Source organism: Schistocerca cancellata, chromosome 2, assembly GCF_023864275.1.
Source record: "Schistocerca cancellata isolate TAMUIC-IGC-003103 chromosome 2, iqSchCanc2.1, whole genome shotgun sequence".
NCBI classification, from domain to species: Eukaryota; Metazoa; Arthropoda; class Insecta; order Orthoptera; family Acrididae; genus Schistocerca; species Schistocerca cancellata.
The window spans coordinates 125,660,085-125,796,049 of NC_064627.1; the positions used below are offsets into that span (position 1 = coordinate 125,660,085).

General features: G+C 43.0%; 1 protein-coding gene across 1 annotated transcript; it reads left to right on the plus strand.

Annotated features, from left to right (window-relative positions):
• The first annotated feature begins 7,631 nt into the window (after window positions 1-7,631).
• On the plus strand, window positions 7,632-96,741 carry LOC126151654 (trypsin-1-like). Its single transcript, XM_049915959.1, has 8 exons — window positions 7,632-7,711; window positions 27,905-27,987; window positions 28,071-28,169; window positions 38,488-38,621; window positions 52,336-52,427; window positions 66,765-66,877; window positions 69,924-70,120; window positions 96,598-96,741. Exons 1-8 carry the CDS (start codon window positions 7,632-7,634, stop codon window positions 96,739-96,741), a joined length of 942 nt encoding a protein of 313 aa, XP_049771916.1.
• The last annotated feature ends 39,224 nt before the right edge of the window (window positions 96,742-135,965 follow it).

The following is a 135,965-nucleotide window of genomic DNA, read 5'->3' on the forward strand; positions in this document are numbered from 1 at the left end:
GATATCACTGCTTTCGCTCAGTATCTGGGAGGTCCTGTAATATCTGGTATTAGGGTTGGAACAATGATTTTGAAAATATATATACACGCTTGAAGTAGATCCCCTCAGAATGTGTTGACAATTACAGAACAGCGTCACCGTCAGTCTTCTCATAATATGTTCCTACAATTACAGCGTATATATTTTGTAGCACGTCATTTATCTAGTAAACTGAGACATCTAGTTGGTAAAACAAATAGTTCTGTCAAATGCTCGAAACGTGTTTTTAGAAATTATCCTCACAGTGAAGATATCCGCAGGAGACATTCTCGTTAGCTTCGGTATGACATCGCTATTTACCAACGTCCCAGTTACAATGGAGATCATATGGGAGAAAGTTGCTCCAGATGTTTGTGACTTACAATGGTGAATTCAATGAGCAGGCTGAAGGCGTTGTTATGGTCTCACCCATATTGCCAGTTGCCGCTGGCATTGTTGTGGAACATTTTGAGCAACAGGCATTAAGAAGTGCTCCTTTGAAGCCATCTCGTCGGCTCTGCTATGTGGACGATACATTTGTTTGTTATATAGCCACACAGCGAAGAAAAACTTCGAGCGTTCCACACCTTCTTAAATCGAATTCACCCTAAAATCAAATTTACATTGGGGGTTGAGAGTGAGGTCGATCTCCCATTTCTAGATGTGTTGTTATACAGACGATCTGGTAACACTCTAGGTCACAGAGTGTATAGAAAGCTGACCAAAACAAACTGGTATTATTTAGATGCCACTTCGGACCACCACCCAGCCCAGAAGCAAGCAGTGTTCGACACTGTCTTCACATGCCTTCCGTATCAGCGATGACGACAACCTGGATTCGGAGTTGGATTTTTTAAAGAGGACAATGAAGGCAAATGCCTATGATAGTTCTTCAATCGATAGGATTTTTAGGCGGCATATTAATCACGCAAATAAGAATGACGAGGAACCCCCTTCTCACTCCGTTACGTTACCGTTCTTTTCTGGGGTCACTGACGGGACAAATAGAATTTTAAAGAAAAATGGTATCCAGACATTTTTCTTTACTCAAAACAAAATAAAATACTTTTTCGGCGAAAAAAAGAATGCGCCTGATTGCCTCCACAATGCAGGCGTCTATCAGGTGTCATGTGGCTGTGGCAAAGTGTATATAGGCGTAACGGGAAGAACTGTTAAGGAACGCATTAAGGAGCACGAACGGCACACGCTGCTAAAACAAAGTGTAACATCGGCAGTAGCGGAATATCATGAAAACTGTGGTTCAGACGTCGATTTAATAACGTACGTGTGCTGGCTAAAGACACCAATAGAAGAAAGGTCCGAGAAACGGTTGAAAATTCAAAGACTACGTGTAATTTTCATACAGAGGACGGCTGTAGGCTTCCGGCATCGTGGCTCTCCGCCACAACAGAAGTAAATATGCGGCCGCCATGGTGTGCGAGCAATACAAACAATGCGCTGCAAGTCGTCTCGGCGGACAATAGTAGCCGGCCGGAGTGGCCGTGCGGTTCTAGGCGCTACAGTCTGGAACCGAGCGACCGCTATGGTCGCAGGTTCGAATCCTGCCTCGGGCATGGATGTGTGTGATGTCCTTAGGTTTAATTAGTTCTAAGTTCTAGGCGACTGATGACCTCAGAAGTTAAGTCGCATAGTGCTCAGAGCCACTTGAACCATTTGGACAATAGTATTTTGGGTAAATATTCCCCCTCTCTTGCTCTGTTCGTTTCGCATTTAGCCAATGGCGATGGCCAACCAATAGCAGTAGGAGAAATTTCAACCAATAACCCTCCTTCTAGCGTAAGTGTGGAATAGTGCCTTTCTAGCCAATGATGATGGGCCACCAATAGCATCCTCAAGAGTTCAGTCAATAACGCCCATTCTTCTGCATCAGCGTGGCAATATAAGCCTATGACGATGGCCTACCAATGGTAGCCACGAGAATGTTAACCGATACTCTCACTTCTCCAGCAAAAACGTGGGAAAACTCCCCTTTATAAGAGAACGTGACACTGGTCTGTGACAATGATCTAGCAATAGTGGACACCCTAACGGCCTGCAAAAGATCCCAGCAGAGGGGTCGAACGTCGATTGTTTTATAAGGAAATATGACGCGGCCTAGCAAACCAGAAGATTTTAACTTTAGTGACAACGGCCACGAAAGCCTGCAGACTTGCATGAAGCGTATGTATTGTCAGGGAGTAGTGACCCATTCTTCTTCTCCCGGTTTCCAGTACCATTGCAGGACAGTCGGTTACTAAGAGGTCCTTGTGACGAGGATGTTTCATCCACGGAGTCATAGTGATGACTGTACTTTCACATTAGCATACAGGATATTGTACAGAGAAATGAAACTACACACACCTGTACTTCTTATACTTCTTGTTTTTTAGTTATAATCTCTTACAAGTATCAACGTATAAAAACATACATAAATAAGGATGTATGTTTTGTGTCTACATCTGACACAGCTGGTTCTTACATTTCTACAGGTATCGGTACACAACATGAATCGTAAAACTGAGTGATTTTTTTTCTGATGGATGAAAAGTTTCGCTCGCTAACTCAAACAGATTGCTACACATTTTTTCGTAGACTCAGTAAACGAACAGTAGCCAACTTAGTAGTCGGTACAGAGCATGCCGGATCGCGTAGTCGGCCTACGTCAGATTATGAAACGTCTGCTCCTGTAGATGGGTGCACTCTCCTGTTAAATAATTCAACTGTTCGCAGCAATTCTCATGTAGTGATCGTATGATTACCCAGTAACACTGAGGAAGAGTCAGCGTTTTATGTTGAACAAAGCAGCAATCTGGACTGAAGTATCACGTAGACGAACCCAGTGATGTAACAATAATATTACTTTGGTTTATCGTATATTAAGGATTTTCGAACACCAGTACTAGACGGAACTCATGATCTGACACCACACTCACACACACGCTGCAACTTTTGTTTAAACTATAGGTACACGATTAAGCAACATTATAGCCACATCAGGTAGCTACTGACAAGACTTTGCCCAGCCAGCAAGGAACAAAAGAAAAAAAACTTATTAGGTAAACGTCACATTTTGCCTACATTCTTATCCACAATCATCATCAGCTCTAAGTTATATCAAGGCTGTCTTGTAGAGGGGAGTGTTGCTATCTGTTTTGACACGTTTATCCTTTGAGAGTTCTCCGGTGACTGAATGAACGATTTTCATATCACTGTAAATATACAGATCCCTCGTTTAAACTGAAGACAATGAAATATCTGGAAAACTACACACCAGATAAAAAAAAGTTATAATTCCCATTTGTTTGTCTCAGAGTGGGACATCCAACGACATCACACTCGACCCGCCAACACACCCCGAGGCTCGAGGCGAAAGCTACCCTACTTTTCCAATTAGAGTAAGAGTTCAAACGTAGTACCGCAAACTTCAGTACACTTGGCGATCTGTTTTTCAAATGACCACATACAGGGCAGAAGCATATGTGCGGGAATATCAGCATAGGCGTTTCTGATGCGCTCGACCATCTCTTCAAGGCCTATTGGCACTTGCTAGTACACCTTATCTCTTAAATATCAGCGCAAAAAGAAATCCAGCGACCTCAAATCTGGCGACCTAGCGTGCCAGTTAAAAGGGTCACAGCTGCCGATCCACCGACCACTGTAAACACGGTCTAATACCTCTCTTGCTTCAGTAGCGTAATGCGCTGGGCAACTGTCATCCTGAAACCATATACATTGTCGAACGTCCAGTGCAGCATCCTGCGGTAGTACCGGTAGGTCCTACTCCAAAAACGTTCGATATTTGCACCCATTCAACGTGCCGTCCGTAAAATATGGACCAAAGTCTTTATTCCCCATGATGCCACACTAAACGTTAACGGACCAAGGACGTTGATGGTCAACTTGCCGTAACCAGTGGGGATTATCTACACGCAGAAAACGAATGTTAACGCTACCAAGGTACGTGAATGAAGACGCATCAAAAAACAAAACCTCGGCAAAGGACGCGGGGTTGTTGCATTTATTGACATTCCCATTCACAAAACGGTACCCGGTTATGGAAATCGGCTGCAGTGACACGTGGTATGGATGCTACTTATGACGACGCAGTATTGTGACAATAATAAATACGGACATACCGGAATCGTGGGGGAGCTTATCCGTAGGTTGTGATGCTCTGCCGCTGGTACAGATATTTCATTAGCTTCTCCTGTAACACATTTGTTTCGCTTCCTTTTGCCGGTCTGCACGCTGCCGTCAGACATAAAGGCGTTCACAACCTCGTAAAAGAATGGGCGAGAGCGAACTCTCTTTGGAAAACGCTCGGCATGCAAGGCAACCGAAGGTTCAACATTTCTCCGGAAATCAGGATCATCTGAATTTTTTCTTCTGTGGTTGCAACATTCATCGCCCACTTGCAGGCTTATTCTCCAAATGATAGTAGGTGTGCAGGCAATAAACACTACGCAGGTATTGTAATGTTTAGAGCCTCTATCTGTTTGTGTCTGCACGATACACGAGCTCGAGTTGCAGTTTACTGCCTGTTATGATACGTCGTAGTTAGCCACGTCCCCTGTTCGATATTTCGTAGGAATCAACGTTGCGAATAGAGTTTCCAATTAGAAGTTATGAAATACTGTCCTACTCTACGCTGGCAGCATTGAGTTGTAGTCCCACTTACTATTGAACATTCAAGGACCACAGACTAGAATGTCGTAAATACCATTGTGTACCCATTTTTATTCCTCCGATTACAGAGCAAAACGAAGAAAAAGCTTCAGGTAAAACTCATGTAGATTCTGCCGTAGAATCGTAATCTGCAATAAAAAAAGGGTGGGTGGGAGTGGATGGGGTTACTAAACGCGGGGTGGGCTGCCAGCCCGAGTGTGGTATGATTGAACTTCCCTTTCAGAAGCAAGCAAACTGTAATTATAGCTTTTATTGATCCGATGTGTGGTTTTCGATATACACTCCTGGAAATTGAAATAAGAACACCGTGAATTCATTGTCCCAGGAAGGGGAAACTTTATTGACACATTCCTGGGGTCAGATACATCACATGATCACACTGACAGAACCACAGGCACATAGACACAGGCAACAGAGCATGCACAATGTCGGCACTAGTACAGTGTATATCCACCTTTCGCAGCAATGCAGGCTGCTATTCTCCCATGGAGACGATCGTAGAGATGCTGGATGTAGTCCTGTGGAACGGCTTGCCATGCCATTTCCACCTGGCGCCTCAGTTGGACCAGCGTTCGTGCTGGACGTGCAGACCGCGTGAGACGACGCTTCATCCAGTCCCAAACATGCTCAATGGGGGACAGATCCGGAGATCTTGCTGGCCAGGGTAGTTGACTTACACCTTCTAGAGCACGTTGGGTGGCACGGGATACATGCGGACGTGCATTGTCCTGTTGGAACAGCAAGTTCCCTTGCCGGTCTAGGAATGGTAGAACGATGGGTTCGATGACGGTTTGGATGTACCGTGCACTATTCAGTGTCCCCTCGACGATCACCAGTGGTGTTCGGCCAGTGTAGGAGATCGCTCCCCACACCATGATGCCGGGTGTTGGCCCTGTGTGCCTCGGTCGTATGCAGTCCTGATTGTGGCGCTCACCTGCACGGCGCCAAACACGCATACGACCATCATTGGCACCAAGGCAGAAGCGACTCTCATCGCTGAAGACGACACGTCTCCATTCGTCCCTCCATTCACGCCTGTCGCGACACCACTGGAGGCGGGCTGCACGATGTTGGGGCGTGAGCGGAAGACGGCCTAACGGTGTGCGGGACCGTAGCCCAGCTTCATGGAGACGGTTGCGAATGGTCCTCGCCGATACCCCAGGAGCAACAGTGTCCCTAATTTGCTGGGAAGTGGCGGTGCGGTCCCCTACGGCACTGCGTAGGATCCTACGGTCTTGGCGTGCATCCGTGCGTCGCTGCGGTCCGGTCCCAGGTCGACGGGCACGTGCACCTTCCGCCGACCACTGGCGACAACATCGATGTTCTGTTGAGACCTCACGCCCCACGTGTTGAGCAATTCGGCGGTACGTCCACCCGGCCTCCCGCATGCCCACTATACGCCCTCGCTCAAAGTCCGTCAACTGCACATACGGTTCACGTCCACGCTGTCGCGGCATGCTACCAGTGTTAAAGACTGCGATGGAGCTCCGTATGCCACGGCAAACTGGCTGACACTGACGGCGGCGGTGCACAAATGCTGCGCAGCTAGCGCCATTCGACGGCCAACACCGCGGTTCCTGGTGTGTCCGCTGTGCCGTGCGTGTGATCATTACTTGTACAGCCCTCTGGCAGTGTCCGGAGCAAGTATGGTGGGTCTGACACACCGGTGTCAATGTGTTCTTTTTTCCATTTCCAGGAGTGTATTTCAATGTCTTCAGTTAAACACCCTGCATATAATATTAGCAGCAGTGCTTTTTACGGGTAGAGAAAGTGCATACAGTGGGCTGTAGAGCCAGTTCTTCATTATCGCGAATGCCTACTGGACTGGGTCATTATCTATGACGTTAACCCCAATAAATACAGAGTGAGGGCCGTAGTTGTTCCTGTGTGTGAGGGATGGGAGTGTATACCGCATGTTCTGATCTCTGATACATCTGTTTCTAATTTGAATATAGCCACCATCTTGCACTTCATACGTCCTAAATATTTAAGAACTAATTATTCTCGATCATGTAATAACACTTCACCTGAAGGATTTTTATTTCGATGACAGAAAATAAGAGGAATATTTTACTACTTATTGACTGAAGTTTGAAAACATGTGTAAACTGCTTTTGGACATTTATAGGAATCGTACAGAACGTTTGAACACTGTTGACTATTATTTGTTTCCTACACAACTTATACCATTGTTACGTGATATTTTACAAAGATTTGATTATCTACCGCAATGTTTAAGAATGAGATGTTTATTTCTAATTATAAGTCCTGCTATATGTATTATGATCTAAATGCACCATGTAGGTGATGGCCTTCCTCCTACTAAACTCCTGTATGAGGGCTTTAAAAAATGATCAAAGAGAAAAGATTATATCTCGATGTACTACTATTTATTTTGGTGCTAAAAATAATAATATGTGTATTAATCACACCTCGCTATGTTTTTCTTACGTTATGGCAATGGGAAACTATTTGTGTTTAGAAATCTATCATACCCAATTGGTCATGGAGACTGTGAGCATTGGCCAGTTCTTAATTCACATCTGATTTCTGACAGTTGTCGAAGAAGGAAGAAGCAGAGTAACTGTGTATGTGAGACAGACGGTACTCCACTCGGCTGTTAGCTAAAGCATTACATAGATATGCACACTGGACAGCTTATCGAAACCGGCTCTCAATGTAGGTGTCACTGCGTCTGTCTCTCTACAGCCAGTACTAGAGACAACTACAGCGACATTAGTGGTGACTGCAATGGTGCCATCAATGTCTGTGATGGCTGCATCAGCTATGTTAACAGTTAGTGATAGCTACATAAGATATATTAACAGTTAGTGATGGCTGCACTACCTATGTTAACAGTTAGTGATGGCTGCATTAGCTATTTTAACAGTTAGTGATGGGTGCATCATCTGTGTTAACAGTTAGTGATGGCAGTGGCGATGGCAGCGGTGGTAGAAGAGGCGGCAGCAGCGGCGGTTGGAGAACCATATGTGAACAGTAATTCCTGGTAAGTAGCAACAATATTTCTTTCACCTGCTTCTTCTTCAAAATGTGTGTGAGATCTTATGGGACTTAACTGCTAAGGTCATCAGTCCCTAAGCTTACACACTACTTAACCTAAATTTTCCTACGGACAAACATACACACCCATGCACGAGGGAGGACTCGAAACTCCTCCGGGACCAGCCGCACAGTCCATGACTGCTGCTTGTTCTTAAGGAAGACGATGCCTCAGCCATAAAGACCACTCACCGACAACACCGTCCAATCTTATGTGAACAGAATTTCACTAAGTGGGGTTCTGCCCAATTATCAATTGTATCTGCCCTGTGTTTGTCTCTGGCCTGTTTCTGGGTCACCAGTCAACGCCTGCCTCCAAGAGGGCGCGTAAGCAGTGGCGGACTTGGATATAGGGATGAGCTTGGCAAGCAGTGTGGAAGTGAGTTGCTGGCAGCAGTCGGCAGTTGGGCGTCCAGCTTTACATGGGACTTGTGAGTTCAATGTTTGGCCGAATGTAGCTTGAAAGCAGTGGCCTAACCTGTGCATTGCTAACGTCACCTTCATGCCAGTTCGAGTTGAAATGTCTGCTACTCAGTTATTGAAGGGAGCAAGTCTGCTCCATGAACTGTTGTGGACTCATATTGTGAGTTATATGACGAGACATTTTGGGGCCAAAGCCGCTAGTTTGTATTTTGATATTGAGCCACGTTTAGTCGATTTTCTAGACATTAATTCACAGCTTGTGACTAACTTGAATTATAATTTGAATTTCTTGTCCACCCGCTACGTTTTGGGTTGCTTTAGCTGTCACTTTCTATCTAATCATCTGGTGAGTCATCCATCTGACGCATTACCTATTCAGTGCTCGCCATCATAACTTATTTCGTTGCTGTCTTTTATTTATTAGAATAGTGTTTACCGTTTTCTGTGCTTCCAAAACAGCTTCAATCCATTGGCTTTTTGCGTTTTATTGGGATACCGTTTAATGGTTTCAGTGCTCGTCGAACTTGTTTTAAGAATCGGTGTTTTATACACAGAAGAGCCAAAGAAACAAGTTCATCTGACCCCGCGAGAACGCGGAAGAGCCACAACACGGTGTGAGATGGACTCGACTAATGCCTGAAGTAGTGCTGGAGGGAACTGACTTCATGAATCCTGCAAGGCTAATCCGTAAGAGTACGAGGGGCTGGAGATCTCTTCTGAACAGCACGTTGCAAGGCATCCCAGATATGCTCAATAATGTTCATGTCTTTTGAGAGTGATGGCCAGCGGAAGTGTTTAAACTAATAAGAGTGTTCCTGGCTCCACTCAGTGGCGATTCTCGACGTGTGAGGGGTCTCATTGTCTTGCTGTAATTGCGTAGGACCGTCGGAATGCACAACTGACATGAAATCATGCAGGTGGTCAGACACGAAGGTTATGTGTGTGTCACCTGTTAGAGTCGTATCTACACGTATTAGGGGTACCATATCACCCGTCCCACATTATTACAGAGCCTCCACCAACTTGAACAGTCCCCTGCTGACATGTAGGGTCCATGGATTCATGAGGTTGTATTCATACCCATATACGTACATCCACTCGATAGAATTTGAAACGAGACTCGTCCGACCAGGCAACATGTTTCCACTCATCGATAGTCCAATGTCGGTGTCGACGATACAAAGCGAGCTATAAAGCTTTGTGTCGTGCAGTCATCAAGGCCACACGAGTGGGCCTTCAGCTACGAAAAGCCCATATTGATGGTGTTTCTTGAATGGCTCGCATGCTGAGACGTGTTGATGGCCCAGCACTGAAATCTGCCCAATCGTCTCGTATAGGGTGCCTAAAGGATGATGCGTTCTCGGAATACCATACAACATTTCAAGGAAACCATTAATAGTTTTTATTACAAAGAAGAAGTTTGACAATACTTTGAATTTACAATGGTGTCGCAAGCGATGGGGGACATGCAAACAATCAAAGTCCTTTGCTGCATACAAGGTCCATGTAAGCAATTTACATGGATCACCATATACATACATACATACAGACATTATCTCAAATTATTATGGTCATACTGTTCAGTAATATTTTGCAAATGATTCTTTATTTTGTTCCTTCAATTCGGCCTGTGTTGCATTCAAACCAACAGAAGCAACTACATACATAGGTATTCCATACATGCAATCGGCTTCCACGGATTTTGTACTTAGAGGGTCAAAATTTATAGATTGTGACACTGAATGAATGCAGACTTTTATACGCTGTTATAATTGACCCATATTTACACTATGCGCTTGCAAATACGAGGGCTGTTCAGAAAGTAAGCTCCGATTGATCGCGAAATGGGAACCACAGTGAAAATTAGAAATGTTTTATTTTTAATAGTTAGCTACACCATCCAGCTACTTCTCTACGTAGTTGCCGTTCTGACTAAGACATTTGTCGTAGCGTTGTACCAACTTTCCAATACCCTCATCATAAAAGACAGCCGCCAGTGCTTTCCGCCAATTCTCTACGCTGGTCTACAGCTCGTTTTCTGTGCCAAAATGTTGTATTCATAGCCAGCGGTTCATGTGAGCAGAAATGAAACGCAGGGGGAGTCAATTACGGGCAGTATTGTGGTTAGTCAAACATTTCCAATTGAAAACGATGCAGGAGCATCTTCATTGCCCCTTCAGAATGCGGCTGAGAATATTGCCTTGTAGAAGAAACTGCACGACAGTTATGTAATGTTGGCTGTATAGCTTCAGGCGAAATTTCTCACCAGGTCCTCGTACTTGGCGGGAGACACTATTCTCTAGACAACTTTACGCGATCACTGTGAGCTCAGAAATGAGAGGAGTGACGTGATGCTATCTAGGGTCATACTAGAGACACTGCCCAACACATCTGTGCAAAGCTTTATCGGATTATCATAGTCGTTTCCATTTCGCGATCAATCGGAGCTTACTTTCTGAACAGCCCTCGTAGTTTACAAAGTGATAGAATGTACCTCTAACTTACGGGTGCCAGTGACACAGTCTGTTCGTCACAGTCATTAAAACACCATATAGCGCATGTAAAGTCACAACACTCGAGTGTTTTATGTAAATATGTGTGTCTCCCGAAACTAATTCCAGCATTGTTTCGCCATACATATCTATGACCGATACCATCCATCCAAACATCCAACAAACGTGTGTGACAGGTTGTACTCAGTCGTCATCAGCTTCTCAGGGTTTTTCGTCATGCTTCACTGGCAGACCCGCTCATATCACGTATACTGACTGACTGCACTCCAGTACCAACCCGTCGAGCGTTTTCAGTTTCAGTTACTACATCGAAGTTACTCCCAGATGCTAGGTATACAATGTCGCATTTATATCTACTAGCTGTCAGATTATACCTATTGACAAATAATGGTATCCTGGTGGCTTTTAACTGAGGTTCGGGGTATTGAGAATGTTTCGACAGCTGTTGCAATGGCTGTGGTGACGATTGAGAACAGTCCAATAAATCAAGAAGATTGCCTGCGTGCTGCTGTGGTGGTGCAGACAATAGTAGGTCGAACATCTGTGTTTATTTGGTAGACAGTTTTCTTCATCAAGGGAAAATGCTACTAGAAAATAAAGAACGAAACTTAAGTATAAACACACTTATTTAGACATGAACAGCAATACTAAGAATAATAATATTAATAATAATAATAACTGGACAAATATTTTGTTTAAAGTGTGAAAGTCTTCTATTTGCTATTCTAGCTGGAGAGAGTGGCTGATCTCTGCTGCCGCAGCCAGTACTTCACGGTGGTCCTTTCACTGCAGTATACAGACCTCTAATGACACGGCTCAAGCAATTAGATTATTCTAAAAAGAAGGGAAGAGGTGGGGACCTTGATTGTTATTGGTCCAGTGGTATCCTGCCTTTTTACACCCTCCCACTGGTGGAGGTCGTTATGGAGAGTGTGACCTTTGAGTGTGCGAAATACAGTTGCCTCAAGTGAGAGGGCAAGGTTGGGAGTCCCCTGGGGGGAAGCAGGTGGGCGTGTAACCTTGGAGATGAAATGCCCAGTTGCCTCATTTGCATTGCGACACCGGGAATGAATACAAGATAAGGTCATTACTGTGCCAGTTATCTCATTGACACTCTACTTCAATTTTCAGGAGTTGGTTGAAATGCAACTAAGCAAAATACGTGAGTCCGAGTCAAAGTGAGTTATGAAGGAATAACCATAGTTTCTGATGTTTCTATCAAGTACTTTGAGCAGGCAGTCATTTAAATGCCGAGGTACTCATTCGCACTAGGAAGATTTTTTTCTCACAAAGGCAGTTCTTTGTTGAATCACTGACACATTAAAGAAAAGTAATACCTTGTAAGTGCAGAGTGAGACCTAGGAACTAAATTTGTACGACATTACTTCGTTACTTACATATCACACAGAAACTTCATTTCACAACATGCGACGTTTGTGCGTTTGCGCTCTGGAATGCTTTCGCAATGTAGTTTATAAGGATATTTCTTTGTCACAGCTGCTGAACAGTCTTGCTGAAGACCTTTAAACAATTGCATTTGTGGAATAGCTCCCGTTTGGTCAAAAGAAATTTATTGCTTCTCCATTATCTTCTGCGTTAGTACATTTCTACATAGTTAGTGATCATCAGGTAATCTCTGTTCACAGTTTCTGAACACACATCTGTGAATGCACATAGCCATTGAACGAATTTAACTGTGGCGTCCACGTGAAGCCGTCTTCTACCAGGCTTCTTGCATTCAAACAAGATGAAATTTTCATTCCTGCTTTGTAGATATGGGGAAAAGTCAGCTGTAAATGAATTGTAAAACCTTTAAGGCAGCGAACCGATAATGAGAAATGAGAAACTTTAACAGTTATATTTCAGAGGAGCAACCTTTCGTTCATTCCAGCAATGGATATATTTGCTGCGTTTGTAATCTTCTTTTTTAATTGTACTGAAACATACAAAGGTGAGATGAGGTTCTGTTAATTAGGTGAATATGCGCTCCCGTTAAAACGCTGGATGACATCGCTCACACAGAAGTGGAAACGTCAGATCTATGACTTCGGTAACTCTTCGTCACAGACGATGTTACTGTAAAGAGAGATATACAGTTAAGAAGACACTCGGACAGATAAGCAAATGCTGGTTGACATTTTGCAATAATTTATTTACTTATTACTGTATTAAAATATTTTAGAAAAATATCAGCGAAAAGGTAGTACGCTTATTACATTTTGAGATGAAACACATAGAAACTACAAACTTTTCGTGCTGTACATAAAATTCCAGCTGTGTTACCGGGAACTAAAAAAGAAAGTAGACTCTAGTTACGTGAGAAAACATAAATGACAAACTGCAGACAGAATAAAATTTTTTTAGTTTTGTTCTCATTTATTAAAAGGAACTGATTATTCCCAGTGCTGTATTAAATGTTAACAAGCATTCCTTTTTTTATTTCTCCTTCTTCACAACTGCTGTTCTGTTAACTCGAGATCAAGAGAACGCTGACCCGTTGTTCCAAATTACTTCCTGGTTCGCCCCTTTCTACTTGTTATCGATGCAGAATTAAGAGGATTGCTTTGCTTGTCCTAGTTTCTTTGTAACGTGTTTGAGCGGGCTGTAAATTATGATATTCCAATTAGCAGCGTACGTAATAAATATCTTGATCACAGCAAAAGGGACTTAGAAAACTCGACGAAAGGATAACTGATGTTTTAAAAAGGCTGTACATTCCTCTAGCAAAAAGCGATGTAGTTAGCGTACGTTAAACGCTGTCGTAGAATACTCTGCAAAACTTAAGGACAAGTTACATAAAGTAACATAACACTTTAACAACTCTGTGTACATGAATGAAAGTGCGGCAGCATGTTACCAGAGGTCTCCCACTCATGCATAGAAAATCGGACGTCACAAGATGTGAGGTAAGGATGACTATAGCGTAAAATGGGGCTCGCCCCGCAACATCACGCAGTTGAAGAAACGGGAAATAACAGCTTCTGTCAAGCAACGAACAGCTACGGTGTGCTGTGATGATGTTCTTCTTTACATAATGGCCCGGAGACCACATCTGGATGTCTTCACACGGGAAAAAATCACCGGGAACTTGGAAGAAAAAAGTTGTGGTGTGAAACTGTAGTCCAAGAGTATTCATGTCCGCCCCTCTTAGCTGAGTGGTGAGCGCGACGGAATGTCTACCTAACGGCCCAGATTCGATTCTCGGCTGGGTCGGAGATTTTCTCCGCTTAGGGACTGGGTGTTGTGTTGTGTTGTGCTCTCCTTATCATCGTCATTTCATCCTCATCGACACGCAAATCGCCGAAGTGGTGTCAACTCGAAAGACTTGCACCAGGCGAACGGCCTACGTAACGGGAGGCCCTTGACACACGGCATTTCCATTTCACGTTAATGGGAAGCATTTCGAACCTAAGTCACTGCAGCCCGAGGGAGAGGAGGTGCAGCAGATGGTCGCTACATTGTGCAACAAGCAAGGAAGAACTGACGGCAAACGGTGCGTTCAATTGAGACAATACTTAAACGACAGTAATGCACGCAGTCTCTCGAACAGCGACTGCATGTGACTGGTACGTTGTGTTCCTTAGACATCAGCACATCGGCGGCGCCGTTCGCATTGTTGCCAAGACTATTGGGACTGGACCAATGACCGAGCGGGGTGGCGCAGTGGTTAGACACTGGACTCGCATTCGGGAGGACGACGGTTCAATCCCGCGTCCGGCCATCCTGATTTAGGTTCTCCGTGATTTCCCTATATCGCTCCAGGCAAATGCCGGGATGGTTCCTTTGAAAGGGCACGGCCGACTTCCTTCCCCGTCCTTCCCTAATCCGATGAGACCGATGACCTCGCTGTCTGGTCTCCTTCCCCAAACCAACCAACCAACCAACTGGACCAATGAGGAGTGAGGTCGAGTGCTCTTCTCGATGACAGTAGATTCAGCCTGAGTGGTGCTTGTGGACTTTTCCTCGTATGACGAGATATTGGTGCACGTATTGCACCCAGGAAAGTTGTGGAACATGACCGTGTAGGTGGCTCCAGTTACTAACGTGTAGGAATACATGATGTTGCATGGGCACAATGAGCTCGAAATCTTTGAACACATTATACTCACGCGTCAGTGCTATTTTATTGTGACACTGTACCTGATACCGATGTGCGTCTTTTCAGGGTTACATTCTGCCCTGATTTCATTTTTATGTGTGATGCTGCTTGATGGCATCGAACTGAGCAGATGGAGGAATTCTTGGAACGTGAGGATATTCGGTGAATGGCCTGGCTTTCCTGTGCCCCCGACTTTAATCCCATCGAGCACGTGTGGAATGCGTTCTGGAGACGTTTCGTAACATGTTCACATCCATGAACAACTGCCGAGCGGTTGTCAATCCTGCTGATGCAAGAAAGCAGCACCCTACCACAAGAACTCCTTACCAATCTTATGGCCAGCATGGGAGCACACTGAGCACGCCGCAGAGACTGTAGAACAAGTACTGCCGTCCCCGGTCAGTCTTCTGACTGCTTTGATGCGGTCCGCAACGAGCTCCTCTCCTGTGCCAGTCTTTTCATCTCAGAGCAGCACTTGCAACTTATGTCCTGAGTTATTTCCTGGATGTAATCTAGTCTCTGTCTTCCTGAACAGTTTGTACCCTGTACAGCTCTTTATACACTCCTGGAAATGGAAAAAAGAACACATTGACACCGGTGTGTCAGACCCACCATACTTGACCCGGACACTGCGAGAGGGCTGTACAAGCAATGATCACACGCACGGCACAGCGGACACACCAGGAACCGCGGTGTTGGCCGTCGAATGGCGCTAGCTGCGCAGCATTTGTGCACCGCCGCCGTCAGTGTCAGCCAGTTTGCCGTGGCATACGGAGCTCCATCGCAGCCTTTAACACTGGTAGCATGCCGCGACAGCGTGGACGTGAACCGTATGTGCAGTTGACGGACTTTGAGCGAGGGCGTATAGTGGGCATGTGGGAGGCCGGGTGGACGTACCGCCGAATTGCTCAACACGTGGGGCGTGAGGTCTCCACAGTACATCGATGTTGTCGCCAGTGGTCGGCGGAAGGTGCACGTGCCCGTCGACCTGGGACCGGACCGCAGCGACGCACGGATGCACGCCAAGACCGTAGGATCCTACGCAGTGCCGTAGGGGACCGCACCGCCACTTCCCAGCAAATTACGGACACTGTTGCTCCTGGGGTATCGGCGAGGACCATTCGCAACCGTCTCAATGAAGCTGGGCTACGGTCCCGCACACCGTTAGGCCGTCTTCCGCTCACGCCCCAACATCGTGCAGCCCGCCTCCAGTGGTGTCGCGACAGGCGTGAATGGAGGGACGAATGGAGACGTGTCGTCTTCATCGATGAGAGTCGCTTCTGCCTTGGTGCCATTGATGGTAGTATGCGTGTTTGGCGCCGTGCAGGTGAGCGCCACTATCAGGACTGCATACGACCGAGGCACACAGGGCCAACACCCGGCGTCATGGTGTGGGGAGCGATCTCCTACACTGGCCGTACACCACTGGTGATCGTCGAGGGGACACTGAATAGTGCACGGTACATCCAAACCGTCATCGAACCCATCGTTCTACCATTCCTAGACCGGCAAGGGATCTCGCTGTTCCAACAGGACAATGCACGTCCGCATGTATCCCGTGCCACCCAACGTGCCCTAGAAGGTGTAAGTCAACTACCCTGGCCAGCAAGATCTCCGGATCTGTCCCCCATTGAGCATGTTTGGGACTGGATGAAGCGTCGTCTCACGCGGTCTGCACGTCCAGCACGAACGCTGGTCCAACTGAGGCGCCAGGTGGAAATGGCATGGCAAGCCGTTCCACAGGACTACATCCAGCATCTCTACGATCGTCTCCATGGGAGAATAGCAGCCTGCATTGCTGCGAAAGGTGGATATACACTGTACTAGTGCCGACATTGTGCATGCTCTGTTGCCTGTGTCTATGTGCCTGTGGTTCTGTCAGTGTGATCATGTGATGTATCTGACCCCAGGAATGTGTCAATAAAGTTTCCCCTTCCTGGGACAATGAATTCACGGTGTTCTTATTTCAATTTCCAGGAGTGTAATACCACGGAAGTTATTCCCTGATGTGTTAAGAGATCTCCTATCATCCTTTCTCTCTGCCTTGTCAGTGATTTCCACATATTACTGTCCTCTCCAATTATGGGTAGAACGTCTTCATTTCTTACCTTATCAGTCCGCCTAATTTTCAACATTCCTCTGTATATCTTCGTTCTTGGTCTTCCACTAATATTATTCCCCATAGGCTCTTGCCCATGTAGTATTTTACCCGTCTCTCCCTATAGCGTACCGCTATTTTCTTTAAAATTTCGAATATCTTGCACCACATGACACTGTCGAACGTTTTTTCCAGGTCGACATATCCTGTGAACGTGTCTTGATTTTTCCTTAGTCTTGCTTCGATCATCAACTGCAACGTCAGAATTTCCTCTCTGAAGCCTTTACCTTTTCTAAAGCCAGATCGATCGTCATCTAACACATCCTCAAGTTTCTTTTCCATTCTTCTGTTGCCAGCAACTTATGGTGAAGAACTTTCTACCCGACTGCACTTGTAAGCTCTTGCAATCTTCGCAAGTGTGTGCATGACATTTTACCGAAAGTCAGATGGTATGTCATCAGACACATACCTTCTATACACCAGTTTGAATAGCCCTTTTGCCAGCCGTTGTGGCCGAGTGGTTCTAGGCGCCTCAGTCCAGAGCCACGCTGCTGCTTCGGTCGCAGGTTCGAATCCTGACTCGGGCATGGATGTGTGTGATGTCCTTAGGTTAGTTAAGTTTAAGTTGTTCCAAGTCTAGGGGACTGATGACCTCAGATGTTAAGTCCCATAGTGCTCAGAGCCATTTTGAATAGCCGTTTTGCTGTCGCTTCCCCCCAACGACTTTAGAACTTCCGATGGAATGTTATCTATCCCACCTTATTTGATCTTAAGTCCTCCAAACCTCTTTTAAATTCTGATTCCAATGCTGGATCCCCTGCCACTCCTATATAGACTTCTGTTCCTCCTTCTATCACGTCATCAGACAAGTCTTCCCCCTCACACAGGCCTCCATTGTACTCTTTCCACCTACCCGCTCTTTCCTCTGCATCTAACAGTGGAAGTAATATTGCACACTTAATGTTACTACCCTTGCTTTTAATGCCACCGAATGTTGTTTTCACTTTTCTGTACAGTCATTCCTTTTTCGATTTCTTCATATTCTTCATGCAGCCAGTTGGTCGTAGTTTCACTGAAATTCTTATTTATTTCATTTCTGTGCGACTTGTATGTCTGTATACCGGAATTTCCCTGAACGTTTTTGTACTTCTTTCTTTCATCGCTCAAATGAAATATTTCTTCTGTTTCACGTGGTTTCTTCGCTGTAACCTTCTTTGCACCTACCTTTTTGTTTGCAACTGCTGTGATGGCCCTTTTTAGACATATCCATTCCTCTTCAACTGTACTGCCCACTGAGCTATTCCTTATTGTTGTATCTATAGCCTTAGAGAACTTCAAGCATGTCTCGTCATTCTTTGGTAATCACGTATTCCACTCTTTTGCGTATTGATTCTTCCTGACTGATCTTTTAAAATTCAGCCTACTCCTCATGACTGCTACATTGTGATCTGAGTCTATATCTGCGTACGATTTACTATCCAGTATCTCATTTCGGAATGAATATCGGACCGTGATTTAATGTAACTGAAATCTTCTCGTATCACCCGGCCTTTTCCAAGTATACCTCCTCGTCTAGTGATTCCTGAACAGTGTATTCGCTATTACTAGCTTATTCCATGTCCCAAGCCCATATTGTCCTGTAACCTTTTCTTCTACTCCTTCCCCTGCAACTGCATTCCAGTCTCCCATGACTATCAGATTTTAATTTCAATTTACGTACTGAATTACCCGTTCCAAATCTTCATATATTTTCCCTGTCTTCATCTTCACCTTGCGACGTCGATATATATATATGAACTATCGTTGTTGGTGTTGGTTTGCTGTCGATTCTAATGAGAACAACCCTAATCACATTTCACGGTAACATGCTCTCTGCCCTACGTTCCTGTTCATAACGACTCGAACTCTCGTTGTATCATCATCTGCTGCTGTTGATGTTACCCTATACCCATCGGACCAGAAATCCATGTCTCCTTTCCATTTTACTTCATTGACTCCACCTATGTATACACTGAGCCTTTGCATTTCCGTTTTCAGATTTTCTAGCTTCCCTACCACGTTCAAGTTTCTGTCATTCCGTCCCCCAACTCGTAGAATCTTATCCTTTCGTTGGTCATTCAATCTTTTCTTTTAATCATTTCCCTCTTGGCATTCCCCTTCAGGAATCCGAAAGGGGGACTATTCCGGAGTCTTTTGCCAACGGAGAGATCATCATGACACTTTTTTAATTGCAGACCATGTGTCCTTAATGCAGTGGTTTCCACTGCCTTCTCCATCCTGATGCCTTTGATCGTTGCTGATTCTTGCGCCTAATGCGATAGGTATAACCTTCTTAAGAATGGTACTAAGTGCCCGAAACCGGTAAACTTCTGTTATGGAACTCGTTTCTTATTATTTTGTTATAGGAGGAATTCCAAGACCACACCTCAGTGACGCAAGTGTTCTCGAAAGCGGGTGTCAAAGCTATAAAACCTCGACTATGGGGCAATGGAAGATTGTCATTTGGCCGGATGAGTAGTGCTTCACATTGCTTCCAATTACTGACCGAGTTTACATTCAAAGAGCGAAACAGGGCGTGTGTTTGGTGATGATTTGGGTAGCTACGTAGTGGTATTCTATGGGTCCCGTACTTATACTGCATGGCCATACTGCTGCCAAGGATTATGTGCCCATTTTGGGTGATCAAGTGCAGCCCATTGTACAATGTTTGTTCCTCAGTTTTAAATGTCAAATGTATGTGAATTCCTAAGGGACCAACACACACACACATGCCCGAGAAAGGACTCGAACCTCCGGCGGGAGGGACCGCACAGTCCATGACATGGTGCCTCAAACCAGGCGGCCACTCTGCGCGGCTTGTTCCACAGTGATGATTTTATGTCCCAAGCTGACTGGGCCCCTGTCCACACAGCTCGCATTTCTAGGACTGATTTTGTGAGCACGAGGATAATCTGTAGCACCTCCCCTAGTCATCACATTTACCACACCACACCTTTGGAGAGATGAATGTCTGATCGCCATCCACCGCCATCATAGTTGTCTGGACTTTCGACTATTTTGCAGGAAGAATAGTATGAGATTCACTTGAAGACCATACAGGGCCTGCATTTATCCATTTAGAAACGACTGGAAGCATTTTTGAATGCCAACGATTTTCCTACACCGTATTAGCCACGGTAATGTATTGTGTTTGTGGGGTTTACATATTTTTGTCTTCCCCAGCATGTCGCAGTAGTCTTCTAATTTTTTTCCATGTAAAATATCGCGTCATAAAAATGTAACTTCTTTTGATGAGGCAACGTTCTTTATTGTTTGTGATTTGTTTTATTATTAATGTTCCCAGGATGTAGGAAAGACGGAAAGCACAACCAGAAAAGCCATGTATGTACAAGAGAATATTAAACGGAATCAATTCACTAGGTCTCTGTTTATAGAACCGGTAATGTTTTTGGCTACAAAAAATGTGTGCTAAACATTGGTTATTGTACGGTAGCTAGATGTAGTGTAAATTGCTATACATAAATTTTCACTGGAATGTGTACAGTTTCTCGTATCGAGCCACGTATGAACGAATGCATTAATACAGGGTGTTTCATAAAGAATATATGTATTACAAAGTATTATTTTGTAGAAACTATTGATCGCTGTGCCTCGGCTCGGTTCTTGCAGGAACTAATAGATAGTCTAGTTGCTATTCATAGCCGCTAGATGTCAGTTTTCATTTTTACTTGGTAACCGTCATATGTTTGAAATGGCTACTCCACAGCAGAAATCTCTCGAGTTTGCGAGGTGCAATTCCGTGATTACAGTATAAAGACTTGTCAGGTTGAGGTACCAAATTGATCCTCCGAATCGGTGGAACATTTGCAGATGGTATCGACAGTTTCTAGATACAGGACGTGTATGTAAAGGAAAGAGTCCTGGCCGCTCTAGTGTTCCTGAAGAATATGTTGCACGAATTCAAACTGCTTTCCAACGTAGTGCTTCAAAATCAACTCGTCGTGCCAGTCGGAAGCTACAACTGCCTTTGGCGTGTTTTGAGACGACGGTTGGTTATGAAGCAGCACAAGTTACAGCTGTTACAAGCTCTTCGTCCTGATGATAAACGCAAACATGTGGCATTTTGTAACGAGATTTTCGATGCTATTGACAATGATGATGATGTTTGGTATATGGGGCGCTCAACTGCACGGTCATCATCGCCCGTACATAGTCCCAATTTTTACACAGTCCATTTTTTCCACAATCCAATCTCGACGCTGTCACAAATGATGAAGATGATGATGTTGAAATAATAAGGACAACACGAACACCCAGTCCCCGGCTATTGATAATGATAACACTTTCGCACAGCGTATCGTGTTCCGTAATGAAGCGACTTTCCATGTTAGTGGTCAGGTAAACAAACACAATGTTAGAATTTGGGACCCACAGAACCCACATTCAGCAATTGAACATGTACGAGATTCGTCCAAAATCATGTGTTTTGCGCGCTATCCCGATCATCTGTTTACAGCCCATTCTTCTTTGATGCAAACACAGTCAACGTCAGCATTATATTGCTGTGTTACAAAACTGGTTGTTTCCGAGGCTGCACGAAGACCATTTTTCAACAAGACGGGGCACCCCCTCACTGGAGTCGCTGAGTGCGTGAATATCTGAATAAAACTCTACCTAACCGTTGGATTGGTCGTCAAGGAGCTGCTGACTCAGCATGTCTCAGCTGAGCTCCACGGTCACCGGAGTTGACACTCTCTGACTTCTTCCTGTGAGGTTTCGTTAAAAACAACATTTATGTACTATCACTCCCACAGAACCTGGAAGAGTTTTAAGAACCGGATTCGTACTGCCACTGCAGTGACGAAGGACATGCTTGCCCGAGTACGGGAGGAATTTGAGTATCGATGTCATATTGTTCTTGTCCCTGTTGGAGGACATATTGAACATCAGTAATCTGAACTTGAGAGGTTCACAAATGTGTTATGAAGTTCCATATTCGTATGTCTTAAAGTTTAACGAAATACGTATATTCTTTTTGAAACACCCTGTATACACGCTGATAAGTTTCGGAACATATTTTTTCATGGATTGTTTTCCGCTATATAGCTATAGTTTGTCTCTTTAATTAACAATAACGTATAAATACTCAGTATCTTCCGTTTTCTGTCTTACTTCTGGTTTAATTTCGGCTCTATCTAATACAGATAATAAATACGTTTGCTATATTTTGTGACAGGACAAGTTGTTTCCATTATTTCCCGTACGTCCATTTCAAATGGTTCAAAAGGCTCTGAGCACTATGGGACTTGAGGTCATCAGTCCCTTAGAACTTAGAACTACTTAAACCTAACTAACCTAAGGACATAACATACATCGATGCCCGAGGCAGGATTCGAACCTGCGACCGCAGCAGTCGTGCGGTTCCAGACTGAAGTGCCTAGAACCGTTCGGCCACACGGACCAGCGTACGTCCATTTGTGAAGGAACCACTATAGTCCGACACAATTTCTTTACATTTTGTTTATTTTTTTTGTTTTCTTCTCAGATCAAAGATAATTGCAATTGTGTAGGTTTTGTGTTTCTTTCTATGTAAGTATTGTAACTGCCATATATGGACTTGTTGTTCCTTATTTTCTGCGGTTGTGCGTTTATACATATATCAAGTGTTTCTACTTGCATAGAATATTCATCAATGTAAAATTGTAAGAATTGTAATATGTTGTGAGAGAGACATGCTTTGACATGTAATCGGTAGGTCACTATGGGCAGCGGTAAGAATGGAGTCTCTGGAACCGAGTGAGAAAAGAAGAAGCTGATTATTGTGGCACTAAGCAAGGGAACGACCATTTTATATCATGCGGACACATCACAGTGATTGTTTAGGAAGGAGTGTTTTCATCAAAATGGCTCTGAGCACTATGGGACTCAACTTCTGAGGTCATCAGTCCCCTAGAACTTAGAACTACTTAAACCTAACTAACCTAAGGACATCACACACATCCATGCCCGAGGCAGGATTCGAACCTGCGACCGTAGTGGTGGCGCGGTTCCGGACTGTAGCGCCTAGAACCGCTTGGCCACTCCGGCCGGCAGTGTTTTCATCTATGGTTGTTTGATGTACCGGTAGTAGTTTGACCTGAACTACCACGTTCACGATACTGTCACTGTTAGGAAACATTTGGGCCATTGCAGTTAACGGAAAACTCCGCTTTCTTTTGTGTTGTGAAATGACTCATCCTGGTTCATCACAGAGTTCGAGTGTGAGTCTCACAACGCCAGAAGGGGTCGGCAAACAGCTTTTCTATCGCAGAAATACAAAACACAGTTGGGATGTCAGAAACCGAACAGTTAAAACCGATACTGCTATTTTAATTCTGAGTAACAGGTATTTTTCGTTATTTGCTTGATGTCTGTTGTAAGAGGAGGTTTTTTACTAATAAGGGGTAGAAAAACCTAAATATCAGATAGCCATGGCACCAGTGCTATAATTTTTAGTTTTTATATAAATCTGTTTTAGTAAACGAGGAATTTCCACTGCTATGAAATAGTGCGTTGTTATAGACAACGGGAAAATCGATCACTGATATTTGAATAACAACGCATACAGAAATGAGCAACAAACACATGGCATGAGAATTGGTACAGCATTCTTGAGACATACCGTACCTTTTAGCATGTGGTGTTGTCTGTTGGACGGTACACCTGTACACGCAATGAGTGGAACTTCCCCTACTGGTCTATATGGCACTTTCTCACATTGCCGTCGAGCATTAGTTGTATTACGCGCATGGCACCATCCATGGTCTGGAAGTGTTTTACGAAGTGCATTATCAATAACAGTTGCTTCAGGAGATTAAGAAAGGGAGGAGCAACGACAAACCGGTGACATCGTATAACAAGAAAACTAAAAACTTAACAGTTCATTCATACATTTCAATGGAAACAGAATGTAGCTGATATCTTGCTTGCGTGTACATAATATGCCTCTATCAGTTTGTTGCTTTTGAAACCGGACGAATTAAACGAAAAATAATTCTCCAACCTTAGTTTCCTCTTTTTAGAGCGTGGAATGATTGTAGATTACATGATTTTTGAGCAGACATTCAAAATATTAGTATCAATAGGAGAATAATGGTGAATTTTAGCAATAAAAACAACTTATCACTTTTCGAGTAAATTAGCGAACGGTGGACGGACTAAGTTTTCTTCTGTTAGCCTATTTAATTTAATATTTTAATCTATGTATCCTCAAAATTAGGTATCACATTTTTTAGTCGTTATCGATTTTTACGCTTATTACAAGAAACCGTAGAAATAAAAACTGAAAATGAGTTATTTCAGAAACCTGTTATTTTGAGCACTTTTATCACTCGAGTTAAATTGGCATTGAAAAAAAAAAAAAAGATACAACCGAAAGCCGGTTGTTTCAGCGATAACCGCCATCCCTAGAACACCCACGTAGGCTACCAGCCCTATATCTCACCCCTTGACCTGTCTAAGTTCTTGTTCAGTTAAGCCAGTTTACACGAGCGATTTTCTGGTCAAAACTGCCTACTCGCAGTGCGAACGCCTTTCGTATAAGCGTCTAAATCAGCAGCTAATTACGACGCAGGTATGTCAGTTACGAAAATAATCTATTGATGTTGCCGAGTGCGTAGTTTCAAAGCGGTCAATATTGTTGTGCAATATTTTCGAAGGCACAATAATATTGCACATACAGCGGTGAGAGTGAGAGATTGCGAAATAATACTGCGCACATCAAATGTTTTTTAAAAAAAACTTTGCGCTAGCTGGAAATAGTGTGCCGTCTGTGGGCAATATTAACAATGTCCTTGCCAGTCTCTCGCGTACTACGGACTCTGTCTTTCTGTTCGCTGTTCGTGATGAGAATTACTACTGAAGTGCGTCGACATATAAGGATTAATGCCGGCGTGTCAGAGCAGACGAGTACAAGAACAGAAGTGTTAAGAATGAATAGTACAGCTTACTGGTCAGAAAATGTAGGAAACGGCTACGAATGAAGATTTAAAAAATTAATTAATATAATGTTAAGAAATAATGTATTTATAGTTATTTTAGTATATATATATATAACTAGAATGATCAGCTAGAACAATGTGACCACCGACATACTATCGATAAAAACCCAGGCGACAGCAGCGTTACCTGACGTGGAATGTTTCTTATTCAGATACACGCACAGTGCATGTAATATCAGCGAGACTGCTGTCCGTGAGTGGAATGGGGAAGGCGCGAGGGCAGATCATGAGGCACAGAAGCTCGGCACGAGCATTTCGGAAACTGAACGACTTGTCGGATTTTCCAGGAATGCTGTGGTGAGTGTCTTCAACATGTGACTAAACTAAGGTGATACTGCGTCCCGAGGTCATGGGGGCCACCCCTCATTACAGATGTTGGTTCTCAAGGCTGGACTGACTGCTAAAACAGGACATGCGGCGAAGTGTGGCGGAACTAACATCAGACTTTACTGCTATATCCAGTAGAAGTGTGTCTGAACACATAGTGCACCGTACACTCATAACGATGGACCTCCGCAGCCGACGACTCTTGCATGTGCCAATGTTAGCAGCGTGACATCATCAATTACGACTGAAGGGTGGACGTGACCATTGACACTGGACGTTGGTGCAGTGTCAGGGTGTTCACTGGTCTGATGAATCCCGATATCTTCTTCGTCATGCCGACGGAAGGACGCGAATCCATGGTCTTCCAGGCGAACAGTTCCTTGACTCCCGCACTTCAGAACGGAGACAAGCTGGCGGGGGCTCCATTATGCTCTGGGGAACATTCACGAGAGCATTCATGGGTTCAATGGAGCTCGTACAAGGCCAAGGACTGTCGTACATTGGTTGCAGATCATGCTCACCCCTTTGTGACTCATATTTCGTGACGGTAGTTGCTGTTTTCAACAAGATAATGCGCCATGGCACAAGGCCAGGTGTGCGATGGAGTGGTTCGAGGAATACAGTGGCGAATTCCAATTTATGTGCTGCCTCCCAGCTCACCAGATCCCCTTTCCTGAAGAAAAGGGCTTTAAATAGTCCGACAGACAGATAGACAGACAACACAGGGTTCCCGTAAGGTTTCCGTTTTTACTAAGGCACGGACCCTAAAAACAGTAATCAACCAAGTACCGAAACAGAAAATGAAAAAGAAACCCCCTGCCTGCATGCCATTCAGAGGAACATTTCCTGTAAGATAACGAACACTTTCAGAACATTGCCTTCACAACACACAACAAACTATAACACACATTAAGATAAAATATAAACAAACAGACAGATACGCGTCAGACGTTTATGATGTAGCATGTAGTACATACAAAGCGCTGTATGCAGGCCAAACTGGGAAAGTCTTCCAGATACGATACAATAAACATAGAAAACTAATCGCGTTGGTGATTAATGTAGTGTACATTTAAATGGTATACTTGTGATAATGGAAGTGTGCTGCTGAATCACATCGTGCTAACTATGTTAATTAAATGCTAGTAGAAATGTGAGCGAAGCTTTAGAAATTATATCATAAATATAAACTTCAGTCTTCAAATTTTAGCACGGGTTATAAAACGTATTCCAGACTTACTGGAAAAGGAAGTTACTATCCCTGGATATACACCAGTTGGATACATGAACAGAAACACAGTGCATTTCGTTTATCTTCTTCTTCCTTTATCCCTAGGCTAACGTGATTCCTTTATTACCCCTCAGGCTACCCCGAGTTACCACTCCATCTTTTCTTGGAAGGTCAATATTTCTTTTAGATGCTGGAAATTTATTTCTTGCGCTTTTCACCATTTTCCTGTCAACATTGTGTTCGTTCCATTCACGCTTTCTCTTATGTACCCATTCATTAATGGAGTCCACATCACATCTTTTCTAATGCTTTTACTTCTCTCTCTATCTCTAAGTGTCTTCTCTGTAATCCTGTCAAGTGGGGTAGCCGTTCCGTCCGAGGCGCCTTGCCACGGTTCGTGCGGCTCTCTCCCGTCGGAGATTCGAGTCCTCCCTCGGGCATGGGTGTAAGTGTTGTCCTTAGCGTAAGTTAGTTTAAGTTAGATTAAGTAGTGTGTAAGCCTAGGGACCGATGACCTCAGCAGTTTGATCCCATAGTCCTTACCACAAATTTCCAATTTCTGTAATCCTTTGCAGAATGTTCAGCTCCTTGGCTTCCAAAAGGGCTTTTCATGTTGCCGGTCTTGTCTCAGCTGTGTATGTCGTACTGAGCTCACTGCGGTTTTTTGTATTCTTGACTTTGCATCTTTTCTTTACGCTTGTTTTTCACAATTTTATCATTTTAACACGCTGTCACATTGTTTGGTTTTTCTACTTGTTCTTTAAATTCCTTTTCGACATTTCCATTTCTGGAGAGTTCAGTATCAAGATATTTAATTGCCATTATCCTTTGAACAATTTTTCCATTCACTTCCAGTTTGCATTTAATGGTTATACAGATTTCAGTATACATATGATTTTTTGGGTGGATATGACCGTATGTAAGTTTTGGCTGCCACGTTAAGTATACGTAAAGCCCATGAGGTTAACTTTGCTGTTTGCCAGCAGAACTATGTTGTCAGCATAACAACAATGTTAATTTCTTCGTTCCCCATTCTGTACCACTACCACCCAATACCTTCTCTACCACCTCGTCCATAACTATAGTGAAATACAACTATAACTGTTATGGGGCTAGTTAATCTGAAACCAATTTTCGCCTGGACGTAGTTGGAATATATATCTTTGATTGTTTTTATGCAGTTGCAAGGAATCCCCCTATTGCAGAGAAATATCAAAACCACATTTCAAGAGGATTCCGTTATTTTATTGGCGGTAATTCAGCTGCTTATGAGATTGTAGCAAATAATGAATTAATATCTCGCTGCATCGTTATCACAGTTACGATTACGCATAGATTATATTTAATGTCGGCTATCTGTACTTGGTCAGACAGCCTCTGTTGTCGCGGCCCGTTGTCTGGTTTTGCCAGTGAGAAGCAGGACCATTCAGCTTTTCCCAATATGCTGCGATTGTGTGTAGTCGTGGTCCTCGCCTCCACCGCATGTGCACTGGGTGAGTACCGGCAGGTATTTCTTTATCGCAGCACACGTACTGAGTCTGCATTGGCTCTGACGTAAAGCGTTTTTACACTGCAGGAGCCTCGCTGCCGGTTCGCCGCTTGACTCACACTGGTCCAGCCAGGAGGTTGGGCGTAGCTACAGGCCGAATCTATGGAGGCCACGACGCAGCGAGGGGTGGGTACACTCTTCCGATGCACTCAATAGATTCTTTACAACCCGAACAGTACATCATCTGCAGAACGTACACTTAGTTGACTAAAGTCGTGGGATATCTCGTAATAGCGTGACCGAGCTCGTTTTGCCCGGCGTAGTGCCGCAGTTGGACATGTCATGGACTCAACATGAAACTTCCTGGCAGATTAAGACTGTGTGCCGCACCGAGACTCCAACTCGGAACGTTTACCTTTCGCGGGCAAGTGATCTACCAACTGAGCTACCGACAAACGACTCATTCCCCGTCCTCACAGGTTTAATTCTGCCACTACCTCGTTTGGGAGGTGGGAGACGAGGTACTGGCAGAATTAAAGCTGTGAGGACAGGGCGTGAGTCGTCCTTAGATAGCTCCATTAGTAGAGCACTTGCCCGCGAAAGGCAAAGTTCCCGAGGTCGAGTCTCGGTCCGGCACACAGTTTTAATCTGCCAGGAAATTTCATATCAGCGCGCAAGCCACTGCAGAGTGAAAATCTCATTCTGGACTAAATGTGTCGTCGGAAGCGGACAACAGACACATCTAACCATGCCGACTCTACAGCCGCTCCTAATTGCAAAAGTGTTGTTGGTGCAGGATTTTTTGCAAGAACTGATCTCTAGATTATGCCCCATAAAAGTTCGTTGGACCGGCCGCTGTGGCCGAGCGGTTTTAGGCGCTTCACACTAGAACCGCGCTGCTGCTGCGGCCGCAGGTTCGAATCCTGCCTCGGGAATGGATGTGTGTGCTGTCCTTAGGTTACATAGGTTTAAGTAGTTCAAAGTCTAGGGGACGGAGGACCTCAGATGTTTAAGTCCCATAGCGCTTAGAGCCATTTGAACCATTTGTTCGACGGGGTACACATCGGGAGATCTGAATGGCCAAATCATTTGCTCGAATTGTCCAGAATGTAGTTCAAATCAATCGCAAGTAATTCCGGCACTCTGATATAGCATATAGTCATCCATGAAAATTCCATACTTGATTGCGAACATGAAGTCCACGAGTCCCTGCAAATGTTCTTCAAGTACGCAAACATAATCGTTTATAATCGCTCTGAGCACTATGGGAGTCAACATCTTAGGTCATAAGTCCCCTAGAACTTAGAACTACTTACACCTAACTAACCTAAGGACATCACACACACCCATGCCCGAGGCAGGATTCGAACCTGCGACCGTAGCAGTCCCGCGGCTCCGGACTGCAGCGCCAGAACGGCTAGACGACCGCGGCCGGCCCCCTATAATCGTTTCTAGTGAACTGTAGGTTCAGTTGGGCCAGAGGACCCAGTCCAATCCATGCAAACACAGCCCACACCTTTACGGAGCCACCACCAGCTTGTACAGTTCTTTGTTAATAACTACACTATTGCCCATTAAAATTGATACACCAATATGAAATGCAGATGATAAACGGGTGTTCATTGGACAAATATATTATACTAGAACTGGCATGTGAGTATATTTTCACGCAATTTGGGTGCATAGACCCTGAGAAATCAGTACCGTAATAAAGGCCTTGATACGCCTGGGTATTGAGTCAGACAGAGCTTGGATGGCGTATACAGGTACAGCTGCCCATGCAGCTTCAACACGATACCACAGTTCATCAAGGGTAGTGACTGCCGAATTGTGACCAGGCAGTTGCTCAGCCACCATTGACCAGACGTTTTCAATTGGTGAGAGATCTGGAGAATGTGCTGGCCAGGGCATCAGACGAACATTTTCTGTATCCAGAAAGGCCCGTACAGGACCTGCAACTTGCGGTCGTGCATTATCCTGCTCAAATGTGGGGTTTCGCAGGGATCGAATGAAGGGTAGAGCCACGGCTCGTAACATATCTGAAATGTAACGTCCATTGTTCAAAGTGCCGTCAATGCGAACAAGAGGTGACCGAGACGTGTAACCAATGGTACCCCATACCATCACGCCGGGTGATACGCCAGTATGGCGAAGACGAATACACGCTTCCAATGTGCGTTTACCGCGATGTCGCCAAACACGGACGCGACCATGATGATGCTGTAAACAGAACCTGGATTCATCCGAAAAAATGACGTTTTGCCATTCGTGCACCCAGGTTCGTCGTTGAGTACACCATCGCAGGTGCTCCTGTCGGTGATGCAGTGCCAAGGGTAACCGCAGCCATGGTCTCCGAGCTGATAGTCCATGCTGCTGCAAACGTCGTCGAACTGTGCGTGCAGATGGTTGGTGTCTTGCAGACGTCCCCATCTGGTGACTCAGGGATCGAGACGTGGCTGCTCGATCCGTTAAAACCATGCCGATAAGATGCCTGTCATCTCGACTGCTAGTGATACGAGGCCGTTGGGATTCAACACGGCGTTCCGTATTACCCTCCTGAACCCACCGATCCCATATTCTACTAACAGTCATTGGATCTCGACCAACGTGAGCAGCAATGTCGCGATACGATAAACCGCAATCGCGACAGGCTACAATCCGATCTTTATCAACGTCGGAAACGTGATGGTACGCATTTCTCCTCTTTACACGAGGCATCCCAACAACGTTTCACCAGTCAACGCCGGTCAACTGCTGTTTGTGTATGAGAAATCGGTTGGAAATTTTCCTTATGTCAGCACGTTGTAGGTGTCGCCACCTTCGCCAACCTTGTGTGAATGCTCTGAAAAGCTAGTCATTTGCATATCACAGCATCTTCTTCCTGTCGGTTAAATTTCCCATCTGTAGCAGGTCATCTTCGTAATGTAGCAATTTTAATGGCCAGTAAGTGTAGTATCCGTGACTTCGTGGGGCCTGCGCCGAAGTCGAACCCTACTATCAGCTCTTACCAAGTGAAAAGGGGGCTCATAAAGGTACTCGGTCGTCTGCTGCCATAGCCCACTAACGAATAATTTCGTCACACTGTCGCAACGGATACGTTCGTAATTCGTCCCACATGTTCCCTACGGTTATTTCATGTCGTGTTGATTGTCTATTAACACTGACTACGCAAACGCCGTGCCCTCTGTTGGTAAGTGCAGATCAATGGCCAGTGCGTTGTCCGTGGTGAGAGGTAATACCTGGAATTCGATATTCTCGGCACACCCTTGACCCTGTGGATCTCGGAATGCAATGTCCTATGCGTCCATCTCCAACTACCGTTCCGCGTCCAAAGTCTGTTACTTCCCGTCGTGCGGCCATAATCACGTTGGAAACTTTTTCACATGAACCACTGAGTACAAATGACAGCTACACCAATGCACTTTTACACCTTGTGTTCGTGATACTACCACAATCTACACTCCTGGAAATTGAAATAAGAACACCGTGAATTCATTGTCCCAGGAAGGGGAAACTTTATTGACACATTCCTGGGGTCAGATACATCACATGATCACACTGACAGAACCACAGGCACATACACACAGGCAACAGAGCATGCACAATGTCGGCACTAGTACAGTGTATATCCACCTTTCGCAGCAATGCAGGCTGCTATTTTCCCATGGAGACGATCGTAGAGATGCTGGATGTAGTCCTGTGGAACGGCTTGCCATGCCATTTCCACCTGGCGCCTCAGTTGGACCAGCGTTCGTGCTGGACGTGCAGACCGCGTGAGACGACGCTTCATCCAGTCCCAAACATGCTCAATGGGGGACAGATCCGGAGATCTTGCTGGCCAGGGTAGTTGACTTACACCTTCTAGAGCACGTTGGGTGGCACGGGATACATGCGGACGTGCATTGTCCTGTTGGAACAGCAAGTTCCCTTGCCGGTCTAGGAATGGTAGAACGATGGGTTCGATGACGGTTTGGATGTACCGTGCACTATTCAGTGTCCCCTCGACGATCACCAGTGGTGTACGGCCAGTGTAGGAGATCGCTCCCCACACCATGATGCCGGGTGTTGGCCCTGTGTGCCTCGGTCGTATGCAGTCCTGATTGTGGCGCTCACCTGCACGGCGCCAAACACGCATACGACCATCATTGGCACCAAGGCAGAAGCGATTCTCATCGCTGAAGACGACACGTCTCCATTCGTCCCTCCATTCACGCCTGTCGCGACACCACTGGAGGCGGGCTGCACGATGTTGGGGCGTGAGCGGAAGACGGCCTAACGGTGTGCGGGACCGTAGCCCAGCTTCATGGAGACGGTTGCGAATGGTCCTCGCCGATACCCCAGGAGCAACAGTGTCCCTAATTTGCTGGGAAGTGGCGGTGCGGTCCCCTACGGCACTGCGTAGGACCCTACAGTCTTGGCGTGCATCCGTGCGTCGCTGCGGTCCGGTCCCAGGTCGACGGGCACGTGCACCTTCCGCCGACCACTGGCGACAAAATCGATGTACTGTGGAGACCTCACGCCCCACGTGTTGAGCAATTCGGCGGTACGTCCACCCGGCCTCCCGCATGCCCACTATACGCCCTCGCTCAAAGTCCGTCAACTGCACATACGGTTCACGTCCACGCTGTCGCGGCATGCTACCAGTGTTAAAGACTGCGATGGAGCTCCGTATGCCACGGCAAACTGGCTGACACTGACGGCGGCGGTGCACAAATGCTGCGCAGCTAGCGCCATTCGACGGCCAACACCGCGGTTCCTGGTGTGTCCGTTGTGCCGTGCGTGTGATCATTGCTTGTACAGCCCTCTCGCAGTGTCCGGAGCAAGTATGGTGGGTCTGACACACCGGTGTCAATGTGTTCTTTTTTCCATTTCCCGGAGTGTATTTACTGTATGTGTATATAGCTATCCCATGACTTTTGTCACCTTGAAGTATTACTTTTGGTAGTTGACTACGTTCCAAGTTTTTCAGAATGAGTGTCTCCCAGTGGAGGGGTGGATTAGTTGGCTGGCAGATTGAAGCTAGGTGCCTGCCCGGGAGTCGAATGCAGACCTTAGCTTTTCATAGCAAATATATTTTTAGGCACAGTTTGACAGTTCGGAGGGTGCTAATGGCCTAGATAGCTCAATGGGTATGTCCAGCGAAAGGGAAGCTACTTGGTTAGGATCTTGGTGCGACGCACTGGCAAGAAACTATGAAACGGCACAGATACCGCTGTAGCGTTAAATATTACCCCTGGGAAAGATACTCTGTGCTGTGGCTTAGGTATTTCTCAGCATGTCTTTTCCTTCAAAAGTGTTTGCGGTGGAGGAGGAGGGGTGGAGGGGCGTGAGATATTTAGGGGTTAGCTCAACGGTTCTGTGATTTGTGTTTAAGTAACAGGTAACTTATTTTGATTCTGTGACTTGTAATTCGGTTTTCCGAATTAATATGCTCAACACGCACACTTGCCCTAAGGCACTGAGTGAGAGGAGCATGTTCAAACAAATTTACCGAAAAAATGTATCTTAGAAATTTCCGTGTCTTATTCTTGCAAACCCATAATAATAATAATAATAATAATAATAATAATAGTATTTATCATTATTATTATTATTATAAAACTGCCTATGGTTTGAGTGATCGTAGTAATTATATGTAAGATGTGTGATACTGCCTCTTGTATTTATAAAATATTTTAGCAGATTTTGTGACATTCAATATAATTTATATGGTTCCCTGATGTAATCAACATTTTTCAGGGGGAGATCTATAATTATGTAGTGTAGTCTTCTTTTTAAAACGAATTTATTTATCAAGATCGCTATGTAAACACAGTTACTGGATTACTAGTTTCGGCAATATGTATTATCGTCCTCAGATAGATAAAACAGGGTAATGGTAGCTGCATCATATAACGCTTACACCAATCTGTCACATGAGGATTATACAATATGCCTAAAAGTGTTGCGGCCTTCCAAAGACATACCAGGTGTTCTATCACAACTTATGTACAACTTCGAACACGAACGAAACAGACACATGCAACAGAGCTAGTCCGTCGCAGCCAACATAGCTTTACACCATGAAGGGCCAATTTGTGGCATGTATTTGTCACGTTCGTGTTCAAAGGTGTTCATACTTTATGATGTACTGGCATGTCGTTATCATGCCTCGACTCTTTTATCCATGTATTGTAGCCCTTATTTGATAGAGTGGTGTAAGCATTGCATGATGTTCCTGCCACTGCCCAGTTTTATGCATCTGAGGATGGCACTATATACTGCCGAAACTAGTAACCCAGTAATTGTGTTTCCATATCTATCTTTTCAAATAAACTCCTTCTCAAAACAAGACTACAGTGCAATATAATTTAGTTACCATTCTGTCTACGGTTGTTAGTCAATCCTCCACTAAGTAATCATTCCACGTGCATGCTACCCAGTCACTGTTTCATTACATAACTAATACAGTCTTATTATATCGTTAATGCAAGAAAATTACCTGTAAAATGTGTGCCCGAGAAGTATTCATAAATCTAGGTCAAAACAGCATACTGTATACTGTACATACAGAGTAAAACTATCTATTCGTTACATATGTATGTCCACCATTATTTGTGCGTCTACAACTACTTCATGACATCTTGCAGAACAGCTCAAGCCTTATGCTTTCAAAGACTTTCTCGATACTTTTGCGCAGTTCATCATTAATCTTGTACCGACTTTGAACTTTAAGAATCATTTTATCTTGAAACTCTTCAATTGGTCCGTATTTGAATAAAAATAGCAATATAGGAGTGTGTGTCCGCCTCGATGCAAAACCCTTTTGTTTCTATAATTTCGTTCTCCTTCCCAAACTAGTTTCGGCAACAATATGATCATCAGCAATGTTTTTTTTTCTTTATTCTAAAACACACAAAAGTAGCAACATTGTAAACATTATAAAGCATTATTACATGTGTACTGTTTGGTTAGAAATACTCTATTCAGAGTATAATCTCTTATCTACTTTAACTTACAGTCTGGTTATTTCCAGAATATGCTGTGCTTTTGTTGCCGCTTCTTCGACATACAGCATGTCATCTGCAGCTTTACGAGTGGCTGTTATTGCAAACAGGTTGTTGAAAAGTGTCGTGTTTCATTCATTACGTTTTTCCCTTCCACTGTAGCCTTTCCATGTTAATAATATTTTCTTCTATTGTTAGTTTTCGGTGTAAACTGTTGCCGTGTTCCATGAGGTGTAGATCAGTTTCGATGCGGGGGGTGGGGGTTGGGGGGGGAAGGGATAGGTGGTTTCTATTCATTAGGTTTTCTGTGAAAGTGGAACGTGTGCTGTCACTCTTCAGATATCTCATGTGCTCTGAATCCTTGCTCAGAACTTTCTGCTTGTCTGGGCTTGCCAGCAGTTACATGTATGTTGACATATTCCTGCATTCCTGAGTTTGTCTGATGTTCTTTTGTCTGATCTTAGCCTTTGTTGAACTGTGTTGTTAGTTCTGAAAGATACTGGGAACCCTTGCTTTTTCAGTATGTTTCCAGTGCTGTGTGCTCTTTCATCATTGTATGTTATTGTGTGCCATCTGCCTCTTTTTCCTAATGATGTGTGGTCTGCTGTGTTGTAAATGTGTTCTGCCTCTGTGTTTTCAGATGCCTTGGTTGTGTAGTAAGTAGTTCATTACTCAACATAATAAGTTGTTCTCCAAGGTAAGGTCTGGGCTTCGTGCTGGGCAGTTGTTTCTGAATCATGCCCAACTTAACAGCCTCGAAACCGTTTATCAGTAAATTCGTGCACCTGAAAAGCAGAGTGTGCTGAAGCTCTGTTCTGCTGCAACCACACGTAATCCACGGTTCCTTGCCTTCCTACTGAAGTAATGACCAGGTTTGTAAAATGTCTGAATGAGAGCTTTTCAATACCACACCATTCAAAGAAATATGGTCCGAACAAGTGACATGATTACATACTGGCCCCTTCCTGAATCGGCTTCATTTCCAACCTTCATATATTTTCTTTACACCAAACAACTACATTGCTTTTGTGTGAAATGTGTACTATCGAACATTCGTCAGAAAATAACACTTGAGTGAGGCACGACATTTGGAAGCTGTGCCATCAAATCAGGGCAGGCTGCAATTCACCACACCATGTCGTTGTCAGATAATTCATTCACAATCATCGGTCTAAATCCATCCACTTTCAATCATCATGTTTAAGTCATTCATTGCTGACCGCGATACTTGAAGTTCAGCTGCTCTTTAGTGGGCGGTTACTAAGAAAATAACTGTTTACTTTCACAGTTGTATCAAGGAAGAAACGAGGATTTGTCGGACGCTCCTACCGACATTGCTATTTAGTCACACAGATGCATGTACCGAGAATTAATGACGGTAACATCAAGTCTATAAGCACAACTGATTTCAGGGAAGATTCTAAATTTGTAAGAAACTTGTAATTTGAGTTTAGGCGTAGTACAAAACACCTAAACGACTGCATCCCAAATACTGCGCTACATAGCTTAATCAGGGGAGGTAAAAGTGTTATTGCAATGCTAATAAATGCCAATAAAGGAAGCTAATAATAACAGAATAGAAGTAAGTGAACGAAGCTATTAATTAAGAGTAAATATACTGTTTCGGGAACATGATTAGTAAATTAATTGTAAGTTTGTATAGGGCAGGTGCAGCGTTCAAAATGGAGCAGACAGAATCAGTGCATCGAGGAAATTATAAATGTAGTACGATAACTGAAGATAAGTGACCGCCAGAAACGAGTCTTCGGCAAAATAAAGCTATATAAAAAGTAGCTGATTGCTGTATTTCTTCAAGTGGTAAAGAGGAAATTTATAAACTTTATAACGGAGAGTGACACAAATAAACAAACAGATGAGGAGAGTTGTAGATTGGATCGTAATTTATCAGAAAGTACAGCAGAAGTGAGCTAGTGGTCTATATTTTGTATTACACTTTTTAATTCCCCATTTTTAATTCAAGTATACACTCCTGGAAATTGAAATAAGAACACCGTGAATTCATTGTCCCAGGAAGGGGAAACTTTATTGACACATTCCTGGGGTCAGATACATCACATGATCACACTGACAGAACCACAGGCACATACACACAGGCAACAGAGCATGCACAATGTCGGCACTAGTACAGTGTATATCCACCTTTCGCAGCAATGCAGGCTGCTATTCTCCCATGGAGACGATCGTAGAGATGCTGGATGTAGTCCTGTGGAACGGCTTGCCATGCCATTTCCACCTGGCGCCTCAGTTGGACCAGCGTTCGTGCTGGACGTGCAGACCGCGTGAGACGACGCTTCATCCAGTCCCAAACATGCTCAATGGGGGACAGATCCGGAGATCTTGCTGGCCAGGGTAGTCGACTTACACCTTCTAGAGCACGTTGGGTGGCACGGGATACATGCGGACGTGCATTGTCCTGTTGGAACAGCAAGTTCCCTTGCCGGTCTAGGAATGGTAGAACGATGGGTTCGATGACGGTTTGGATGTACCGTGCACTATTCAGTGTCCCCTCGACGATCACCAGTGGTGTACGGCCAGTGTAGGAGATCGCTCCCCACACCATGATGCCGGGTGTTGGCCCTGTGTGCCTCGGTCGTATGCAGTCCTGATTGTGGCGCTCACCTGCACGGCGCCAAACACGCATACAACCATCATTGGCACCAAGGCAGAAGCGACTCTCATCGCTGAAGACGACACGTCTCCATTCGTCCCTCCATTCACGCCTGTCGCGACACCACTGGAGGCGGGCTGCACGATGTTGGGGCGTGAGCGGAGGACGGCCTAACGGTGTGCGGGACCGTAGCCCAGGTTCATGGAGACGGTTGCGAATGGTCCTCGCCGATACCCCAGAAGCAACAGTGTCCCTAATTTGCTGGGAAGTGGCGGTGCGGTCCCCTACGGCACTGCGTAGGATCCTACGGTCTTGGCGTGCATCCGTGCGTCGCTGCGGTCCGGTCCCCGGTCGACTGGCACGTGCACCTTCCGCCGACCACTGGCGACAACATCGATGTACTGTGGAGACCTCACGCCCCACGTGTTGAGCAATTCGGCGGTACGTCCACCCGGCCTCCCGCATGCCCACTATACGCCCTCGCTCAAAGTCCGTCAACTGCACATACGGTTCACGTCCACGCTGTCGCGGCATGCTACCAGTGTTAAAGACTACGATGGAGCTCCGTATGCCACGGCAAACTGGCTGACACTGACGGCGGCGGAGCACAAATGCTGCGCAGCTAGCGCCATTCGACGGCCAACACCGCGGTTCCTAGTGTGTCCGCTGTGCCGTGCGTGTGATCATTGCTTGTACAGCCCTCTCGCAGTGTCCGGAGCAAGTATGGTGGGTCTGACACACCGGTGTCAATGTGTTCTTTTTTCCATTTCCAGGAGTGTATTATTCAATAAATTCCCTATCCCTGTTGTAAAACACTAACGTTACACATTTATCTATCTCTGAGCAGCTGGACTTGTATTTGTACACTCACTATTCGCTAATTTCGCAGGCGAATTCCCATATATGGTGTCGCTGAAGATAGTGGGGACGTTCAGCAAGAGCCACCATTGCGGAGGCGCCATCATCTCCAGTGCGTCTGTGCTCACAGCAGCCCACTGCATCACCAACATCGACAAATCGATTGTGAGTGCGCGTGGCGCTTTCCATTCGCATCATGAATGTACAGCTGTTGGCGTCCCAAAAAGTGAGACATACAAAAGGAATACCAGACTGCTCGACAGGTCTGTTAGTTACGCTGGTTTTGTACCAAAAACGAAGGGTACCACTCGACGGAAATGGCAGAAAGTGTCGCCACATTCATACACTGAACTGGGAATTTAAGTAAGTGAAGTCAACGGACGAAACAGACAAGATAAAAATGAGTGGTAAGGAGAAACTAAGTAACTGACATATAGAAATTGGTGTAACTCATATCTCGCTTATCCAAAGACCTGAAAATATGATTTTTAAATCAAGTGGGGCCGGTATACGCCTTATGATTAGTTAAGCTGTCACATCATTTATCAGCTCTATAAACCTATTGTAATGTTCTCCATGCACAGCCATTATCCATCAACACGGATGAAGCTCTGAAGATGATCATGTGATGATCCAAACTGCTCATCTTTTAACAGTCGTGCCTTACGATCTAGTCTCTTTTATAAGTAATTTCAAATATTACATTGTGATCGCTTATTTTGTCCCATGCGGTTAAAGGTGCTGCAGTCTGGAACCGCAAGACCGCTACGGACGCAGGTTCGAATCCTGCCTCGGGCATGGATGTTTGTGATGTCCTTAGGTTAGTTAGGTTTAACTAGTTCTAGGGGACTAATGACCTCAGCAGCTGAGTCCCATAGTGCTCAGAGCTCAGAGCTTATTTTGTCAAACACTGCTTCCAAAAATAATTAGTTATAACGAGCGCCTGTTTTGAGATGCCATATTGTCTGATGGCTTTGCGAGAGCATGAGACGGTAAGAGATGTGCACTATGCGATCAAAAGTGTCCAGACACCGCTATGTAATACAGAATTGGCCACTAGACGTCACGAGAGGAGGACTGGCCAGTATGAAGGAAGAGAGGGAAGTAGAGAAGTAGTAACAGCAAAATGTGTCAGTCAGAAGGCCTCAGTAACTTTAAACGTAGATGAGTCATTAGGGGCCACCTGAACATAAAATCCGTGAGGGACACTTCAACTCATCTAAAGTTGCCCGTATGCACAGATGATTGTGAAATGGAAACGCGAAGAAAGAACCACAGCTACACCACTGCCTGCAGATTTCGTGTACTAAGGAACAGTGGTCGCTTAGAATTGATAAAGCTAATTGTGAAACATAGCATGAAATCAAGGGAAGGAAGCACTCGCAAGTTCCAAAGTGTTACAAGTCAGTACTAAGCGACGCTTGAGTTGGTGCAAAGAGCGAAGACTGTGGACAGTTGACGACGGGAACCAACCCATTTGGAGTGATGACTTGCTCTATAACCGATGGAAGGCTTAGGGTTTGGCGAAAGTATGGGGAACGTTACCTGTCATAATGTGTAGTTCCAAAAGTGAAATACGGGCGATGTGATGTTACGGCATGGGAGTCTTTTGCGAGGTTAGGGCATGGTCCCCTTACTTAACGTAAGCAAACACAGAGGGGAAAGGGCATGTACGCATTTTACAGCATTACGTGCTGCGTACAGAAGAAGACCAGCAGTCTGTATCAGCACGACAACGCACCCTGTAATAAAGCAGCGTCTGTGAAGCAATGGGCTGGGGACAGTAACATTCCTGAAATAGTTTTGCCTCCCAGAGTCCCGATCTGAACCTTTGAGATCCAGCGTCCAACATGAATACAATGCCTGGTTTGGTCTCTTGCGGAAAAATGGACTGTCGTTCGTCCACAGATATTCAAACACCTGATTGAAAATGTTTGTAGCAGACTTCAAGTCGTCATAAACGACATGAATCAGGAGGGGCGATACGCTTCAAATTAATGTCCTCGAATAACCGTCCGGATACTTTTGATCAGATAAAGTATATGAGCACAAGAGAGAAAAATTTGTAATCATTCCAGTGACGATACAAGCCTCAAATGGGCAAATAAGTTTTACACTCCTGGAAATGGAAAAAAGAACACATTGACACCGGTGTGTCAGACCCACCATACTTGCTCCGGACACTGCGAGAGGGCTGTACAAGCAATGATCACACGCACGGCACAGCGGACACACCAGGAACCGCGGTGGTGGCCGTCGAATGGCGCTAGCTGCGCAGCATTTATGCACCGCCGCCGTCAGTGTCAGCCAGTTTGCCGTGGCATACGGAGCTCCATCGCAGTCTTTAACACTGGTAGCATGCCTCGACAGCGTGGACGTGAACCGTATGTGCAGTTGACGGACTTTGAGCGAGGGTGTATAGTGGGCATGCGGGAGGCCGGGTGGACGTACCGCCGAATTGCTCAACACGTGGGGCGTGAGGTCTCCACAGTACATCGATGTTGTCGCCAGTGGTCGGCGGAAGGTGCACGTGCCCGTCGACCTGGGACCGGACCGCAGCGATGCACGGATGCACGCCAAGACCGTAGGATCCTACGCAGTGCCGTAGGGGACCGCACCGCCACTTCCCAGCAAATTAGGGACACTGTTGCTCCTGGGGTATCGGCAAGGACCATTCGCAACCGTCTCCATGAAGCTGGGCTACGGTCCCGCACACCGTTAGGCCGTCTTCCGCTCACGCCCCAACATCGTGCAGCCCGCCTCCAGTGGTGTCGCGACAGGCGTGAATGGAGGGACGAATGGAGACGTGTCGTCTTCAGCGATGAGAGTCGCTTCTGCCTTGGTGCCAATGATGGTCGTATGCGTGTTTGGCGCCGTGCAGGTGAGCGCCACAATCAGGATTGCATACGACCGAGGCACACAGGGCCAACACCCGGCATCATGGTGTGGGGAGCGATCTCCTACACTGGCCGTACACCACTGGTGATCGTCGAGGGGACACTGAATAGTGCACGGTACATCCAAACCGTCATCGAACCCATCGTTCTACCATTCCTAGACCGGCAAGGGAACTTGCTGTTCCAACAGGACAATGCACGTCCGCATGTATCCCGTGCCACCCAACGTGCTCTAGAAGGTGTAAGTCAACTACCCTGGCCAGCAAGATCTCCGGATCTGTCCCCCATTGAGCATGTTTGGGACTGGATGAAGCGTCGTCTCACGCGGTCTGCACGTCTAGCACGAACGCTGGTCCAACTGAGGCGCCAGGTGGAAATGGCGTGGCAAGCCGTTCCACAGGACTACATCCAGCATCTCTACGATCGTCTCCATGGGAGAATAGCAGCCTGCATTGCTGCGAAAGGTGGATATACACTGTACTAGTGCCGACATTGTGCATGCTCTGTTGCCTGTTTCTATGTGCCTGTGGTTCTGTCAGTGTGATCATGTGATGTATCTGACCCCAGGAATGTGTCAATCAAGTTTCCCCTTCCTGGGATAATGAATTCACGGTGTTCTTATTTCAATTTCCAGGAGTGTAGAAATTGGTGTAACTCATATCTCACTTATCCAAAGACCTGAAAATATGATTTTTAAATCAAGTGGGGCCGGTATATGATTAGTTAAGCTGTCACATCATTTATCGGCTCTATAAACCTATTGTAATGTTCTCCATGCACAGCCATTATCCATCAATACGGATGAAGGTCTGAAGATGATCATGTGGTGATCCAAACTGCTCATCTTTTAACAATCGTGCCTTACGATCTAGTCTCTTTTATAAGTAATTTCAAATATTACATTGTGATCGCTTATTTTGTCAAACACTGCTTCCAAAAATAGTTATAATGAGCGCCTGTTTTGACATGCCATATTGTCTGATGGCTTTGCGAGAGCATGAGACGGTAAGAGATGTGCACTATGAGATCAAAAGTGTCCAGACACCGCTATGTAATACAGAATTGGCCACTAGACGCCACGAGAGGAGGACGGGCCAGTATGAAGGAAGAGAGGGAAGTAGAGAAGTAGTAACAGCAAAATGGGTCAGTCAGAGGGCCTCAGTAACTTCAAACGTGGACCAGTCATTAGGGGCCACCTGAACATAAAATCCGTGAGGGACACTTCAACTCATCTAAAGTTGCCCGTATGCACAGATGATTGTGAAATGGAAACGCGAAGAAAGAACCACAGCTACACCACTGCCTGCAGATTTCGTGTACTAAGAACAGTGGTCGCTTAGAATTGACAAAGCTAATTGTAAAACATAGCATGAAATCAAGGGAAGGAAGCACTCGCAAGTTCCAAAGTGTTACAAGTCAGTACTAAGCGATGCTTGAGTTGGTGCAAAGAGCGAAGACTGTGGACAGTTGACGACTGGAAACAACCCATTTGGAGTGATGACTTGCTCTATAACCGATGGAAGGCTTAGGGTTTGGCGAAAGTATGGGGAGCGTTACCTGTCATAATGTGTAGTTCCAAAAGTGAAATACGGGCGATATGATGTTACAGCATGGGAGTCTTTTGCGAAGTTAGGGCATGGTCCCCTTACTTAATGTAAGCAAACACAGAGGGGAAAGGGCATGTACGCATTTTACAGCATTACGTGGTGCGTACAGAAGAAGACCAGCAGTCTGTATCAGCACGACAACGCACCCTGTAATAAAGCAGCGTCTGTGAAGCAATGGGACACTAACATTCCTGAAATAGTTTTGCCTCCCAGAGTCCCGATCTGAACCTTTGAGATCCAGCGTCCAACATGAATACCATGCCTGGTTTGGTCTCTTGCGGAAGAATGGACTGCCGTTCGTCCACAGATATTCAAACACCTGATTGAAAATGTTTGTAGCAGACTTCGTCGTCATAAACGACATGAATCAGGAGGGGCGATACGCTTCAAATTAATGTCCTCGAATAAGCGTCCGGATACTTTTTATCAGATAAAGTATATGAGCACAAGAGAGAAAAATTTGTAATCATTCCAGTGACGATACAAGCCTCAAATGGGCAAATGGGTTTTATAATAGGGCAAATTGTCATGGGGAAAAGGATCTTGAGAATTGCGAAGCAGATCGGCTGTTCTTGGGCACACAGTGGAATCAACAACAACAACAAAAAACTGGGTGCATAAATTCATGTAGTCACAAATTTTTGCACACTTTGGCAGAATGACTAAGAATCAATTTTCTCTCTAGTAATATATAACAGCTCAGAGATTAGTATTATTAGTAACGTATACGTATTCTATGTTGTGTTAAAGAATATTATGGCAAATGAACACTCTCCAGGCATACCTGCACACTGCGCCAGCAGTGACTCATAAGGTATGGTGCAGAGGATTATCATGTATTGGTAAAATACACTGTAGTTGCTTCACGTAGTTGAGGAGACAGAGTGGAGCGTCAGCTGATCGCTCTTCGCCGGCCGCGGTGGTCTACCGGTTCTGGCGCTGCAGTCCGGAACCGCGGGACTGCTACGGTCGCAGGTTCGAATCCTGCCTCGGGCATGTTAGTGTGTGATGTCCTTAGGTTAGTTAGGTTTAAGTAGTTCTAAGTTCTAGGGGGCTGATGACCACAGATGTTAAGTCCCATAGTGCTCAGAGCCACTTGAACCATTTCATCGCTCTTCAGTTTGCAGACCTATGAAGATGGAAGTGCACGACCAGAGTACAGCGACCCACTGTCCCTAACGCTTTGACCATCCAACCCCCCTCAAATGGTTCAAATGGCTCTCAGCACTATGGGACTTAACATCTGAGGTCATCAGTCCCCTACACTTAGAACTACTTAAACCTAACTAACCTAGGCACATCACATATCCAAGCCCGAGGCAGGATTCGAACCTACGATCGTAGCAGCAGCGCGGTTCAGGACTGAAGCGCCTAGAACCACTCGGCCACAGCGTCCGGCCCCCCTCCAACCTATGGCATCACAGAAAACTATTCGGCCCTTAATACGGATCTACACATGGTACACACTTTCAATATTTGTTCTGGATGCGGAGGATCGAAGTGGACAGTGACGCCGTCGTAGCAGTGGCTCCAGAGTCATTATGGAAATGCTTTCGCAATTGGCGCCTGCCCTAGGCCAGTCACGGGGGGTGAAGCTGCCGATAGCAGACTGGATACCCGCCTGAATACTGCCCATGCGCCACGATACTACTGGAATTATATTTGGTCATGTGGCCAGCGGAAGAAGACAGATCCACGTGGCCAGTGACCTCTGGCGCACTCCACTTGCCGCCTGGTGGCAGGCTGGGCCGTCTGTTGGCTGCCGACTGCAGAGAGGTCCGTTGCCCACGTAACCTGTCTGTGTGGTTGGAAGCTGGCGGAATGCAAACGAGATCTCAACACATGCCCCACTGGTTGGGATTTTTAGTATGTTGTCCATGACATTCCCATCCCCCCCCCCCCCCCTCTCCTGTATAAAAATTTGTGTCTACGCGAATTTTTCCTCCTATTCAAACTTTCTTGCTCTTCATTGACTGGGATAATCTATGGGCGATGTTTGTAGGATGGTGAAACTGTGTGTAGACGACTAAGTATTAGGCCTAGGTGTGCACGCATCATCACAGAATATGGAAGTAGGAGGCTTATTCGTTCTGTGAAACAGCGTAGGTGGTGATCTGTGGCATATCTAAGACCAGAAGACGATAATGAAGTGAGAACAGGTGTTGCAGATCCCACCGTTCAGCGCACATTGTTGAACATAGGGCTCCACAGTAGGCCACTGCTACGTGTTCTCGCGGTGGCACTACGACACCGTCAGTTACGATGGAGGTTGCCACACCTGGTCGATAACTGTGTCCGGATGTGTCGTCATTCAGGCCAATGATTACTGAAAGTATGCACACCTTCACGACGCAGGTCGGTGGGGACAGTATTTTGCTACTGGGGACATTCACCTGGGCTTTCGTGGGACCTATGGCATTAATAGAAGCTACCATGACAGCTGCGGACTACATGAATATTATAACGATCCACCAGCATCCCTTCGCATCCACAATGGCGATGTCATCTTGAAGCAAGATCAGAAATGTTTGCGCAACAATGATGTGAATACCCCAAACTCATCTGCCGACTTACATAGAGAGGTACGATCATCATAATAAAATAAGGGAAATCAGAGCTCGCACGGGAAAATACAGGTGTTCGTTTCTTTTCACGTGCTGTTCGATGTAGCCAGGCACTTGAGTGAGATTTGCACAGTATCCAGGTAGATGTAACTGTAGATCTGGATCCGATGGAAAACATTGGGATGCTGTCGGACAGCAGATCCTCGTCGACAAACCACCATTCTGCAATTTACGGGAATTAGTGGCCAGTGCGCGGATACACGAGGGTTGACTCAAAAGTAATGCCTCCACCTTCGTAAATCTTCAGCAGTTGGCAGCATTGATGTGCGGCAGAACGGGCTTGTTCCGTAGCATCTTCTCTACAGCTCCAGTTGGCGGGAAACCTTAGCATTGATCGGTTGTGTTGTTACAGCGTGAAGTATGGAACCCTGCGCAGACGGTCGGTCAATGCGATTTAAGCAACATGCATTCATTGAATTCTTGACAGCAGAAGGTGTCAACCCAAAGGAGATTCTTCAGAGAATGAAACCATTTTATGATGATTGTGTTGATGTGAGTACTGTGCGTCGTTCGACGAGTACGTTTAAGGATGTTGAGGCGGGAACATCAGACCTGGATGACAAACAAAGAGTTGGACGTCCTGTGACAGTAACCACCGAGTTTCACGAGATAAATGTTGACGGATTGATTCAGGACGATCGTCGTATCACTCAGAGAGAAACTGCAAGCGCAATCGGCATTTCACAAGAACGTGTGGGTCACATTATTGCTTTGCTTGGCTATCGAAAGATGCAGCATGACAATATCAAGCCATCCACTTTACGTGCTACCACAGGAGACCTTCAAAGACTGAATCTCACCATCGTACGGCATCCTCCATACAATCCCTATTTAACACCATCCGACTCCCATCTGTTCCCGATAACGAAACACGATCTGCGGGGACAACAGTATGCTTCTGATGAAGACGTTGAGGGAACTGTGAGACTGTGGGTGCGGAAACAGAGTGTCGACATCTTCCGTGACGGCTTCAGAAAACTTGTTCATAGTTTGCAGAAATGTATCCAGTGGACGGTGATTATGTGGGAAAATGAATATTGGTAATTAAAGATCACATTCTAAGGATTATTTCTGCATTTCATTTAGCAAAATATTCCCATTCAAACCCAATTAACGAATGTGGAGGCATAACTTTTCATTGAACTCTCGTTTGATGCAACACTCTAGTAGAAACCCTGTCTAGAACGTATTAGATCCCTGCGAGGAAGAATCGCTGCTATACTGCGTTCTAAAGGCGGGCAAACAACCTGTTAAGCAATTGTCTTAATTTTTTCAATACTTGCAACATGTTTTCATCTGCTGATTACAAATAAAAGTACAAGAATGTCTTGTTTAGTCGTACTTGATATTCCGGACGACTGCATAGTGTTCTATGTTGAAGCGATATCCAGTCCCATATATGCACTCGTTTCACGAGTCAGTTTTGCAAGTATCGATAGAAAATAATTTCGCGAACAATAACAATCCGCCGATAAATGTTACTGATTGCCAGCAGTGAATGAGGGCATGCTGAACTATGATGCCGCCTAATGTTTTCTGCATAAACTCTTAAAGCTTTTAAATATAACAGGCGCTATTCTGTATCTTTATTCTTCATGTCTATGTATTTGCCGCTCGCGGCCTCTCTTTGAGCATGAAAATACCTAACCACACACGAGCGCCGCGACATCTGCAAGATCGCGACGTCTTGGTTTCGCTGTCATCGATCATTCTCAATACAGTCCCGACTTGGCCCCATCCGATTTCCATCTGTTTCGAAAACCTGAAGAACACTTTCAAGGACTTCACTTTGATGGAAAAAACTTTTGGAAATTTGTGGTAAGGTCTTATGGGACCAAAGCTTGCACACTACTTAATCTAACTTAAACTAATTGACGCTACGGACGACAGACACATCCATGCCCGAGGGAAGACACGAACCTCCGACGGCGGAAGCCGCGCGTGCCGTGACAAGACGCCTCAGAACGCGCGGCCGCCCCGTGAGGCTCCCTTTGATGGAGATGAATAGTTCAGCCAGAGGTGAGGTTCTGGCTCCATCAACAAACATTCTAATGTCTCTATCGTCAAACGTCTCTGTCATTAGGAGAAATGAGTTCGTCACGAGGGTGTCTACGCTGAGAAATAAACATAAATTTTAATTTTCTTCGTCGATGGCTCACCTGTAGCTTCCTGGCACGTACTTACTTGAAATATCGTGGGATGTACTGAAACGTCCCCTTAGAAAAATTTATGAATGACTGTGCTGATAAACCTCTTACATTATTTGATTTTCAAACAGCTGAGCAAAACTGAACGTACTCAGACATTACTCTCTTTACTTATTCTGATCAACACTAAACTGACACACAATATTTTTAGCGCAACGCAGTCTGACTTTCAAAAATCCCTACAAAAGAATGGCCCTGACTAACAACAACCTATGCCTTTCTTGAATCACTTACCTCACAAAAATCTTCGTTACTCGAACTACTGCAATACAGCGAGCGCCACTACTGCCATCTAAATAAAACATTATCACTACTGAAGACACTAACTACTGATAGGCATAGTCAGCAAATGAAAGATTTTGATAGAGAACAAACAGTGTATTTACCTTAACAATGTTCCAAAGTCATACATATATATATATATATACAGGGTGTTACAAAAGGGTACTGCCAAACTTTCAGGAAACATTCCTCACAGACAAAGAAAGAAAATATGTTATGTGGACATGTGTCCGGAAACGCTTACTTTCCATCTTAGATCTCATTTTATTACTTCTCTTCAAATCACATTAATCATGGACTGGAAACACACAGCAACAGAACGCACCAGCGTGACTTCAAACACTTTGTTACAGGAAATGTTCAAAATGTCTTCCGTTAGCGAGGATACATGCATCCACCCTCCGTCGCATGGAATCCCTGATGCGCTGATGCAGCCCTGGAGAATGGCGTATTGTATCACAGCTGTCCACAATACGAGCACGAAGAGTCTGTACATTTGGTACCGGGGTTGCGTAGACAAGAGCTTTCAAATGCCCCCATAAATTAAAGTCAAGGGGGTTGAGGTCAGGAGAGCGTGGAGGCCATGGAATTGGTCCGCCTCTACCAATCCATCGGTCACCGAATCTGCTGTTGAGAAGCGTACGAACACTTCGACTGAAATGTGCAGGAGTTCCATCGTGCGTGAACCACATGTTGTGTCGTACTTGTAAAGGCACATGTTCTAGCAGCACAGGTAGAGTATCCCGTATGAAATCATGATAACATGCTCCACTGAGCGTAGGTGGAAGGACATGGGGCTCAATCAAGACATCACCAACAATGCCTGCCCAAACGTTCACAGAAAATCTGTGTTGATGACGTGATTACACAATTGCGTGCGGATTCTCGTCAGCCCACACATGTTGAATGTGAAAATTTACAATTTGATCACGTTGGAATGAAGCCTCATCCGTAATGAGGATTGACACATTGTTGGATGAACCATTCGCAGAAGTGTACCCGTGGAGGCCAATCAGCTGCTGATAGTGCCTGCACACGCTGTACATGGTACGGAAACAACTCGTTCTCCCGTAGCACTCTCCATACAGTGACGTGGTCAACGTTACCTTGTGCAGCACCAACTTCTCTGACGCTGACATTAGGGTTATCGTCAACTGCACGAAGAATTGCCTCGTCCATTGCAGGTGTCCTCGTCGTTCTAGGTCATCCCCAGTCGCGAGTCATAGGCTGGAATGTTCCGTGCTTCCTAAGACGCCGATCAGTTGCTTCGAACGTCTTCCTGTCGGGACACCTTCGTTCTGGAAATCTGTCACGATACAAACGTACCGCGCCACGGCTATTGCCCCGTGCTAATCCATACATCAAATGGGCAGCTGCCAACTCCGCATTTGTAAACATTGCACTGACTGCAAAACCACGTACTGCTACGTACTGATGTGCTTGATGCTAGTACTGTAGAGCAATGAGACGCATGTCAACACAAGCACCGAAATCAACATTGCCTTCCTTCAACTGGGCCAACTGGCGGTGAATCGAAGAAGTACAGTACATACTGAAGAAACTAAAATGAGCTCTAACTTGGAAATTAAGCGTTTCCGGACACAGGTCCACATAACATCTTTTCTTTATTTGTGTGTGAGGATTGTTTCCTGAAAGTTTAGCCGTACCTTTTTTAAGTCATATACATATATATATAATCAGTTCATGATATCCAATATTACAAATTTACTCTTTCTGATGGACACACGTCCAGATAGTCCGCTCTCAAAATTCTGCCATTTTTCTCCCCACATCCACCTATGCTGGCGGCTCACATCCAACTGCGCAACGCTACGCGCTCTTCACATCCATCTGCCCAACACTACAACAGCGAATATTCCAATACTGCTAACCAGCACCAGACTGCACACAGCACAGTCAGTGATTTTCATATAGGGCGCTACGTGGCGTTACCAACATAAAAACCTAAACAGCCTACTTACACTACCGGCTGCAAGACTGAATTTTTTTTAACGTGAAATAAATATGTAGACATGAAGAAAGATGTAGAATTTTAATAATGTGTGTTTTACTCATGCAAACTTCAGATTTTTCACCTAAAAATTCGGAGGTATTACTTTTCAACACGTCCTCGTACAATATCAGAAGGACAGAATTGTAAGTTTGCGTCTTCTTGTCGTATTAAATCCGCGTACCGGCATCGACTCTATTTGAAGTTCATGTCTCAGTTCCAATTCGTCAGAAGAATACAGAGATACAGATATGTCACCTTAACTTACATAGAACAATTTCTGTCAGACACACCACACCTTACAACAGTTATTTCACATACTCTTTCTTCAGACAATTTGTTTATATCCACAACAATTATTTTCAGGCAGCAAATTTATAGTTACGTCTGACAGTTAAATACAGGGCGTAAAAGAATTACGAACAAAAAATCTTAAGATTATTTAATGGCGATAAAAAGAAATACTCTTTACACGTGACAAAAATATCATAAACGTACCTTGTTGGGCATAGGAGTTCATGAAGGTTTATACTCTAGTGATGTTTAGAGAGGGTCTTCAAACCTCAGTGTGGTCAGTATAATTTTAAAGATGTTAATAAAAATGACGTCCGCTTTCATTAATGCACAACTGGCATCTGCGTGCTAATGATCGCCTAACTCGCTCTTAACAACCACGTGTTTCACGCGTAATGCCTGCAACTTCAGCCAAACGGACAACCAGCTCTTCCGAAGTATATATAGCGGTCTCGTACTGCAAACTCTTCGTCTCTTAGCACAAAAATAAATCTATATCAGATCAGCAATATCTCTAAAACAATATTTATCACACGGCAATTCGATCACCGTCTCTGGACAAAACTAAGGTCCCTAGTAGGGAAACGGTGCATCCATGAAATTTGTCTCACATAAGAAATTGTTTCATCTTCTCGAAACACAGTAAAGTTTGTTGTGAAGCTCCTAAAGCCCTTCATTTCCTCCATTGCTCCTCCTTATATTTCCATAACTATATTTGGTTATCTCCCACAAAAGATGGCATTTACTCGTTATCCGTTATTTCCAATACTTTGTTTCCCATTGTTCCTTCCAATTTACTTTTTTCATTCAGTGGAGAGTAAACGACAACTTTTCCATCAAGGGTTTTATTTTATATGAGTAAATATGTTTGTACAACACAGCTTGCCATATTCACCTCACTATTCCATTTCTAGGAGTCAACAAATATATGAGTGAGGATGGCCGACAGAACATTAGATCTCTTAACGGTATGTGTGGATATGTTACAACGAGGAATTCAAACATAGCAAAGAACTTGTATTAAATACAGGTTACTAAGCACACTTCCAGTTCACGTTGGTATGGATGTACGAGCAGGGATGCGACTATAATTATCATTATTTGCAACATTAGTTACAGTGGTTTGCCTGCATACGCTTATCCTATTAGTTTAACAGACATAGTATTTTAAACTATATTGATGTTCATGCTCGGTCATATACTCCACCCCACTTGCCACGCGGAGTAGCCGTACGGTCTTAGGGGCCTTGTCACAGTTCGCGCGACTCCCCCCCGTCGGAGGTTCTAGTCCTCACTCGGGGCTAGGGACTGCTGATCTCAGCAGTTTGGTCCCATAGAACCTTACCACAAAGTCACAAAAACATTTTCACCCCCTTGAAATGGTCTGTTGGACCGAAGTCTGGAGAAAGCTCCTTTCGCCTACGACACCCTCTTCTGAGTTCTCCCTTGTACCGACATTCTCGTCTATCCACCATTTCTACTTTATAGAAAACTACTCTTTGTTTTACTCCCTATTCTCGAATTGTGATTTGCAGCAAATTGATATATTCCTTTCTACTGCTCATTAGCATTTCCCTCCATTTTTTGTGTAAGTCAAAACCTATGGTTGTTATCCTGTCCTGCTCAAAAACGTTCTTACTTTCAGCCAGAAGATCTGTGATTTCCGTGAATCCTAGCAGGGTTATTTGGTCCCTTAACTCCTCGCTTGCGGGAAGACTGTGATTCAAGTCAGAGTAGTGTCGGGACGGTTTCTTTAAGATCCTGTGCTCTTTCTCTAATGATTTCGTCGTCAACGGACCTTTAAACTCCAACATTTCTTCCTTCCCTCACCCCGTCCCTTAAATTTCATCTCTTTCACTTCCTTCCCAGGTCAAACATTATAGAGTAGAAATTAACGATGCTAAATTGTCTCCCATATACTGTGGAAAAGAACGAGAGGTACACGTTATTGTTCCAGGCAGTGGCTGGAGAACTGGACCAGAGCACCGACGAAGGCACGGAGCAGGAGGTGAGGATTTCACAGATGATCAAGCACCCAGACCACCCAGGGTAAGTACAAGCCACGCGGTAATTCAACAGACTTCATACCGACTCCAGTGAGTAAAGTACTCTTCCACATTGAAGTGCTATGTTTGACTCAATTTTCAAATCACTGAAATATTATCAGCATCATCTTCACTTACATGTATTAAGCCTGATATCTTCCTATAGAGATTAGTTCAAGTCCTCCCATCTGTCGTGTTTATTTTTATTTGTATAGAAGAACAAACAACAAGAATGGAAGATCAAGAACGAAGTGCCCGGATTAAGTACATCGAACATGTGTAGCAGACGATACTGTAAATCTGAGAATTCTTATTTCAAAATTAAATCGGGTGGTCAAGATCAAGAAACATCTTGCAAGCGATGCTCTCCATCGCACCTCCTTCAGATATGGTGGTATGATGGCCCAGTCGTCAAAAACTGAACACAGAACAAGCATTCAAACAAGAAGCACATCTTGAGCTTACGTCGCTCACTGCTTCTGTTTTGCTTCTTTTTTCACAGTTCAGTACACCTTCTTCGTGTATTCAAGTTTGAGCTATGTTCAATTTTTGACCGACCGCTGGGCCAATTTTGCACTAAATCTGAAGGGGATACAATGACGAATGTCCTTTGTTAGCACGTATATTAAATAGTAGATCCTTTGTTGAATCTTAACACATTACAAGCAGTTAACGAAGTCAGAAAAACAGTTTTCTGCAAGGCAGTGTGTCGCAGATAGCTGCAGTTTCATAAGCACACGAATGATCAATCAATTTGGAAGAAAGTCAGCATCTTTTATTTACGTAGATAATGCGGCGATTTCATGTTATGCAAAATCTCGTGATGAAATTGAAAATGGCCTAAATAGTGACGTCGTGACACTCACATACTACTACAGGGTAAAACAACTAATACCGAATCCTGGCAAAAATTCAGAACATTAACAACCCGGGGGCAAGAAAGGATCTAAATATCGTCTTGAGTGGCACCCTGGGTACCAACTTCGACAGAAATTTGGCAAGTAGGAAACATATTGAGAAAAACAAAAACAAAATCCAAAGACGGAATAGCGTACTAATCAAAAATATCTGCAAAATGGGCTTAAGGGGACCAACGAAAACGTGCTACGCTGCACAACACTCAGCATGTATTTTCGGTCACCGGTTATGGATTCCATATTTGGGAGACGTCTAAGCACACCAAGGAAATTGACACGGTCTTTATGATACATGGAGGAAAATAACTGACTGCTCGAAACCAACTAGAATGAGTCACCAGTATTCACAATCGGGCATTGCTGCTCCACATACCAGAAGATAGTTCCTTGGCTCAAATGAACCGAACAAACAGATTAATTGAAAACGTCAGCCATCATATGACCATTGTAACCTCCTCTCAAAATATAATAATTGAATATGAAGATGACCCAAGTGTAACCTCCCCAAAGAATTGTTTGTATTTAAAATATGAACCATGTGTAAACTCCCCACAAAATAATAATTAAATGCATTTTAAATATTGTAACCTCTGAACAAAATTGGCTCCCATTTATAGTCTGTGTGCAGAAATGCATTCACATTTAATGCTCCCACAAAATGCTTTGCTCATTTAATGTCAAGTTCGAAACAGAAAAATTCCTAAACACCAAAATAATAAAAAAGTTTAGTAACGTGATAAATTTTTATGGGGACAGCAGCGCTGCCCTTCGGCCCTGTATTCTGAATAAAAAAAAGCAAAAATTCTTACCTCAATAAAAACTGCAATTATATCTGCTCTTAAACAGGAATTTTTCGACACAGCTTCGTGCAATGCTGGCGTATATACTTTTGTTTTGGATTCTTGGAAGGAATGATAATACATTGGAAATATTCTTTAATTGAAAAGAATGTTTTTCTTTAAAACAGTTACTTTATATTATAAAAATTATTATTGGGACATTTTTGGAACAAATTAAATTACAATTAACATACATTATTAGATACGCGCAAGGCTGCTTCTTTACCTTCTACAACAATACTCATCCTCCAGAGTCCTGACCAGAGACGCGAGCAGAGCACACAGCCGACGCATGCCGACTCCCGCCGACTCACGCAGACTACACTACTACTATCGACTCGCGCAGACTAGCACGGACTAGCGACAAGCAACAACTAACGACATACTACTCTCTGGTCAGAGATTCTGTCATGTCTCGCCCATCGCCGGCAAAGCATACGTCTTACATAACCCTCCACTGGGGGGGCAAAAATTTGGCAGCGATGGTGAGTCAATTGGACTTACCATGAGCAACAAATTTTTCTTAATGAACTAACTTTACAATCACAGAATATATACATATACATAGGTGCAGAACATATCAGGCAATGACAAAATGTATACACCATGAGTACAAAACATATTAACAAATGGCAAAAGTGCACACACACTGTAAAACTCTTTGGCATTTTTACAACAAATATACATAATGAGTACAAGTCATATAGACAAATGACAAAAGTGCACACGCACTGTAGTTCAGAACATATCAGCAAATCACAAAAAATGTATATGCAATGAATACAAATCATGTTAACAAAATGACGAAAGTGCACACGCACTGTAGTACAGAACATATCTGGGAATCACAAAATGTACATGTAATGACTACAAATGGCATAAAGTGCACATGCATGAAAATTCTTGAGCATTTTTACAACAAATACACATAATGAGTTCAAATCATATTGACAAATGACAAAAGTGCACACGCACTGTAGTTCAGAACATATCAGCAAATCACAAAAATGTATATGCAATGAATACAAATCATGTTAACAAAATGACGAAAGCGCAGACGCACTGTAGTACAGAACAAATCTGGGAATTACAAAATATATACGTAATGAGTACAAATGGCATAAAGTGCACACGCACTGTATAAGTCTTTATCATTTTACAAGAATTTAAACGCATTGTATAAGTGTTTACCATTTTACAAGAACTAGGAAAGGAATGGGAAGGATTCCATCATGGTTGTAGCACTTTAGGTTGCTCGCAGCTGCACTGAAAGTCCATATCTTTCTATAGAAGCACAACACCAAGTGAGACAATCTGAAGTTCTTTTCCTTGAAGTATTAATCAGTGTAGCCAAGACACTGAAATGTCTTAATAATATTCCATGTTATCATTTTGGTAGTACACAAGGTACACCAAACAGTGGGACCATAATAACATTTCCATCGCTCAAGGTGGTGGACAACATGTCTTGTCAACACCACGTTCTTGTAAAGTAAACCAACGTAGAATTAGTGCAAAAACCAAATATAGTGCACCATGATCATGAGGATAGACAGGACAAACGGATATTGCAGTAATTTCTAGTAATTAGGTCAGAAGGTGAAGGACATTAAGTCACATACTAGTCTTCATTGAGAATTACACTAGTCTAACAACTGATTTGAGTAATTGGTGGCGCTCATCGCCCAGTTACTGAACATTTCTGTACCATGTATGTAGTATTACAGAATAATGTTCATAAATTATCTGAATATAGTAATTATTGGCACTCATTGGCCAGATACAAAGCATTGTTTTATGCATTATTCAGAAGTCATCATTCAAAATGAGTTAATTATTGGCATAGAATTTATCCATAATTCATCTAATTATAGTAATCATTGGCATCACAGGTCATCTCATTACATTAATGAGTGGCATTCATTGGCCAGTTACAAAGCATTTTTAATGCATTATTCAGAAGTCATCAATCAAAATGAGAGTTAATTATTGGCATAGCATTTATAGAGTATAAAAAAAATTTTATTTACAGAAGTTAAGCGCATAGTATTTATGCATTATTAGAAAGCATCATTCAGTATTACTCAGAATTCATTATTCAAGTGACATACTATTCAGAGCGGATCAGTATTACTCAGAACTCTCTTAAACTGGTAATACTTTTTTTTGTGCTAGCAATGCATTGCGTTGGGATCGATAATTAATTACTGGGGCATAACAATATTTGCTTTTGAGTTATTGCTGCAAATGATGATGTGTAACGTCATTCGTCATGAGTCAGCTGTAGCAAGGTTATGAAACAAGTAGAGTATATGTGATCACATTCATAAATGACATAGGTTTAATGAACAACTGCTTATAGCACATTAATTTCATTAATAATTTCTCCTGCAAAATATACAAAATGGATTATTAAACTGAAAGAAGAAACGCATATTATGCTGAAAAGTAGTGAACTTCGAATTAACAGGTAGTGAAATGTGTATAAAAAATATATATGTTCTCTCGCTGTCCTTTCCAAAACCTTCAGTCATCATACCATGCGATATAAGACATACTGTCAAAACGAACTGCAACAAATACTTAAGGGGCTCAGGAACGCCCTATACTTGCAATGTTAAAATAACGCTTATAAATTACATCTTTCCTCACAAAGTATTTGAGATAGGAAGTTGAACTTCTTACAGATTATTTATTGGAATATGGGCTACAACTTAACACAGGAATTTTACAAAATTTTAGTTCAGTTATTAAAGATGATTTTTTTTCAATTGTAATGAAAATTCACAACATTTTTAGCAATTTTTTATTTATATATTCAAAAATATACAGTTTTTTGGAAAAAGGCTGTGTTAAATCATGCAGAAGGTACTGTGTAACATTTACTGAAAGTTTGAAACAAATATGTCTGGAAGATCCTTAGAAAACATGTAATTAGTATGAGAAAATAAAAGTTTTGAGAATCGAGCGACGAAGATTGGATTAACTTTTTAGTGCATTCCACGTCCATAGGATGGATTATCTTCATCCTCTGCAAACTCCTCCTCCAGCTTCCTCTTGTTCCTCCTCCTGTTTACTCTTGCTTGTATTTCTAGACTCTTTACAGCTCTGTCTACAGCCTGAAGGCATTCCTTGTCTAAAGCAAGCATCGCTCGTACCATGTTAGAATGTTATTATTTACAGTAATAATACATACCTTTGGCTTTCCAACATTTCTCCTTTTCTTAAAAGCCTTCAGAGGATTTCTAATAACTTTACTTTTACTCATTATTATACTTCAACAAAACAGAGACTCAAGAAACAGAATTAATTACGAATATTTTCGAGATAATGACAGAGTAAATTAACATGAAACAATCGACAATCACACCAGCGATATATATTGAACCATCACAGGTTAGCCACAACACATACTTTATCTCACATCACTAAAATGTACCTGATGAACACGGACGTTAATAATAACACCATTTGACAGCAGTGTAACAGCGCCACGGTGGGTCACGCTCATGTAGAACACATTTCAAAAAAAATTTAAAAATAGTTGTAGTCTTGGAATTGAATAAATTATATATCTATTAAAAGGTAATAGTCTGCAGATTCAGAAAACGCAAAAAAGTAAAAATTGAACTTTTCATGATTTTGAGCCTTTCCGGAGCCCTTTAAATAACTACATTGCATCTCTTAACTAACAGTAAATATATAAACTTCATCATTATTCTCATCTGCAAAGAAAAAACTTCATTATTCGTATTACCATAACTACATTATTATCATCACCTGTAAAGAAAAACTTCATTATCCATAGTAGCATATTCTTCATCATTATTCATCACCATTCATTATCATCTGCAAAAAAAGTCACTTCATTAATCATTATATAACTATTCCTTATTTCTAGCATATTTCATCACTAAAACTAAGATGTGTAGTTCTGTCTGACAGCCTGCATCAATCGCCTCGTATTCTGAAAGAAAAACTTAGTTAAGACTGCTATTCTACGATGTGTATAGTATATTCTTATTAATGCTTGTTAATTCTGATCCATTTACTCTTCGCCACGAGGTATTGCATCTTTTTTCGTTCATTCCGAAGGTGAAATTCCCATTTCTGTTTAATTTATTTCTTTTACACGTTATTTCTTTCTGAAAATGATGAACAAAGATTAATGTCTTGCATTTAAATCATATACCCATTAAATAAAAACTGGTTTCTAGTGATATAACTGAGCATACAGCATAGCATGACAGAAAACGTAATATGTCAAAAACATAGACAGTGTTCGGAGGCAAAAAATGTACACAGTGTATCACAATTGCAGCAGCAAAAGAAAAAAAAAATGAAAAATAGTCACGATGTTGAGCTACCATAAAGCAAAATGTTAAAGTCAACTGGTGTTTGTTATATCATAAATATTTCATAGTGCATACAAACAAAACAGGAAAACAAGCATTCATACATCAAACATGGAAAATATGCACGGTCTGATATATGATGACAAGAAATGTGGCCTTCTTTGTGTTCAGCTTGTATGTTGTGTAGTTAATAGAGACGAGAATTGAAGACTTTAATGGAGAGAGAATTTAATAAAATTAATATGTCACTAGATAAAATTGCATAATTATTCATAAGATACGTAAGTTTATCTGGAAAAATGTGCACGGTCTGATGTGTAACGACAAGAAGAGCAACCTGCTAACTTTACCTTGCCGGGCACTAGCCAAGAAAAAATACGATAATCATCAGTAAGTGTTCATGTGAATATAATTGCATAAGTGGTCATAAAAAAATTAGGAAATGGCATTACAGTGTGATAAATCATAAAGTATGTTCATTGAATAAAAAGTTTGATGTTGTAGACGTGGTGGTTCCCTTTGGTTTTTCTGGTTCTCAAAGTTTCGACGTGTACTACATTGGGGTGAGGAATGCTGCGAATCCGATATGGACCTGCGTATAGAAGCTCAAATTTACTGCATCTACTCTTTCCTCTGCTGGATAAATAGTGTGTACGTACTAATATCTTCTGTCCAATGTGAAAGTCACGGCGTATACAAACCTGTTTTTGCTGTCTTCTCCGGCGCTCTGCGGCTAATTTGATGTTGTTCAGCGCAATGTCAATTACTTCATGGTGTCGTAGTCGACGAGATGTAGGAAAGGTTACTAATTCTTTAATTTTGTTAGGTGGTTCAACATTTTTCAGTATAACATACGGAGATAGCATAGTAGATTCATTTGGTATGGAATTAATTACATCCTGGAATGAAAGTATGTATGTGTCCCAATCAATACGTTTTTATGGCAGTATATTCTACACAGTTCACCAATTTCTTTCATTAATCGTTCACAAGGGTTCGAGGAAGCATGGTACCTGGATATATAGATCGGAGAAATGTTTCTAGCTCGTAACATACGGGTCCATATAGCAGATCGAAACTGTGATCCATTGTCGGAAATTACTTTCAAAACAATTGCCCTACATGAAATAGAAAATGTTTTACAAATGCTTTCGAAACAGTTTTACCAGTAGCTTTGCGTAACGGAGTGAGTGTATCAAATTTTGAAGTGAGTTCAACAGCGACAAAGATGTAGCAAAAACCTCTATTAGTTCTGGGAATCGGACCAAAAATGTCTACAGCGGACATATGTCTCAATTTAACAGGTACAATGGGATGTAATGGAGGAACATGTGAAGTCGTGTCTGATTTAGCTTTCTGGAAGATTTTACATGACGCTAAAACTCGTCGTATACGTTTCTCCATGTTGGTAAAATAACAGTTCTGTCTCAGTATAAGGAAACATTTTCTGGCTCCGTAATGTGCGTAACTTCAATGAGTATACCAGATTAATTTGTTAACAAGTTCGTCAGGAATGCATAATAACCAATTGTTGCTGTCAGGATGAGAGCGGCGAAACAGAATGTCATTGCGTACAGTGTAATGGTTTCTAATGGTAACTTTATTCCTATCTTGCCAAAGGTGTTTAACTTCTTTCCATACGTTGTCTTTACTCTGCTCTTGTGCTATGTCTTGTAATGACGACGAAATGAAATTTTCAAATGCAACTTGTTGAATGTACATGACGCTGAAATTTGCTTTGCAGAAGTTGGTTGCGATGTCTTGCTGATTGTTGTTAAGAGAACGGCATAGTGCGTCTGCTACAATATTTTGTGTACCGGGAATGTGAACCATTGTAAAATTAAATTCCTGCAAATAAAGTTTCCATCTACTTAATCTGTCGTGTGTAAATTTAGCCGAAAGTAAAAATTGTATCGCTCTATGATCTGTGTAAACGGTAGTGCGTCTTCCATAAAGAAAATGCCTAAATCTGGTAAAAGCCCATACAACACACAATGTTTCAAGTTTTGTAACAGAATAATTTCGTTTAGCAGGTGACAGAATGCGACTTGCAAAAGCGATGTTTTTAATTACTGTACAACCATCTTCAATTTCCTGAAAAATATGTACGCCTAAAGCGATGTTAGAACTGTCGGTGGCAATGGAAAAATTTCTGGTAAGATCTGGGTGCGATAAAAGTAGTGCATTCAACAAAGCATGTTTCAAATAATGTTTTCGTAAACAAGATTCTGCGTGTCACAATTATTGCTTGCGTTACTGGAATATGCAACCTGTACTGTATCTAGTCAAATTGTATCTGACGTGTTATTTTTTTTGGAGGATGCTGTGGCATTTCAACTATTTGTACTGTTCTATTATTTCTTCCTGACGTATTACGTTCTGGATGATACCTACTGTCTGGTTCACTCCTGATAATATGTTGTTGCTGATGTTCTTGCTGCTGATAAGATCGACTGTTATTAATGTACGCTGAAAATTATGCTCATTATTTTTACGGCTGTCACGATATTCATTTCTATACGGTGCATTGCGATAGGAATTGAAATTGTGTGTTTTCTGTACATACTGATTCCCTTGTTGCTGTGCGTTACTATTTGTTGGGGCCGACGCTATACGTGTACGCGGCGAAACATTAAAGCTTGGTTGACCTTGTACATTACATTGTTGGTTAGGTATGCTAACCGGTTGGTTTTGTTGCTGTTGTTGGGAAAAACGTCTATTGTTACCAAAATGTGGTTCCTCTTGCTGATAATTTTGTCGATACTGACAATTAAAATTTTGTCTGTTATTAAAGTTCTGGTGGTTGTCGTTCCTGAAGCGTCTATTAGCTTTGCTATTGAAATTGCGTGGCTGATCGTAATTGGTGTATGTTTGTTGACCTTGGTTATAAAGGAATATTCCGATTGCTGCACTTCCAAAAGCTGTAACAGATCACTGAATGCCGAAATATTTTCTTTCTGCTCACCCGTTAAAAGTGACACTCTTAATGATCCTGGTAATTTAGAAATACATAATTGAATAAGTGCAGATTCACTGTATGGTTCACTTAAGTACTGGTTTTGTTGGACCATGTGTTCAAAAAATTGCGTGACGCTGGGAAAATTTGAGTTCTCATAATTCGGTAAACTAATTAGTTGATCCTTAATTCCGCGCTGTGTCGTCTTCGACCAATACGCTGATAGAAAAGCATTCTGAAATTCTTCTACCGAGTAGCATTGTCTCGCGATCGGTCTCATACGAGTTGCCGGTTCGCCTTCCAAAAAACTGCAAATAAATTCAAGTTTATGTGTTACGGGCCAAGTCGGTGGAAAAGCAAAGCTACATTGTTGTATCCAGTCCAAGGGGTGAATCTGTGTTCTGTCATTTTTAAATACTTTAAATTTTCTCACGGATAGAAAATGCTTGTAATCAAAATTATCGTCTCTGTACGTCTGAACAGGTTCAGGATTGTATGAGAATCTATTTGTCTGTGGCTGTTCGGTATCTAACTCACGTACTCTCTGTAAATTACCCAAATTATACTCGTTTTGTGAGTGTGAGAAATGTTCGGAATGTGCCGTGTGCTGTGACGTGTTATTAACTGAAATATTTTTTATCTCTGTCACTTCTTGCTGTAAAGTTGACAATTTTCTACGTAATGTATTATTGGATGAATCTATCTCATTGATTGTCTGCTGTAAATTTTGGAATTCAGGTGTTTGATTAAACTAAATCGGTGAAGTATCGTCTGATTTGCTGTCATTATTACTTTCAATAACGTCAATACGACTGGCCAATTCATCATATTTTTCGGTCAGTATTTTTACCTGTTCGTCGTTTTTAGTGTCACAAGCATTAATTTGTTTTTGTATTTTACGTGTGGTTTCGTTAAATTTTTTAACGTCTGCTTTGATGGCATCGAGATCCTGTGTTAGTTCCAATTGTTCAAGTCTGTCGGTCACTGTCTGAAAGTCTACTGTGTGTGTATCTGTTTTTGATTTAAGATCGGAAATTTCATCACGCAATTCGGTGTTCAACTGTTTCATAGTATTAATTTCGTCTGATACTGTAGCAATATTGTTGTCTACGTATGTTTTTGCTTTCGTAAACAATTTACGTTTATGTTCCTGTCTCTGTGCAGTAACTGTTTCCATGACTTGTCGCTTTACTTTATTCTGTTCCTGTGTAAATTTACGGAAACGCGTTTCACTGTTTTGCAGGTGATGATTAAAACGTTCGTCAATTTGACTGTTCTGTTGGGCGAATTTCGCGTCTACTTTTGCATCTAGTGTACGCGAAAGTTCTGCTGACATTAATTTAAACTCGTCGCGTAACTGTGTTGCGTTTTCAGAGCATTGTTTACCTACTGCACTAATTTCGTCTCTAAGTGATTCTGTTGTAGCTCTTTGCATATCCCTTAATTCTTGAGCAACAGATCTAATTTATTCACTACTTTTCCTAGCACAAGCCTCAATTTCCTCACGTAATTGTTCTTTAGTATCATGACATTGCGCGGCAACGGCTGTAATTTTTTCACTAAGCTGTCTGGAACTGTTGTCTAGTTTTTCATTAATTTCATTAATTTGTTGTTTGAGATTTTCATTATTTTCATTAAGTTGTTGTTTGAGATTTTCATTATTTTCATTAAGTTGTTGTTTGAGATTTTCATTATTTTCATTAAGTTGTTTGAAATTTTCACTAAGTTGTTTGTGATTGTTCTCTTGTCTTTCATTCTGTTGTTTGGAATTTTCGTCTTGTTTTTTATTATGTTCATTCCTTTGTAGCAACAATGCCATAATTTGATCCAAGCTAAAATTAGCAACTCTATTCCCTGTGCTGTGTGATCGTGTATCTGCAATTGTCACATTTTGTGTATCCATTTGGATATTCTGTGATTCTTGAAAATGTTTGCTAATCGGATGTGCACTGTTAGTCACTACCTCTGAATCAAATAAATCTGTCCTACTTTGAGTATACTGTTCATTTTCGTTGGAAACAATTATCTGTTCGCTACGCAAATTTTGAAAATCGGGTGTGTCAAGCTAGGCAGCGTTCATTGTAACAGAACGTGCCGCGTCATCCATTGTCGTTAAATTAACAGATGACACAAGTGAATTTATTTGCTCTACACTAGGATCAGAATCAATATTAGTGGTCGGTACGCACTCATTGTCTGTAAATGGAGGATTGTCACCATTACACTGCGTGTTGCAAGTACTATCGGTCAAATTATTAGAATCGGCTATTTCACTCATTACACATCGCGATGTACTGTTAACAGTTTTTCGCGGCATTTTTCACAAAACAAAATTATTCACAAATGAAACAAAGACAATGCAAAATGCAACAAACACAAAAACAACAAAGAGCAACAAATTGCCGATTATCTGTGAAAGAAAGAGTGACAAATTAGTAAATGCGTTGCGCCAGATGCAAACTACGTATAAGTAAACAAGAGCAGATATATGACTACTTATTAGAAGATTCACAAAGAAATACGATGCTGGCCGGATGTCGCCAAGTGTAACCTCCCCTCAAAATATAATAATTGAAAATGAAAATGACCCAAGTGCAACCTCACCAAAGAATTGTTTATATTTAAAATATGAACCATGCGTAAACTCCCCATAAAATAATAATTAAATGAATTTTAAATATTGTAACCCACCCATTTATAGTCTATGTGCAGAAATGCATTCACATTTAATGCTCCCACAAAATTCTTTTCTCATTTAATGTCAAGTTCGAAACAGAAAAATTCCTAAACACCAAAATAATAAAAAAGTTTAGTAACGTGATAAATTTTTATGGGGACAGCAGTGCTGCCCTTCGGCCCTGTATTCTGAATAAAAAAAGCAAAAATTCTTACCTCAATAAAAACTGCAATTATATCTGCTCTTAAACAGGAATTTTTCGACACAACTTCGTGCAATGCTGGCGTATATATATATATATATATATATATATATATATATATATATATATATATATATATATATATATATATATATATATTGGATTCTTGGAAGGAATGATAATGCATTGGAAATATTCTTTAATTGAAATGAATGCTTTTCTTTAAAACAGTTACTTTATATTATAAAAATTATTATTAGGGCATTTTTTTGGAACAAATTAAATTACAATTAACATACATTATTAGATATGCGCAAGGCTGCTTCTTTACCTTCTACAACAATACTCATCCTCCAGAGTCCTGACCAGAGACGCGAGCAGAGCACACAACCGACGCATGCCGACTCCCGCCGACTCACGCAGACTACACAAGACTACTACTGTCGACTCGCGCAGACTAGCACGGACTAGCGACAAGCAACAACTAGCGTCATACTACTCTCTGGTCAGAGATTCTGTCATGTCTCGCCCATCGCCGGCAAAGCATACGTCTTACACCATCAACCAGTGCCCAACGGATTTATAAATTGAGTGCAACCATCAGAAGAGTCCATAAAACAATTCTAGCAATAAGAATGTCCGAACGCGCTTAATAAACCCTCGTGTTCCCATCTGGATTGGGGTCACTGGAGAAATCTGAACGGACTCCGTAAGGGTGTGGAGCGCTCGAAATAACTTATGAACATATGTGGTTTAAAAGTTATTCCGATTTCAAATTCTCTAGAAGATTACAATAATATTGGACGTAATGTCTGTGTGTGTATTATTATGCTTTCCTTCCACGGCAGTGCCCGGAACGGTATTTTATTGTTTAAATCACAAATAACGAAAAATTTCGTTTCCGATGAATGAAATTACAGCCTTCTCTTTATGGATGACCGAATGATAACAGTCGAGAAGCAAACAACGTAACTTACGTATTTGGGAATTACCTGCATTGATATAAATACATAAATGTTATAGATTTGAGATTTAAGAGAATAGATATATAAAGGTAAACGCTGGAAACATGTAATATTATGTTCATAGAAGCGGAAAGGAATGATTTAAAAATGAAGAACGAAATTATTAAATATTTAGACAACACACTGATAGACAATAAAAGGAATGTCTAATATGTACACATTCAAAAACGATATTAAACGTCATAACTAACCAGCTACGTGCAGTATTTTGGAACGAGTGTATCGCCAAAGATACAATAACGACCGTATAGGAGTGTTGTCAAAAGCACCCTCTCGTGAAGGACACATGCGTAGTCACTGACAAAGGAAACGGAATGAAGCTGTATGCAGCCGAAATGATGTAGTGAAGAACGCTTTCAAAATTGCAGTAATAGATAGGGTAATAAATGAAGACATCAAACTGACAGCAAACACAGATTCAATATTGATTCAGTGGATTGAAAGGAAAACAACTTGAATGGTATAGGCAGATGAGACTACAGATGACAACAGAAGAACTCAGGATGTATGATCATCGAGACCTTCAGGAAGCGGGAATAGTGGTAGACTTACCAAGAACTGGGGACTAGAATGCAGAAATTGCAGAGCTCTTGCGTACAATCATACTGGAAAACTACCGTTGCAAGAATACGAACGAGTACATAACAATCAGTACTTTTTGGTGAAAGAAACGTTTGCAATATCTTTAGTCTGGTGTTTCCATTTACCTGCTGTTCAACATATCTACTGCTCTCAACCTTCCTCGACATAATGGATACACCGAAATTCTGCCCATATCTCCATGTTAGGCGAGCAAGAATGCGTTTATTTCCGATTACAACTAATATGCTATGTATCAGCTTGTCACACACTGTGACTCTTCACCTGCCTGAACTGCGCTAACTAACATTTTCACATGGTACATGAATTAGTTTTAAAGTTTCACACATGACTATGATGTCTCGCATCGAATTTATGTACTGGCAGCACAAATGATTTTATCACAAGAACTGTCTCTTAGTTTAAACGTGACGAAACCAACCGGTGTTTACCTTAATACTATCGTATAATCTCAATTTGCAGAAAATAAACTGATCAGATTTTGTAAGCCAGGATGATAACTGAAGAGGAAAGTTGGAAATAAATAAACAATACTAAGTAGATACTAGATAGAGGAAGTACATTAATTTTAGTCGCTGTAGTTATTTTCCAGTTCCGACCGTCGCGAGATCGTTGTCAATATCTAAATTTCTGCGAGTATTTAGTTGACATTTTATGCATATTTTTTTTTTTTTTTTGCTTTTAAATTTATTGTTCTGCATCCTAATATAAGTTTTCTGCTTTCTTGTGCCAATATGTACGAGTAGCTCTGTAACAAGCGTTCTTTACAGAGGTACTGACGTGAGCCCTAACGACATCGCTGTCTTCAAACTGATGACCGCCTTCACGTTCAACTCTTTTGTCCAACCCATTAACCTGCCCAGCGCCGGAGTTGTTCCCACAGGTAAGCGTCGCCGGTACATTTTCAAACGATTCACCTGCGGTTCTGCGTTATACCTCGGAACCGAATGTGAAACAGTTATCTATACAGCTTTTAAAGTACTATAAACTGGAAATATACTGCGAGACACTTGGGGATTGTCATCCAAACCTGCAATTTATGCCACTGTAGCAGTTTGAGCACCTTGAAAGTTTTCTTCCAGCGTATCTTAAATGCGGTTCGCAGGAGAGCTTCTGTGAAGTTTGGAAGGTAGGAGACGCGGTACTGGCGGAATTAAAGCTGTGAGGACGGGGCGTGAGTCGTGCTTGGGTAGCTCAGAGCACTTGCCCGCGAAAGGCAAAGCTCCTCAGTTCGAGTCTCGGTCCGGCACACAGTTTTAATCTGCGAGGAAGTTTCATATCAGCACACACTCCACTGTAGAGGGAAAATTTCATTCTAGTTCTGATCCTGTTTACGCCCCTTGTGTGCCCTGCCAGGACTAGTAACAAAACTGAACACGAACAGTGTTAAAGCACTCTGGCGGCGGTTTCACCCGTCATACAGTATTGCAACTCTAATCGTTTACATACCGGCTGATGATGTGTTCGTGTACGAAGATACATTAACATCCGACCACATATTCTTGGGGCCCGATTTTTCTTTGTTAGGCAGTGTAGCTCCCACACGTAGTTCCGCCATTTTCCAAGATATCTATAACGAATATAGTGTGCGAAATGCCCCTCTCCATAAAAAAAAATAATAATTGGCCGTAATCATTACAATTGCGAAACTTATCTTTACCTTTTTTATCTTACTATGGAAAAAATGGGTAATTTGCTGCTCTCTGAGGCTCCGTCATACTCTCACCGGTATTTGTTCATTCACTTGTTTCCCATTTACGACCTCTGGATACGGTTTTCTTCAACGGTTTCCAATTTCCGTACCCTACATCTTCATTTCTGTTTCTCGTGATTTTTCTCTTATCTCACCAGTGGGAGTGTTTTTAGTTTACACTGCTTCTACGACCACCTTTAACCTTATTATCTGTAATGTTAAAGCTTTTTGCTTATGATGTAGAGCTTCCATGAACATCGATACACTTCTGTTATGTCCAATACTCCAATACTCCAAGTTATTGTTCTTAGTTATGATATTTTATTTCACGTTCCGTAGCAAGTGCCGCACTCGTTACTTCAGATATCAGTCATCATCCAACTCATTTATGAGTCTGCTTCACTGTCTGCAAATACTACGATAGTCACTGTAAAGGCTAGGTCTTGCATCTTTCTTCGTCCTCTAGGGCTGTACCCTTTTGTTCACTTATGAAGTCTTTTCTCTTCCAGTCTTTTCTTATAGTATTCCCATATATTCTAGTTTCCTTCTATCATTGTCCCAGTGTACACAATATTTAAATCTATTTTAGCCTCATGAATACTTATCCAACCTAGAGTATCCGCTGACTTATTTTAGAAATCTAATTCCGTCTGGTTGTATACTATGCGCCTGTGAGGAGCAGTATGCATAACGCCTTATTTCAGAATCGGTACCATCATTATTTTATAAATTTTTGCTCTCATATATTTCATCTTCCTGTTATTCAGTATTCTGCTGATGATCTCACATATGAATTAGGAACGTTGTTCCTTTATTTCTCTATCACTGTTCTTGTTCACATTTTTGTCATTTCCTAAGAAGCAGAAGTGTTGTCTTCCGAAATTTGTTCCAATTTCTACACAAAGATATTTACTGTTTTTCTCACTCTTTGTATAAGGGTAATATCATTATGGTAGAAAAGAATGCTTAATACTATATACCAACGTATTTATTCCAGGATTTATCCCTTTCTTCCATTGTTTTACACGTATGTACTGAAAATATTGAATAATTTACCGCTCACTCATCATATTCCATACTTCATTTTGATATCTTATCCTTACTTCTAAACGTCTAAACCCTGTTACATAAACTGCTTTAAAAGCTGCGGAGCTCCGGAGTTTATGTAAAAGGGTTTAGACATTGTAGGAGTAAGGATAATACTGGCGACGGGAAGGACATCCGGCCGCACCTTCAAATTAACACTCCAAATCCGGTTAATCATAGCAGCAGACCCCCCCCCCCCAAGTCGGGATTAATGCTTCGAAAGAGAGAGAAGGAGGAGTAAGGATAATATATCAAAATGACGTATGGAATATGATGAGGGAGCTGTAAACTATTCAATACTTTCAGTACATACGTATCAAACAATGGAAGAAAAGGGATAAATACTGGAATAAATACGTTGGTATGTAGTACTAAGCATTGTCAAGGAGGATATCCAGTGTTATTCGTTAGGCTACATAATTCAGTTCTGCTCAGTTACCAAATAAATTTTTGTCTGTTGCCCTATGTAAGACATAAATTGTTCTCAGATATTTCCCTCACGGAAAGAATGTCATATTTCTGCCAACATTTAAGTGTTAACTGAAGAAACCATACTTCGCACAAGAGTACATCGAAATTCAGTAGCTCATTTGGTCCAGTAGTTTCGTGATTTTCTAATGTCAGTGTTTGTAGATATTTGAGACAGTATTGTCTTCCTATAATGAACTTTTTCCATCTCAACATTATAAACCCTTGAACTTTATCTTTCCCGGTATTTTTTCCCAAGATCTGTGGCACATGTCAAAATAGTTCCAGTGCCATCTGCAAGAATTCTTGTTGCACTGAGTTTAAAAATGTTTTCTGCTAACGAACATATCAATAAGTAAAATAAGATATTCCACTTACCGTAGAGTAATGGATATAATACACTAATTTAATCCAGAAAAGAAACTATTACCTCTATTTCATACTTTTATTGCCCGTGCTACAGATAACGGTCTATTCCTGTTAAGCAATGCGACTAGAAATACCATAAAAATTTATTTTAGCTTCAGTTTTTGGCCTCTAAAGATAGCAATTAAAAGACACCACAATCAGATATGAATTCAAAAAGACCTCCCACCAAATATCAAGCTGCATTTCACATAAAAATATGTGGACCATCTGCACCTGAGTGACTTAAGTACTGAGCAAAAACTGTCTTCCGCAGATGGATCATCCGCTGTTGCGCTCGGCTGGGGAGAGACAGAAGACGAAGGCGAACCGGATATCCTGCAGACTGTAGACGTCGTCATCATCGATCAAGCGACTTGCGCGCAGCTGATCGACAGCTTAATAACGGAAAACCAGCTGACTGACACTATGATCTGCACAGGCCCAGTCACAGGAGGAACCGGTGTCTGCTACGTAAGTACGGTATTTTATTTATTAGGCAGCCGATGCAGGCATGAAGAAAAGAGAGAAAAGTGAGATGCTGCAGTAGGACATGGTTTCTATCTACGATATTTCAATGCCACTGTCTTTCAGAATGTGATGCAATGCACTGCATGTACTGCAAAACCGTATTTATACGCACACACGGGACAAGCGACCTTTGCAGTAAAATGTCTCGCCTGTGCGGCACTATACACAATGAATGTACGAGTACAATTGGTAGACACATGGTTGATGACATGTGGAAGTTTGAGCCTGACAATGAGTCGTGCTCGGGCAGCCTAATGGTCAGGCGACCGTTTGCGATAAGCGGGAAATCCGGGTTCGTGTCTTGGTCCCACACAAATGTTCATAGACGTCATTTTATTATACTGTTGATGGCTGTCCGTCCATATTCGCAACTGTGAATGTATTTCATTTATAGGGTTGCCACTATCTCTGCTAAATGTCATGTATATCGAAGAAGCACTGAAGAATAATAGGTAAGTGTGTGTTTACCCTCCCTGTAGTCCAAAATACCGTTAAATGTAACAGAATCGTGGCATATCCAAGAACATGTCTCTGGCGCTTCCCACCGTCTCCAAATTAGTTGCCTTCCCTGGTGCTCTTCGTAAGCCATTTTATGATTAATGTTTACAGAAGGTAATCCGCACTTTCGTGACGTAACAGAGATTTGTAAATGGTACTTAGGGGTCTTGAGGCATGTGCCCGCTTGCCTTCACATGTCAGCTTTTTTGTGAAGGCCTTACAATATGTATGGCTCGATGGTTTCGACCTAGATACTAGAGACTCCACTGCATACGTCATACTAGTACTAGTACTAGTTTTACTTACTTAATTAAATGTAAATTTCCTGGTTGTAATAAAAAGGAACTCCAATAAAAAATTAGATTGCACTTACATACAAATCCGTAATTTTTTTAAAAAACAACATGGTAAGTTTAGCAACAAGTTTACAAAATATAGTCTTACATACATCAGTAATGGTTCAACAACGATGAAACGTCTACAGCTGTAAGGTCAGCACCTAAGCTCTCAATTTCTCTATTCGGAGAAACACTATCATTACAAGACTTTTTCTTTACTTGTAGAAGGTGAGGGTAAAAAAAAAAAAGGAAGTCGTAGCCTTGTTTTTCCATTCATTTCACGCTATTGTATCTCGACAGCATGTGCCAAAACCTTTTTTTTTTTTCAGAGACATTTTCTTCGGTTATTAAGGAGATGAGACCTGTATAAACTGAGAGAATCAGAGGTTGTAGAGGGATTCACAGGGCATATTAGGGAACGATTGACAAGAGCAGGGGAAAGGAATACAGTAAAAGACGAATGGATAGCTTTAAGAGTTGAAATAGTGAAGGCAGCAGAGGACATAATAGATAAAATGACAAGGCATTGTGGAAATCCTTGGGTAGTACAAGAGATATTGAAATTGATTGATGAAAGGAGAAAATATAAAAATGCGATAAATAAAGCACGCGAAAGAGAATACAAACGTCGAAAAAATTAGATCGACAGCAGGTGCACAATGACTAAGCAGGAATGGCTAGAGGACAAATGCAATGGTGTAGAAGTATATATCACTAGGGTAAGATAGATACTACCTGCAGGAAAATTAAAGAGAGCTTTGGAGAAATGCGAATCATCTGTATAAATATCAAGAGCTCAGATGGTTATCTAGTCCAAGCAAAGAAGGAAAAACAGAAAGGTGGAAGGAGATTATAGAGAGTCTATACAAGAAAGATGTACTTGAGGGCAATATTATGGAAATGGAAGAGGACGTAGAGGAAGAATCTGACAAAGCATTGAAAGACTTAAGTCAAAACAAGTCACGGATGCAAAATAATAACACGGCTCCTTTACACAAGAATGGAAAAACTGGTAGAAGCAGACCTCGAGGAAGATCAGTTTGGATTCCGGAGATATATAGGAAGACACGAGGCAATACTGACCCTACGACTTCTAACGGAAGGCAGGTCCACGAAAGGCAAACCTACGTTTATAGCATCTGTAGACTTAGAGGAAGCTTTTGACAGTGTAGACTGGGACACTCTCTTTCAAATTGTGAAAGAGGCAGAGATATAATACAGGGAGCGAAAGGCTATTTACGATTTGTACAGAAACTATATGGTAGTTATAAGAGTCGACGGGCACGAAAAGAAAGCAGTGACAGAAGGTAATGAGACAGGATTGTAGCCTATGCCCGACGTTATTCAATCTGTATATTGAGCAAGCAGTGAAGGAAACAAAAGAAAAATTCGAATTAGGAATTAAATTACAGAAGAAACAAAAACTTTGGTGTTTACCGATGACACTGTAAGTATGTCAGAGACAGCAAAGGCTTTCGAGGAGCAGTTGAAAGGAATGGACAGTATCTTGAAAGGATGATATAAGAGGAAAACGAGGACAATGGAATGTAGTCGAATTGAATCAGCTGATGCTGAGGGGTTTAGGAAATGAGACACTTAAAGCAGTAAATGAGCTTTTCTATTTGGGAAGAAAAATAACTGATGGTCGAAATAGGGAAGACATAAAATGTCGACTGTTAACGGCAAGAAAAGTGTTTCTGAAGAAGATAAATTTGTTAAGGTCGAGTATAGGTGTAAGAGTCAGGAAGCCCTTTCTGAAAATATTTGTATGGAGTGTAGCCATGTACGGAAGTGAACCATGAACAATAAACACTTTAGACAAGAAAAGAATTGAAGCTTTCGAAATGTGGTGCTACAGAAGAATACTGAAGAGTAGATGGATATGTCATGCAACCAATGAGGATGTACTGAACAGAATTGGAAATAAGAATGGATCGGTTGCTGGGACACATTCTGAGGCATCAAGGGATCATCAATTTAATACTGGAGGGACCGTATGGGACAAAAGTCTAGAGGAAGACCATGAGATGAATACAGTAAGCAGATTCAGAGGGCCGTATGTTGCAGAAGTTACTCGGAGATGAAGAGGCTTTCACAGGATAGAGTAGCATGAAGAGCTGCATAAAACAAATCTTGGAACTGAATACCACAAGAACAACACGAATACATTTACAACACACATTAATTTCGAAAAAAGTGCTGGACAAGCAGAGACAGAAAGATGTACCAGCATGGAACAAGACCACTCTAGCATACCAGTTTGTAATCTCCCCACGGAAATTTACCCTCTACCACGCAATAATTAATAATGGTCAACCAAATCATCCACATTTATTCACTTTTGGAAAGTATCTGATCGGATTTCTAGTAATATATGCGCCGACAGCTCGTCGACGCCAAGGTATTTTTCTAGTAAGATTATTCTTTGGAATAACAGAGATACATAGATGTATTCCCCATGGTTATTATAGAGGGAGAAGGAGTACAGCTTCGGAAGTATCTGTTGGAAGATTGTCGGGTTGCTAAAAGAGACATATTTGCTCTTCTTCTCGCTAAAGCGAGCTATTAAAGTTTGTGCCACTAGCGGGTTATTGGTGGATAGAGAAAAACGGTAAACGAAAATTAAGTAAGACTTGGAATCAACAGAAAACGGAACATGTAATGGAGATGGATTGAATATACTATTTTCCTCAGAAATAAGGTTTGTGACCCTTTTATTCTAGAGTGAATGACGAATGAGTTCTCTGTCTGAATCATTGATGATTGCCTTGGCCCTGTAATTAGTGGGGAAGTTTCAGCTGTGACGAAGAGAGCCTGCAGTCACCGAGTTTTGATAAAATCGTCCAAAAAGGCTTCGTCCACATCTGAAATTCTAAATCTGTCGTAAAAATGAACGAATTGTTCAAACGATCGATTTTTCCCAACTGAATGCAGCGCTTAACAATAATAACAAATGTAAAGATCTTTTCCAGCAAACCAGCCGCTGAATATTAAGACGAAGGGCTCCACCAGAGATTCTATTGGGCTGATTCCACGTAAATGAAATAATATATTTAAAACTGTACACAGATAAAGGACAGAGAGAGAGAGAGAGAGAGAGCGAATGAAATTCGAGAAAATACTCAGAATCCTCCATTAGCATAATTGTTTGCCTGTCTTATCAGCCTCAAGATAAAACAGGAGGCCCTAACTGTATTGTACCGATTTGTGTGTGAGAGTGAAGGGGTAATAACGGCGACAGATACACCTCTGTACAGACAAAACATTACACCAAGTTAGCGGCAAGCTGCATTCACATACTTTCATCAATTACAGTAGAATTCATTATAATGGCCAATCCGTGACAGGACACGTTTTTGGACGTTGTTAAAATAATTTTGTTCTCTGTTTCATGTGAACTACGACGAGCCAACTTAACTGACGCTTGGAAAAGAGAAGAAATACTCCCAGTCACACTCAGGGGATCTACAAATAAGAACATAAACAACACGCTGTGCGCAGAGAAAAGGCCAGATCTATAATTTTATTATTGAAGCTTACTAGAATAGATGAAGTATACGCTTTTCTGTTTAGTACTATTGAATATTTGAACGTTGACTAATTGTGTTCATGCTAGATGTAGTTAGACCTGCCCCAGTTACTTTTATCTGTATAAGTACAGTAAGAAAGTAGCCACAGAAGTACTCTTGTGTGAAGGGAGATATATTTATATAGTGACAGTAGAATATTTATATGGTTTTAACTAGGGCAATGTTTGAGATGAGTCAAGCAGAGCAGAGCAGCACGCAACAGCCTTCAGCTGTTAGCACTGATAATAATGATGTAGTAAGAAGTGTTGTAGAACCGATCGCTACAGATAGCGCAATAGAACGCCCGGTAGACACGGCTGGAGATGTAACAGCAAGTACGCAACATGGATTAGATCCATTGGTAATTATCATGAGACAGATGCAGATGATAACCGAGAGCATGAACAATTTGAAAATCGACATTAACGCGAAATTAGCCTCAGTTACTGAAGGGCAAAATGATTTGAATACGAAATTAGCCTCAGTCACTGAAGGGCAAAATGATTTGAATACGAAATTAGCCTCAGTTACTGAAGGGCAAAATGATTTGAATAAGAAATTAGCCTCAGTTACTGAAGGGCAGGAAAATTTGAAAATCGACATCAATACGAAGTTAGCCTCAGTTACGGAAGGGCAGGAAAATTTGAAAGCTGAGATTAAGCAGCAGTTACAAGATAGTTTTTCCGAATTAGAGCAGCGGATAGAGACGAAGACAAAGGAACTTAAAGATCGGGCCGAAGAGACGGAACGAAAATTAATTGCACAAATAGAATTGGTGAAAGCTCAATGTGAGGAATCTACTCACCGCGTACGTGTATAGATGAAGGAGTATGTGGCTATTAAGATAGATACCGTACGGGAACAGGTGGAAATGGTTCCGCAATTAGTACAAAGCAAGATGCCATGTCATGTGCAATTGCGCAACTTCCTGAATTGGCACGTACGCAGACTAACCTAAAGGAAAGTGTTGAACATCTGACAGAACGTCAAGATGTTATAGACCACCAAATTAATGTATTAACGGGTAAATTATCCGAAATCACATTAGAAAACAAAAGGCTAATGTGTGAAAACGTTGAGCAAAATGTTAAAGCAGCATTCCAGAGTCTATGTGGCAAACAGGAAGAGAATTTGTTTGCGGAAGGACTTGAGGAAGTGCGACAGCAGTTAGGTGCTGATTTCGAGCATTGGAAACAAACGATAGAAGAGTCGCTACGCGTTTCACAAGGCTCAGAACAAATGAATACAGGCCAGCTGCAGAAGTTGGCAGCGACTATAGAGCCAGTTACTGCACATTCGCACACGATACCGACTTGTGTAAGTAACTCAAATATTAAATTGCCACGAGCTAGTTGTTCGCGTGAAGTTTTATCTGAAGGAGATTACGAAAGCCTTTGCCATGCCGAAGAAAAAATGATAAAGCATCGGCAATTCCAGATTTTTAACACTGACAAAAGGGGGGTCCATCCGATTGTTTTTATTCGAAGTTTCAGAGGAGTGCTACCCAGAAATTGGTCGGAGTGGCAGAAGATCAGTTTCGTGACAGGATATATACAAAGTTCGGGGGCGATCTGGGCCTCGGACATGACTTCTGTTTGCTCGACATATGACGATTTTGAGAAAGCGTTTTTAGCAAAGTTCTGGTCAGAAGGGGTACAGGAACGCCTAAGGCAGGAGGTGCTCTATCCGGAGCCTTTCTCCTTTTCAAAAGGAAGCCTTAGGAAGTATTTTGAAAAACATATAAATAAAACTAGATACTGGGACAGACCTAAGCCCTTGCCAGACATAATAAACATACTTAAGGCAAGACTACCAACTAGCATCCGGAATCAATTAATCTACGGCAACGATAAAGACTTGGAGTCGTTCCTCACGACGTTAGACCATATAGATATTATAGAAGAGAACAACCAGAAAGCCCGTAATAACAGATTCCAATATAGGGAGATAGAACCTCCTCCAAATGGTAGGCAAGGGAATGCACAGAGATCGCTAAATAGTGGAGAAACCCCTCAAAATCTCAATAGTAATACCGGCAATAGTCTTGCGAGGGGCTATTCAAGGAGGCTCTATTCAACAAGATCAGAAATATAAGACGAGTACCAATTTTTCCAGTTCAAAATTGCAGAATAATAGGCGCCGTTGGGGCTAGATCAGCTAATGTAAAAGTGCAGTCACTACTTAGTGTAGAAGTCGGAAATGTAGCAATGTTAAGCACATTCCTTGTTGTGAAAAATTTGGTGGTAGACTGCATTATCGGAGTCGACAGCCTACGTCAATACGGATGCAGAATAGATTTTAAAACAGGAAAAATTTGGTTAAATGTAAATAAACAAGAAATTGAGTTGGACTTGTTGAAAAAAGAAAGCCTTACCAGAAAATATAATAGTGGGATCAGTGTGCAAGTAATCAGGACGGCACAAAATTCTAAACAGCACGTAAATAATGAGTTCCAAGTCAAAGGAGATTTCGGTCAATTAGTGTATGAGAAGTTAAATGAATCCGACTGCATTATTGAAGATCAGAAGAAGCAGCTCAAAGAATTATTATTAGCGTATGAAAACGTGTTTGATGAAAGGCCAGGAGTTATTGAGGGATACATATGCCATCTCTACGTTAAGCCGCACGAAACGTATTGTAGAACTTTCTATCCTGTTCCCTGGAGGTTAAAGGCTCAAGTTCAAAAGGAAATAGATCGCATGTTGAAATGGGGTTTGATCGAACCCTCTACAAGCCCATACTGCTCCCCATTGTTGGTCGTGCCAAAAGCAAATGGGACTGTGAGACTGGTACTCGACGCCAGAGAAATAAATAAAATCATAATTCCAGTGAGAACACATCCGGAAAACATAGACGAACTTATACAACGGTTCCAGGATGTCCAATATTTGACGAGCATTGATTTGCGGAGTTCTTATTGGCAGGTCAAGCTGGATGAATTATCAAGGAAATATACGGCTTTCATTTATTCCGGAAGAAGTTACCAATTTACTGTAGTTCCTTTCGGACTCAACATTAGTGCTGGAATCTTTATAGCAGCTCTAGATTATGCAATAGGCCCAGAACTAAGAAGCAGGATAACAGTGTTTGTTGATGATTTGCTTATTGCATCGAAAACTTGGGAGGAGCATATTACCTTACTGAGTCGGGTGTTGAACGTGTTCAAAACCATGGGAATAACTGCTAACCTACAGAAATCCCATTTTTCACTAAACAGAATCAAGTTCCTGGGGCATATAATTGACGCAAAGGGAATTTTACCAACCAAGGAGAAGCTAATTGCGATTAGTAAGTTTCCAACACCCAGAAATAGGAGGCAATTAAAAGGATTTATGGGTCTTACCTCATTTTTTAGAAGATTTATAACAAATCAGGCGATGAACGCAGCAGCTCTAAATAGTTTTCTGAAGAAGGATGTGCCCTGGCTCTGGACATTAGAGTGTCAAGAAGCATTCGAAGAGATAAAGAAGCAATTAGTAAATGCACCGCTTTTGTACCATCCGGGCATGCAAGAAGAATTTTACTTGTCAACAGATTCGTCGAATGTGGGTCTTGGAGCGTACCTTTTCCAAGTACGCAAGATAAATGGACAACTTACCTTCTGTCCTATTGCGTTTGCTAGTCGTGTTTTGTCCAACTGTGAACGAACTTACACGACGACAGAATTAGAGGCTCTTGCGGTCGTCTGGGGATTTAAAAAATTTCATTATTATCTGTATGGGTCAAAGACTATCATATATTGCGATCATCAATCATTAACGTTTTTACAAACGTGTAAACTGTTACACCCTAGACTCGCAAGATGGACTCTCGCTCTGCAACAATACCAGTTTAAGATCGTACATGTCTCAGGGCAGCAAAACATTATTGCTGACGCTCTATCAAGGTCACCGCAGTGTTTAACCAAAGAGATTGAAGTAAATAATAACTCAGAATTCATTCCCTGTATTGCTGCTGCAGGAAAATCCATTTAAGACGTACTACGTCAATTTGTGTGCGCATATGGCCCAGTTACAGAAAAGAGATGCTCAATGGGGAAGTGTCATTCAAAGATTACAACAGCAACCTTCGGATCTGATGGCAAATTATTACAAGCTGGTAAATGGCGTATTATTTTTCCGCTGCGGAAGGCCAAACAAAGTCCGTTGGTGTGTTTGTATACCTGAGGCGCAAATAGAGAAACTTGTATGGTTCACTCATTTAACCTGGGGACATTTCGGTGCGACAAAATGTGCAGACAAGGTAAGCGCAGAGTGCATGAGGTCTTAAAGAGATGCATAATCTGTCAAAAAACAAAGCCGGATTCAAAAGGGACTAAGCACCCATTATGCTCTATATTAGTCCAAGAACCAAAAGAATTAATTTCGTGCGATCTGTGTGGACCGTTACCTACTTCAAAAGGTGGTGTTAAATATGTGTTGGCATTTCTCGATGTGTGTACGAAATACGTAAAGCTATACCCGATAAAGTCGGCTACAGCCAAAGTAATAGTATTAAGATTGATAAGGGATTATCTTCCACATGTTGGTACCCCTAAGGCGATCATAACAGACAATGCTAAAATATTCACGGGACTCCGATGGAAACAGACTTTGTCTCAAGTCGGTGTGAAACACATACTAACATCATTTTACCACCCACAAGGCAATTTGGTTGAGAGGATTTTTAGAGAATTCAATCGATTTATGAGGACGTATTGCCATAATAACCAGACTGCGTGGGCAAATTATGTGGAAGAGTTTGAGCAGATATACAATAACATGCCCCACTCCTCAACTGGATATACACCTCGTGAATTGATGTTCGAAGCAAAAGAGGAAAACTTCTGGACTGACCATATGCCCAAAACTCAGGAAACTGAGATGCCTTGGGAAGAAAAAATAAGACAAGCTATCATAAATATGACGAAAAAAGCTGATCAGAGAAAACAACAATATGACAAATTAATCAAGAGGGTACAGACATACCATGTCGGAGAGAAGGTACTAGTCAAAAGACATACCAAATCATCCTTAATAAAGAAGAGTATAAAGAAATGGGAGGTACTATATACTGGCCCATACATTATCCTACAAATTCCGAATCCTGGGGCTTATCTGTTAGCATACCCGGGATCGAACAAAATTAAAGGGTTATTTTCCCATAACGACTTGAAAAAATTTAATGAAGATTAGAAGATAGGGAGGAATGGTGTTGCGAGTGACAGAGATGAACGTTCGTAAAAAACATAACAATAAACTGTGTGTGTTTAGTGTTAGAAAACTTTAAATTGAAATAGTTAATCAGTGACATAGATTATAGAAATAGTGACTAACTATTACTATCAAGTGTTGTAAAGAAGATAGTGGAGATAGGCTTCACCTGTGGTTGGGGTGAACATGGAGCTTTAGCATTGCTAATGTCATCAAGATTTATAAAGGATCTAACTGAGCTTCAAGAAGAATGAAATGTTTCCCGCAAATGACGCTGAATAATCAAAAGAGATTCCGAGTGAATCTTCATATATAATCTCAAGTGCACGCTGAGATGTATAAACGTGTGAAGGGATGTGTTGAGGTAGTGAATAATGAGTGACGGTTAACGCCGCAAAGATAATTTCCCGCGCAAAACAGTTGACGTCGGCGCGAGAGTTAAAATCGATATAGACGACACAGATATGCTTTGTAAGAGACTCGCACCAAACGCGAGGGTAAACTGATTCATGTTGAACTTTAAAAAGAAAAGGTGTTATAATTAGAAGTTAAGAGTTTTTAATTTATTAATGAATGATTAAAGAAAGTAATATTCATAGAATTAGTAGTTATTTAATGGTTCGTGTTCGTTTGGGAATTTTGTTTGAAAAATCCATTTCCATATATGTGCATGTATGAACGCCGGATGAATCAGAGAATAAATGAAAGAAGTGAATCCGCATTCCTCAATGCTAATAACTTTTACATTACAGCAATCAAGCGGAGAAATATATGTATTTAGGATAAAAATTTTTTGAGTATAGATAAATTACATGACTTTTCAAGGAAATGATGGATTATGTCTTTGTATAAAATGAACCACACTTTCCATTATTCGATGATTTGAATCCAAAATCTACTGTAAGTTGCATGAATCCTTTAAATTACGAAGAACAAATCAGTGATAGAAAATATGTCAGAACTTTTGGACTTATATGCACAAGTGGGGATGCAAAGTCAAAAAGAGTATTCAAACGAGAGTAAATATGATGATGCTTTTGGGCAACATCATTAGTTAATGACTAAATTCCTTGAAGTATGTCGTAACAAAAAGGATGCATGAAGCCCTAAGGATTTTGCTTTCAAAAAGGAGAATCTTGGACGGTGCAACCTAACCAGTTCTCTTACAGGAAGAGTTTCCCTTTGGTCATTCCTAATTCTTTTGGAATGAATGTTGCATGTGAATTCGAGTATCCCTGTCCCTTCTACTCTTCCCATTGTGGGCCGCGTAGAAGACCAACTACAAAGGGGGCCGCGTAGAAGACCGACTACAAATGTGGACGTCGGGGACATGCAAGACCCGGGGGAGTTTTAGCATCGCAAGATATTGTCCTAAGAACAAGATTGTAAAACGAAAATTCACGTTATTTATTGAAAAATGTTTTTGTTTGCTAGAGGCACAAACCACTCTTCTCAAAATAGTGATATAAATTGATCCCTGTCTTTTCTTTATAGATCTATTTCAAAATCTTTTTTTTTCTTCTATAGGCTTTCCTATCTTCTATGTACCGTAGGCTGGGGGTCTAGGCTTAAGAGGTTTTCCAAGGTTTCCCTGCTTAAGAAAGTTCCCGAATGGGTAGACCCTGATAACAGTCTCATGAAAGATCATCTTCCTTGGTTGTGCACAGCAAACATAACACCTAGATGCACATAAAAGCAATACAGCCGCGGTACCTGTTTCTTCATTTTTTCTGTTCTCAGCATTTCTTTTCTTCGTCTGTCTTAAACATAATATTCTCTTTTTCAGTCGGAGGACTGACAATCATCACTTCCGGGTTATCCACACTAATAGATAGCTCGCGAAGTGTGTTCGGTAAATCAAAATTGAGCTCACAAACTTCGCTCGCTGCGAGGGGCATTGTAATCTCCCCACGGAAATTTACCCTCTACCACGCAATAATTAATAATGGTCAACCAAGTCATCCACATTTATTCACTTTTGGAAAGTATCTGATCGGATTTCTAGTAATATATGCGCCGACAGCTCGTCGACGCCAAGGTATTTTTCTAGTAAGATTATTCTTTGGAATAACAGAGATACATAGATGTAGTCTCCATGGTTATTATAGAGGGAGAAGGAGTACAGCTTCGGAAGTATCTGTTGGAAGATTGTCGGGTTGCTAAAAGAGACATATTTGCTCTTCTTCTCGCTAAAGCGAGCTATTAAAGTTTGTGCCACTAGCGGGTTATTGGTGGATAGAGAAAAACGGTAAACGAAAATTAAGTAAGACTTGGAATCAACAGAAAACGGAACATGTAATGGAGATGGATTGAATATACTATTTTCCTCAGAAATAAGGTTTGTCACCCTTTTATCCTAGAGTGAATGACGAATGAGTTCTCTGTCTGATTCATTGATGATTGCCTTGGCCCTGTAATTAGTGGGGAAGTTTCAGCTGTGACGAAGAGAGCCTGCAGTCACCGAGTTTTGATAAAATCGTCCAAAAAGGCTTCGTCCACATCTGAAATTCTAAATCTGTCGTAAAAATGAACGAATTGTTCAAACGATCGATTTTTCCCAACTGAATGCAGCGCTTAACAATAATAACAAATGTAAAGATCTTTTCCAGCAAACCAGCCGCTGAATATTAAGACGAAGGGCTCCACCAGAGATTCTATTGGGCTGATTCCACGTAAATGAAATAATATATTTAAAACTGTACACAGATAAAGGACAGAGAGAGAGAGAGAGAGAGAGCGAATGAAATTCGAGAAAATACTCAGAATCCTCCATTAGCATAATTGTTTGCCTGTCTTATCAGCCTCAAGATAAAACAGGAGGCCCTAACTGTATTGTACCGATTTGTGTGTGAGAGTGAAGGGGTAATAACGGCGACAGATACACCTCTGTACAGACAAAACATTACACCAAGTTAGCGGCAAGCTGCATTCACATACTTTCATCAATTACAGTAGAATTCATTATAAGTTGAACAATGAGGTCTGGAAGTGCTGCCACGTTGCTCGGCTGTCACTGTCGACTATGCAGTGGGGATGGAGAAGAAGGAGGCGTGACAGCCGTAGGACGTGTGATTCATGAACACTTTATGTCTCATCAATCAGCATATTGCTGTGAATAGCGGTTGTACATGGAGAATGGATACTCCTTTTTTAGTGTGGATGCACAAGTACATCTGACCTCCTGCGCGACTCTCCAGAGTAACGAGCGTGGAGGAAATGGACATTGACTATTGGTAGTTGGCGCTCGGTGAGAATGAGGGTCATCCATGAGGCGTTCCGAGATAGTCCGCGCAGTTGGGATAACACTGTGTCCCGTATGCTGTCCCGTATTTTTCACTCATCTTTTTCTTTCCTTTCTACCACACTCCACATTCAGTTTACATATAATATATCACAGCTGCGGATTCCGTGTCCAAATGAGCAGACACCACACATTTATACAATATACGAAAACCGTTCTGATACTTCTGACAGAGGAAGACATGTACTGTTATTGTCGTTGTTAAGAGTGGTGGGCAGAAAGCTTTCAGTGCTGGTAGTATAGACCAAAACAACAAAAATATCCAGTAAACGTGGGCTCTAAAATACACACCTTAAGAGCTATAAGCACTTGTTCAATAGAAGAGATGTGTTTCACAGTAGCAAAGATGAACATGTGCCGATAACTCCATAGATATGTATTTTAGAGTCCATGGTGGCATTTTTTTTTGTCTTTTTCCTTACTACCACCTATGAATGTTGCCTTCTCTGCATTGTTAACAACAGTACCAGTACATGTATTACACGATCAGAGGTATCATAGCGGTTTTCGCGTATAACTTTCGACTCGCTCGTTTCTGATACGGGGACCCACACCTCAAATTGATACATTTATCCTTCTCCATCATCCTAGAAACTCTGTAACATAATCACAGGATCCCTCGGTCCCGATACATACATTTACAGGCGTTGATGCCTATAACGTTGACACTCTGTAGCGTCGTTGGATGACGTTTCTCGACATGGGTTTCTACATGAAAATTGATCTATTAAGTCTTCTCTCCTCTAGAACTTTGTTAGTGTGTAATATGAATTATGGGACTCACTGTATAAAAGAAAACGTGTGTTGTACATCGCAGAGAAATTTAAAACAAATCGGATCTCCCTTTGACAAATCCTGGCTACGACCTTGGTAACTGACCTAAAATTTCACCCAGTGTTACCTTACCTTGGGCAACGTTGGTGAATTGAAGACAAGCACAGCTTTTTTTTCGGGCGACATGAGACATTTCGCTCGCCACTGTCACGAGCCGTAGCAAACTTTTTCATGGGAGATGTTGAAGAACGATCGTTGAACAGTGTTGTGGACTGGCAAGACAGCCAATCCACTATGACAGGAAGCCGAAAGGCACGCGTTTAAGCTCACGCAGGCTGGCGTGAGGTCTGGAACAGGACAAGGCATTTATAGTAGCAAAGAACGTACGTAGCTTATGGAATACTTAACTTTAATCCATAATTGGGAAACATCGCTCTTGACGGTACATGTTTTACAGCATCAATAGTTACTGGTAATGGCGCCTTGCTAGGTCGTAGGAAATGACATAGCTGAAGGCTATGCTAACTATCGTCTCGGCAAATGAGAGCGTAATTTGTCAGTGAACCATCGCTAGCAAAGTCGGCTGTACAACTGGGGCGAGTGCTAGGAAGTGTCTCTAGACCTGCCGTGTGGCGGCGCTCGGTCTGCAATCACTGATAGTGGCGACACGCGGGTTCGGCGTATACTAACGGACCACGGCCGATTTAAAGGCTACCACCTAGCAAGTGTGGTGTCTGGCGGTGACATCACAAACAGTCTTCCCTTTCGGACAGCTTGCTTCTTGAGATATGTTGACGATAAGTTTATAATCTGGCCGCCTGGCAGTGGGGCAATGCAGCAGTTAGTTGTTAATTTGAATGGTGTACAGTGGTGGTGGAGATTAGGAAGTTACCTTCGTAGATGTGTTGGTCGAACGGAAATCAGATGGACCACTCGGACATTCTGTGCACAGAAAATCCGAAGTATGCAGATCTGTGTCCTAACGGCTGTAGGTTTCACCATCCAGCTTACAAGAGAGCTATGCTGAACACGGCAGTACACAGAGCCAGAACTATTTCGGACATCGACCACCTCGGTTCCGAGATCAAGCGCCTGAAGACGGTGTTCAGAAGGAATGGGTATTCTGTCCATAACTTTAGATCCGCCTGATGATGAAACCAGGACGCCACTCCATTCAAACAAGCAAAGGGGACCAACACGTAGAGCGGTGCAACAACTAGCGAGATAGGTATAGTCTTAAACAGGCAAGGATTCAGACCAGTCTTCCGGCCGCCCAGAAAAATCAAAGAAATGTTGCGGCGCATTAAATATAATATAATTCCTTGCGAGTGTGGCAAGAGTTATGTGCGCCAGTGTATACGGACGGTTGCCGGTCGTCGCTTCGAGCAACAACGTCACCTTAAATACGGGCGCTTTGACAAACAATCAGTGGCAGAGCACAGCTAACTAAATAAGCGCAAATCTTGTTTGAAAAATTTGGCTCACGTTTCGGACTGTTGGGACTCTGTGATTAGAGAAGCTGCTGAAATCAGACTCGGTGAAAACAACTTCAATAGGCACAGGCTATGCACTTAGCAGTGCATGGAAGCGTGAACTTGAAAAGGAAAAAAATGCTGGGGTATACTTCCCACAATTCACCGCCTGATGCGATGGATGGAGAAGCAAGCGGCGCTAGATAGAGAGTGCAACCGAAATAATGGTCGTAGAGCGCGCCGCCTATGTAAGTAATTCGCCCAATCGGATGCCGTTCTGGGGGTGTAAAAAACAAAACAAAAAGGAACTGTGGTGTGCGTACTGTAAGACCTTCGGTACACACACCATCAGATTATTTGACTTGTCGCTCTAACGAAGTAGGCGAGTGTAAGCAATATGTCTCGTGGTCTTATCGTGGAGTGTTTATCTTCTGCCGTTAGGTCAGACGATAGAAAAGCCACTTGCACGCTTAGAGTAGCAGATTGACGGTGACCAACTTTAAACAGAACTTGATTAATTTTCACACACATTTATAAAAATAATAATAATTAAAAACCTTACTTAACTTGACTCTGGATGTTATTTACAATTGACAATCTGAAGTTCCTTTGGTCTTGGTACGTTAATCTTATTCTCACATAACTCTGATACTTGAGAAAGTGTCTATACATTTCTCTTCATGGCTACGTACAGGAATATGATAATCTTACTAGGCGCAGACTGAAACTTGACTACAGACTAATGCAGACTAATCCAGACTGACTAATCGGAGGTCTGTACACTCGTTATAATGCCTCGCGCGTTCAGGTATCACTGCGCGAGTGTGATCCGCGAGGAGAAAAGGTTCTACGTTAGCAGCAATCTCATTGGCTGCGTTACATATTAATACGCGGATCGGCGGAAGCAGAATTTGGTCCGTCTTTATGGCAGCGCCATCTGGTAGTGCGGAGACGGACGAGCGCTGCGCCTGCGCTGTTGTGCTTAGCGGGGCGCGCTCTAGTGGGATTGTTGTGTACGCGCTGACTACGCGGAACTGTGTACACAACAGGAACCTTGCTATATAACGACGATTACTAATGCAGTTATCGATTTATCGAAGTGTTATTACCGAATCGTACGCCGTTAGTCAGTTATCGCGAGAGTATTTGTGCAGTTGTGTTTTTCGCAGACGTGTGAAGGTGACTGCAGGCTGCTATCGGTTCCCTACCTGCTGACGACATGACTCACGTCACGGGCATCGCGTCGGACACTACACTGAGTGACACTGTACCGCAGCTACATCATGATGTCGCAAAACAAAGACTGAAGGCTACGTGTATACCAGACACAAAAGCTAAACACTGGGCGTAGAAGCACGAATACCACAGATGTCATCGCAAAGAAGCTTTAGAAGAAATACGTCGTATCAAACAATTGCTTCAGGAGGATACAGACAATGATTCTCAGGAATTATCGTCGTCTGATTCTAACCGCGAAGCGACAGCATTAGGTCCTCACAGGACAATAAATCTAGATGGTCAATCTATGGAATGCAAACATACTTACTGTTGACACCGTGGCTAACAAAGGGTTTCTGTGGTGTCACCGCCAGACACCACACTTGCTAGGTGGTAGCTTTTAAATCGGCCGCGGTCCGCTAGTATACGACGGACCCGCGTGTCGCCACTGTCAGTAATTGCAGACCGAGCGCCACCACACGGCAGGTCTAGAGAGACGTACTAGCACTCGCCCCAGTTGTACAGCCGACTTTGCAAGGAACGGTTCACTGACGACTACGCTCTCATTTGCCGAGACGATAGTTAGCATAGCCTTCAGCTACATTTGCTACGACCTAGCAAGGCGCCGTATTCATTTTATATTGAGATTCAAGTTATGTATCATCAAGAGAGATGTTCTACAAATGTGGATTAAAGTTAAGTATTCCAGAAGCTACGTACTTTTCTTTATAGCATTCATTACGTATCCTGTTTCAGACCTCACGCCAGCCTGCGTGAGTTTAAGCGCGTGCATTTCGGCTTCCTATCATTGTGTATAGGCTGTCTTGTATAGACACAACAGTTTCAACCAGTACAGCGCAAGGAGATCCTCCACCGCAGTGCTGCTCAGGAACTGGAACGAACTGCGCAACCTACCCTTGTGACTACTAACAGATATGACACCCTCGTTGGAGCGTCGGTGCAGGAGCCTACTACCGCCGACCCGTCACTCCCACATCCGTCCGTCCCAAAGGCTCCAAAGAAACCACTCAGTGATTTACAACTGTGCCAACGATGTTAAGCTGTGCCGCGACCTTAAGGAACAGGTATCTGGTGGTTTACGAGCTGCGTGCATGGGAGATGGTGTAAAATTCTACATTGGCACCCTCGAGGGTTACCAGAACGTGTTCGACTTTCGCAAGAATCAACAATTACCATTTCACAAGTTCGAGGATATCACCGGCAGGGATACGAAGGTGGTGGGGAAAGATTTTCCACCTTCGGCTACTGCAGTGGAGATGCACAAAGCCCTACAAGAACAAGTCTTTACCATAAAGGATGTAGACCACTTCATGGTTAAGAGGCAGGGAAAACTCCACCCACTGCCGGTGTACACTGTGACACTACAAAATGGAGGTAAATCTGGTTCCATCTATGGAGTTCGCTATGTGCTGTCGATGAAAGAGTGGGTGGAGGATTACCGCTCCCACAACGAACCGTCCCAGTGTAGGACTTTGTTAACGTTATACACACGCATCTAACTATTGTTGGCTACCGACACGCTGTGTGAAATGTGGTGCCATGCACCCAAGTACTGAATGAACAATACCCCCCAGACTCACCTCCTAAAAGCGCGGGTTGCCAGGACCCGTATGCATCCTCCTGGAAGGGCTGTAGCGAATTTCAGAAGTTCCACACATCAGCCTCACGTCCTGCACAACCACAGCGGGAACGTCCAACTATTCCCGACAGTATGAAACTTGCAATGGCTGACACGTCTGGCCTGGCTGTTTCAAAGCCTCTCCACCCCCCCCCCCACCCGTCCCCCACCTCCCCCGCTACCCCGACAGCACCAGACTGCAACTGCAACATGGGATACTGGTGGAAACACTGGCCCAGCTTGAGGGGTTAGATTAACATCATGGCTGCATCCACAACATATCTTCGAATCTGCTATGGAATGCTACTGCAGTTCGCAATAAGAAACATGAACTGCAAGATTTCATTGCCCGTCACCAGATCGGCTCAGTCCTCTTGACAGAGACTCACCTATGGCCAAATCAAACTTTCAAACCCCGAAATGCGCGACATTGTGGCACAGCAGTTTACCTTCGCCATACTATTACTCAGCGGTATGTCATCCTACCCAACGCACTGAGCTGGAGCGGCTGTGGTTTCACTCTGGACAGATTTGGGAGACGCCACTTTTGTGGCGGCATATCTTCGCCATGCCGCACAGCTCAAAGCACAAGATTTACATCATATATTAGCACCAACGGCAAGACGTTTACTGGCGGCGACTGGAATGCCAAGTATCCTACCTCGAATTCATGTACCAACAACCCTAGGGGACTGGTGCTGCACAGCATGGAACAGGACTTTGACCTGGAGATCTGGGGACATCTTGAGCCTGCTCACACTTCCTCCACCAGCCATCTACGTCCAAATGTCCTTAACATTATTACTACCACACAAGGACTGGGATTTACCACCGTCTTGTTACTATCAGTGACTTATCGTCGAACCGTGATCCTGTTCTGGCGTCGGTACCATGGACGAGTCACCTACCGAACCAGCAACTTCACCACGAAAGTAACTGGTCCCAGTTCAAGAAGTACTTAAATAATAACATCGTACCTACAATGGAGGTTCAGTCCCTGGCCCAAATCGATTATGCCGGCGATTGCTTAACGGAGAAGCTCCGGAGGGCACACAAACTGCCGTCTGTAACGGTTCTTGAGGACTTCGAGACCTACGATCCGATGCCTTCCTTACTTGGAGAACTACGGCTACAGAAGAACCGGTACCGGAAGTTATGTCAACAGTCTCGCAATCCAGTTTTCCGCCGATGGAAAGGCAGCTTCGATGGTTATTACATGAATGGTGAGTAGAAATATGGGAATGTAAGATGTTCCTCTTCCTCCTGCATACCAGAGAAGAATGGCCGTTAGTGAAAAACTTGAGGGCCACCCCATGCCCAGACGGCCGCTTCAGACACCTCATGGATCAACAGAAGACCTTCTCACAAAAGCGGAAGCATTCGCGATGGCATTTGAGCAGCAAATGACGCTTCCGAGGGAGCCTCTGAACAGAGCCCAGAGAGACCATGAGTATGCCACCACAACTCGTCGATCGAATCATCACTGCTCCTCAAACCGGTTCTGTCTCTGTCTAACTACACTTAGCGAAATTTGATCTATACTCAGGAAGCTAAATAAGAACCTGGTGCTGACAGGATCAGCAACTTACACCTGAAGTACTTGGCACGTAAATTATTGGTGCTCTTGAGAAGAATTTATAGTGGCTGTCTCTTGAGAAAGTATTTCCCCTCTGTATGGAAGATGTCAAGTTAGTTCCTATTCCCATCCCCCAGAAGGACGTTACCCTGGCCGCAAAATACCGACCCATTAGTCCTCTTAGTGATTTGGGCAAAACCTTCGAGAGAGTCATCCACACCTGCATTTTAGAACTACTGGTGGCAGACGGTACGATTAGAGCAAAGCAGTATGGCTCCCAACGTAAACTATCTGCGGAGCTGCAACTCCTTCGTTGCCCGAAATTACAATGTGCCTAGTGCTACTGCAGTGGTCTTCTTAGATATTGAAAGGGCCTATGATAAAGTATGGAGGGAACAACTAAATCGGAAACTGGCTGAACTGACGTCGACACCCAGTTGTAGCCGGCCGGGATGGCCGAGCGGTTCTAGGCGCTACAGTCTGGAACCGAGCGACCGCTTCAGTCGCAGGTTCGAATCCTGCCTCGGGCGTGGATGTGTGTGAAGTCCTTAGGTTAGTTAGGTTTCAGTAGTTCTAAGTTCTAGAGGACTGATGAACTTAGAAGTTAAGTCCCATAGTGCTCATAGCCATTTGAGCAATTTGTTATGTGTAACTTATATCTAGTTTCTTGACAGACGGGAAGACGATTGTTACTCTAGAGGGTGAATCGTCTATTACCCGACTGCCGTATGTGGAGCTGCCTCAAGGATTCGTTTTACCAACACTATTATTTAATATCTATGTCAGTGATATGCCAAATGTCACAGGGATACTAATTGCGCCATTTGCCGATGACTCGGTTTTTCTCACCACCGGCAGACGTATTTACGGCAACATTCGACGACTGTCAACTAGATGCCACAACCGCTTGGTGTATGACCAATAAAGTGCAAGTAAATCCCGTCAAGACGACAGACATCTATTTCAGCAAGAAACGCCCCTCGATGCCTAGAAACTAGAGACTGCATGGACGGGATATCCCCTGGGTGACTTTGTTGCTGGTCACTTTGGACAAACACTTCTTTCTCCATAAACGTGTTGACCTTCTCAGGAAGAAAACTTTTGGTACGGCCAAGAAACTCCTCCCTTTTTTCAGGAGTACTGACCTCAGTACCACAGCAAAGCTTCGGTTATATACGACCACGGTCCTCTCTAAGACTCTGTATGGCTCCTCTGTCTGGACGCCTACAAGTTTCACAGAATACATTTGTCAGATGGATGCTTCGTGCCAGCCGCTAAACTCGCATCGTTAACTTGCACGCTGCCTTCTATATGGTCACAGTACTAGAAGCAGTTCGCAGACGGACGACGACCTTGCACAGTAGACACTTTATATACTCAGTTTACCACATGTCCGCAGCTCGTGGTCTAGTGGCTAGCGTTGCCACCTCTGAATAACGGGGTCCCGGTTTCGATTCCCAGCTTGGCTAGCGATTTTCTCTGTCCGGGGACTGGATGTTCGTGTGGACCTCATCATTTCATCATCATTCTCATCATTCGTGACTGTGGCTAGATTTGATTGTGAAAAAAATTGTACTGAGTAATAATTGGGACTTTGTACGGGTGGTGATGACCGCACACTTGAGCCCCCCACAAACCAAATACCATCATCATCGGTGTACCACATAAGAACCCAGGGAAGGACAATACCCCTCATATGGTATCGGTATAAGGTTCCACGTTCCTTCGTGCTATGACATCCTAACCCATTCCACCAACTGGCGGCATTGACCGTATCTTACGGATGGATATACAGGCCCTAAGAAGTTGACCGCAAACGTTTATTCATAAAATGAACCCAACAACCTAATTGCCTTCGACCATGAAGTCTCGATCGTCGTCGACGATGGCACTTTAATTTAAAAAAGACTAAAAAAAAAAACAAAAGAGCTAACGACAGTGGTCGATATCATCGGAAGCTTCGAATTTGACGGGGAATGTGAGCCGAGAAATATTTATGCAAGGTCAAATGTGGTCGAGCACAGGCCGTACTTTGACCTCCAAGGTCACATAATCTCTGTCTTCTAGAAGTTTTTGTATATAGTCATCACAAAATTGGAGAGTACTGCATACTGTTGATATGGCTGAAGAAATGAGCAGCGAACTGTACAGAAGATTTACGAGATGAGAAGTGATGCGAAGGTGTTTGAAGGAATTCGTAATTCACATCAGAGACGAGCATGGCATAGTCTATACGTGTCAGAACGAAACGTGTGCAGTAGGTTGTTACATGCTACGCGCTGAAGGAATATTTTACGTCTTGTTAAAGTAGATCTTCGGTGAAATTTGACTCTAGTTAAATGGGGACTTAATCGAAAAGTTTGTATTTCAGATACGTTTGTTCTAACTAGAACAAAGTAGTAACCACAATTTCGCAGTTATCTCGCAAATAACTCATTTTCTGATCCACGTGTACTTAAATGCTCTTGCTTCTGTTACCGTATACCTCCTCCTGTGTCGATTTTCGCTGAGAATCGTGATAAGCCCAGTATAAAAGTGTTGCTCTTGGGCGCCGCTGGGCCCGCCCTCTCGAGGGGACAGCATCTGCTCGTCTTCCGCCGATCTGGACCGAATTTGTGATTATCCGCGGGTTGGGCGGAAATGAAAGTGATAAGAGTGGGAGCACCAGATGGCCAGGCGTTTAGGAGAAATAGCATTTTGGTAGGCGTCGGGTGAGGCAAGAGCTATCCATGTCAGCGTAGTTTTCAGACAGCAGTTCCTGGAACGGACAGTATACGTAACGGTAATCCACGAGACGATCGTTCGAGCTAGTGTGCGGAATATTGTTTCATTTCCAATTTCCACGTTACTTGCTCTGCAAACAGACCGAAATAATACTCCACATTTTTTATTTATTAATATATTCATAAAGGGGATGAAAAGGGAGGGGAAGGAAAATTTGGGAAGGCAAACAAATTTCCAAAAGGTGAGTGTAGGGTGTAAATAAAATCAGATACTTTTATTAAATTACAGTTGTTGAATTACATGTGCTGCAATGATGTTCGTCATAAAATGAGAAGAAGCAATACTATTCTCGGCATTTGCATATGTTCTAAATTTTCGCATTTTTACAGTTACGTCATTGTTTTACAGTTTCTATGGAAAAATAGACTTGGTTTACATTCATAAAAGCTTTTCTCTCATCCCGCAGTCGTCATAAAATTAGGCGTAATGCACCATTTAGTCAAGAAGGCGAGGAGCGTTGGTGATGTACATTGGAATGTATTTTCTTGCAGACTTCTCGGGAACTGCTTTCTTTTTCTCTATTTATGAGATAAAACGTTTTTAAGCTTTCTGATCAAATGCTTTCCCTGACAATTAAAACAGAAATATAGTTATCGCAGCGTTACACCAGCGGAGTTTATATATACAGGGTGAGTCACCTAACATTACCACTGGATATATTTCGTAAACCACATCAAATACTGACGAATCGATTCCACAGACCGAACGTGAGGAAAGGGGCTAGCGTAATTGGTTAATACAAACCATAAAAAAATGCATGGAAGTATATTTTTTAGCACAAACCTACGTTTTTTTAAATGGAACCCCGTTAGTTTTGTTAGCACATCTGAACATATAAACAAATACGTAATCATTGCTGTTTGTTGCATTGTAAAATGTTAATTCCATCCGGAGATATTGTAACCTAAAGTTGACGCTTGAGTACCACTCCTCCGCTGTTCGATCGTGTGTATCGGAGAGCACCGAATTACGTAGGGATCCAAAGAGAACGGTGATGGACCTTAGGTACAGATGAGACTGGAACAGCACATTACGTGCACATGCTAACACCTTTTTATTGGTCTTTTTCACTGACGCACATGTACATTACCGTGAGGGGTGAGGTACACGTACACACGTGGTTTCCGTTTTCAATTACGGAGTGGAATAGAGTGTGTCCCGACATGTCAGGCCAATAGATGTTCAATGTGGTGGCCATCATTTGCTGCACACAATTGCAATCTCTGGTGTAATGAATGTCGTACACGCCGCAGTACATCTGCTGTAATGTCGCCGCAGGCTGCCACAATACGTTGTTTCATATCCTCTGGGTTTGAAACTTTCTGGCAGATTAAAACTGTGTGCCCGACTCAGACTCGAACTCGGGACCTTTGACTTTCGTGGCCAAGTGCTCTACCATCTGAGCTACCGAAGCACTCTGGGGTTGTAGGCACATCACGGTACACATCCTCCTTTAACGTACCCCACAGAACGAAGTCCAGAGGGAGAACGGGCTGGTCAATTTATGCGTCCTCCACGTCCTATGAAACACCCGTCGAACATCCTATCAAGGGTCAGCCTAGTGTTAATTGCGGAATGTGCAGGTGCACCATCATGCTGATACCACATACGTCGACGCGTTTCCAGTGGGACATTCCGGACATTCCGTAATTGAAAACGGAAACCACGTGTGTACGTGTACCTCACCCCTCATGGTAATGTACATGTGCGTCAGTGAAAAAGACCAATAAAAAGGTGTTAGCATGTGCACGTAATGTGCTGTTCCAGTCTCATCTGTACCTAAGGTCCATCACCGTTCCCTTTGGATCCCTACGTAATTCGGTGCTCTCCGATACACACGATCGAACAGCGGAGGAGTGGTACTCAAGCGTCAACTTCAGGTTACAATATCTCCGGATGGAATTAACATTTTACAATGCAACAAACGGCACTGATTACGTATTTGTTTACATGTTCAGATGTGCTAACAAAAATAACGTGGTTCCATTTAAAAAAAAACGTAGGTTTGTGCTAAAAACCATACTTCCGTGCATTTTTTTATGGTTTGTATTAAACAATTACACTAGCCCCTCTCCTCACGTTCGGTCTGTGAAATCGATTCGTCAGTATTTGATGTGGCTTACGAAATATATCCAGCGGTAACGTTAGGTGACTCACCCTATATATATATATATATATATATATATATATATATATATATATATATATATATATATACGATACTGGTGAGGCATATCCCTTTAATACTGCAGGGTGGCTATCCTTCTTCATCTTCAAAAATTATTATCACAAGAAATTTGTTGTCCTGGACGTAGGACTTCACATCAGTAAAAAAAGTTTTGCATGACGCTACCGTAAGTTCCCCAGATTTTGATAAAGTAATGACGACATTCCTATGTTTTGCCACATACTCACCCACCGTTTTACGAATCCTCGGTCCTTATCGCGTCTTTTTTATAAATACTGATAATTATAATATATTAATAACTATTTCGGTTTGCTTGCAATGTAAGTAGTGTAAAAATTGAAAATATAAAAATTTTTGCACGATCGTACAATTACCGACCGTACAAATACCGTCCTACACACACTTTCCGTTGCGCCAACCGCTGCCTTGATAGCACACTAACACGTGGCCCTCGTCTCACCCTACCCGGGCAAAACACGTCACTTTTTCTAGACGCTTGGACCAATTGGACGAAATTGGTGATGATCAGTGGGCGCGGTCCCCTTTTCAGCTTGGCTCCCCAAACTGCCGCTTGTTTCTGTCGGGCCATACAGTGTCCACGACAAGAAGAGTATCCAAAATTGCACTAATAACTCACTAGCCAACAGAGAACTTGAAAGAAAAAAAAGTAGAATACACGAAAGAATAGTGCTTTGTGTGAAACAATACTAGGCAACACGGCAGAATAATAAGCAAAGCGAAAACTGCTGTAACCTAAAATACAATCTACTGAAATACGAAATATCTGCTCAGATACTCTATCATGATACTCTGTTTCCTCACATTTAACATTTATGCTTACATATATTTCTCTGTATGAAGGTATAATAACTAGTAAGAAGTGTTCAATGGAAGGGTATCCAGTTGACCAAATAAATAAATAAAACTGCTTTTTTCAATGCGTAAGAAATTCATTTGATTTATTTTCGTAACACTTAGATTTGCAGTTTTCTAAACGCTGATTTACTCAGAGTTGCCACATTTCAATGTTTCATGTTTGATGATAGCGAGATAAAAAGAAGCATACATTCACATCAAAGTAAAACAACTCTAGTAGTATGACGTTCACAAAAAAAAGAAAGCAAGAAAAGTTGCTTTACGTTTATAGAAGTAGTATCCTGCTGTTTATTCTGCGTTTGATCTGCAGAAGGGGCGACCAAACAGTTTCCGTTTGAGAGTATTGCTGCTGTATGCATCCATTGTAGCGCGATTCTAATGCTAGTATATAAGCACCGACAAGTATGCAGTGGATTAGTGTGGCATTTATGTATTTCTGACGAGTGTGCAGCAAATGCGGATGAGTGAACTACGGCGAAGTTATTGCTAAACGCGTTCAAAACGACCAACGTGCTGTTATTCTTTTCTCAGCTGCCGAAAGCCAAACACCGGTAGATGGCCATCAGTGAATGGAGAACGTGTATCGTGCAACATATCTCTGTAAGACCGCTGTTTTGGAATGATGCGCGAAGCTCCTTACTGATCTCGAATTGACACAAGACGCCGATCTAACAGGGAGAAGCTAATCCTGCTATATCCCCATGTGATTATAATGCCATCGCTCCTTTAAAAAGGCCTTTAATCATCGAAGATCCCTGTAGCTCAAGGATATACAGCAGGCAGTTACGGTTTTTTCCGCGCAGCAGATATCCTCAACGTCGTGCGTTGGTGGGACGATTGCCTCAATCCTCATGGTGATTTCCCCTGATTGCCAAATCGATACTGTACGAAAATCGATCGGAAACTTTTTGATTCCACTTATATTAAGTTATCATTACTTGGGTCTCAGATTACTGCATTTTTTTTTTATTTTTATTTTTTTTTTTTTTTTTCAGGGAGACTCTGGCAGTCCAGTTACGCAGGACGGCACGGTGATTGGCGTGGTTTCATGGACCATCATGCCATGTGCCACAGAGAGGTCTCCTAGTGTGCACACCAGGGTGTCCGCCTTCCTCGACTTTGTTAACGAACACATTTAGAAGTGTATTATCCTTCTTAATCACCAGTCTTTAGACTAACGTCATTCTGACTTGCATCTTCTACTATCCCTTACTTTATCTTTTTCTTGATACCGTAACAATTTTTCACCGACTTGTTCCTTCTTCTGGCAAGCGCCTTCCACAACTTTCTTTCCCCAACTAGTCTTTTTAGCACTTCTTCATTTTCGTCTTTAACTGTACACTTAATGTATATTTTTTTCTGTAGCGGCGCGTTACGAATGTTTTCTATTTCTTATTCGAATTTCAGATGGTACTCTTCCACTTTCACACCATGCTGTATTCGAAATGCTGCTATTTCTTCCGCATTTCCATATCGATATTCGGAACCAGTAGAGACCTTGTTTGTGCTGTTCTACTTCTCATGTTTTCCTTGTTCCGGATATCCTGTTTAACTTTACATCCTGGGATAGGATAATTTCCCTTCTTCCACTACAGTGCCGTACGCAACATTAATATTAAGGAAATTGTTATTACCTTTCTTACTACTTTGTACTACAAACCAATAAAGGTACAATATCATTACTAATAATATAAGATGTATTATAGATTCTATTAGCACAATAAAGCAGTAGTACCTCCATGAACAAGGGATTTGTAATAAATACAAATAAATCAGGAAGTATCAATACTATTTCGTTGAAGAGTCTACAAGAATTAATTCTAAATTCAGCATACTGCTTTGCCAAAACAGTAACTACTAATTTTAATCAATAATGCAATAAATATTTCATCCACATAGTTATTTCGTTCTAACATGGGTTTTAAGCTCAGCATACAAAACCGACTGACTCCGTGAGTCTTGCAGAAAGAAGGCTCAAGCACGCTGAAAACGCTATGTCTCACTAATATTATCTCAACAGTAGTGTTCTTCTGGGTTAGAAAGGTTGCAGTATTTTAATTAGGAGCTCGAGGAAGCAAAACATACTGAATAGCATTCTTTATGATTGGGTCCACATCGACTAAAAACTTATACAAATAATTTTCCTGCATCAGCTGCTGATTTTTATTTATTTACTTACTTATTTACTGGCATATGTCTAGTATTTGTAATAAACACTGCAGTTTGTATCGTTAGCTATAAGACACTTTCGTCCCATCGGGAATTATAAAGTGACATTACACAAAAAGCATATCATTATTTTTGTTTAATATCGTTCGATAACAGCCAGTGAAGGGGTGAAACTATCTTATCGCTAATGATATAAATTAAAATGCTTGTTTCAGTTGCAGACACTGACATTTAAATGCGTTTATGGGGATTAATATTTTTAGATTAAAGTTCTTGCAATTTATTGATCATTTCGGTGCTTATGAAGTTGTTGCCATGGTATATCGCCCATTATACTGCGAGGGTAAACTTCGTGCTGGATATAATTAACCCCATCCCGCCGGAGGTTCGAGTCCTCCCATGGCCAAGGGTGTATGCGCGCGCGCGCGCGCGCGCGCTTGTGTTTGTGTGTGTGTGTGTGTGTGTGTGTGTGTGTGTATGTTGTTCTTAGTATAAGTTAGTTTTAGACTAAGTAGTGTGTAAGCTTAGGGACCGATGACCTCAGCAGCTTGGTCAACTAGGAATTCATACACACTTGAACATTTCTGATCTTATTGACGAGCTCCTCGTCCAGACAGAAAAGGCCCGAGGGGTGTCTTCCGGCCGCCACGTCGTCCTGTGCCTTTCGGTGTTAAGCGGATGATGTATGGAGGGGCACATGGTCAACTCACCGGTCTCCCGGCCAGTTTACAGGCTTGTCAGACCGTGGAGCCGTTACCTGCTCAGTTGGCATCACGACGCTGAGTGCACTCTACACTCCATACCAGTCCTCACGCCAAGGAAAAATCATCGACAGTAGAGGGAATCGAACCGCGTCCTCCACACGGCAGCCATCTACACTGAGCTGACCACTCTGCCACGGAGGTGTGCTGCTGGATATAATGACTCAAGGAAAAGCTGAACGAAGCGAAAAAGAGCGTAAAGAGAGCAATGAGAGAAGCATTCAACGAATTCGAACATAAAACATTGGCAAACAATCTAAACAAGAACCCTAAAAAGTTTTGGTCATATGTAAAATCGGTAAGCGGATCTAAATCCCCTATTCAGTCACTCGTTGACCACGATGGCACCGAAACAGTGGACGACCGAAGAAAGGCAGAAATACTGAATTCAGTGTTCCGAAACTGTTTCACTGCGGAAAATCGTAACACGGTCCCTGACTTCAGCCGTCGCACGGACGCCAAAATGGAAAATATTGAAATAAACGATATCTGAATTGAAAAACAACTGCTATCACTTAGTAGCGGAAAAGCATCCGGACCAGACGAGATACCCTTAAGATTCTACAGTGATTATGCTAAAGAACTTGCCCCCTTTCTATCAGCAATTTATCGTAGATCGCTGGAAGAACGTAAAGTACCTAGCGACTGGAAGAAAGCGCAGGTCGTTCCCATTTTCAAGAAGGGTCATAAATCAGATGCGAATAATTATAGGCCTATTTCGCTTACGTCAATCTGTTGTAGAATAATGGAACATGTTTTGTGTTCTCGTATTATGACGTTCTTAGATAATACAAATCTCCTTCATCATAACCAACATGGATTCCGCAAACAAAGATCATGTGAAACTCAGCTCGCCCTATTTGCCCAAGAAATTCACAGTGCCGTAGACACTGGCGAGCAGATTGATGCCGTATTCCTGGACTTCAGGAAGGCATTTGATACGGTTCCGCACTTACGTTTAGTGAAAAAAATACGAGCTTACGGAATATCGGACCAGGTTTGTGATTGGATTCAGGATTTCCTAGAAGAAAGAACACAACATGTCATTCTTAACGGTTCAAAATCTGCAGATGTAGAGGTAATTTCGGGAGTACCGCAAGGAAGCGTGATAGGACCTTTATTGTTTACAATATACATAAATGACTTAGTTGACAACATCGGTAGCTCCGTGAGGCTATTTGCAGATGACACGGTTGTCTACAAGAAAGTAGCAACATCAGAAGACTCGTACGTACTCCAGGAAGACCTGCAGAGGATTAATGCATGGTGCGACAGCTGGCAGCTTTCCCTAAACGTAGATAAATGTAATATAATGCGCATACATAGGGGCAGAAATCCATTCCAGTACGATTATGCCATAGGTGGTAAATCATTGGAAGCGGTAACGACCGTAAAATACTTAGGAGTTACTATCCGGAGCGATCTGAAGTGGAATGATCACATAAAACAAATAGTGGGAAAAGCAGGCGCCAGGTTGAGATTCATAGGAAGAATTCTAAGAAAATGTGACTCATCGACGAAAGAAGTAGCTTACAAAACGCTTGTTCGTCCGATTCTTGAGTATTGCTCATCAGTATGGGACCCTTACCAGGTTGGATTAATAGAAGAGATAGACATGATCCAGCGAAAAGCAGCGCGATTCGTCATGGGGACATTTAGTCAGCGCGAGAGCGTTACGGAGATGCTGAACAAGCTCCAGTGGCGGACACTTCAAGAAAGGCGTTACGCAATACGGAGAGGTTTATTATCGAAATTACGAGAGAGCACATTCCGGGAAGACATGGGCAACATATTACTACCGCCCACATATATCTCGCGTAATGATCACAACGAAAAGATCCGAGAAATTAGAGCAAATACGGAGACTTACAAGCAGTCGTTCTTCCCACGCACAATTCGTGAATGGAACAGGGAAGGGGGGATCAGATAGTGGTACAATAAGTACCCTCCGCCACACACCGTAAGGTGGCTCGCGGAGTATAGATGTAGATGTAGATGTAGAACAGTATTGTGCGACTTGATATTCAGTCGGTCAGTAGGAACACATGTAGCGGTTCGTGGAATCTGCCCTGTGAAATCTGCTTCTGCTCTCGATGACCCGGTCGATGTAGCTTGCAGTCTTGTCTATCCTATGCAAGCCTTTCCATCTCTGAATAATCGCAACATCCTACATGCGTTTGAATCAGTTTACCCCCCGCCCCCCCCCCTCTCCGACCCCCAAGCACTACCCTTCGCTACCTAGCGGACCATTCCTTGACACCTCAGGATGTGTCATACCAACCGTTCCCCTCTCTTAGTCTAGTTGTTCCATCGATTTCTGCTCAGTACCATGGTGTTACTCATTCAACCTCTCCACCTGTTCATGAGTATTCTTCTACACTTCCACATTTCTATTCTCTTCTTGTCTGAACGGCCTGCTGTCCACGTTTCACTTCCTTATAAGGCTACACTCGACAAAAATCCCTGCAGAAAAGACTCCAAACACTTGAAATTATACTACATCAGTTGTCTGGAGTGGGCCACTGCATAGAGTCAACATATAAATGCAGAGAACAGCGTTAAGTTATTGAATATTAAGTCTAAAGTGTAGTATAAAGGAATGACTTAAGCAGTGAACGCCATGACGTGCGGCTGAATCGACAAATGTCATCACTACTCATAAACTTTGTATGAAACATTTATAAATAAAAACACAAAATTTTTCTTGCTTTTGGCAGATTTTAAAGCTTTTTTTAAATTTTTTTTTAAATTTTCGGCACTCGTCAGTTGTTTTGCTAGCCAAATAGAAAAACTCATCTACCACTTTTAGTGTCTATCTTCCTAATCTAATTCTGTCAGCATTACCTCATATAATCCAACTATATTCCACACACGCTGTCTTACTTCATTACAATTTTCAAGATGGTAGTCACGCCGTTAAGCTTCTCTGTTGTGTTGTTTGCCGTCTCTGACAGATTTATAAGCCGTCGGCAAACTTCAAAGGGTTTATTTCTTCTCACCAAACGTTAATCCCCTTTATAAATTTCTCCTTTGTTTGCGTTACAGCTTGCTCAGTGTACAGATTCAATAACATCTGGGATAGGCTGCTAACCTCTCATTCCCTTCTCAACTGCAGCTCCACTTTCATTTCGTTGGACTCTTACAACTGCAGTCTGCTTTCTGTGCAGACTGTGAATAAACTTTCGCTATTTTGTGTCTGGTACCTTCATAATATCAAAGAGTTTAGTACAGTGAACATTGTCAAAAGCTTTCACTAAATCTGCACTTACAAGCAATGAAGGTTCGACTTTCTTAAATCTATCTTCTAAGATAAAGCATAGGGTCAGTATTGTCTCGTGTGTGTTACATTTATACGTTTGACCTTCCCCGAGGTCGGCTGGTACCAAATTTTTCATTCTTCTGTAAATGAGTCACTTCAGTATTTTGCAACCATTAAGTGTGAAACTGATGGTTCGTCAGTGTTCGTTCCAGACAACACCAGGGAATGGAGTTATTACATTCTTATTGAAGTTTGAAGTTATTTCCCCAATGTCATACTCACTGCCTGACAAAAACCTGAAGCAGCCAGATGAAATGATGGGATGTCAATTACAGGCTGGTGGTGGGTGTGTAACTGTTTAAAGTTGAAATCCTCTGTGAAAAGTAGAACCAACACTAGAGTGCGTCACTGTTGTTCGTGTTTAGTGTTTTTACGAAGACTAGTAGGGTTTATAGGAGGAGCAGACATCGTCGGATGGTGCCTGATCACCGTAAAGGTTACGGAGTTCGTACGTACTTGTATGAGGCACCGTCATTAGCACCTGACAGAGCTTGAAAGACTAGACAGTATGTAACCACATTGTGGTAAATGAGCTCATACTTTATACATTTGATTAAATTTTGCAATTTCCCACAGACATCTACGTCTACATCTGTACATTACTGTAATAACATCGCATGTCCTCTCAAACTGTGAAATTTCTTCTCCTCCTTCTCTTCTGAGTGCCTCACTTTTCTGGACAAACAGTATACCTTGCACACCAGGTGGAATATATTTGTCATGGCTGGCCCTCCATAAAACTCAATAATTCTGAGGTTATGTAATCTACTTCAGGCGCCTTATTTCCACTCCTTGTTTCATTGATGTGTAAATCTTCTCTTAGTTTTGTATTTCACTTTTCATCTTTATCTGCTTCCTCTTCTCTTTATATAATACGCCTCAATTTTGCTTCCCTATAGAGAGATCAGTTGCCAGTCCAATATTTCTCTGTTGTGTCTTTGACTTAGAACTCTAGGTGATTGTGTGTTGCTTTTTATGTGCAGACTGTCTCAGATCACAGGTACGGATTTGAGCTCACATTACGTTCGTTTTTTATTGCTTTGTCCTCATCGACTTTGTGTCGACCTTGTTTTCCAGAGTACACGTCCCCCCCCCCCCCCCTCCACACCATTTTCTCCACAGCTACCTACAGCCCGCTTCCACCTCCTAGTATGGTGATCCAGTATTTTAATTATTTCATTTGGATTAATTGAAGCAAGAGGAAAGATGTCTGTTTGGTCTTTGGGATATTGCACTGTCAGCTTAAATGCAGTAATGTTCAGAACGACATTAACGACTAAATAGATTATTTTCAGCCGCTTACATATTCGCATTTCCTTTTAAACATCACATGGAACTCATGCTTTTCAAACCATCACCACGTAGTTTTAGTTCAGGATTATGTACGATGACATGACTATTCATCAGCCTTCTACTGCCAAAAATTTTGTTCACGTTATTAGTAAGTATTTTGCTATAGCCGTAGGAAGTTTTATGAATTGTGGAATAATAGCACGAAATCAACGTACTGATTATCAAAACTGACGCACATTTCTGTACTACATCCATGTACATGTAGATGCTATGTTTTCTTACAATAAGGCCAGCGATTAAGAGCATAGTTGGCCGGCCTGTGTGGCCGTGCGGTTCTAGGCGCTTCAGTCTGGAACCGCGTGACCGCTACGGTCGCAGGTCCGAATCCTGCCTCGGGCATGGATGTGTGTGATGTCCTTAGGTTAGTTAGGTTTAAGTAGTTCTAAGTTCTAGGGGACTGATGACCACAGATGTTAAGTTCCATAGTGCTCAGAGCCATTTGAACCATTTGAAGAGCATAGTTGACGTGCTATAGCTCCGTATCTTAAAGTAGAATTAACGTGTTGAGATGAGCTGACGGTACCACCGAATGGAGATCGTTGTGTCACCTTTTGTGTAGAACCATTTTAGGATACAAGAGCATGTAGGCTAGTAGTTTCGCATGTGCTCTTCTAGCGCTGATTTCAGCCACTACTCCACATCAACAGGGAGGTATTTCGATCACAAGCATCAGTAGAAAATTCGTGAGAAAGTTATTCACCTGGATTCAAACATCTGACTGCGGTACTGCGGAGGAAGTTATCAGCAACATTTTAAACATAGACATTTGAAAGGAAAATGGTTGGGGCACGAAATTAGTATCCTTATATGGTTAGTAAGGGCTGCAATCACTTTATCTACCATCGAATGATATAGAGAAGGCTGCACAGAACCGAAATAAAGTGAGGGAGAGCATAATACACCGTGCGACTTAAAAAAAAAATACAGGCTGAAGTATATGGTGCAAGAAATAGCTTCACGATTCTGCACAGGGCTTGAATAGAAGCTGCTCGTCGTAGCACCTATTGTCGAATTTCTTCTCTCATTCCCGTTAATGAACGTTATGAACGAAGGGAAGGCCGGGGATAATAACTTATGACAATCTTTTCTTTTTCTAGCTGTAGTTTCAGTAACTCAGTGTTACTTACATGAAATGTGTTCTCAGTTGCTTATACGAACAACCATCAGCTGTATAAGGGAATGACGACAGTGAAAATCTGTGCACGACCGGTACTCGAAGCCGGATTTCAGTCTTACTGCGAGTGGCCGCCTTACCACTTTTTCAAACCACGTGTTGTTTCTGGTGACTCCTGAAATCGTTCAGAGGTGAAGGTCATGTTAAAACGACAACTGCAAAATGCATGGTCGCATCGAGATTTGATCATCCTACAACTCGGTTTCCAGTCACACGCTTTACCATGTTTGCTTTTCCTTTTTTTTTTATATTGTTAGAAAAATTAAAATGCCTTTACCCTTCTCTAGGAAAGAACAGTATCAGGGAACGTGAGGGAAAAAACTATCCAATACTTATGCGATCAAAGACAAGCTGCAGAATATTTCAAAAAAGTACGATAACGTGGAAGCATCTCTCATTCTCAGTGTTTGTCTGCCATATACTGGCGAGAAACATGGGGATCGGTATCTTTGTCACACACTACTACATAGAGGGCGTAGTGTACCAGGTGCCATACAGTCGAATTAGTCTTCGTCCGAGATAAAACGGAAGAGTCCGGAAAGAGAAGAAGTTCCACTGCGAAAACAGCTTCAGCTGATCGGGCAAGGAAAGCCAGCTGTCGGCGAATCCAGTGCCATTGTTCTCGTCCGTAAGACAAGACTAATCGGTGGTGTATCGGGTTAGTTACATGTGTCGCAAAAATCAATGCGACGGAGTCGTTCATAGGTCGGGATCAGACTATGAATACCGCATACCACTATGAAGCGACTCCATCGCGAACGTTCACTAACGTGAAACCTCACTGTTTTTCGAGGTATCAGTGACGCGGCAGTTTCAGCAGGGGATAGCTATTATTGTACCCCCAATGGTAAAGCAAAGATCTGGTGGTAAGACGTGTCACTGATAAAATGTCGGCTCCTGGAAAAGTGATTACAAAATAAAACTCTCGTACGTGCTGCAATTTAGAGTTGATGCTGTCTACATCTGCAGGGGGAGTGAGACTGGCCGACTGAAGATATGTAAGTAAGCGAAATGCAATGGAATGAAAAGCTCGAGTATATGTTAAGGCGTTACTTCATACAAACGGTATCGAAACCTTTGCTTTAATACTGGGAAGCATCAACTCTCGAAGGGGACGTGGCCTCGCTATCATTTCGAACCTTTGTCGAAAGATAAGACTTTCCCATAGGAAATGACTGAGTAAATGCTTCAGTTGGTACGCAAACATAGCTGGGAGTGGGAAAGTTTATGCAAATAACACGCTTAACTGAAAATTGAGGAATCTGAGACCTGTGCTTCGTGAAGAAGGCTAAGGTAACGGCGTTCGCATTCACGAATTGCTCTTTGCATACGGCGAGTCACCTCTCGGTAAATGCAGCCTCCTTAAGTGCAGCGATACTATGTAATCCTCAACGATTTGTGGCGAGCAACCACGGTTGCTCATGAAAAGACAACTTGATTAAAACCCAACAAAGGTAACATGTTAATATCTGTTCATTAATGCAGGCCTCAGAGAGATAGCAAAAGATATGAGATGAGCAAGGACATGTCATAGATATGGCTTAGAAAAGCCATAACATCATTATTGTACGCTCGGACCGAGATGTTTTCTCCCATTATCTTCCAGCTACATAACTGTAGCTACATAACAGACAATACAGAAAGCTACTTGGAGAGGGGACCCCTTTGCGTTAAGCTCCGTCGGATTATTATGTGGGGAGTGAGCTGTCCATTCACCACGACGGTTGCTTGAATACTAGTAAAAAGATTGGTTAATATGTCATATTGTATATAGTCGCCTGGAACACGTGCATCAAGAAACGGTAGCTGATACGGTCAAAAGTCTCATTAAAATCAATAAAAATAAGGCTCCAGAAACGAAGCTGCAGCAACTGGGATGACGTTCTGGCATTTGACTACAGAAACTAAGATCTTGCGCACCAAGCCATACTGGTGAATTGCAGTATCGAGAAACGGCTATTAACCGCACACATAAAGATTGAGGAAAATAACACCGATCGAGTCTGCTGCTAGATGTAGCTGTAAAATGCGTATGTTTGACGAGAGAGAGACAGTAACAAATCCATGTATGGTGTATTGCGAGGAGCGCACTAAGTCATATACTTCCTTATTGAAATTACAATTGGGGGTCATATCTACAGGACGCAAAACACAATTCAAATCTCCGCCCAACAAAAGCTTCAGCAGAGTTTTACGGAATAAATAAACTATACTCTCTTTGTAAAACGCGCTCGATCTGTCGAATGGCCAGATACGGAAGGGGCATAAATAACAATTAAAGTAAGGTCACAAAAATGTCAGCCTGTACCTCAGCCGTTATCAAGAACTTCAGAATCTCTCAGTGGTATTCCCTCTCTGTAAAATAATGCAGTACCAGTAGATAGTACACGAGTGACATTAAATAACTTAGAAATCCGGGAACAGCAAAATGATTTAATAACACCTCTTGCAAAAATTTCATGTTTGCTACTGAATCGTAAACAAATTTTCGCAGCATGGCAAGACTGTCGCATCGCCGCAAGATCGGAACTTATTCTGTTCACATTCAAGGTAAGAAAAGTATAGGCCTGCAACCAGTTGTCACTAACACAGTTCAGATGATTACTTGAACGTGACCTTTAAGGTCTTGCTTCACAGTTCGCGACAGAGAGCATGGATGAATCTGAATGTAAAGCGCTTGATCCCTCTTCTCCACATCTTCTTTTTTTTGTTTTTTTTTTGCGACGTCGCACTCTCAGCTTCAAAACGCTTTGCTGGAACGTGACAGCTAATGAGGTAACGTGGGAGGAGTGGATGGGTGGTGGTCGGGGGATGCGGAAATTCAGAACCAGACGCAGAGGAAGGTGTCTGCACACCCCACTTCTCCATTGGTGGGCGGTGCGGATACTGAGAATGAACGGAAACGAAAGCTGACGGTATATATTTTGCCGTCCCATGTGTTCCACTTCCACACTTGATGTGCCGTTCTGGGCGTGATCAGCTGCGATCTGTGGCATTCTTTCCCCATCCAGAGGAGTAGAAGAATGGTAGCGACATACTGAGGAATACCCAGAAAGGTAGGAAGCTACGGAACAGGTCCACTCTCACGTGATCCCCAAGAGACGGTCTCGGTCTCGTGAGATATGTCAGAGGGGGTGCCGGAGGTGAACAGCAGATAACACATTATCATCTGGTCCTAACTCGGTGAGGGGGGGGGGGGGGGAGACGTCCTCCAACGGAATCTTTTCAGTTGAGCGGAGAAGGTAAGAGAAATCGTCTGATCCCTCATTGTCTTGCGTCCGTCTACGCTTGTTTTGACGTGGAACTGGCGGCGACGCGAAAGCTACGTGGCAAAGTCCCTATACGAGCGCTTTTTTGTTTATCATTAGTCTTCTGACTGGTTTCATGCGGCCCGACACGAATTCCTGTGACAACCTCTTCATCTCAGAGTAACACTTGCAACCTTCATTCTCAATTATTTACTGGACGTATTCCAATATTTGTCTTCCTCTACAGTTTTTGTCCTGTACAGCTCCTTCTGGAACCATAGAAGTGATTCCCTAATGTCTTAACAGATGTCCTATCATCTTGTTCCTTCTCCCTGTCAGTGTTTTCCACACACTCCTTCCCTCTCCGATTTTGCGCAGAACCTCCTCATTCCAGACCTTATCAGTCCAACTAATTTTCTACATTCCCCTATAGACTTCTCTTGGCCAGGAATGCCCTTTTGCCAGTCCCAGTCTGCTTTTGATGTCCTCCTTGCTTCGCCCGTCATTGCCTAGGTAGCAGAATTTTCTAACTTCATCTACTTCGTGACGATCAATCCTTATGTTAAGTTTCTCACTGTTCTCATTTCTGCTACTTCTCATTACTTTCGTCTTTCTTCGATTTACTCTCAATGCATATTCTGTACTTATTAGGTTGCTCATTCCATTCAGCAAGTCGTGTAATTTTTCTTTACTTTCACTCAGGATAGCAGTGACATCAGTGAATCGTATCATTGATACCCTTTCGCCTTGAATTTTAATTCCACTACTGAACCTTTCTTTCATTCCCATCATTGCTTGTTCGATATACAGATTTAACAGACTATGGTGGGGAGGGGGGGGGGGGCGGGGAGGGGCAGGCTACGTTCCTGTCTTACACCATTTTTAATACGAGCGCTTCGTTCTTGGTCGTTCACTCATGTAATTCCCTCTTGGCTCTTATACATGTTGGGTATTACACATCTCTCCCTATAGCCTAGCCCTATTTTTCTCAGAATTTCGAACATCTTGGACTATTGTACATCGTCGAAAGCTTTTTCGAGGTCCATACATCCTAATGACGTGTCTTGAGTTTTCTTTAGTATTGTTTCTATTATCAACTGCAAGATCGGGATTGCCTCTCTGGTGCCTTTACCTTATCTAAAGCCAAACCGATCGTCATCTAGCGAATCCTCAATTTTCTTTTCCATTCTCCTGCGTATTATTCTTTTAAACAACTTGGATGCATGAGCTGTTCAGCTTATTGTGCGATAATTCTCTCAATTGTCATCTCTTGCAGTCTTCAAAATTGTGAGGATGATATTCTTCCGAAAGTTAGATGGTATGTCGCCAGACTCATAAACTCTACACACCAAAGTGAATAGTCGTTTTGTTGCTGTTTCTCGCAATGATTTTAGAAATTCTGATGGAATATTACCTATCCCTTCTGGCTTATTTGATTTTAGGTCCTCCAAAGCTGTCTTAAATACTGATTTAAATACTGGATCCCCTACATCTTTTAAATCGACTCCTGTTTCTTCTATCACATCAGATAAATCTTCCCCCTCATCCGGGCTCTCCTCTGCATCTAAGAGCGGAATTCCGGTTGCACTGTTATTGCTGCCGTCCTTTTTTTTAATGTCACCTAAGGTTGTTTTGAATTTCCTGTATGCTGAGTCAGTTCATCCGACAGTCATTCCTTTTTCGATTTCTTCATATTTTTCACGGAGCCATTTCGTCTTAGCTTCCCTTTACTGCCTATTTATTTCATTCTTCAGCGACGTGTATTTCTGTATTGCTAAAGGTTAACTCTGGAAATTCCCTAGGGACATCAAACAGTGGCTGGTGTTGTCCCTCAGGATCTTGGTCATGCACAATGGCTGTCACTCTGGGAACGAGGTCCGCCAAAGTTACCATTTTACAATGCTTATTAGTGGATTTTTAAGGCGACACGACGAGGGCAATTTCTGAGGAGTATCCACGCTCATTACATATAACTGGTCCCTACGTGTCCTGTTTAAATTAAATGTGCCCGGTATCCACACGTACCCAAATGAGGGGGGTTTTCCGATTTTATCATCACGTCCAAGGATTGAACATCAATATAAACATGTAAACGATGTCGAGCGGACCAGCGTTTCTCACCTTATACCCCGTGTGTCCTCAAAGGAAAGCCGCGCGATCTTTAGGAAATTGTCATCAACTTACATATTCCACTTCTGCGTTTGCCAAAATAACCGTGCTATTACATCCGACGTGTTGAGGGAAAGGGAGTTCGTGTCCGTGCCGCAAAGGGAAGCTGTCAACCTGATGTGGATCTAGAGACTTGACATAAGACCCAAACGATTCAGGATCGATGTAAGCCGTAGCACGGTGTTCTGGAGCTACCCTGACAGTGTCTAAAAGACAATCATGGATTTTCAACGAACCTGGCTGCATGTGTAGCATGGACTTATCAAAGCAAAAGTTAACGCTACCTGTAGATGGAAATTTCCTAGGAGCAATGGGCGACAGCAGGACGCAAGGCTATGCCACTTCAAAACTGAGTCACTAAAACGAGACGTGCGTAAGGAGTCACAGGACGCTAAGGGGAGACAAGGAAGCTCTCGAGACGCTATGGCAAACAAAGACGAGACAGAACCTACGCGCCCAACGCGCGGAGTGGGAAAGATGTCTTCAACAAAGTGTCTTCAACCTGCATTCGTACATTAATTATGTATATTTCCATACACGGGAGAAGATTTTTAATGAAAGCAGCTGCGTGATATCGTCGGATGAAAACGATGTTGCAATGGGCTCGATTTTAAGAAGGAAGATGCATTGTTCCTTCGGACATTGATATAAGTCCGACTACTGCCTTTATGGCATGTATGAAATGTATTCGTAGATGCGAGTAACAACAACCATCAGCTGTATAAGGGTTGACGACAATTAAAATTTGCTACGGACTGGGACTCGAAACCAGATTTGCCGCTTTATTTGAGCGGATGTCGTAAGTGCTTTGGCTATTCGTGCATGATGACTCTCGGACAGACCCAAACTTACATTTATCGTTGCTCCTTCTTAATAATCTGTTATTGTACACATATTATGTAACTCCTGTTTAGGGGAGGACATTTTAATAAAAAGTCCAGCTGTGCGTGCGGAACTGGTTAACATCGCAGCCGCAGGAATTTCACGAGACATCCTTTCACCGCCTTGTCACACAGTGGGACAAGTGTCGCAACAACCAGGGTCAGTACTTCTAACATACAGGTACTGGTTTCTGTAATTATGCCTCTGGATCCTTTCTTTTCGAACACCCCTAATATTTCCCCACCATTGCTAACGATAAATCGAAATTTAAGCTGTGCCTCGGTTCAGATTCGGGATTCAGAATGTTTTGATTAACAGTTAAAGACGCGATCTATGGACAGTTTTTAGTGCCTGTTTCCTCCCGTCTAGCCCCACCTTACATCAGACTTAAGAAAGGCCAAAATCGGCTCAGGCTTGTAGCTCATAATGACACATCCCTCGTTCAGTTTGTCCTGAAGCCTCTGACAGACCACTTAAGTAAGGCTTCTTAAAACTGAAACACCGTCTTGGTAGACGATGAGCTTTTTCGCGAATAACTTTTTTCTTATTTATGTGAAGAATACAATAAAATCGTCGTGGAAGCAAAGGGAAATAAATCCCCACTTGTAAAACTAACAAACTTCACCAACTGAGCAAAAGAAGTTATAACATATCGCACTTGTAGATAAAAAGAAAGAAAAACTTCTTTAGAAAACAAACAACCAATAGCAACTTGGAAAAACCCATTAAAACATCTTGGGAAGCAAAAAAAGCACAAAACACAAAAACTCTTGTAATTCTTCATAAGAACTAGTAAATATTTTCTTGAGAAGAAAACCAAATGACTTGAATGGTACAAATCTATTTGCATTGTAACCTCAGTTTATTTTATTGATACATCTAGAAAATTGCGGAACAATTCTTTATATATCTGAACGTATACTTTAGTGACCAGTGCTGCCTACTTAAATAGTCCCTAATGTAAAAACTCCTTCTGTGTGACTTTCGTGTATTGCTGGGTATAGAATAACTGTTGACTGTTTAGTAATAAAAAAATAATTTAACAATTTTGAAAATCGGATACGCCCTTAATTTGAGGATGATTCTCGATGGAATCGTTAGTCGCAGCACGCAAAAGGGATTTACATTAGCGAGAGAGGTATGAGCTGATCATCTCCTAGTACCATATTTCATGACTATGGCTAGTTTTATGGTATAGAAAAAAAATACCTGTCTCGTTTAGATCGATATACGGGAAGCAGAGGGCTTCTCTAATGAGCTGACATGGAGAAACTATTACTTCTTTTACGTTTTGACAGTGAAATTGGAAATTTAAAGACTGAAAGCTCTTGAAAAGGGTGAGAATTACTCTCTTAAATTTTACGTACCGCGCAAGCCGCCATTTTGATACAGTCCAGGCCAGCCAGGAATTAATCCGTTTTCATTTACCTCCTTTTACAGCCTCGAAGAACAGTTATATTTCTTCACCTTCTCTACAGTAAAAGTTTCCACAGGTCTATAATATTTATTATGTATACCGATTTCTTCACTTCAGTGGTTATTGTTAAATAAGGAAACACATACTCCGCTCTGTCCAAAGTCTATTCAAGACTAAGAACGTAGAGGTATCAGAATGTGACTAACCAAGATCAATCTTAACATAGCTACTGTTTTTCTACAGAGATCATAACATTCCATCAGACACCGAAATTATTTACTGGAAAGTTCCACGGTCCGCTTGAGCGAAGTCTGTGCAGTTCACACTCACACGGCTGAACCCAATGATTCATTTCACAAAATATTTGTTACAGACTGTCTTTCGTTTGTGTCACTGTGTTCTCGAGTATTTTAAAATCTTAGCATTCATTATATCCATGTTGCATTGATGTTCGATGACCTCTTACGTGATTCTTTCACATATCAGTTTTTACAGTAATGTGAAATGGCCTTTCGTTCTAGTCTTTCAAATATAGTAACACCCACAATATTGTCTTTCCATACAAAAATCATTCTAACTTATCTAATTACATGAAATAACTTATCTCTTCTCGCACTAATTAATACAAGATGATTTCGCTCTTTGGTACAAATTTTATTCATTCATATTTCAATAATACAGTAAAACGTTTTTTCAGTAAAACAGTTACACTTCCTCGTAGCTGAAACGGAAAGAAGAAAAAATCAACAAGATTCCCACATTGGTACATGTTATATTCATGTGACGTATTGGATGTAATAGTCGTAGGATAATAAGTAATAGGTTGTTAATTTGACTGCCGTTCGTTCTATCCGTGAACAGGCCTTCAGAGCGTAGTTTTTTGCTACCCGAGACTCACCACGGAACCCAATGCTTTTGGGGAATGTCCACCTCTTTCTCAAATAATAGTTAACATGAGACAAATATTTTAACCTAGATTAGATATTATCTCATACTACATAAATATTTACATATACATAAGTATTCTACGTTCTCCCTTATTACATCGTCGTTTCATTCTCGGTATTCTGAAGTTTAGGGTATCTCGACATTTCTCCTTTTGTGTTAAAACATGAATTTCAGTGAGGATACATTTGTCGACAGATTATAAACTCTGGTCTAAGCGTCAAAAAGAAAAATTCCGTTTTATTGCGAAAATATTGGCTATGTACCTATCCTTCGTCAGTAAAAACCGGACTATCTAGTAATTAGTATAGAAGCGGTTTAAAACATTGCCACTAAAATGCACCAGGGGCTAATTGCCACCTGTTCTGAAACAAAGTCCGGGCTATGTGCCGGTACTGTTGTTTTTAGTTTGAGGTCCGATTGTGTTCAAGTTGCAGTGATTAGGCGGCCGGGGTGACCGAGCGGTACTAGGCGCTACTGTCTGGAACCGCGCGACCGCTACGGTCGCAGGTTTGAATCCTGCCTCGGGCATGGATGTGTGTGATGCCCTTAGGTTAGTTAGGTTTAAGTAGTTCTTAGTTCTAGGGGACTGATGACCTCAGAAGTTAATTCCCATAGTGCTCAGAGCTATTTAAGCCATTTGCAGTGATTAGTCCTGTCTGTGTTTACTATTGTGGTTTATGTGATGGATGAAACAAGAAAAAGTCGGAAATGAGTTGAAGGTAGTGTTTCCCAAATAAATAGGAAGCTAAGAGCCGAGGGAAAACCATATTAGAACAATAAAAAAGTTACTGTACCAAAAAAACAAACTCGACCTGATGAGGTAAGTGTATATGATAAATTCAACACCTTATAACTAAGGCTTTTTTGAAGAACTTTGCTTCATTATGATTTTTCTGTGGTGTTCTAAACTAACCTATGTTTAGATTGTGCAGACCACTTTAGGTTATGTTTGACTTGATTCCTGGACTATAGTAGAACTACTAACTGTGCAGAGCAGCAAATAAACAGGTTATTTGTGGCAGTCACAAATTCTATATGTACATCTACATCTACATGGATACTCTGCAAATCATATTTAAGTGCCTGGCAGGGGGTTCGTCGAACTACTTTCACAATTCTCTGTTATTCCCATCTCGTATAGCGCGCGGAAAGAACGACCACCTATATCTTCCCGTAAGAGCTCCGATTTCCCTTATTTTATCTCCCTATGTAGGTCGGTGTCAACAAAATATTTTCGCATTCGGAGGAGAAAGTTGGTGACAGGAATTTCGTGAGAAGATTTCGTCGCAACGAAAAACGTCTTCTTTTTAATGATGTCCAGCCCAAATCATTCAAAAAAATGGCTCTGAGCACTATGGGACTCAACTGCCGTGGTCATAAGTCCCCTAGAACTTAGAACTACTTAAACCTAACTAACCTAAGGACAACACACAACACCCAGCCATCACGAGGCAGAGAAAATCCCTGACCCCGCCGGGAATCGAACCCGGGAACCCGGGCGTGGGAAGCGAGAACGCTACCGCACGACCACGAGATGCGGGCCCCAAATCATTATTTAATGCCTGTAATTCCCGTGTTTGTTTGTTGTAGGTTTTATGCCGGTGCCGCTACCAATGTAGAGGCATTGCATTGTAACACAAATTAAACATATCCAATCAGTTCTACGAACTAGGTGATAATATTAGTGTGTGCAATGTTAGAAAAGGCGGCATTGTTCTTACGAAGAATCCTAGGAGAATCGCAGACAGGCTAGTGTTTTTCATACAGTTCCTGATGACGAAGGCGGACATTTTCAAGTATGCAAAAAAACGTTTCTCGAAATACACAAAATTACCAGGCCAAGAGTGGAAACCTTGGTAAAAGAAAAAAAGAGTGATGATGTTACCTAAATTGAACGTAGGGTAAATAAAACCAAAGGAAGGACATATATAGCTGCTGATGTAAAACACATTGTTGAACACATCAAAAGTTTCCCCAAGGACGATAGCCATTACACAAGAGCTAAAAGCTGCCTTCTATTTTTAAGCCAAGATTTAAATTACAGCAGAATGTATGAGCATTTTGTTACGCTTCATCCAAACAAAAAAATTAAGATATTTGTACAACAAAAACGTATTGAACGAACATTTTCCTAAACTGAGATTTCACCGCCCAAGGAAAGATACTTGTAACACATGTGATCTGCTTAAAAGTAAAATGCTAAATGACTCAATCAAAAAATAGAGCTGCATATCGTACATCACTAGAATTTCATCATAGACGCATTCAAAAATCTAGAGAAGAGATGAATCGTGATCATGTATATTCTACCTCTCGTACAAGTGATATAGGCACAGTATCAATAGATTTACAACAAGTTCTGTCTTTACCAACATTGTCACACTGCAAATGGATTATTTGCGTCAACTTTCTTGTTACAATTTGGGATTGCATATGGCAGATAATAATAAAGGTTTTTATGTTTCTTTGGCACGAGGGCATGAGTAGCAGCGGAGACAACTAAATAGCGAGCTGTGTGTTAAGGAGGATTAAAAGTAAAATCGCCCAGAAAAAATGTTAATAGTGTGGTCTGACAACTGCTGTGGCCAAAACAAAAATCTGATGCTATTGTTCCTGTGGATATACTTGGACTGTAATAATTTCTTTGACAAAGTTCACCACAAGTATGTCGTGTCTGGACACTCATACTCAGCCTGTGACCAAGACTTTGCTCTGATTGAAAAAAGGAAAAAAAGTAGGAAAATGTGAAGTTACTTTGGATCTTGTGAGAGTTTTGTATAATGCCAATAGAAAAACTCCTTTTCTAACCACTACGATGAATGAGGATGATTTTTATGCGTTTTCCAATGTAGCTAAGGAACACCTCATCACAAAAAGTTAGAAATTTCCAAGGCCGTTTGGCTCAAAGTTTCCAAAACCAACACAGGAAAAGCGTTCACAAAAAAAAATCAATTAAGGTGAAACATGGACGCAAACGAATGTATTCAAAGAAGGAGTGAAGATGGAAATCATAAAAGGCTTAGATCTACCCCAGCTTCAACTAAGAGCCAGATTGAAACCTGAGAAGAAGCAGTACTTGCATAAGTGCCTTAAGTTCGTTTCCTATTCTAAAATTCACGTTGTCCCTATGTCCATTGGGTGGCAAGAAAGCTGGCGCATATATAAATGCATACGATACAATCAGTACGGTACCACAGTATGGTAACTGGCGTTCTTAGCCACTGTAGTTGAGTGGTGTAGCATACTTTATTCCCATACGTGTATTATGAGCGTAGGCTGCCGAATACCTTCTATCTACCTGAATCACTTACATACCTCCTTCGGTCGAGAGCACAATCCCTACTTGTTTGAGAACATCACCAGCCGCATAGCCCACCTGCTTATCTGAGATGCCGGCACGGTAGCTCAGCGTGTTCAGTCAAAGAAACTGAGTGAAGGGATCAACAACGAACTACAACGAATGCCATGTGACGTCCGCTACGATCAAATACACTCCTGGAAATGGAAAAAAGAACACATTGACACCGGTGTGTCAGACCCACCATACTTGCTCCGGACACTGCGAGAGGGCTGTACAAGCAATGATCACACTCACAGCACAGCGGACACACCAGGAACCGCGGTGTTGGCCGTCGAATGGCGCTAGCTGCGCAGCATTTGTGCACGGCCGCCATCAGTGTCAGCCAGTTTGCCGTGGCATACGGAGCTCCATCGCAGTCTTTAACACTGGTAGCATGCCGCGACAGCGTGGACGTGAACCGTACGTGCAGTTGACGGACTTTGAGCGAGGGCGTACAGTGGGCATGCGGGAGGCCGGGTGGACGTACCGCCGAATTGCTCAACACGTGGGGCGTGAAGTCTCCACAGTACATCGATGTTGTCGCCAGTGGTCGGCGGAAGGTGCACGTGCCCGTCGACCTGGGACCGGACCGCAGCGACGCACGGATGCACGCCAAGACCGTAGGATCCTACGCAGTGCCGTAGGGGACCGCACCGCCACTTCCCAGCAAATTAGGGACACTGTTGCTCCTGGGGTATCGGCGAGGACCATTCGCAACCGTCTCCATGAAGCTGGGCTACGGTCCCGCACACCGTTAGGCCGTCTTCCGCTCACGCCCCAACATCGTGCAGCCCGCCTCCAGTGGTGTCGCGACAGGCGTGAATGGAGGGACGAATGGAGACGTGTCGTCTTCAGCGATGAGAGTCGCTTCTGCCTTGGTGCCAATGATGGTCGTATGCGTGTTTGGCGCCGTGCAGGTGAGCGCCACAATCAGGACTGCATACGACCGAGGCACACAGGGCCAACACCCGGCATCATGGTGTGGGGAGCGATCTCCTACACTGGCCGTACACCACTGGTGATCGTCGAGGGGACACTGAATAGTGCACGGTACATCCAAACCGTCATCGAACCCATCGTTCTACCATTCCTAGACCGGCAAGGGAACTTGCTGTTCCAACAGGACAATGCACGTCCGCATGTATCCCGTGCCACCCAACGTGCTCTAGAAGGTGTAAGTCAACTACCCTGGCCAGCAAGATCTCCGGATCTGTCCCCCATTGAGCATGTTTGGGACTGGATGAAGCGTCGTCTCACGCGGTCTGCACGTCCAGCACGAACGCTGGTCCAACTGAGGCGCCAGGTGCAAATGGCATGGCAAGCCGTTCCACAGGACTACATACAGCATCTCTACGATCGTCTCCATGGGAGAATAGCAGCCTGCATTGCTGCGAAAGGTGGATATACACTGTACTAGTGCCGACATTGTGCATGCTCTGTTGCCTGTGTCTATGTGCCTGTGGTTCTGTCAGTGTGATCATGTGATGTATCTGACCCCAGGAATGTGTCAATAAAGTTTCCCCTTCGTGGGACAATGAATTCACGGTGTTCTTATTTCAATTTCCAGGAGTGTAGAACGAACAACAAAGAACAAAATCCAAAAAAAGTAATAACACGCTTCCCTCCCGTTCAGCAGAACCGGGTTTGATTCCCGTCCGGATTGGAGATTTTCTCCGCTCGTGGACTGGGTGTTGTGTTGTCCTCATCATCGTTTCATCCTCATCATCGGCACGCAGGTCCTCCAATGTGACTTCGACTGAAACAAGACTCGCGCTTGGCGGCCGAACCTCCACGAATGTGACCTCCAGGCCAACAATGCCATACGGTCATTTCATTTTTTACCAGCGGCGTACGCATTTGTTTACAATTTGTTATTTAATACAAATATTTGGGGTATTGCTACCTCTCACTGCTATTCAGGGTGTAAGCAAAAATGCATGAGACTGCCTTGTGCTTCCAGCATACCGAAACGCAAATCGTTTACTATACGTGAGTCGTCTTCTGGAAAGCACGCCTTATAAAGTTGCTATTGTGTTGGCAGCAGAGCCAACACCGAGTTGCTAGAGGAGGCCGAAATGCACGCTTTTACGCTCACGCAGGCTGGCGTGAGGTCCGGAAAATGACAATGTAATTAATATAGCCAATAAGGTACGTTGCTGCTGGAATACTTAACTTTAATCCATAATTGGTGTACATCCCTCTTGACTGTACAGGTTTTACAATCTCAATATTAACTGGTAATGGCGCCTTGCTAGGTCGTAGCAAATGACGTAGCTGAAGGCTATGCTAACTATCGTCTCGGCAAGTCAGAGCGTAGTGGTCAGTGTAGCATCGCTAGCAAAGTCGTCTGTACAACTGGGGCGAGTGCTAGGACGTCTCTCTAGACCTGCCGTGTGGCGGCGCTCGGTCTGCAATCACTGACAGTGGCGACACGCGGGTCCGACGTATACTAGCGTACCGCGGCCGATTTAAAGGCTACCACCTAGCAAGTGTGGTGTCTGGCGGTGACACCACATTCCTCCCCGCAAATTGGCGAACGGTTGTTCCGCCCGCCGTGGGGAGGACCCCATGTTGAGCTATGCGACGAGGTGGGGAGTCTAACAACAGGCGAGGCTGTGCCACCCGCACCCGGCCATTCGGTCCGAGGGGAGCTAGGAAACGCCTGAAAACCTAGTCCAGGGTGCACGCCAACATGCGGTGTATGCGCCCGTAGACAGGCAGGAGGGGCCGAAGGGTCGACCTCCATCAAGTCGGAGCACCCGACGGGCGAAGACGACAGATGGTCCGGAGCGGGCATGAGTTCCATGGCGGAGGACAACCGGTCACGGGAAGCGATCGGCGGCGCGTGACCTAGGGAGGCGCTTGGCGGCTGCAGCGAAGCGTCCACTGCGGGCGTCGCCGGTGGGAGAACAGGCGGCGGCGCGTCGCCATGGGGCAAAATGGAAGGCAGCGTCGGTAACACCTGGGGATGAGGCGAGACAGTAGATGGGTCCCCAGGGCACTGACCGGACGGCACCGTCGCTGAAAGCAGACGGGGAGTGGCTGATCCCGTGCGACGACAGAGGCGCAGCTGATTGAGATGCCGACGCACCTCACCAGAGGCCCCCAAAACCAGATACATAGCGCGGCCGAGGCAGCGAAGAATGCGCCCTGCGAGCCAACGCCGTGAACCTCGATAGTTGCGAAAGTATACAACGTCGCCTGGGGCAAAAGCAGGTGACTGCCGCTGCACAGGAACCTGATGCGGCGGATGTAGCAAAGACAGCAAGGTTCGATGAGGACGACCGTGGAGCAACTCAGCCGGCGAGCGACCATCTCGGGGCTGAGAGCGATACGAGGACAAAAAGAGCAATAATGCGTCCTCCCGAGAATTCGACTCTTTCAGCTTCAACATCTGTGACTTGAAAGTCCGGACCAAACGTTCAGCGGCACCGGTGGACTGTGGCGAAAACGGCGCGGACGTCAGATGTTGAATACCATTAGCCTTGCAGAATGACTGAAATTCGGCGGACATGAATTGTGGGCCATTGTCGGAAACAATAGTCTGTGGAAGACCTTCAATGCAAAAGATAGCGGACAACGCTTGTATTGTAGCAGAAGACTTCGTGGAAGACATCCGGACAACAAAAGGAAAATTACTGAAGGAATCGACCACAACCAACCATCGAGCATTCCAGAGTGGACCAGAAAAATCGATGTGTAAGCGTTGCCAAGGGGAAGTGGCTTTTCGCCATGCAAAGTATTTCCGCGGTGGTGCGGATTGTTGTTCGGCACACGCCATGCAAGAAGAGCACAGTTTCGTAATCGCAGCATCGATTCCGAATCAAGTACAGTGCTGACGAGCAAGTTCTTTCGTTCTCACTATACCCCAGTGGCCTTGGTGGAGAAGCCGTAAGACAGATGACTAATGAACGTGGGACCACGACCCTGGACTGATCATTATCAGAACGCAACAGCAAAACACCACGTCGTACAAAAAGTCTCTCCCTGTGAGCAAAAAATCGGCGAACCAACGGATTCTCGATCCGTGACTTTGACAAGGGCCATTGCGTAGCATCAAAATGCAAAACGGTAGTAAGAACAGGGTCAGCAGCTGTGGCGGTAGCTACACGACGAAAATCAATCGGAAACGATTCGACCACGTCATCAGTTTCCGAATCAATGAACATGCAAGCAAGTTCGGAGGAATCGAATGCTCAATCCTCAGCAACAGGCAAACGGGACAACGCATCGGCGTTTCCGTGCGTAGCAGTGGACCGATACAAGACATCGTAGCGGTACTGCGAGAGGAAAATAGACCAGCGAATGAATTACTGCGCTGTACGTGGAGGTACAGGCTTGTTCGGTTGAAAAAGCGATGTCAAAGGTTTGTGGTCTGTGATGATGGTAAAGTGACGACCATACAAGAAATCATGAAACTTTGTAACACCAAATACGAGAGCCAAAGCTTCTTTCTCGATCTGTGAATAATTTCTTTGCGCTGACGAGAGCAATTTGGACGCAAAGGCAATAGGGCGATCATGCGAGCCATCTTTGTGCGCAAGCACAGCACCGATCCCATAATCCGATGCATCTACCATGAACAAAAGAGGTTTCTGGGGATCGAATGGCGTAAGGCAAGTATTGTACGGCACGGAGGTGCTCTGGAGTGGGATGTATGCCTTGGGCATTGAGTACATGTCTCAGATATGGCAATTCACGAGCAAAAACCACAGATTTGTCCTTCCGCAAGCAAAGACCATGTTGTCGCATGACCTGAAATAATGTTCTGAGATTGGCTAAATGTTCGTCTTCCGTCTTTCCGGAGATCACAATATCGTCCAGATAGTTTGCTGCAGTAGGGACCGACGCACAAACAGTTTGCAGATAGTGCTGAAACAATGCAGGGGCGGATGCACACCCGAATGGCAGTCTTTTGAATCGGTACAAACCAAGATGCGTGTTAACCACCAACACTCGCTGGGATTCTTTGTCCACCGGTATTTGCAAGTACGCATCTGCTAGGTCCACTTCGAAAAATATTTACCTGGGCACAGTTTGTCGAAAAGATCTTCCGGGCGGGGTAAAGGAAAAGTTGCAGGCACTAGTTGTGGATTCACTGTTGCCTTAAAGTCCACACAAAGTCTCAATTTTCCGGAAGGTTTTTGCAAAATGACTAAGGGTGAAGCCCAGAGAGAAGCCTGCACACGTTCAATTACACCTGTGATTCCAAATCGTGTAATGTTCTTGCGACCTCATCACGCAATGCGTGGGGAACATTGCGCGCTCTGAAAAATTTCGGTTGCGCGTTTACTTTCAGTTCCAAATGTGCTGCATAGTTCTTAGCGCAACCAAGGCCCGGTGCAAAAGTGTCGGCAAATTCTTCACATAGACGAGAAACACTGGCTGAAGGCACAGTCTGGTTCACTGATAGGACCTGATTTACGATAGACAAGTTAAACCACTGAAATAAATCTAAACCAAACAAGTTCACTGCAGAAGAAGAACTAAGGACGTAAAAAGACACAAGTTTTGTTTGTCCCTTGTATGTAGAAAGAAGGCTGCACTGTCCTAACACAGGGATTGCTTGTCCTGAATAACTAGTTAGCTTAACATTTGCGGCACGCAATGGAGGTGTGCCCAGTTGTTTGTACGTGTCTTTATTGATCAATGAAACTGCAGCTCCGGTATCGAGTTGGAATGGTATCACGTTGTCATTTATGACCAAATCTACAAAAAGTTTATTGTCGTGCTGACGACAAGAGCGACTGTCTCGTGCAACGTGAACAGACACTGGTACAGAAGCACTTGCGACATGACGGGATTTCCGGTGGCGTCAACGCACACTATTTGTGGGATGAACACAGTCACTGTTAGAGAGAGTGGCACTGGGAGGAGTGGAATTAACTACATGAATGTCCATGGGCGAAGGTTCATGAGCCCGAGTATTCTTGGTGCGGTTCCGGCGTGAAGCAAAGGGCCGGGAATGGTTGTGGGTGTCCGATCTGAGCTTTTTGTGGCAAACACTTTGAACATGACCTTTCTTATTACAGAAAAAGCAAATAGCTTGGCGTGACGGGCAAATCTCACGCGAATGTCTAGTAGCACACCGGGGGCATGATTTCACTGCATTTGCATGCTGGCACGGGACACGTGGATGAGAGCTAGGCGGCATTGGCGCAGCCAGGCGCGAGGACTGTTTACTGTTCCGTGCAGCTCGCCCGGCGGGCTGGATAACGTGACACAGGGCTGGAGAAGTTTCAAAGGATTCCTGAGCAAAGTCAAGTGTGTCCTGCCTATCCAATATGTCCATCGTTTGTTGAAGGGAGGGATTGACTAGTTTCAAAATCTGTTCCCTTATGCGAACATCAGAAACGTTCTGTGCAGTTGCATCACGCACCATAGTATCTGAATAAGGGAGTCCACATTCACACTCAAAAGCACAATCCCGAGTAAGGCCTTACAAAGTTGCAACCCACTCCCGATTAGTCTGACCGGCCGTACGTTTTGTATGAAAGAACGTATACCTTTTTGCAACTACATTGACTGAGTCTTTGAAATATGCATCTAATGCAGACAAAATTTCTTCGTAAGATAGAGTTGCTACGTCGCGTCGGGGAAATAATTTCACTATCACACGGTACGTCTGCACCCCTACACAAGAAAGCAAAAAAGGCTGCCGCTCAATACCTTGAATTCTGTAGGCGGCGAGATGGAATCCAAATTGGCGTGACCACTCCGTCCAGCTTTCCAGTGCCGCATCAAAAGGACGAAAAGGTGGTGCAACTGCGAGTTGTGGCTGCGGTAGCGGTGGAGCGGCGGCTGCCGCATCGTTTTGCATCGCACGTTGACCTTGGACGAGCTGTCCAAGGGCATCCAATAAGGCCTGCGTCTGCTGATTCTGCAAGCGATAAAATTCGGACAGTACATCTGGAGATGGTGGCGAAGCCATGACACAAGTAAATTAGAGCAAACGCAAGAAAAACGCGAAGTACTCGTCGCCATATGTTGTGTTGGCAGAAGAGCCATTCTGTATTTTACTTACCTTTATGATATCCCGCGTTTTGCAGCTTAATGCATAGATCATACCTATTAAATAAAGGTGGTGTGTGCTAAAGTTGAGGTCTTGTCGTGTTGCTACATATATTTATGTCTCTTCATTCGTTGATATGTCTCTGTCAGAGGACTATTGCATGCTAAAAGTGTATATATATCTACATCTACATTGTGCAACAACATTGAGGTGCATGGCAGAGGGTACATCCCATTGTAGAACTCATTGGGATTTATTCCCGTTCCATTCACTTATGGACCATGGGAAGAACGATTGAATGTCTCTGTGCGTGTAGTAATTATTCTAATTTTATCCTCGCGATCCCTATGTGAACAATACACAGGTGGTTGTAGTATATTCCTAGAGTAATCATTTAAAGCCGGTACCGGAAACTTTGTTAATAGACTTTCTCGGCATAGTTTACGTCTTTCTTGAAGTTCCTTCAGTTCAGTTCCTTATGTACCTCTGTAACACACTTCCACGGATTAAACAAACCTGTGACTATTCGTGCTGCCCTTCTCTGTATAGGTACAATATCCCCTGTTAGCCCTATCTGGTACGAGCCCCACGCACTTGAGCAATACTATAGAACCAGTCGTATGCGTGCTTTGTAAGCAATCTATTTTGTAGACTGATTGCACTTCTCCAGTATTCTATCAACAAAACGAGGTCTACTGTGGGCCGGCGAGTTGAATTATGTTTGAGTTAGTGGTTGTTACAGTTCGCCATCTTTCTCTCGCGAGTCTGGCAACTAATTCTGTGGTCAGCCAGAAAGCAAAGGGAAACATACTGACCTTAGTTTCTACTCTACACGGCCACGTTCCGGTCCAGCCCACTGAAAGAAAAGTTCCTATTCTCCTTGTACTTAGCGGGACCAGGACTGTGATTTATAATTGAAAGTATAAAGTTCTATTTAACACACATATTGAAAAAAGTTTCTCTAGTACAACACTACGAAATTCACTATGTTCAATTGAAAGCTAGTCTTTCTATTCTAACAGCACATCTAGCAGTTCAGAGGCTACCTCTACGATACGTTTCTACTAGATTGTCTTTCGCCATGACTAATAATACTCAAATGAAAGTTTGCAATAAATGTTCAAAATTAATGCTCGCGATAGAAGTGGAAATAATAGAAGCCACCTCGCCACGCGGATTTATAATTCTCACGGACGGCACACTAACAGTTACTTTGGCGAATTCTTTGAAATCCAGGATGGTGTACAGCCCTCGCGAGTTCACTATCCGTTTTTACAGGAAATGCGCGATCCGTCACAGTCCGGCTCTGACGTCATCCGAGGCAGAGTGTGATCCGACGTTTAACAGATGTGGCACTTACAGTGGCTGAGTGCGAAATGAGCTGTAGTACTGCCTCTCGGGCTGTATTTATATAGGTGCCGGAGCGGACGGCCGAGGGAACATCTGTTGTCTACGGCTTTCCGCATACTGCAGCAGCCTCTGAAAGACCACTTTCTCGGACACATAATCTTTAGTAACATAGTTATAAATTAATTTAGAAACTTCTAAGTTTTTACGTGTATTCAGACAAGTTTGAAAGCACAGAAAAAGTTTCAGCTCGCTTCAATGAAAACTTTGCCTTCTAGATTTTTTATGCTGGAACTAATGGTAGATCGTTACCGCTGAACCACACCTTTACTAGAATTTGTATTGGCTGTTATTAACACTGCAACTCTAAAATTTAGTATAGCTGCATTAATTGGTAGTTTTATCATCTTCTTCAACCGAAAATTTTCTATCATTAAAATTACAGGTACTTAATCTACTACAATTGGGTATATTTTAGTTAAAAATTGGTTTTTACTTAATTACTCAAAAACTATAAGACGCATCTTAACGTGGTCTCTCAGGTATGATTTTTAGGGTGAACTGAAGTATAAAACAAATTTTTAAGTTTCTAAGTCCAATATTTAGCGCTTTTGATTTTCCTAAATACGTCGATTCCGGTCGTAGTTTTTGTTCTGTGGTTTTGAAACTTGTACCACATATTTATGAGTTCTAAAGGCACATTCTGAGCAAATTCTCGCTTTCTAGCATTGTTATTTAGCGCCACTTATTCTTTTTTCTTAAAACGGCATTTTTACATAAACTTGCAAGTCTAGGTACATAATGACTTGATATTTGAAACATTATAACACTAAAATATATTTTAACAAAGTTTTAAATGTACAATCTGATTTTTAATTTCATACTTAGTTGTGGTGCAATATTTGCGCGCTATGTGCAGAGGCGTTAACGTGATGTGGCGCTACTAGCAGTGAACTGGGGTGAGTCCCGGCACACTCGCTCGCTTCTGTATCTCACACACGATACAGCGCTTGCTTTGCTTGTTCATCGGAGGTGAGGGTATCGTCTGGAGCGCCCGAGGGAAGTGTGGTAGGTCCGCTGTTGTTTTCTACCTACATAAATGATCTTTTGGATAGGGTGGATAGCAATGTGCGGCTGTTTGCTGATGATGCTGTGGTGTACGGGAAGGTGTCGTCGTTGACTGACTGTAGGAGGATACAAGATGACCTGGACAGGATTTGTGATTGGTGTAAAGAATGGCAGCTAACTATAAATATACATAAATGTAAATTAATGCAGATGAATAGGAAAAAGAATCCTGTAATGTTTGAATATTCTATTAGTAGTATAGCGCTTTACACAGTCACGTCGATTAAATATTTGGGCGTAGCATTGCAGAGCGATATGAAGTGGGACAAGCATGTAATGGCAGTTGTTGGGAAGGCGGAAAGTCGTCTTCGGTTCATTGGTAGAATTTTGGGAAGATGTGGTTCATCTGTAAACGATACTGCTTATAAAACACTAATACGACCTATTCTTCAGTACTGCTCGAGCGTTTGGGATCCCTATCACGTCGGATTGAGGGAGGACATAGAAGCAATTCAGAGGCGGGCTGCTATATTTGTTACTGGTAGGTTTTATCATCACGCGAGTTTTACGGAAATGTTTCAGGAACTCGGGTGGGAGTCTCTAGTGGAAGGGAGGCGTTCTTTTCGTGAATCGCTACTGAGGAAATATAGAGAACCAGCATTTGAGGCTGACTGCATTACAATTTTACTTCCGCCAACTTACATTTTGCGGAAAGACCACAAAGATAAGACAGATTAGGGCTCGTACAGAGGCATATAGGCAGTCATTTTTCCCTCGTTCTGTTTGGGAGTGGAACAGGGAGAGAAGATGCTAGTTATGGTACGAGGTACCCTCCGCCACGCACCGTATAGTGGATTGCGGAGTATGTATGTAGATGTAGATGTAGATGCTTCACTGCCACCAGCTTTACCTACGACTGAACCTACGTAATCATTCCATTTCATATCCCTACAAAGTGTTCATCAAGGTGTTTGTGTAATTTGGCTGATGCCAACAGTGATTCTCGTGTCCTGAAGTGCAAAATTTTACATTTCTGAACATTTACAGCAAGCTGCCAATTTCTGCAACAAGTTGAGAACTTATGAATATCTGACTAAATGTATCTGCAGTGAAAAACTTATATCTTCCCGCTCTGCGGATATACCAGCAAGTAGCTTCCGTAGTGTGGTATTCGCCCAACCCTAAAAGGACCGGTATACATCAGTTGCCATTTATGATTTTCATTTTGTAACAACGATGGTTTGCTGTGGGTCCTTATTCGTACACTTTCCCCAGAAGAGAATTGGTTAACTCTATTCGGCTGTTTGCCATAATGAATCTTTCGTAGCTTGGCACTGTCTGTTAAAGATATTAATACTTTTCTTACCTTTTTTCAAGGGATACTTCCTGCCTAGGCATACACCAAGTGACTGTAACCCATTCATTCTTTTCCTTGTTTTTCTGTATTAGATCTGATGGTTTATGTGGTGTTTTATATTACGCAGTGTTGTTATCGACCTGTTCAGGCACGCCTAGTTTGCTGCATTCGTAGCCAACGAGCGTGCATTATCAATGATCCCGATTATATTCACTGATGGATTTGGATTTCCTCACGGCGGCTCCCCATTAGGTTGAAAAGGCTCTAAGCATTACGGGACTTAACATCTGAGGTCATCCGTCCCCTGGACTTAGAAGTATCTAAACCGAACTAACCTCAGGACATCACACACATCCATGCCCGAGGCAGGATTCGAATCTGCGACCGTAGAAGCAACTCGGTTCCGGACTGAAGCGCCTAGAACCGCTCGGTCATAGAGGCCGGCTCCCATTATGATTCGATTGCTGGCATGTCTTTCTGCCCTGATTAAATTGTGGCTGGTTTCCGTGGTGGTATTGTCACCGTGGATTCGTGGTTTGAATAACCAGTGTGATATATGTCATCATTCCTACGCCTTCATTTATGATTCGGAGACCTGCCACCGGTCGGGCACAGCACTGACATCAACACAACCTCCTGTGTGTCAACAAGCACGGGATGAACATCAAGTGATCGCCCGTGATTGCTGCCGGTATACTGCGGCGGAGTGGGCATAGCTTCTCCTCCGCCCCCACCATTACGATACTCATACCGGTTATTATTGTTATTAATGGCCATCATATCTTCGTTCATAAGGACACCATAATAAAGGACCGACAAAAAGTATGGTATGTGTAGTAGTTTTTCTCCAATGTGACATGGAAGTTTTCCTTTCAAAATGTGTCAAACATCACTGAGAGCTATGGGTCCTTCCCAGAAACGAGTCTTATTTAAGGAATTCTCGAAATATTTTCATAAACGACCCCTACCTGATGTTGTATAGTTCTGGACTCCATACTTGTTTTCTTAATCTTTCCTGCACACAACTCTACCAATATTTCGCAACAAATGCATTTTCAAATTGTGCTAACGTGTGCCAGCTCTCTGCCGTCTCGGATGTGCAAAGTGCGGCCTTGCCTTGTATAAAACCCAATATATATATATATATATACTGCATCCTTAATTGCTCAGACCAAGCTGTAGGCCAGGTTTTTTTTTCTGGGATGACCACCTGGAAGTGTCGGTTGTTTAAAAGACTAAATTCTAGTATAACTCATGAAAGTGCTGTGTCCACCCATCGGCGTTTTGTGGTACTATGTTTGTGCTAACTACTGCTCCTTGTGCACATACATTTGTATGAGAAAATTGGCTATGACATTCATCATTACTCTTAGCTGGCTAGCAATAATTATTCCTTGCTTGCTTCTTAATGTTATTCAAGTATTTCTCCAGTTTTGTCCCTATTTGTCTTTGCATATGACCCTTCCACCTAGGAAGATCCTGCCTTTTTATCGGACCTAACTAAGTTTGTATCTTTACTACCGACGTATTCTGCTCTTTGTACACGTCAGTAATTGTTTGCGCAACAGCCCTCTATAGCTGTCTTTGACCTGCTGTCAAATGAAGCCTCTTTCCCTCATAAAATTCGTCAACTTATTTTTCATGCTTTGTTAGTCTACTTGTTTTGGATACCTGTTGACATGTGGACTGTGGTGTTGTGAAATTTTACCGCATTGTACCAAAATGATTTATCAGTTTCTTAATCTTATCTGGCATGTCTATACTTTAGTTTTCATTGTTTAAATGTCATTAGTTATTCCTTATAAGTCGCTGCGTATCACTTCAACGACGTGATTCGCAACGTCTGTTTTCATCTACATCTATATCATACGCCTCAAGCCACCTAATGGTGTGTGGCGGAGGGTAGTTTCGGTACCACTATCTGATCCCTCCAACCCTGTTCCACTCGCAAATAGTGCGTGGGAAGAATGTGTCGGTAAGCCTCTGTATTGGCTCTAATTTTTCGAATTTTCTCCTCGTGGACAAAACCGAGATGTGTGTGGGTGGAAGTAATATGTTGTCTGACTCCTCCTGATAAGTGCTGCCCAGAAATTTCGGTAGTAAATCTTTCCGTGATGCACAACGTCTCTCTTGTAACGTCTGCCGGTGGAGTTTGTTTAGCATCTCCGTAACGCTCTCTAGCTAGCTAAATGATCCAGTGACGAAAAGCACCGCTCTTCGTTGTATCTTCTCTATCTCCTCTATTTGTCCTACCTGATAGTGATCGCAAATAGATGAACAATACTCAAGAATCAAGCGAACAAGTGTGTTATAAGCCACTTCCTTCGTGGGTGAGTTGCATTTCCTTAAGATTCTTCCGATGAATCAGAGTCTTGTGTCTGCTTTTCCCACTATCTGTTTTATATGGGCGTTTCACTTAAGGTCGCTCTGGATAGTTACGCCTAAATATTTTACGGCATACGCTGTCTCCAGCTGTTCCTCATCAATAGGGTAGCTGTACTGTAGTGGATTTCAGGGTCAACTGCCAGAGTCTGCACCATTCATCAGTTCTCTGCAGGTCGTTCTGCAAATTCCTACTATTTTCTGGCGTTTTTAGTTTGCTATAAACAACTGCATCATCTGCGAATAGCCTTAAAGAGCATAAGGCGCTTGCTACTAGGTATTGTGAACAGTTACTACCAGATATTGTGAACAGCAACGGTCCTATCACGCATCCCTGTGATACTCCAGACATTACCTTTACATCTGTCGATTTAGTTCCGTTAAGAGCGACATGTTGAGTCCCGTCTGCAAGTAAATCTTGAATCCAGTTGCAGGTCTGCTGCGATACTCCGTGAGCTCGTATTTTTTTGATTAAATGGCAATGTGGGACAGTATCAAATGCCTTACTGGAGTCAGCCTGAGCGCCGTTGTCTACTGCGCTGTGGATCTCATAGAGGAACAGAGCGAGCTGAATTTCGCAGGATCTCTGTTTGCGGAATCGATGTTGATTTTTATAGAGGAGTTGTTCTTTTTCCAAGAACGCTATAATTCTTGAGTATAAAACATGTTCCATAATTCTACAACATATTGACGTCGACGATATACACTCCTGGAAATGGAAAAAAGAACACATTGACACCGGTGTGTCAGACCCACCATACTTGCTCCGGACACTGCGAGAGGGCTGTACAAGCAATGATCACACGCACGGCACAGCGGACACACCAGGAACCGCGGTGTTGGGCGTCGAATGGCGCTAGCTGCGCAGCATTTGTGCACCGCCGCCGTCAGTGTCAGCCAGTTTGCCGTGGCATACGGAGTTCCATCGCAGTCTTTAACACTGGTAGCATGCCGCGACAGCGTGGACGTGAACCGTATGTGCAGTTGACGGACTTTGAGCGAGGGCGTATAGTGGGCATGCGGGAGGCCGGGTGGACGTACCGCCGAATTGCTCAACACGTGGGGCGTGAGGTCTCCACAGTACATCGATGTTGTCGCCAGTGGTCGGAGGAAGGTGCACGTGCCCGTCGACCTGGGACCGGACCGCAGCGACGCACGGATGCACGCCAAGACCGTAGGATCCTACGCAGTGCCGTAGGGGACCGCACCGCCACTTTCCAGCAAATTAGGGACACTGTTGCTCCTGGGGTATCGGCGAAGACCATTCGCAACCGTCTCCATGAAGCTGGGCTACGGTCCCGCACACCGTTAGGCCGTATTCCGCTCACGCCCCAACATCGTGCAGCCCGCCTCCAGTGGTGTCGCGACAGGCGTGAATGGAGGGACGAATGGAGACGTGTCGTCTTCAGCGATGAGAGTCGCTTCTGCCTTGGTGCCAATGATGGTCGTATGCGTGTTTGGCGCCGTGCAGGTGAGCGCCACAATCAGGACTGCATACGACCGAGGCACACAGGGCCAACACCCGGCATCATGGTGTGGGGAGCGATCTCCTACACTGGCCGTACACCACTGGTGATCGTCGAGGGGACACTGAATAGTGCACGGTACATCCAAACCGTCATCGAACCCATCGTTCTACCATTCCTAGACCGGCAAGGGAACTTGCTGTTCCAACAGGACAATGCACGTCCGCATGTATCCCGTGCCACCCAACGTGCTCTAGAAGGTGTAAGTCAACTACCCTGGCCAGCAAGATCTCCGGATCTGTCCCCCATTGAGCATGTTTGGGACTGGATGAAGCGTCGTCTTACGGGGTCTGCACGTCCAGCACGAACGCTGGTCCAACTGAGGCGCCAGGGGGAAATGGCATGGCAAGCCGTGCCACAGGACTACATCCAGCATCTCTACGATCGTCTCCATGGGAGAATAGCAGCCTGCATTGCTGCGAAAGGTCGATATACACTGTACTAGTGCCGACATTGTGCATGCTCTGTTGCCTGTGTCTATGTGCCTGTGGTTCTGTCAGTGTGATCATGCGATGTATCTGACCCCAGGATTGTGTCAATAAAGTTTCCCCTTCCTGGGACAATGAATTCACGGTGTTCTTATTTCAATTTCCAGGAGTGTAGATCTGTAATTGTGTGAATCTGTCTTACGGCCTTCCTTAAAAATGGAAATGACCTGCGCTTTTTTCCAGTCGTTAAGTACCTTTCCTTGCTCAAGCGATCTACGATAAATTACTGCTAGAAGGGGAGCAAGTTCTTTCGCTTAATCTTTATAGAATCCTATAGGTATCTCATCTGGTCCTGAAGCCTTTCCACTACTAGGCGATTGTAGCTGCTTTTCAGTTCCGCCATCCGTTATCTGAATATGTGCCATTTCGACGTTCACACGAAGATTTAAAGTAGGGACATTGTTACGATCTTCCGCGGTGAAACAACTTCGGAAGACCGAATTCAGTATTTCGGCCTTCTCTGTGTTATCTTCCATTTAGGTGCCGGTGTGGTCGCTGAGAGAATGAATCGACGATTTTGACCCACTTACTGATTTTACATCCGACCAAAATCTCTTAGGGGTTTTACTCAATTCGGTTGATAACGTGTTGCTTTCGAAATCATTGAACGCTAATCTCATTGCTCTCCTTAAGCTCATTTTGAGATAACTCAAAGCCTCTAATCTTGCTGAAGTGAGGTATTGTCAAGACTTTGATTATTTTCATCTAGTTTTGACTGAGTGAAGCTTCTGTCCTTTGATATAGTTGTACAAAGGGACCAGGTGCAGGGTACCACTTCGGAAGTGGTAGCCTATTGCTCACAGGCCACCTGGTGGTGTGACAGCATCATCTACCATTACCCTCAACACTAGACTCTTAAGTAGTATCTAAAGTATCGGACATAGTGTCTGAACTTACCATGGTTGTGCTCCAAATTTAGTTTTAACAATAACAATGTGCATGAATGTCTGACCTTATCTTTCTTATTCGTCTTACGTTCACCACGAAAACAGTTCACTGGTGAAGCTTAGATGTAACGTAGCTCTGCTAATGAAAAATATTTCTTTGCAAAATAACTGTGTCACGCTAAGGACGTTTGCGCGCTAGTTGGTGCAAATGGCTCTGAGCACTATGGGACTTAACTTCTAAGGTCATCAGTCCCCTAGAACTTAGAACTACTTAAACCTAACTAACCTAAGGACATCACACACATCCATGCCCGAGGCAGGATTCGAACCTGCGACCGTAGCGGACGCGCGGTTCCAGACTGTAGCGCCTAGAACCGCTCGGCCAACCTGGCCGGCTGCGCGCTAGTGCAAGAATGGTTGCGCCATCTTGTGAAACATTAACACAATGAAAAATTTCTACAACAACAACAAATTTTGAATCTACTATAAAACAAACCAGATTCTATGCGTAAACCACAGTGAACCTCGTAAAAAATCAATTCTGCTCCCACGAATGAGTACTGGTTTTCTTTACCTGGTATGCTGCTTTGCTGCCGTCTGGAAAATATTTCAGAATCGGCTTTTTTTCCAAATTTTTCCGCTCTGGTGTCACTGCCCCAGAATTTGGAAAATATTTCTTTATTACTGTGGTTTACTTGGTGTCATGGGCTCCGTTGCATATAGCATGAAACTAAGATTTATGTAACAATAGTGCTGTTGCTTTATACATATATTTTATAAATATGGTAAATATGTATGTATTTAGGTCGTGTAGACGGTCGCCGATGTAAACTCACCTTCTGTGTGACCTGCGATTACTGACGGGGATAGAGAAATGGTCGACATCTTAGTGAGAGAAAAATAATTTCATTCTTTTGAAGATCGGATACGCCCCCAATTTGAAGATGATTCTCGATGGAATCGTTTGTCACAGCACACAAAAGAGATTTACATTAGCGACAACAATATGAACGAGTTTTTTCCTAGTGTCATATTTCATAATTATTGTTAGTTTTACGGTCTAGAAAAAAAAAAGAACCTGTCACGCATTAGATGGGTATGCAGGCGGCAGAGGGCTACTCTGACGAGCTAGAGAAAATTATTACTCCTTTTATGTTTTGACCGCCATACCGGCAGTTATAGTCTAAAAGCCCTTAAAAAGGTGACAATTACTCTCTTACTTTTTACATACTGCGCAAGTGTCCACTTTGACACACTCTAGGCCAGCCATGAATTAGTCCGTTTCCACTTACCTCCTTTTACAGCCTCGAAGAACAGCTAAACTCCTTCGCTTTCTCTACAGTAGAAGGTGCCACAGGACTAAAATAATAATTATTTACACCAATTTCTTCACTTGAATGATTATTATTAAATAAAGAACGGACATGCTCCCCTCTGCCCAAACTCTATTCAACACTAAAAAAAAAAAAACAAAAAAAAACAGAATGTGACGAAACAAGGTCAGCCTTAACAATCTACTGTTTCTCTACAGTGATCATAACATTCCATACGGCACCGAAGTTACTATTGTAATTTTCCAATGGACATTGTGTTTGGTTTGAAGTCGTGCGTCCGTAAGGGACAAAGTGAGATACATACCACACCTAAGTGTTCTGCTTTGCAGCCGAATAGAAGTTCCAATATATTTGTGGTACAGCTGAAGGTGCCGTGCTGGTGACACAAATAAGTCTTTCACGACTTCATGACCACCCGATTCCACTCCAACTCGAAACAGTTTCTCTCGTGTCATCACTTTGTTACTGACAACGTCTAACCACTGCAACCTGACGTTGGTGGGATGAAAAGTTTTTATGAATGTTAGGTTACAAACTCATCCATTATGTTCGAAGATGAACGATTTGTCTTGGATGTATAGGTCGAAATCTTACGTATAATATTGCCATGGACAGTTGTCCGCTCCAATTTAAGTATCATCGACGTAGTTAGGTTGGGTTGGGTTGTTGTGGGGGAGGAGACTAGACAGCGAGGTCATCGGTCTCATCGGATTAGGGAAGGACGGGGAAGGATATTGGCAGTGCCCTTTCAAAGGAACCATCCCGGCATTTGCCTGGGGCGATTTAGGGAAATCACGGAAAACCTAAATCAGAAAGGCCGGACACGGGATTGAACCATCGTCCTCTCGAATGCGAGTCCAGTGTGCTAACCCCTGCGCATCGACGTAGTACTGACAGAGATTTGAAAAAGGGGGACTGTGAGATAGACGTGTATTGGGGCGACATATCTGCAGGTCTAAAGTGGAACATAACAATTTTTGTGACTGAATTTGTTCTAGCTTGACGGATGAGATACGTGGTCTTCAAGAATATGATGTGAAAATGAATCTACGAATTTCGCAGACTGATTTCTCCCACTGAGGATGGCGTTGCCGTAATGTGATAAATGATATTCGCTGACCATATTGCCGATGGGATCTGCTTTGCTGTTTTGGGAACTGTAGAATATGCGGGCGCTATCTGTTGTAGCTTGGATAGAACATATGTAATCGATCCATGTGCCATAGTCAGTGCTCTCGTGTGGCACACCTCAGTAAGTGCACTCTAATTTGCCTTTATTGATATTCTAGAGCCATGCCCGGGAGAGTTGTATACGTCGAAACAGCGGCTCTATCCCCTTAGTTTGTCTTGATCTATGGGTTGTACTAGTGACTAATCATCGAAGTCTGCAATCGCATCCTAATATGAACGCCAGATCAGCATATGAATAACTGGCTCTGCTGTATTAGAATACAAGTACAGTAAATGTCGTAAAAAGAGATTTCTTTTATCTTCTGATGGGTGATACAAATATGGTCTCATGTCTACTAGCGATTTATGATGTGATGTTGTGTGCAATGTAATTGTTTTGCAATATGATATATTACAGACTTTTCCTGTAACTCTGCTGTGTGATCCCTAATCTGATGACATATTTCTGTACAGTGCTACGCGTTAGTTTAACAATTTTAGCTTTTTGTCCTTTAATTGGAGCTGTGTTTTGTTGTATATCTTCTGCTTTGTCATAAAGCTGTCTCAGCGGTTATAAATAATAATGGAACCTCCAGTCTTTCTCTTGAAAACAGTTTTAAGATGTGTATAGGTTTTAGTTTCACATACAATAACCACCAGTCAATGCCTTTATTAAGCGTGGAGTAAGACGCGACTCAAAATTCCCAAACCATTTCGTCTTATTGCTGCAATGAGTCGCTCTTTAAGTGGTTATATTTGCCTGCTAAAGACCTCACGCTCTATATGTTTTTTGTCTTGATTGGCTCCATAAAATACGGAAGCTGATGTGCTTAGAAACACTAAATAGCAGATTTTCAGTATGCGATATGTGATGTAGCAGTTCAGTCTGCTAATATATACGATCAGTTTTGCTTTCCATATAGTTCGCGGTATTGGTGAATACCGATTACGTGGGGTGGTACTTACTCCAGACGACGGTGGATTTCGAGTCTTCAACCAAGTTTTTTAGTTC

What these genes read in the sequence shown, in the direction of transcription:
- LOC126151654 (XM_049915959.1), top strand. Translation starts at nt 7,632, where the DNA reads ATGGCAGTGGCGATGGCAGCGGTGGTAGAAGAGGCGGCAGCAGCGGCG. An exon ending in CCAACATCGACAAATCGATT is followed by an intron (nt 38,622 to 52,335) that starts GTGAGTGCGCGT and finishes TTATTGTTCCAG; the next exon opens with GCAGTGGCTGGAGAACTGGA. An exon ending in GAGGAACCGGTGTCTGCTAC is followed by an intron (nt 70,121 to 96,597) that starts GTAAGTACGGTA and finishes TTTTTTTTTCAG; the next exon opens with GGAGACTCTGGCAGTCCAGT.